Genomic DNA, 108,978 nt, shown 5'->3' with positions numbered 1-108,978 from the left:
GCCCAACCAGTCTAACGCCAGCCCAGGTGACCCCCGTTAAAATAGGTCACGACTAGCGACCCACTTTGGGGTCCTGACCCACAGTTTGAGAACTGCTGGTTTAATTTGCTAGATTAAAACCAAATAAATAAAACAGCTCTACTGAGCCTGAGCAGGGGTTTTGCTGCGGTGGCGATTACTGATGCTTGGGAGACTCGTGGGTCATCAGTGATGGCTTCCAGCTCAGCCTGCCTTGGGGATGCTTGCTAGAAAGTGAGAGGAAGCCATTTACAGAGGGAACTGCTGTGTCCGCGTGCAAGATAACGCCAGAGGTCAACCCGCCTCTTCGATTTGTTGTTTGGCAAGAAGGGGGGGAAAGAAAAAAAAAACCTTGCAAAGATCGAGCCATCTCAACAAGTCAGCCAGCTCTTGCAGTCACTGCTGCTTCGATGGAGACAGGGCAACTTTCACAACGAATCAGTGACTGCCAAAACAATGCGGTTTCCAGACAGCAGCTTCAGCACCATAATACATTTAATCACCCAAACCACACGTTAGCCCATGGACCACAACACACAAACGTGGTACAACGGTTCCTTTACTTTAGCTACAGTCCCAACATCAAATGGGGAAAAAATGTAACTGACATAAACAGTGGAGCCTTGCCCCAAATCTATCAAGTTCAGAATAACATATGCTTCGGTCAGTTCACTGACGGACACAGCCCAAGTTATTTGCAGGAATAAATATGTTTTTCCCCCCCAACGGTGGGTTTTTCCTGATTTAGACTTTCCCTTAAAAAAAAAAATCATTCCTTGATGGCCCCCATCTGCCTTCTCGCTGCAGTGAGAAACAAGGAAAGCCCTTTCAAATGCATTCAGCGAATAGAGAGAGAGAGCTCAGAGCTACAGTTAAAGAAACCTTCCTTAAAACAGGTTTTAGAGTAACAGCCGTGTCCTCACTGTATTTTCCACTGCATGCATCTGCTGAAGTGGGCTGTAGCTCACGAAAGCTTATGCTCTAATAAATTTGTTAGTCTCTAAGGTGCCACAAGTCCTCCTCTTCCTTCAAACATCATTCCAAGGGTACAGGGAGGAAAAAAACTCAGCTACAGTCAACAGGAGTCTTTCCACTGACTTCAGTGAGTTTTGGATCAGGCCTATATAAGAGAGCAATGCTTTAACTAAATGTAAAAAAAGTACTGGAAATCGCATAAGGCTTCATTAAAGTGCTCGCTTAAATCAGGAGGCATAAGGGGGAAGATCTTTGGTTTCACTCTATAATTCTTTCCTCCCCTTTCGAGTTCATGAATAATCTTATTCTGACCCCTCTATTGAATCTTTTACCTACTGCAAGATCACAGACTTGGGGTGGGGGTGGGGGGGTGCAGCTAATGAGGCTCCCCCAAAAATGCACCTAACTGCCAGCTGGCATCGTTGTGATTAATATACATTCTTTGCTCTCGCTTTCTCTCCCAAAACAGTGCAAGAATTGTTTTATTTTCAGTAATGCAATCCCTGTTTGTGGCAAATCATTTGGATTCCTGAATATAAAGACGATCTCTGGAGATTAAAATGACTGAACAGCTGTGACTCCGCAGAACATGGTGAAGGGGGAGGGGAAATGACTATGCCCCTAGTATAGCTACAGGCAAAACTTTCTCTGTTAAAAAATCAAGATTTTTTTTTTTGCTTGAATAATAATCTGGGATTTGAAGGTCATTCATTAACTATCAGGCAATGGTACATTTAAGGACAGAGGGGTTTGTGCTAATCAGTCATCAGTGTTATTATGAGTCCCGATCTGCATATTTTGTGACTAGTAATTTTGTATGCCTCAGTTTGCCATGGTTGAGATGTCTTAAAGGAGGCTGCGTTTAGATGAAGACTGCTCAGCACTATCTGAAAATCATGTCCCTTTAACGCACCTCAAGTTGGGCACCCCAAATCATTAGTTACTCTGGAAAAAATGAGGCCCCTTTTCTTACAGTAGGAGGCGCCCTTCTCAGCTGTCCAGAGACGCTAAGCAAACCTTTTTCACTGGCTTTGGGGGTATTTTTCTCTTGCAGTAGTCCCTAGAGGGCTCAGTCATGGCCCCTGATCTGAAGGTCTTACAATCTAATCTACATTACCACATTTACAGAAACAGCTCTTAACTTTATTTTTAATTTCCCCAGTGATCCGGCGTTCCTCGTGGTAGTGAAATGGCTTTAGAACAATGAAGACCCTTGGAGCTTTCTGGCTGGCTGCTGGTGATGTCATACCCATCACTGTAATGCCCAGGTCTGACTGTTTTCCTTATGTGCAAATTACATAGCACAGAAGCCAGTGTTACAGGTCTAAGAGTCACTCAGCTCTCAGTTCACTATGCCTACGTGGAGTGCATTGTTATGGTCCAGAAACATTCCTATACTTCTTGGGCCCTCTTGATTACTTAATGATGCACTAGCAACCAATGCAAATAACAGAGTAAGCAACAGTTAACAGTTTTGGGGTTGCTACCTCAGGTCCAGCTGGGTTGTGCTTGATCAGAGGGGGTGGGGAGAGGCAAAGATGATGATACTTTACCTATATCATCCCGTCCCCCAATCCTGGGCTTCTTTGAACCCTGGCTCAACTTCAAGCAGCGTCCAGACTTAACTGGTTTGAGGAGCTGGCCCTTGGTTTTTATCAACCCCTGACAGAAGGACTTTTGCTTATTCAGGATATCTAGGAAAGGTTTATAAACCCTGCTGAACTTTTCATTCTGCGGTAGCAAAACAGAGCAGCAGCCTGAGTCTATCTTCAGGTGGGTTTAATGGGACACATATGGTCCCATTGCCATTTCTTGTTTTGCACAGATCTGAGACCAGCTGTGAAGTCTGGACCCAGAGATGACTTGTCCCCAAAGTACAGAGGTATTTGAATCTAGGATTTTCGTTCTGGCCTCTCTCTATCATTGTTAATTCAAGCCGGACTCCATCACTGAGTCAGGGTCTCCATACCTGCTCTACACCAGGGGTTCTCAACGTTTCTCTTTCTGAGGCCCCCCCCAACATGCTATGAAAACTCCCCGGCCCGCCTGTTCCACGACAATGTTTTTCTGCATATCTAGTAGATTAAAAGCCAGGGCTGGCATTACAGGGTAGCAAGCAGGGCAATTGCCTGGGGCCCCACATCACGGGAGGGAGGGGGAAAAGAAGGGGGACGACACAAAACTAAGTTGCTCGCGCTTTGGCTGCAGCCCAGGGCAGTGGGGCTTGGGCTTCAGCTTCAGCCCCAGGCCCCAGTGAGTTGAACACTGCCCCTGCTCTCTGGTTTATTTTGGCGGACCCCCTGAAACCTGCTCATGGCCCCACAGTGGGCCCTGGACCTCTGGTTGAGAGCCACTGCTCTTGACCACAGCACGCTAACCAGAAATCTAGGGCACATAAAGTGCCCAGCTCTGCTTTGATGCATCAGATGAGTCCTTCAATTCCAGCCGAGAGGGAGCATTGTCTAGCAGTTAGAGCAAGAGACTTGAAAGCAGGACTGTTTTTTTTCCCAGCTGGCTCAGAAGCGTCAACTAAAGTGTAGCCTCCTTGTCTGAGAAACTAAGTGAAAGTGGCTTCTGAAGAGCTGTGCTGCTTGGCCGACCCAATCAGGAATGTAGGAGAAACACCAGGTGACAGGAAACCTCCATGGGCAATTTACAGACACAAACAACACTGGAGTGAACCGCAGCTGGCTAGAGATGTGGGTCAGACACAGGTTAATTCCAAATACTTCTGTGGTCCAAGCCAAACAGCTCACACCACTCAGACAATACAACTCATTCACAGGGCTCTGATGAGGCTTCATTAGAAAATAACATTTGGGGGCTGATCCTGCCCCCCCCCCGGCTGTAGCTCATGAAAGCTTATGCTCAAATAAATTTGTTAGTCACTATGGTGCCACAAGTCCTCCTTTTCTTTTTGCAGATACAGACTAAAACGGCTGCTAATCTGAAACCTGGATACATATAAATACTGTTAAAGGCAAGGGGAGAATTTTCCTTGTGTAGGGCTGCTGTATGCTGCTAGCTATCTTCGATTCTTACCTGACCCCCCATCACTACAGTATCTGAGCTCCTCCCAATCTTGAATGTAATTCATGCTCATGACACCACCACAAAGCAAAGTGGCACTGCTGTTCCTATTTTACAGATAGGGAACTGAGACAAAGAGAGGCTAAGGCCCAGATCCTCAAAGATATTTAGGTACCTAATGCCCATTGAACTCAATGTGAGATAGGCACCTAAATACCTATGTTGGGCTCAGCCTTTGTGGCTCACCTGGGGTCACACAGGATGTTTGTGATGGAGCAGGAAGTGAGCCCGCTAGCCCAGGCAAGGGCTCTAGCCACCAGACTATGCGCTGGTCCATCCTCCCAGCCTTCTTCAGCTACCACCCTAGGTGATATAGCTTGAGTGGGGCTAGAGGTGGGAAAAGAGCAGGATCTATAGGAGTTCTGGGCTGCTCCAGGCTGCAGCCCAGCCCAGAGGCATCCCAGGTAAGGCTGCTGCCAATTAAAGCAGCCCCTGGGGTGTCTGTATTTTACACCGTGGTTTCACGGGACACCCAGAATCCAGGAGTCACAAAGACAATTTAAAGTCACCTTCCCCACTCCTCTGAGGTGTGGCATGGAATCTGCCCTGTGGAGCTTCAGGCAGGGGGGCCGGAACATCTTTTATAGTGGGGGTGCTGCTGATGGAAACCATGTACTTGGTGTTTGTTATTACTACTTCAAGCCAGGGGGTGTGACAGCACCCCCAGCACCCCTAGTTCCAGCACTATGGCCTCAGGTGCAATGGGATACATCAGTGAAAGCATCATATTACTGCTTATCAAGGTGTACATTTGCCACATCGTGTTTTAATTGTGGTTATGTAACTTACGTGTTTGAGAAACATGAAATGGGGAGCTACAACATCACCCCCTGGATTATCACTGAGTGCCGAGCTCGGTGATAACTGATCCACTCTGCTTAGTTTAGACGGGAAAAAAGCAGGAGGGCCCAGATCCTTAAATGTATTTAGGTGCCTAACTCCCATTGAAATGAAGGCACCTAAATACCTTTGACGAGTTGGGCTGAAGTGGTCTTGAGACCCATAAGAAGAAGTAAGTGCAACTGGTGAGCAATGAAGCTTTTGATGAAAATGCTAAAGGAAACAGTGAGAGGTTAAAAAGCAGAATTAAGACTAATACAGGCTGCAAAAATGAGCCTTAGGTTAGTTGCAGAAAGCTGCAAAGATCTCCCTATCCTAGGACAATGTGCCTGGACTGATGTAGATGTTACACAGATCAATCAACAGCACCCCGGCATTTACTTTTATGGGGCTTGGGGGCATCTTTCCCCACAGCAAGATCTTCCAAATGCCCCACATTGGTTGCCTGCCCTTCCACTCCGTTTGCCAGGTAGGCCAAGAAGCAGTCAGGATCGAGGTGAGAGGTGGAAGAGAGAGAGAGAGAGAGGAATATGAGGCTTTAACCTCTCATCTTTCTGACAGGCTGAATGTTCTGCACTTCAGTCCCCTCTGCACTAAGGGTGTCTCCAGGCTGGGAGTGCCAGCACACTCCTCCCTGAATTAGAATACTGTCATGGCAACAAGCTTCATCTGAGGACAAGAAAGGGGTCCCCCTCTCACCATATCAGTCAATAAGGGCTATGGGAGTGGCTCAATGCACCTCTATCCCCCAGGGGTGGACACATCTTCTTCCATAAGCTTTACATCTAGGCTCTCATCTTCTGAAGGAAGGCCATCTGGATACTGGGGCGAGAACTCACATTCCCCCATGGAGTGAGGCCTGGGCTGCTCCATGGTGGGCAATTTAACATTCTCTTTTCTCCGGGTAGCCAAGCTGTTCCTTAGCCAGTAAATATATTCCAGTAAGTATGAATCATCCTTCCGCGAGGACGCTAACATGTAGTAATTAGATGTAAATCCTTGCATGACCCATTATATTAGCTTATGCTATATCACATATCTTCATGGATTATAAGGAGAGAAACCTCACCCAGTGGAAGCCAACCTAACACAAGTTGGCAGAAGTTAAGAGCATCCTTTCCTCACTTTGACATCTGATTTGAATAGGAGGCAGGGCTAGGAGCAGAGCCGTTTGCCTCCCATGCATTTGCTGCTAAAAGCACTGGCATTCAGGGACTGTTTCAACACAGAGAATCTTAGAAATGTAGGGTTGGACAGGACTTAAAAGAGTCATCTAGTCCACCCCCCTGCACTGAGGCAGGACTGAATAAACCCAGAGCATCCCTGACAGGTGCGTGTCTACCCTGTTTTTAAAACCTCCCATCAGGGGATTCCACAAGCGCTGCATCAATATGTGGGTCTGAGGAGACCTAGCTCCACCAGGCCATGAGGAGCAGTCAGGATCCCCTGCATTAGAGCATGCCCCAGCGAGAGCTCACGTTCACTTGGCACCGAGGAGAGATTTGGAGAGGACTAGACCTCTCATTTCTCTTCTAATGTGGAAGGGTTGTTCCTCAATGTTATATGGTATCTTTGTGGGGATTACTTAAGCCTGCTATGATGAGGTCTCTCTCTACAGGGACCTTTGTCGTTCATTCATGCCTGATTCTGAGGTGTTTGGGCATTACAGTGATGCGAGACATAAGTCACTAGATCTGTATTTCCAAAGCTCGTGCACCTTAGCTTCTCTGCCTCCAGTCTTCCAGCAGAAGGAAGGTTAATGCTGGGAGTTGAGATGCTGGATGTGATTAATGAGAAGCGGTCGTTAGAATACGTATTTAGAACCCAAAGCCCAAGACACTGCACACCCTGCAGAAATCAGTCTCTGTAAGGTCCCTGGGAGCGTCACCAACTCCTTTCAGCAGGTTAATGGTCTCCTCAGTGGGACAAATTCTCCTTTCAATTACACCAGCGGAACTCCACTGAAGTCAATTAAGTTGCACCAGGGAGGAGAAGTTTGTCCAACATGTGTATAGCAATAGGCCCGGTGAGGAAGTACATGGCCTTGACTTTTGATGTGATCTTCAGAAGCCTTTGCCCTGTGCCCAGAGGAGGAAAAAGGAGGAGTCCTTAGATGATGCCCACCCTGTTTCCTTGGGACATTTTACTCTTAAATCCATGGGGAGATTTTTAGACCTTCTAAGACTCTGGGTTGCAGAGTTCAGTCCTTGAAAGGTGTGTGTTGGAGTCATCAACGTGGGCGAGGAGGGGAGGGAATGAGAATTCAACTCTTAAAAAAAAAGAAAGAAAAACAGAAGAGCTCTCTGCCTGGAGAAGTCACTTTTCTTATGATCAGGACAGTCACTGTGATATAGGAGCCCAGATCTTCAGCTGTGTCTAAGGGTAGGTCTACACTGCAATGTAAGCCCAGAGTTTAAAGTCAGGCGCTAGCCGAACCCCCGTTCCGTCTACTCTCAAATAAGGCTAACCCAGGGCTTCTGGGGCCCCAGCACCAAGTTGGGACCCAGGGTTCAAGCCCTATTGCTTTGCAGTGTAGACGCAGCCTCACTGGACTCATGCTCTGGGCGGCCACCAAAAGTAACCCACAACTCCACGAGCTGACTTTCTTTGTCCTCTGGATGGTCAAATGTATTGGGCTGGCAAGTTTCCCCACACTGCCCCACAAAGAAAGGGCTAGTGGAATCACATGTTGGGAGGGCACCAGGATGTCTGGGATGTGAGTGGCTGGCCTCAGGCCCACATAATGCAGCATAGACACTGGAGCCCCAGGGTTCAACACTTCCTAACCTGGGGCTACAAGTGAGAGTAGATGCTCAAGCCACATGTTAACAAACTCAAGGGCTGCTACCTCGAGTTCTACTTCTGGCCTTACATTGCAGTGTAGACATACCCAAAGGGGTTACTCAGCACTACGCAGTGCTGTCAAGCCACCTTTGTTCTCCCTTGCTCCTGGGCTGGCTGTGCGTTGGGCTAGCCCCAGCATACTTAGAGCAGCCCAAAAGCTACCCTAATTGGTGCCAGCTGCCAAGAGCCCAAGCAGTCATCCTGACAACCAGGCACCACCAGTGTTCATGAAAGCATTAGCCATGCTCCCTTCAGCCAGCTGTGCCCCCTAGACTGATGGCAGGAACTGGCACGCTGGTGCCACCCAGAAGGGGTGAGCTTCCTCCAGGCAGCCATGCCAGCTTTGGTGCAATGCAAAGCAGCCTGAACATAGGATAGAATCTGGGCAAGGGTTAAAAATTCGTGCCCTACACAGACATAAGATCAAGTGGCAGCTTGCAGTGAGAACAGTCTCCTCCTTCACCCAGACAACATATGGGGAGAAGATACAGAGGAGCTCAGTGGTGGAAAAGGACAAGCTGTTTTTATATTGAAAGCAAAACAGGAATAATCAGACTGAGCCTTTGTATGGCACTTACCAATCTCTGTGCGCTGCAGGGACATTAACAAATGGATCCAAGGAAAGGAGCATGTTGCATGTAGGCACAATATAAATATTGATTGGAGATCTTAAAATAAAAGGGAAAGGAGGAGGGAGAGCTGGGGAAAGTCAGCAAGGGGTGAGTCACTTTCCACTGATGTTTTCCCTCTCTGATGGAGTGAGTAAAGGTTCCACAATGCTCATGTTCCTTTCAGTGACAGCAAACACCTGGCCCCTGGGGCCAGTACATTAGTGAGCAGTGAGGATTGAGGACAGGAGTGATCCTCCTACCCAGGTGGGTGCCCGGGATTCCCAGATCTCACTCGCCGACACTGCTAAGTTGGCCGCAGAGCGGAGCGGCCTGACCTGGACAACTCACAGGCTTGCAGACAGGTTGGTCTGCTTGGTAATACCATGCCTGTACTGTCCCACCCATGCTGGCCCCGTGTGCCATGCAATCCATACAAACCCCACATTGGCCCCTTTCCCCCAATCCTTAGAGCATGGACAGACTGGAGTGGAGGGTGAAGGGGACAGGGTGGACCACAAAGTGAGTGTGACATCTTCAACGTGGCTGGGACTTCTCAAAGTGAAATGTAGCCCAGGCTGCAGAAGCCCCTCCAGAAGGATGATCACTCTGGCATTTATTCTAAGTCACCACACAGGACCCCAGCGAGGCTCCCCTGAGCAAAGCTACTGAGCCACAGTGAACAAAGGAGCGAGGATTCTCCGGAAGCTCCAAGCCTTCTCCGGTGATGCCATGTCACGTAGACACCAGAAAGAAACAGGACGCACCGCCTTCTTGGGGCTCTCTTGTAACTGCCACACACGTACCCTTGGCCACAGGAAGGCCCAAAGCTGAGCCCTGCTACAAAAGGAGATGCCAAGATAAAGCTAACTGTCGCTACAGGCATCGTCGCTGACCCGTGCTGACAAAGTTTTACCCCTTTCAATGTGAAGAAATTCATTTGAATTACAACAGCTGTCTGAGCAAGGACAAGCATGCACAGTAATCCTCACTGCAAACAGCCAAGTTGCCTTTTCGGCTTTCATGAGGCTGCCTGACCTGCCCCCTTTGCAAACAGCACCCCCGGGGGCTCTTTGCAGGGCACTGGGCATGCTGTCAAAGGCTGAGCTCCAAGCGGGCAGGAATGAACTCACGGACACGACACACACGAGGCATACGCATGCACAGCAAGTGACACAAACATGCATGGACAGACACATACAGCAGTGGATCGAGCCATGTAAACAGGCACATGGGGGAACATGTGCTCCCTAAATACCCAGTGGCAGCTAGCAGCTCCTGACCTCAGAGGAACATGAACACCCCCTTCCCCCCCCAGAGGTTTCCCCATAGGGGAGCTTTCCATAGTTCTAGTTTCACCTCTCTCTCTCCTAAGACTCAAAGAATGTGACCTACTGGGGATATGGATGTCTCTGTACATCACGGTAAAAATATCCACACATGCTGTGGGGACATGTGGAGGTATGGGAGTGCACAGACGCACACTTGATCTGAGAGGGTTTTGCAGCATGGGCACAGAGGACGTGACAGAATGAGCCTGACTCTTCGATTGGACCTAATTAGAGCCAGCAGTATCTGCTGAACGGTGAATAAAAATAATTAGGCAGGCAGATTGCGAGGGAGCCCTGTGAAATTTACAAAATTCTTTTCTCTGGCAACTGTGACATACTTAACCCCGATCCACATCACAGGCATTTCCAACAGATGACTGGGATAGCACCTTAAGTGGACGCAGCACTTTATAAGAGAGGAGCAAATGGGCTGCATGCCCTCAATGGGTTTGCAAGTCTAAAAAAGGCAGGAGCAGGGGGGAGACAAGCAGGACAGAAGAAACAGAAAGCTGCGCACAGTCCTTACAGCTGGAATTTCTCACGGAACAGATGGGGTTTCAGACATTTTTTCGAAGAGGGAAAGGGAGGGAGCTCGGCATACATCACTCAGCAGGCTGTTCCAAGCATACGGGGGCAGCACGAAAAAAAGCAGGAATTCAGGAGTGAATAAAGAAGACAAAGGGGGCAGGTAGGAGATCAGCTGGGTTAGGGAGATAAGGGGTAGGAGGAGAAAAAGGTAGAGATGGTGTCAGAAGTTGGGTCCAGGAGAGCTTGGAAGGGAAAGAGAAGAGGAGAATTTTACAGTGGAAGCCAGTACCGAGATAAAAGAAGTGAGCAGCAGGGAAGAAAGAACTGCCATTCTGGGTGGAATGGGGAAGGATAGGAGATGGGCAGGCTGGAGAGAAGGAGGACGGAATAGTTGAGGCAGGAAATTAGTAGAGTAAGAACTAGAGTCTTAGCAATGGGGGTGAAGAAGAGACAGAAAAAGAGATGAACTTTTGGCAAAAGCCAGGATGGAAGATGAGTCCCAGGCTCAAGCCAGGGGGCCTGGAAGGCTGATAATGATGCTGACAGTGATGGAGAACAGGGAAGTGAGAGCTTGGGTGGGAAGATGAGTAAGGGCAAGACATCCAAGAGGAGATGGTAGAGAAACAAGTGGAGATGCAGGTCCAGGCAGATGGTGGGAGGCTGAGGGGGTGTTTATCACATGCATTTAATTCATTCCTGATTTTATGCTGTCATCTGCGCCTGTCTCAAGGTGCAATATTGGTGCAGGATCCGAGGTGCTGGAGTGGCACATGCAAGTAATTTTAGAGGATCTAATATAAAAATAACTAAGATCATTGGTGTCTAGCGATTTCAGTACAGATTTGAAATTATTTCTGTTTGGAATCGCCATGACTTTTTGGTCAAGCCTTTCACCTACACTGTCCCTCGCTACCTGGGACTGAAGGCAAAGGTCACAGGGAGGGGAAGCTAATCCACCATGTGGTGGCCCATCTCCTGAGAAGGATAGTCTAACACTAGATATCCACCGCCTCCCCTGGCTTCCCACCCAGATGGTCCTCACCTATGGAGTCCTTAGTGGGCTAGGCCCATGCTGTGTAAGGTATCATCCTCTCTCTCCATGTTGTGCTGTGGTAGCTATGCCCAAGGCCAACCTAGTGGCAGGTCTTTCACACACCAGAGACCTGCCTGCCAGACAGAAGGATCAGCCCCTCATCTTTATGGCCTCCCCTTACACCTCTTTGGCAGTGTGAAGGGACAGTCAAGTGAGTGTCACTGTAATTTCCTCCCAACAGAGGGGTGTAAAGGGGCCATGGTGCAGTGAGAATCAGACCCATTTTTGTTCAGAGAGCTGATGCAAAACTCATCACGACATGTAGGGCTCCCCAAATGACAGAGCTGAAGAGAAGCCCAGAAGCCCATTGCTACAGAGGGCCGCTTATACTGAGAAGAAGGGAAGGGAAGAGGTGTCTGGTCCTACTTCAAACAGACTCATCATGATTCTCAGACCCTAGGTTCAATGGCGATGGGCACTTTAGAAATGCTGAAAAGGACGGGATGAGGGAGATTCAAAACGTAGCCAGCACATTGGTCCCTCATCTTCTGCATTGACTATTACACTCCCCTCCCTTCCAGCCCCCTGGAAGCCACATTACTCCCCTCCAGCCTCGCCATGCATGTAGCTGCTAAAGTACAGTTCCTTTCCCATGGATCCCGTTAGTCCTTAAAGTAACACACTGAAACGTAGGAAAGCACCGAGTGAGTGCACGTGAAACACACAGTCAGCCCATTCAACTTCACACCTATCTCTGAGTGATAACTGATGCTGCGTCATCACAAGCCATGGTGTTATCATCTCCAGATCCTGGACCACTGACTATGTGAGGAGGATAAAAGTGCATGCCCTTGGCTGTGCATTTAAAAGCAGCCAGACAGCGGAATGAACTGGAGTTTGCTATTTTTAAGACTCATCCTTTAAACAGGGGCTTTCCCCAGTGATGGAGTAGCAGGCCCAGAAATGATTGGGTGAGTTTCTCTGGTTTGTGTGATGCAGGAGGTCACAGTGGTCCCGACTGGCCTTAACATCACTGAACCTATGAAAACATTTCTTATGGAAAACCCACCTCTGAGATGAATCCCACTTGAGAACCCAGCTTCAAAAAGGGAGGAGAGCCTGGTTCCATCTTCAGACACACATGACCGTGTCCCTTAAATTTTTCTGTGGCAGCTCGACCCTGCAGTGATGGGTAGATAGATGAGCCGGGATAAAGGCTGTCTTCCTATTAAAGGGTTGGGTCAAAACCATAGGCTGAGCCTTGGAGCTGCGCACAGCAGGGAAATGAAAACGCTCCAAATCAAACGACAGCATCTCAGAGAGACAAACTCTCTGCCTGGTGCCAAAGTGCATAGTTGGGGATTAATTTACCATCACTGCCTTGAGAGCCTTTCTTCTGCTGGGAGCTGCAAGCCAGGAGCCAACAGCAATTGCAGCACACTCACTGGACCCTACTTGGTCTCTATAAATCAGGACAACTGGACAAACCGGAGAGAGTCAAGAGAAGAGCAGCAAAAAGGATAAAAGGTTTAGAAAGCCCAACCTGTGAGAAAAGGTTAAAAAACCCGGGCATGTTTAGCCTTGAGTGAGGGGGGACCTGAGAACAGTCCTCAAATAGATCATGGGCTGTTAAAAGGGGACGGGGATCAATTGTTCTGCATGGCCACTAAAAGTAGGACAAGAAGTAAAGGGCTTAATGTGCAGCAAGGGAGATTTAGGATAGTGTAGCAGACTGTGGACTCACCAGTGTGGGCACCTCCTGCTGGTTGCCTTGGGGATTAGCTCAATTCCAGCTCTCAGAGCGCCCTCTGCTGGCTGGTGTCTCACCTGCCTCAGGCCCTCGTGTCCCTCCTGAACCCCGGTGCCCTTTACCTCGGGGTTCTGCCCCCAGCAGTGCCCCCACACTCTGGGTCTCCCCTCCCAGGGGAACCCCTCATCCTCTATACCCACCTTGCCTCAGTGGCTACTGCCAGTCATCATCTAGCCCCTTTTCTCTGGAGCAGACTGCAGTCTCTACTGGCCACTCATCACTGGCAAGGGGTTTGGACCAGCTGCCTCTGCCTATCCCCGGGCTGCACCTCTGTAGCCACAGTATCTGCTTAGATCTTATAGTCAATTGTTTGACAACACTGGTTCTTTATGAAATGTATTCAAGAGACCTACGACTACACTACATACAAATAACCAGTGTCAGTCAGCTTTATTACTATGGTACAGGAGAAGGTTCTGTAAAACACCAGTCTCCGAGGAGCCGTCCAGTGCAGTAATGTTACATTCACCTTACGCGGAAGGTGGGCTCTCCACGTTACACATTTCAGCTGGTATCATTTGTACAATTTTACAAGTTACACATCTATTTACTGGTCACTAAATCCAGCCCATCAGTTTGCCCCAGTTCTCTAACTGTTCTTTCCTCATCTTTGGTTTGGATACCAGTATTCAAGGTACTGGTTCATGGAGGTACTTCCCTAGCTTGTACTAAGACATAGAACGAAAGTATCTCGAGTTTGACAGGTGTCCTATCTGCTTATGCCAAATGCTTACTTCAGCAAATGCAAGGAATTATGGGATACTTAGCTTATGTGCCCAGGAAGATGGTATAAGCCAGTTTACGCTATATGACTGTTACAATATTCGTGCTTAATGTTATTGGTGCTTAATGCTTACTAACATAGATGGTGTGGATAATGCATATTATTACTAGGATATATATTTATATGCTAGCCAGCATATATTAGGCAATAAGTTTAATATGAGAGTATACAGGGGGAAATTAGAGCCTGTGATATACAGGAGGTCAGACGAGGTGATCTAATGAAGCCTTCTGGCCTTAAACTCTATGAAACAATGCAACCTGCCATATAGTTTGGGGTGGTTACCCTCGCTGGGTAATAAAGTTGCAGCCTCTTTATTTAACCATACTATGGTCACTGCATCTCACTGTTTCTGTGGCCATTTCAACACTTACTTTAAATATTTTCTATTAAGAAAGATGCACTCCCCTGGTACAGTTGCTTTTTATCCCCCCAAGGTCACTGGATCATGAGTTAATCAAAAACTTAGTGGGCAACTACATGAATGGCTTTTTAACTGACTCAATGGACATCACAGCTGATGGCCAAATGATGGAACCCTTCCCTGGAAACTCACAAACTAATTCACTCAGAGAGAACAGGGGCATGGTCAGAGAGCACTGGAAAAACTACACTAAAACGTTAGGTCTTCACTAAGGGATGTGAAAAATCCATCCTGCTGAATGACGTAGTTAAGCCAACTTAACTCCTGGTTTAGACAGTGCTCGATCTACGGTAAAATTCTTCCATCAACCTAGCTACTGCTTCTCAGGGCGGTGGATTAGCTACAAGGATGGGAGAACCCTTCCCGTGGTTGCAGCAAAGCTTCCCGCTGCAGTGTTGTTAGTGAAGACATACCCCAAGCAAATAAAGTCCAGTACATTTCATATGAGCAGCACCAAATTCAGCCCATACCTGTTGGCTGCAGGCAGATGACATTAGCTCGTAGTGAATAAACAAAATAGAGGAAAACTAAATGGATCCAAATGGGCTGGAGATTTGCCAGCGTACTTCTCTCTGCTGGTACTTGCTTAAGGAAGCGTGCTATTGCGTGTGGATGGAAAGGTTAGTGGGTAAACAGTGTTATGGGCTGGTTAAACCTCATTGAAATTGGGGGTGCAACAGCCCCTCTTCATTATTGACAAATATAAGAAAGAAAAAAAAAAGAAACAAAAAGCTCTTTTAATGAACCACATAGTTGAACTAACAGCAGCCTCTACCGAAAACATAGGCACAGACCACCATCCAGAACAGAGGCCAAGCAAGGCACATGAGGGGTTTGGTGGGTATTGTTTGGTTCAGGGGGTGAGAGAGAGAAGCTGGAGAAACAGCAGAGCAGCTGAGAGGAAAGCAGCAGAAAGCCAAGGACACAGGCAGAACAAGCACTGGGAATGTGCCCCTGAGAAAAGACCAGAGAAAGAGCTTTTGGGCTAAGTGCTGGATGGAAAGAGGCTTGGAATGGTGAGCAAAGAATTAGTCTCCTGCTGTGTTCAGGGAACCAGAACATCCTATAGTCTTTGTATGGAAACAGGATTGCATCAGAGATCCCTGACGCCATCATCAATTTCTCCTCCTAACTGAAACAGTCCGCAGGAGCTCAAATTTTAGCTAATCACCTGGGTCAAAAAAAGGGTAATCACAGGATGCTGGGGACATGCAAGAACCGGTGTGCGCTCAGACACGCTGGAGGCAGAACGCTGTTGGGTGGGGTCTCCAGTGGGCCGTCTGATACGCATTCCTGCGCATGTGTGCGGACGCGGAATTCACACAGGCAGAGAGCCCTGCGAGAGGCTGGTCTACATGTAACGCTTCGGAGGAGATAGCTATGGTGCTCAGTAGCGCACTGCTCAGGGAAGTGGTGCTTCTACAAAGATGGGGGAAAAACCCCTTCCAACATTGTAGCCTGCATCTACACGGCGGGGTTACAGTGGCATAGCTGCAGCACTGAGGTTATACCACTGTAGCACCCATTGTGTGGACATGGCTTGGAACTGCATGTGAGTGTGTACATAGACCAGAGAGCTATGTACATATGCACAGTAAGCATGCGGCAAAATTACATGGAGGTGTCATTTTTGGTTTTTGGCAGCTCCTGTCAGGGTCTCACTGTTCTAGGAGCTGTACAAACATGCAACAAAGCGCTAGACCAGAGGTGGGCAAACTACAGCCCGCGAGCCACATCCGGCCCGCGGGATCATCCTGCCCGGCCCCTGAGCGCCCGGCTGGGGAGGATAGCCCCCAGCCCTTTCCCCCCGTCCTCCCTCCCCCGCAGGCATGCTGCTGCATGGGCAGCACAGTTTGCACCCGCCCACCTCCCAGGCTTTCCAATAAGCCTGTCCTGCCGTTCAGAGCCGCCTGGTCAGGGGGCGGGGAGCAGGGGGGCAGATAAGGGGCAGGAGGTCCTGGGGGGCAGTCAGGGGACAGGGGGCGGTTGGATGGGGCAGAGGTTCTGGTGGGGGGGGGTTGGATAGGTGTGGGAGTCCTGGGGGGCCTGTCAGGGGGCAGGGTGTGTGTGGATAGGGGTCAGGGTGTGTGTGGATAGGGGTCAGGGCAGCCAGGGGACAAGAAGCAGGGTGGGAAGGTTGGATGGGTCAGAGATTCTCAGGGGGGCAGTTGGGGGTGAGAAGTGGGAGGGGGTGGATAGGATGTGGGGGCCAGGCTGTTTGGGGAGGCACAACCTTCCCTATCCAGCCCTCCATGCAGTTTTGCAACCCTGATGTGGCCCTAGGGCCAAAAAGTTTGCCCACCCCTGCGCTAGACCCTGCCCTGTGGACCGTGTACCTGACCAATACTGGGCATTACATTTGTGTTTGCAGATGTGTGTTACTGCCTCTGTGCTATGGTGTCATCTGGAGCTAAGGGAATCCAGCATTCGCGGCCATTCAAGCAAACAAAAGTGGCCGTGCTTTGATGGTTCTCTATTTATTTGCTTTCTGGGACCATTTATACGAATGAACTTTTGTTGACAAGAACCTTCACAGAAGGAGAAAAGAGTCACAGTTCCTTGGTGAATACGTAGCTGCATAAAGATTCAAGCCAGAAGGCATCACCCAGCCATCTGTGGATCTGGGAATCACCCACTCAGGGAGCAGAAACGAGACTGTGTGACCAATTGGCACCTTGCAAAGAGCAAATGCTCAAGCTGCAGTTGTGGGCAACAGTCTGAGAGCAAATTTAGGTTTGTAGGAACCACTGTGGACTATTTGGGCACAATGAACAAATTAGTTAAGCTCAAAATCTATGCCTGCATAACCGAGCAGAGCACAAAAAAAAAAAGAGCGAAACTAAAGCCCATATGCGCACTGAACTTCGGGTGCACACATATCTATGCAAGCAGGTCGGTTGAGGAGTACGGATCTAGAGGCGTGTCCACGTGCAGCGGAGTCTGGGAATACTTGGGGCGGATATTGCTGTGAGGAAATATTTCCTATAGCTCCGGGGAGGCCCTTTGAGCCTTCCTGCCAGTGAACATTGCCCACAGTGACATCCCCTGCTCCGAACCTCCTTGGGACCTTGCCACAGCCGCAGGAACAAAAGCTGGAGCCTGTCAGTGGAATGAGGGTGGAGGTTTCAGTTACCCTGGGTGCAGGGGACCCTCATCAGCATGGACCTGGCGCCTCAGAGCGAATCTGAGGGTTTTATGACCCATTCCCAGTCGAGGAGGGGGATGAGTTACACAACATGCCCCCCAATCCATCTCCCCCACGCACCCCACAGGCCCAGGGTGTTAAGAATGCATCCTCAGCCTCGCTGGTAAATGGCCTCTTGGCTTTAACCCAGACGGGTGAAGCAGACGGGGGAGACCTCTACTGCACTAAACAGGTGGCATGTCCTCCATGGCCCCTGTGCTTGTAGCTTAGCCTACTGCTTGGTGCCTCAGCTGCTCCGCTCCTGCCCTCACCGTCCAGCTCAGAGTCTTAGTGCTCCTGTGAGCATCACGGTAACACCTAGATGCCTCAGCCGAGCCTGGGGCTCCATCATGCTCCACGCTGTACAAACACCTAGCGAGCGGCAGCCTGACGGTTGGTGGTTGCCACTGCTTGACAGGTGCCGCCCCGTGGAGCATAGCAGAAGGCGGAGCTAGAGCTGGGAGGAACAGCCAAGCACCCAGGACGGTCACAAGTGAGGAGGAATGGCTGGAGAGAGATGGCAGCAAGGTGTGGGGAATCAGGGCAGGGTAGCAGGTCTTCTTATGTGTCTGGCATATTGGTGACATACCCAGTATATTGGCTACAGCTTGCACAGTTTGGAGTGGGCTCTGGAGTTCCAGCAAGCAGGACGGGGTTGGGATCCAGAGTCCCTTGTGCTCTCGTTCCACCTTCTAGAGCCAGGGCCAAGCCGTTTACAGGCGCTTGGGCAGTGCTGCATCACGACAGGGCACTTATAACGCCATGCTCCTAGGTGGGTTGTTGGCAGGAGAGATTGAACGTAGGACCTCTGCAGCTAACTGCCTGAGCTCTGCTACCTGTTAGCTGAGGCCATAGCAGGCTCCTCAACCGCTTACTGTGGTCCTGCCACCACTAGGGGGAGACAGAGGGCCACACCAAGTGCAACACACACAATACGTTGCCTGGCAAATTGGCTGCCGAATAAGCCAACACAGATGTGTTTAAATGAGCCAGGGTCAAGCAGTAGATGCCCAAAGAGTTGTAGGCCCTTTTCCCTAAACGCTCCCTTCTGCTCCAGTGTCCATTGAGAATCTGATGGATTTGCGATCCCTTGGCCAAATCCTGCTTTTGTTTAGGGCTGTAGAACCGAATTGACATCAATGAGCCAATTCTGCTGTTACCCCAGTGTAACACTACTAGTGTCAGTGGGGGAAGCACAGGGTGTGAGCCAAGGCAGAGCTGGTCTCAGTGGACTTGCATGGTGTCACTGAGAGCAACAACGTGGCTCCCAGGGCTCTACAAGTTCTCAGTCTACCTTTCATCAGGCACATCCAGAACATGGCACTTCACAGGCTTAGCACTGCAGCTTCTATTCTGTGGCCTGTACGTGTCTGGTAGTAGAGGTGCAGGTCCGATGTGACTAGAGCTGGGCGAATAACTGATTTTGAAGTCTGTTGTCAATTTAAAAAAAAATTAAAAGATATTTTGGTTTTGAACAAAAATTTTAGGAAAAAAGAAAAGCTTCAGGTCAACATTTGATTTCGAGTTTGATCATTTGGAAACATTTTTGAATGTTTAAAATAAAATTAATAGGAAATTGACCCACAAAGTCACTTTGAACCAACCTCCCCCAAAACATTATATTACCTTCAGATTGTTGTTGTTTTTAAACTGATGAATGAGGCAGAATTGACGTGAATTTGCAAAATAATTCAGTGTCACCAAAAGAAGTTTTGGTAAAATTTTTTTGACCAGCTGTGCTTGTGACTCTGCTCATGGCTCGACAGTTTGTGCAGCAGAGACCTCTGGCTGTTGAGCAGAACACCTTAACAAGTCAGTGCCATAAGGAGAGTGTGACACTCTGTGCTCCAAGCAGCACCCTGGCCCCCCCATATAATTCTGATGTGCCTTGTGAGGTATCATTCTAAAGGTCTTGATCTGTTATACATTAATATGCTGTTGGATAGTATGTACTATCATTGTATGGGAAGTTATGAAGTTTTGCTATGTATGTGTTACTGAAATATATTGTAAGATTGGGAAAACCCACAACCAGCCTTTCAGGTGCAACAATGGAGCAGCCAGAGGATGTTGTGAAGGCCAAGACTATAACAGGGTTAAAATAAGAACTAGATAAGTTCATGGAAGGTAGGTCCAACAGTGGCTAGTAGCCAGGATGGGCAGGGATGGTGGCTCTAGCCACTGTTTGCCAGAAGCTGGGAATGGGTGACAGGGGATGATCATTTGGTGATTACCTGTTCTATTCATTCCCTCTGGGGCACCTGGCATTGGCCACTGTAGGAAGACAGGATACTGGGCTAAATGGACCTTTGGATTTGACCCAGTATGGCCGTTCTTATGCTGGTGGTCCATTAAAGGGAGTTCACACTCGCACCCACTATCCCAGGAACCACATACAATGGAGACTTCTCAGAGATAGCATATAAACAATGAAGACTGCTTGACCCACCTCATAGCAAAGGCTTTTTCCAGCAAGCTGGAAGAAGCTATAAAGGAGGGGGAAGTGACATCATCAGTTGGCCTCACCCCCCCCACAAGTCAGCTCCTGGAAACACATCTGGAGGACAAAGACTGAGCTGGGGAGGTTTACAGCTTGTCACAACATCACAATGTGAGAGGGAGCCCAGGTTGGTAAGCCAGAGGGCCCAGTGGTATCCCAGTTCCAGGTTGCACCCTGGGGAACCTGTCACAGAGAGAAAAAGGAAAGGCATGGACTTAGGCCCTGGCTACTCTAGAAAGGGTTTGCTGGTAGAGCCATTCTGATGGAGATAAATTGGCAACCCTCTAAGTGAGGATGCAGTGTATACCAGCAGAAGAGTTCTAGCTAAACCGGTATAGCTTTTAGCAGCTCCCAGAATGAAATGAGATGCAGCTATACTAGGGCTGTTGCCAGTCCACCTGTATCAGATAGGAGGTGTGACCGACAGCTACGCCAGCAAAAACTTAAATGTAGGTGTGACCTTAGACTTGTAAGCCCTTTGGCCCAGGGACTGTATGTGTGGGGTCCTGACCCTTGACTGGGGCACACCTACACTGCAATAAAAACCCCATGATGCCAAGTCTCAGAGCCCGGGGCAATTGACTTGGGCTGTGGGGTTAAATGTAGCAGTGTAGACATTCAGGCTTGGGCTGGAGACTGGGTTCTGAGACCAGCTCCCTAGGATTTCAGAACTTGGGCTCCAGCCTGAACCTGATGGTCTACATCGCAATTTTTAACCCTGAAACTTGAGCCTGAATCAGCTGACTTGGGCCAGCTGCATCTGGGCCATGGGTCTGTAATTGCAGTCAGTGGGCGTTGGACAAAGCCCATGGCTATTGTTAAGTTACTTCCTTCTCACAGCCTGAGAGGAGAGATGGCCCCCCTCCCGTCTAATTCTCAGGCTGAGGCCCCAGCTGGGTTTCACTGGGAAGTGGAGAATGGCTGTAACCATCAAAAAGGCACAGGCGGCCCCATCAGAGCAGGGTGTTGCACAGACAGCATCATCCTAATAAATAGTTACAAAGCAGCCAAGGGAAAGAGACACACAAAAAGGTGTAAGGAAGAGAGAGACCGAGGGTATGTCTACACTGGAAACTTCAAAGCGCTGCTGTGGGAATGCTCCCGCGGCGGCGCTTTGAAACGTAAGTGTGGTCGCGCGCGAGCGAGCTCTCCCAGCGCTCCGGGTAGTCCACCTCCACGAGGGGATTAGTGCCGAGTGCTGGGAGCGCACCTAGATAGAGCACTATAAAATGGAAGTGTAGACATACCCAGAGCTTTTCATACACAAGAGGTGCTGGCTGATGGAGCAGATAGAGGCAGACCACATGGGCTGCCTTGGAGAAGGCTCTTGCGCTGACAGAGGTGGGATTGTGGGGAGGGATTGAGCTGAAGGAGAGCAATGGAAGACTTGGGCCCAGAGGTAGGTCAGAGCAGACCAAGGCCATAGACACGGCTAGGCACAATGGTAATTTGGAATCAGGTGCTAGAAGGCCTGATCTGTATTTGGGGGAGGCATGCGATTCCATATGCACCTACTGTTCAAGACGGGGCAGCGGGGGAGGGAGACTGGAGCTAGCAAATGTAGAGGATTTATATTTGTCCTTAAATCTGTGACTTGTTCTCTCCCAGCTGACATATCTTCCTGTTACCTGCGCTAAATGAGATGATTAACGAGGATAAAGGCAGATGTAAAAATATTTTGAGAGAGAGACAGACTCACACACAAAGGAGAAAGGGAAAATATCTTATTTTTATCCACAGGGTGAAGCTGCCATGGAATATTTTGCATTTTAAATGTTTAAAGCATCACTCCTGTGGCTTTGACTTTAAATTATTTTAATCTTCATAAGCCCTAAAAGTAAGCAGCTTACCGACCTGCGGGCTGCTGGAGCGAAGAATGAATTTGTGGGATGGAGGGGACCTATGGGGGGCTGGAAGTAATGCCATGAGCAAATCAGACCACCAAACCCCCTGGCCTCGACTCCTTTAGGTCTCAGGAAGGCTGGGAGGGAAAGGGAGTGGGGCCCACGGAATCAGTTGTTGTAACCTGGGTAGCACCTTAGCAGATTTCTTTCTGGACACTAGAAAGGATTCTGGTTTCTCCTAGGAAGGTGCTTGATTTCAGAGGCTCATGGGAGCTGCGGGAGGAGGGAAATGTTCCACTGGCCTCCTAAGGGAGTGGGTATAGTGGTGGGAAATCTCTTTGTTAGCCAAGGAACACTCCCAGGAGCAGTGCTGGCAGCCTTAGGTCTGGACAGCCATCCAGCCCCCCTCCCCCCAGGGTCCTGCCCCCACACACCTGACCTACCCATCACACCATCAGGGGCTGGGAGATGGATGGAACCCCACACTTATTCTTTTCTGAGGAGCCCTGGGTCAGCCAGGGTGATCAGGAGCCTCCTCGGGGTCCGCCTCGGTGCCCCATACTGTGGCTGGAGGGTATTGTGGCCACACAGTGAGTCTGTCCAATTGGGGATGGATTTCCCTAACCCGCCCCCCACCCCTCTCCCAATGCCCCTGACTGAGCCTCCGAGTGGTGTCCACTCTGCTTGTGTCTCTCCGAGATAAGGTGACACATTCTACCACCCGCCCCCGATCCACGTGAGGAACCGGTCGCTGGGCTGCCCATCTTGCTGACTGCCTCTTTCCAGGATGCCAGCTGCTGTCTCTCCTCATCAGCGAGAGCCAAGCCCTTTGGTGAACTGCTCCCCAGCTCACTCTGCAGCCAGGATTCCAGGAGCTTCCTCCCGCAGCACATGGGCAAATCAAAGCACCAAGCCCAGCAACAAGCTCCTGGGGGGACAGTGGTTGGGCCTGCTCCCTCTGGGGAGCGTGCCCAGGACATACCCCAGGCCTGGCTGGAAATGGTTTCATTAGTACCTCGTCATTCCCACTGGGATTTGCTGCTGCACAGCACAAGAGAAACCGTCGTCTCTACAAGCAGTGCCCTGGCGCCGTCCCAGTTTGATAAGCTGTGAGGAGCAGTGGCATGAGTTCTGCTAGGAAAGTGTTCCATTGCTTAACAGCAGGGAAAGAGCCCTGACCCATCAGGACTGGAGTCCTAGCTGCTAAGGTTCAAACCCTGCCACCATCTGGGGGTCACTGCCTGCAGACCCAAAGCTGGGCGAGGCAGGATTATGGGAGCCACTGCACCTGCTACACAATGCAGAGTCAAGGTCCTTCCGGATTCCAGCCCAGCAGGGCCTGGGAGCAAGTGCAGAATCAGGGATGGCTAGGATGCAGAGCCATGCACTGCCCCCGGGGCGTTAGAGCCAAGAGGGGGTTTCTGCAGCCGTAGCAGCCTTGCAGCGACTCTGTTGTCTCTGTGAGGGTTGGACTCTCCTCCACCTTTCTCCTTATCCCTAAAGCTCCCCTGCGCAGAACCCAGCCGGACTCTCCTAACACTGCTCTGCACTTGCACAAGCTAAACATACTTAAAATCCGGCCTGATTTCTCTTGCCCTGACAGTTCCGAGGCTGAACTCTGCTCTGAGTCGCTGGCGAAGCAGGCAGGATAGAAATAAGAGCTTTAGGCCACAGAATATTTGTTTAACACTGAATAATTCTCCCTGGCGGAACGGAACTATTTTAAACCTGCCGAGCTCCATGTGAGAACAGGCTCCAGAATGCATGGCGCCCTCAAGCCGATTCCCTTAAGGAGACAGACAGAGCTGCTAAAACCTCTGTGTCAAACCCTCTTCCATGTCAACCATTCTGAGCTAAGAACCCTCTACAGAGATAAACCTGCAGGGCTGGATGATGGAGCTTTATGGGGGTGGATGCTATCTGGTCTCAGCAGGCTGGATTCTCCCCTCTCAGTGGCAGGAGCTCAGTTCTAAAGGGTTCACAACACTGAGATGGTGTCCTTACCTTGGAAGAGGCTAGGAGCTGGAATGGACCTGGGCTCAAACTCTGATCCGAGACCATGAAGACGGGCCTCTTCTGAGCCAGACGATAGCATCACACTTGGGTAACGCCACCAGCTTCAGTGGAGGTGCTCAGGCTTTATGCGGACTCCAAGCAGCTGAGGGGTTTTATCCTTTACTCCCAGAGAGTCTCCAGTTCCCAGAGGAGTCAGCCTGAGGCTCTTCTCAGCTGGCTCTACAGTCCTTCCAGGACGGTTGCCTCCTGAGAAGGTAATGGCAGCAGCTCCAAGACCCGCCCTTTAGAAGAGACGCAGGCCGTGTGACCTGGTGCAGAGCTCTGGTAATGGGATCCCAATGGGAGACACCTGGGACTTGTAACACCAGCAAAAGGCACCGGAGCCTTCTCAGGATCTTCTCCCTGGAGAGCAGAGGGAGCGCATGGAGAGCTTTCTGTTCATAGCAGCACTTGCCACTGTAAAAACCAATCTCTTCTTTGTGTGGGCAGGAAAGAAAGGGCACATGGAGATCGCTTAGGCGGACAGCTGTGAAAGGTCCCTATTCTCCAGTTACCCTGTTCCCAAGGGTTCCAACCCATTCCACAGCAGCAAGCCCAGCTAGCTGAGAATTGCACAAGCTCCTGTGGGCTCTAAATACGGCCAGCTCAGTCACCTGGTTAACACTGCAAGACAGGAGTAGGTGTACAACGTGCTCAGTCCTTGCTCCTTATCTACCCATTATAAACAGGAGCAAAATCAGAGTGGGCACCTCTAAAGGCAAGAAAGTTCTACTGACCGAAAAAGATTTGCCCCCCACCCACTTTAAAATGTGGTTTCTCAGTGGGGAATCTTGTTTGCTAGTGGATAGAGCACTGGAACTCAGGAGATGTCGGTTCTATTCCCATCTCTGCCATGGTCCTGCTGGGTGCCTCAGTTTCCCCAGCAGTAAAACAGGGATAATGACACTGACTTCCTTTGTAAAGCACTTGGAGATCTACTGATGGAAAGTGCTGTGTAAAAGCTCAGCAGCTCCCAGTTCGTTCACAGCAGCAAGGGGCACTTCTTGCTGGTAATAAAAGGTGAGATAGAATTGGAAAGCCAGTGCACAGCAGCCACCTTTGCATTGCTCCCTGGGTTCTTCCATAGCCCCATCACTGTAGTATTGGCACACCTCACAACCAGTAATGTATTTATCCTTGCTCTTCCCTGGGAGGGCAGGAAGAATTGTTATGTCTATTTTACAGATGGGAAACTGAGGCATGGAGAGATTACAAGAATTGCCCAAGGTCACACAGAAAGCTATGTTAGAGGCAGGATTAGAACCCAGATCACTTGAGTCCCAGTCCTGGTGCTCTTATGGATGGAGTCTCTTAGGGGGCCTGTCAGGCATAGGTAGGTAGTATTGTCTCTCCGTCCTTCTCTCTCTTGGCTTCTGATGAGACCTGGGCAATTCCAATGGGGGTTCTCTCTTTGCCTCATGGGTTGGGAGAGAAGTTTGCATTTCTCAGTGCTTCTCAAGAGCGGAGGTCTCATTCCTGATCTGCCTAGAATCAGTGGGACATGGAGGTGGGGACTGAAACACCGTTGCTCTCACATTACTGGAAGTCACCCGGTGACGCTGTCACACAGAGTATTATACATTCTGATCATCAAAATGTATGGGAGTTAGATCTTGAAGAAATGCTTACTGTACACTGTGATGCAGTTCTTTTTAGAAACTGAGCATCAACACCAGTGAAGTCTTACTTTCCTATCTTCTGCGTGAAAACACCCTTTCTTTTCAGCGTAGCGCTGTCGCCTACAGCTGTACCCATGCGAGCAAACAAATTACAGTGCAGGAACATGACTGTCTCATAACCACACGAAAATCTGCTGCCAACTTGCTTTCGGGTCTCAGCCACCAGGATGAGAATGACTGCTCTAGAGAAGCGTGGCTTTGGGACCGGACCTAAAAGCAGAGGCATATGAAGTAGACATCTCATTTGCTAAGCAGCTGTTCCATTGCATTAAAATTTATTGCAGAATTAAGCACATACTTTGAAGTGTCATTTCCTCTCGCCACCAGATTAGAATTAAGTGATAACAACCTGGCAGAATAAGCTGGCTCCAGAGTGGATAAATATCCAGGCCACAGGCAGAGCAGTTTATCCACATGACAACCAGATTGTCGCCAAGTAACACATCATGGCAGCATTGTTATGACTGTTACATTACCTGGGCTTCAGCGACTGGCTTTACCCTCTATGGGAAGCACTGGGGGCGAGGAGGCAATTGGAGGAGACAGTCTAATCATCCCATGTGCAAAGGGGCCCTGTGCCAGCAGTGGAAATGTTCTGAAATTAAAGATGGTATCATTCGGGGCCCAAGTCCAAGTCCTACCACTCTGATGGATAGTAGTAGCAGTTGCAATTGAAATCCACAGGAGTGGGTAGAAATTGAGTAGGGGCTTCACAACTGGGCTCCTCAGCTAGGGAGAACAGCAGTTGCTTTCATGCTAGGATAGCTAAAATAAAAATGACCATATAGAGGACCAGCTCCTCAGCTGCTGTGAATGGGAGCCATTCCGGTTTATGTCAGCTGAGGTGCTGGCTCATTATTTTAGCAATCTGAGATCGAAACCAGACTGGAGTCCTGGAAGTTAGCGATGGACGGGACTGCTTAGGGTCAATGCAGGATTGATCCCTGCAATACAGTCTGGAGTCCTTTGTCCTGCCCCAAGTGACAGAGCTCCCAATGCTGCCCTGGGGAAGCTGTTCCAACCAGACAGAGAGCGTAAGTAGAACTGGCTGCGATATGGATCTCCAGTTCTGTGACAAATTTTGAAAAAAAGTCCCAAATGGGGATGAAAATCCAAAAACTTGGATTTGGCGGGGGAGCGTGGATGGAATTTTAACTCTGCAATATTTTGCTGCAGGTAGGTTTTGGCATTTCCAAAATGAAATATACTCCCAGACTTCCCAGCCCGCCAGGCGGGCGGCCAAGGAGCCAGGCAGGCTTGCAGGAAACCAGGCAGGTTTCCAGCAACATCTTTGAAATCAACGTGTTCCCACAGTCCGTTTCAAGTCTGACGAAATTGGCTTTTCTGATGGGAAAACCTTTCCACCGGAGAATTTTCCACCAGCTGGAATCTTAAATGCTGTCACTTTAGGAAATATTAATGCAAGAGGCTCACCCTTCCCCCCACCAGCAACGCTCACAACACCATGCTGATACCCTACGTAGGCTCCCAGTATCCTGTTCCCCACACCTATTGGGAATCGGGGAATGGGCCCGTGCTCACGGTTCTGCGAAGGAGCCGCCAGCTAATATCCCCAGTGAGCTGTGGGACCAGGGTGGAATACAGACTAGCCCACTAGGACTCCTCATCCTCCACAGGTGGTAAGAGGTCCTGCCACTTGGTGTTGGATGAACGGTGGGATGAATGGTGTGGAGCATGAGCATGTAAGCTGTTTCCTGGGCGCAGTTCAGAAATGGACTAGCTGCAGGTCACACAGCCAGCTTGGGTTTTTCGGGTGGGAGGGGATAGAGCAGGGGCCCAATGACAATGTCCAGAGGGACAGGAGTGAGGGGCGGGTGGGGAGCACTCTCCCGCAGGACCCACTCAAGGAAGGCCCAAGAGGTGGGCGATAACAGTATGACCACCGTGTGCAGCAGAATTGTGCCTTCCAAGCCTGGGGGGAAGGGCAAGGTTTGCTCTGTCTATGTGTACACATCTGTGTATATCCTGTCTTGGATACTGCACCAGCTTCCTCTTTGACTTCCCAGATGCACACAACTCCCCCCACTCAATACATACAAAGTGCAGCTGCTAAACTAATTTTCATTGACTATCCTTTGGAAATACTGCGGTACTGTTTTACAATGTACTTTCTTTCCAGGGGAGCAGTTGCAAACATGGGGGAGATTGTTCTCTGCCTCAGTCTTTCTAACTAGAGTTGTCTTGGGGTACAGTTGCTGCCTAGGAACCAGACACTGATCTTTGAGCTGAGCTTGTTTAACGAGGGGGCTGGCTGTGCACTGTTTGTGTCCACCTCTGTTCAGGGACTGGTGTAAATAAAGCAAGTCACACACAGGCAATACCTAAACTCGGCCTTAGTGATGTCTCCACTACTGGAAAACCAAGCTGCAAGATCCCAGCATTTGCTATCACGTGGCAGAGACACAACACTAATAACGTGATGTGTATTGATTTGAATTTCATGCCTGCTGGATCATAAAGCACCATGCTGCACACCTAAATAATATTACACAATGCTATTAATGGGATTTACCCCTGCAAAAGAGATCAGATGAGTCTCTAGCGCACCCTGCCAAATACGTCCCAATAGCGAGTCACAGAGGGGGGAAAAAAGGGGTGGGGTGAAAGAATGGCCGTTTTTTCAGCCCCATCCATCAGCTCTCACCCTGTGCCTCATGTCCCCCTAGTGCAATCCAGCCAGCACTGATCGCTGTTTCTAGTAGGGCAGGGCTGTGAATTCCTTTGCCACCTGACAGCACTGTCTCTTCTTTTTGACACCTGGTCCCTGATTTCGTGCCTTGATTAGTTTTGGCTTTCTACCTGATTACTCTACTGGCAGCTACATCACTGCACTGGCCTCTCCTCTCAGCCCCACCAGCTCTCCTCTTGCTGCTCTACATCTTTGCTGGTCTCTGGCCGGCGGACACTGCTCTTATGTTGCACAGTAGAAATTCCCTAAGGCTTCTCGTTCACCTGGTGCCGGGGTCGTGCATGGCTCTGCTACTTTGCTGCCATATGCAGGATCTTCAGGGAGGGCTTCACCCACAGACCTTAGCTCCCCGCAGAGCTGGGCTCTCTGACAAGCCCAGCTCAGCCAGAAGGTAGGTGCTGAGTAAGACAGAGCCTGGACTTTGACTAGGCAATTGTCAGTAAGGGAGATGGATAAAGAGGCAGGAATCCCCTCCCTGGAATTTACTAAACTAGTTTAACAAGGGGAATAACCTTGCGAATTCAGGGCTGTTTGCCTCGTGAGCAAGACAGGGCCTGTGTGTGGCGGACACAGAAGAAGCGTGGGGACGCGCATATGTTGCCTCGGCATTTCTGCTGCACTAGAAAGCTACAGCAGCACCCCCAGCAGCCCACGCTCACTAACAGGCACTGCGTACTTTGTAGCTCTGTTTCGCTTGCAGGCCAGGCCCTTAGGCCAGCACCTGTTCTGCCTCCAATCATGCTTAGCGCCTCCCATCTCCAAAGAGCTGTGCAGACACTGATGGACTAACCCTCACAGCACCCTGGGATGGGAGTTGGGGGAGCAGTCTCAGCCCCCCCTTAGAGGGGGAAACTGAGGCATGAAGAGGTGAAAGCCCCAGTCCTCAAAGGGCTTCAGGCTCCTAACTTCCATTGAAAGGGGGAGGGATAGCTCAGTGGTTTGAGCATTGGCCTGCTAAACCCAGGGTTGTGAGCTCAATCCTTGAGGGGGCCATTTAGGGATCTGGGGCAAAAATTGGGGGTTGGTCCTGCTTTGAGCAGGGGGTTAGACTAGATGACCTCCTGAGGTCCCTTCCAACCGTGATATTCTATGATTCTATGTTAGGAGCCTAAATCCCTGTGAGGATCTGGGGTTAAATGACTTGGCCAAGGCCATCCAGTGAGCCAGAACTCAGGAGCTATTCACACTCCGCTCAGTGCTGCGGGCCTTCCGGGACGTGACGTGCGGAGCTCGGGCTGGATAGGCGTGAGCGGGAAGGCACAGTGTGTGCGCCACGGTACACTGCGGGAGAGCGAATGAACCAGGCACAGCCCTTCTCCCACCAGGCAAAAGGGATGGAGAGCCGGTTTGACCAGCCAGCGGGGGAGTGCCCTGGGGCAGGATTCCCAGCCCCAGCTCTGGGCTAAGGGGGCGTCTGGGCACAGCCAGAGCCTGTGGAATAATCTCTAGGGGGCTGCAATTGCTGGAACAAGCTGGAGCAGCTCGGAGGCTGGACTTGCAGCAGTTCCGCTTCTGGGAGCCCCCAGTGTTGTGCAGGTAGAAAGATGCTGCCATCTCCCCAAAGGCCAGGCCCGGTGGGGGTAGGGATGGGGTGTATGCACACAAGAATGCACTGCAGCTGAGGGGATGGGCAACAGAGCCCGGTGGAGCAGTGGGTATGGAGAGCTGGGGGGGGGGTGTGGTGTGGTGGGGGTGTATTTGGTGAGCATGTGGGGGTTTGCATGGGGCAGGGGGAACAGGACCTCCCCTCCCTCGAAAAGCAGCTTTCAAACGACCCCCATCGTTTGATGTGATAACGGTGCTGGGCCAGTGTGCTGAGGCTGAGCCCACAGGCAGGTCACTATTAGTGTTAATTAGAGAAGGCCAAATTAGTCAGAGACTGGAGCCAGTGGGTCACTGAGCCAATGAGCCCATTCACAGGGAAGCTGGAGAAGAGGTCACAAGATGGCATGCATGGGGGGAAGAGACGGACTGAACCAGAAGACTAGGAAAACCTGGCCAAAAGGGTCCTCGGAGTAGACACCCTGCCCCCCTTTGGAGATACAGGGTGTAAAGGCATGGAGATGCTGCTCTGGATTGGTGGAGGGCGTAAAACCCTGTAAATAAACATCAGCGGGGTGTTTGCCAGCACGAGGGCTCAGAGCAGTCTGTGCTCCTGGAAGAGGTGGGGGTGCAGCAGGGCCGGACACATTACAGGTGCACAGAGACAGGCTCCCTACCTGCAGCCAGCTCTGAGAGGACGGGAAAGTGCCCCATCATCCCTTAGGGCAGGAAAGCCCTCAACATCCTTTTAGGGCCAGGGGCAGGGTCGGCTTGCCGGCTGATGGAGTTCAAGCTCTGTCTGGGGAGGAAACGGCCCTGGCCCTGTCTGTTCTTGCTGCAGCCGGGAGAATCAGCTCATCTCCTTCCACGAGCGATTCAGAATTGGGATCTAAAACAAACAGCTGCGAGGCCGGGGGCGGGAGCGAGGCGCATGTGGACAAGAAAGGCCCACGGGCCTTCTGCATGGCTCACTTGCTGCAAGGATCCTACGGACGCCTAAGCGAAAGGGGATTACTTTGGTCTCATAAGCAGCAGAAGGCGGCCCTTTCCCCAGCATGCAGCCACAGAGACACCCAGTGGTCACACTCGTATTCCTCCCTTACTCCTCGCTGCCCTGCATGTCCTTCCAAAAGTGAAGAGGCCCAGCTCCCGGCACAGCATCCCTTGGAGGTTCCTCCTCCATTCTCTCAGCCCAGCCCTTTCTACAGGGATGTATCTTCTGTTCTGGCCCCCCTGCTAGAACCTTGCCCCTCTCTCAAGCGGAGGGCTGGATTTTGAAACGACTGCAGGAGGTTCCAGCTTCCCCAAGGCGGTGCAGGGGAATGGCTGGGTTTGGTTACATTCACGAGGGACAGACCTCAGGAGGAAGCAGCAGTGTTGACTGTGGTAGGAACACGCTTGCTGGCAACTCGGCCAACACCGGAGCAACCAGGCTGGCCTTCTCCAGCAGCCCCTAATGCCCTGAAGCATGAGCTGTGAGGAGAGCCCCAGGGCTTCTGAACCCCCTGTTGTAACCAGATGAAGATGCCTGTGTCAGCTCAGCACCCACCGACCCTAAAACGCGACAGCTGCTGGCATGCTGAGACCATATGACTGCTCATGCTGACCAACAGTGTCTCATGGGGATCTGCCATCTTCGGTCTCCACCTGCTGCCTTGTCTCCTACTGGAGCGGTCGCTCTTTGGGGCAGGGACCTGTTCTGTGTTTGTTCTGTCGTGAGGGGGATGCGGAGGTGCTCCCACAATACAAATAAAGCAAGATACCAGCACATTCAAAAACAGAAATTCACCGAGCGTGGGAGCTGCTGCAGGGCGGACGGGGTGACCCAGACTGTGGCTTTTTAAGGCAGAAAATGTCTAAAAAAAAAAATTTTGTCACAGCAGGCAAAGCTGTGACCCAGCATCCTGAGAACACTCAGGCGAGAACTGTTCCTGCCCTGTATTCCTCTGGCCCAAACAGATCTGTACCATTACCCTGCTATTATCCCACCCAAGGAGGGATCCACCTCAGCTCGGAGAGGACCCGCCCCATGGGTCCAGGAGGGGAACAGGGTTCCCTGCTTGAACTCCAAGCTAATACCCATAAGCAAGCGGCTGCTGGAGGCCCCACGGTACAGTGCCAGGTGTTACCACTGGGCTAGCAGCGTATGTCTGCTCAACCAGGGGACTGAGCTGATTCCAGGCACCCACAAAGCCTCATGCCCTTAGAAACCTGGTAGTGTCTCCCACCATCCCTCACCAACATGGGCCCCAGGGGCGTCTGTGCCAGTCCATAAGGCGCATGGATTCTGCAGCCCTGAGCCCTCAATCCTGCCTCCACACCAGCGCTGCTTCCTCTCAGCCCAGAGAGCCTCCCAGCAGCACAGCTGACCCACATCTTTTCACGAGCCCCGGACTCCAGCAGCTCCCGACGCTCCCCTCCATCTCTCCTGCAGCTTCTAACTGAAGCCAACACGGCCGCAAAAAACAAGTGCCTTAGCCCAGATTTCCCAGCCCGTCAGTGCATCTACACGGGACGATCCCCTGACCTTGCAGTGTTCTCTCAGAACCCAGCTGCAGGTAGAGATCTGGCTTGGCCTAGCTTTGCATTTCCCCTGCTTATAAGTTCAGCCTGAAGCATCAGGAAAATGAGAGGGGAGGGGGAAGATCATAGAGTAGAGGCTACTGGGAGAGTGCATAGGAGGGAGGGATGGGATTGGCTCAGGGTTTCAGCAAGGGGATATGGTGCTATTCACCTGCTTGGATCAGGCCTCTCCCTCTTGAGCTAAAGACCTTCCCTAGCTAGCACTAGTAGCTTCTTTGTTGATCAGCCACTAGAGGGCACCATGACATCACAAACCAGAGTATCACACTGGGTTCCTCCAGGCTGAGTTTGCAACATAGCTGAGGAAACACTGGGAAGGTGTTTATCGATTCATAGATACTAAGGTCAGAAGGGACCATTATGATCATCTAGTCCGACCTCCTGCACAACGCAGGCCACAGAATCTCACCCACCCACTCCTGGGAAAAACCTCTCACCTATGTCTTAGTTTGTTATGTTATCCCTGCCTGGGCAGCGTTTGCCTTATGTACAAAGGATGCCAGTTTCCAGGCGGGTTAGCTGTGTCCCTTTTACGATCCCTAATGTACTTTGTATTTAAAACATCATTCAAGTGAAAAGCTGCAAGGAGACAAGCTAAAACACGACCCAGATGCAGGAGAGCCTAACGTAAGGCAGCTGCAAAAATACAGGCTAGATGGTTAGCTTTCTCCAACCCCTCGAGCTAGCAGTCCACTGCCTCAAGCTGCCAGCAGCCAGAAAGCTGCAGAGGCATCAGGTCAGGAATTTCCCAGCTAAACAATTTTCAGCAGAAAATGCCAATTTATACAAAACAGAACCCGCTCGGGAGAAAGGCGTGATGGTGCCAAATCTCCCCGTTCAAACACTTTTTGGAGGAAAAAAAACTGGTTTCAAAATTGGCTGCCCCATTTTGACATCTTCAAACTGCTACGTTTGGGGTTTTTTTGGTTTCAAAACTTTCGTTCACCATTTATACTAAAAAGGTTAAAAAAGTGTTAAAAGGTGAAAACTGAAAGGAAACATTTTGGTTGATCTGATCTGAATTCCCTCCCCCCGGTTTATCAATTTACAACACTTTTTGTGCTGGATTTCCCCCCATCCCCACGCCACCCGAGTCAGAATGGGAACAAATTTCAGAATCTTGAAAACTGGTGGGACGAGAAAAGCTTTCCGCACCCTGCTGTAAGTCACTGTACCACTGCCACAAGGAAGCAGGGAAACCACAAGCTGAGACGTGGCCGGGGAGATGTACATGGGTAATTCCTGCAGACAGGAATGAGCAAAACTGGAGAGCTTAACCGGTCTTTAAACAGCCACCCTGTCTTGCACATGGGACTATGGGTACAAAGCCAGACCAGAAATAGGGGGGTTCAAACTCCCACAAGAATCTGGCTCAATCTCACTGCAGCCATGGACAGGTGGTGGAACAAGCTGGTTATAAAATGGCAAAGCTGTTTTGGTCGGTCCATTTACCTGGTGTGAGCAACGGGTGCAGCTGAGCTGGGGACGGACACATTTTCGCTGCTCCCCGCAGCTATCCCATTGCCCACACATGCAGCTAAACCACGTTCAGCCTTGATGCAATTGCACCTATTGTTCATGTATTGTAAACGACAGGTAACTTTATACCACAGACAAGGCTTGAAGGTTTAACTAAGAACAAGCGTGGCTCAGTGGCTAGTGCACTGGACTACTGCCTCAAAGACACAAGAGTTCTAGTCCCAACTCTGCCTAGGACCTTGGGCACCCCGTGGAACAGCTGTGGTCCTTGTGCAAGGATATGGAGTTGTTATCCCTTGTGAAAACCCCACTTTTAATGCAAAGAACACAGGCGCGTCTCTGGCTCACTTTGTTCAGCTGTGAAATAGGATTAATGACAACTCCTTGGGAAAATACTTTCAGATCTAGGGCTGAAGAGAGCAAAGTATTAATATTCATTCCCGTCACACTTGCACTGGCCTATGCCAGGATTAACGCCAATGAAGTCAGCACTTATCCTGGCGGGAGAGAGACGAGAATCAGGCCCCAGGGTCACAGAAAGGAGTGAGTGTAGCAGAAAAGCAACTAACCAGGGGTAAAAATAAAAGCAAGCAACACTTCCCCACCCCTTCTTAATCCTACCCTCAATATACCTGCAATATGGCTATTCCATGGACAATCACCATCACCAGATGTGCCAGACAAGGGTAGATTTGCACAAACTTCTAACCATATATAACTCAGAAGGGAAACTGGTCTGGCCTTGTCACCAGAGCTCAAGACACAGCCTTTTATCTGACTGTAGTTGAGGTGTCAGTGTTACCTACCTGGGAGACAGGGAGAGAAACACCGTCCAGACGGCCAATACTTCTGCGATGTATAGTTTTCTTGAGAGCTAGAGCCCAAACAGGTGGACCTGCTCCTAACACAAACCCCTACAGCTTGCCCACTCTGCTCCTAGATGGCGCAAGTAATGGCCTGATCCACCCATTGCAGTCAGTTATCATCTTGACTAGCCAGCTTGATCATTTCCCGGTCCAAATGGAGTCCTTTGCCACCTCTGCGGCAGATTCCTTCAATGCTCATTCACTGGGGTTAGCTTCAGGGCTGCAGCAAGATGCCGGTTCTGTATACCCTGCCCGCTTCCTCCTCTTAACGTGTGGAGTATGTTACATTGCCGTGCACTCTCTGCAATCCACGGCACTGCTGAAGAGCTAACCCACCCCAAGCAGCCTGGCCCCCCCACCTACGATGTCATCTCCCCCCTCCCAGACACCCACCGGACTCCACTGGAGATTACATTACAAGTCATCAGGTCTGACCTTTCAGGAGCCATTTTGCTTCCCCTTGCAGGATCGTTCGGACCGGAGTCTGATGACCTCCCAGGGACAGTGCAACACCCAGCTGTTCACGCAGGATTTTGCTTCACAAAGGAATGGCCTTGTGGTCAAAGTACCGGATCGGCACTCTAGAGCACTGAGTTCAAGGGCCAGATCTGTCTCAGACTCCCTGAGCAACCAGGGCAAGTCAATCTTGCTGTGTCTCCATTCCCCATCTGTAACACCCCCCCACACACTTGCAAAGCACAGAGTTTTGCCGCTGAAAGGGGCTATATAAGAGGTAGGTTTTTATATGCCTGGAGGTTCGTTACAGGGAAAGATTCGGCAAGCCATGCAGATGGCGGTTGGGTCCCTAGGGTGGCAAAATACCAGATGTGGGACACATCCCCATCATGACTCACCGTCAACGTCTGGCAGTGCAGAGCCCTTCTCCCTCAGGCTGGCCTCTGGCTGAGCTGCGCCCCATAGTGGGGAGGCAGAGAAAGACACGCCTGGAGTTGTGTGTCCTTATGGAATGGTTTTATTACAGTTTAATCTCACAGTTGGCAGCATTACATGAGAATAAAGCACTGGACAGGACTGGAAAAGGCCTCTGGAGACGGCATGCAAAACACTGCAACAAGTTAAAGCGAAACAATTCAACAATCGCCCTTGGTTTCTCAGTTATTTCACCCGGTCAGTTAGCAGACTTGGGATTTTCCTTCCTTTCAGGTGGGTCGATTTGTTTCTTTCTTTTTTAAACCTTTTTTTAAATTTTTTTTTCAATTACATTAAAAAATAAGAGATTCGTACTTTAGTAAAACCCCAGCGCTCGGCTGGCCCGTTTCCATTTGAAATAATAAAAAATAACCCAACAAAACCCAGAGAAAACAACTGAATCGGAAGTTTTTAAGCAATTGCAGGAATCGTGTGAGGAGCGGGAAATACCCCCAGCAATAGGACACCCCCCATTTATCCTCTCTCCCCTCCCTCACCCCGGCTTCCCTCCTCGTGCTGCATCAGTTGTCCCCGCCCTGTGCCCTGCTGTTGCGATCCTGTGAGCTGGAGAAATGGAGATGTGATCGCAGGGAGAAATCAAGGAGGAGAAACTCTGTGGGGAAGGATCAGTGGTGGGGAACAGGGAGGGAGTGTGGGGGTAACAACATGCCGCTAAAATTTCCCAGTTTGATTTCTACAGGGACCAGGTGGTGGGGGCAGCCTCGATCAATCCATCGCATTCCCGCATCTCCAGCCGGCCCAGCCTAAGGGACCCGGGGAGGGGGAGGCAGACCCAGGGCGGGGATATGCACAAGTCCAATATGTCTCTCTAGGATAGTTCCATGAGTGGAGCAGGTCCAGCAGCTCGCTCAGTCCTTCTCCCCTCCCCCATCTGGCCCCTCCCCCACCCCGCTACCTGCGCAGGGGGGTGGGGCGGGACCGAAGGGAGAAGGGGGGTGTCTTCAGGAAGCCCCGCCCCCCCGTCTCACAGGTAGAGCTCGTTGCCTTTGATATGCTCTAGCTGTTCCCGTAGTTGGTGGAAGGATGGCCGGATAACGGGGTCCAGGGTCCAGCAGTTTTTCATCACCTCGTAGACGACCTGGGGGCAGCCGTCAGGGGCGTCCATCTTGTACCCCTTCTCCACACGGGGAACGACGTCCTTCAGAGGCTGCGAGGGAGAGGGAGGCTGGGAAGACGGCTCCTTAAGCCCCTGGTCCCTCAGTCATACTGCAGTAGTCCCCAGGGGCCCCCACCTACCAGGATCAGGCCCCCCGAGCGCTACCGCTGAACACAGCCCACGTTCCCTGCCCTGGGAGCTCACACGCTTTCACCCCCTCCCCCCTTTGAGTCTCTCCACTGGCTCCCCTCTCACCAGCACAGACAGAGGGCTGAGGCCCCTCCTGGCTTAGCCCCCAGATCTACTCTCTTAGCCAGTCGTCCTCCTCTGCCTTTGCCCGGCTAACACTTCCACCCCATCAGTCTGCTTCTCCCTCGGCTCCTAGGGAGCTTAACCCTCCCTGCTTCAGCCCTAAGGGCAATCTCAACTAGAGCTCCGGATGGATCTCTGTGGGGGGCCGGTTCTGGCCCATCTCCTCCTGGGGGGTCTGAGGCCTTCCTCTGCAGCAGTGGCAGAGATGGGACGCGCGCTACATGGACCTCAGAGCCGAGCCCAGCTGGCCTCGCCTAGGAAATCAACTCCCTGAAGCTACGTGTCAAGCCAACCCCTTTCTCCTCTTTCAGAGGCACCACGGCCATCCAGTAACAGCCCGGGGGCTGGGGAACTACACCTAGTCAAGCTAGTCTATAGGAAAACATGCTTGTGGGATAGATACCTTGGCCTCTCTCTCTCTCTCTCTCCCCAGCCCCTAATATTTGCATTCTAGTAGCACCCAGAGATCCCCAGGCAGAGATCGGGGTCTCACTGTGCTGGGTGCTGTGCGGACACCCAGGGAGAGCGAAGAACTTGCAAGCAACAGATAAGGCTGAAAAGGGGCAGGAGAAACAGGGCTAGTCTCCTCACTCTACGCTTGCACGGCACCTAGCATAACGGGACTCTGATCAGGGCCTCTAGGAGCGCCTACCACAATCTCATTTCAAGCAAGACATGGCCAGCCGCTGTACCAACCAAAAGGAGAGCAGGTAGCTGGGAGAAGGCTGCGTGTCTCCCCAGACGACCGCCCCCCAGGAAAGCTGGGAGCACCGAACCCTTGGTCTCCACACCGCTACTTGGCCGACGTCTTGTCGGCGCCTGAGGGGAGGGATCTGAAGAAGTGGTTCTGTGGATGGCGCTCCACTCCACGGGTACGAGGCAGAGCAGGAGGAGGGTGGATGGGCTGGGGCAGCAGCGGCCCAGTGAGTGGAGGCAGCTGGTGCTGCTGGTGGCAGTCAGGGACAAGAGCAAAGCAGCAGGGAGGGGCAGCCTGGATCTGGAGGGGGCGCTGGGCCAGGAGGGCGATCTCAGCAGCACAGTTGGGGGCGGGGGGAGGAATCGCAGTCACTGAGGAGGGGTTCCAACAGGGAGAACGAAGATGAAACAATGGGCAGGACCTGGGGCTGCCTGGATGGGTGGGGCAAGAAAAAGGGAGGAGCCAGAGACCTGAGTGACAGGTACCTAGCCCACTCAAGCAGGTCTCCACTCCCACCCCAAGAAGTGGCTTTCTCCACTTGCCAGGGCTCCCGTTAGCCCCCTCTGTGTGGGGGGCTGTCTCCACCCCCGCAAACGCTGCACAGCCCCCGGACAGTGGGGGGCTGAGGGCTCACCCCCCTTCAGACCCTGTGCCTGGCTGCTTTCTGCGCAGCGTGTCCAGCGGCTGACACCTGCACTTCCAGAGGGACAGACGCTAGGCAGATTGTGAAAACCCCAGAGCCTCCCCTCCGCCCGCCCCCCCCAAGATCAGGCCCAAGGTGGCTCAAGCAGAGGGGCCGGGGGAAGGAGGGAGGGAGGGAGCAGGAAGCTGCCCCCTGGAGCTTTGCCCTCACTTACGATTCTTGGATAAGGCACTCGCCCGAAGGAGTAGATTTCCCAGAGAAGGATCCCGAAGCTCCACACGTCCGACTTGGTGGAGAATTTCTGCAGGGGAGAGAGCCGGCAGCAAAGGGGTCAGGGGAATGGCACAGGGGGTGGAGCAGCTAGCCAGCAGGGGAGGACCCACAACCAAAACGTCAAACCCTCCCGTTTAATTCAGCGCTGCGTTGCCTGCCCGCACACGCTGGCAAGAGTGCCCTGTGCTGGGAGGAGAGGAGAATCCAGGCTCCACCCTGGCTTTCAGCTAACCGCCTTAATTGCAGCCAGCAGCGGTGCTTTTATCTCACCATTGTAGCTCTCCAAGCAGCCTGTGGCCTCCTGCAAACGCTCGAGCTGCTTCCCCAAAATCCACAGAGGAGGGGAATTAAGAGACTGAACCCCCATCTCCCTCCCTGGGCAGCAGCGTCCATAACAAGGGAGGAATATTTTCTCCCATAGCCCTGGGGGCAGCTCTTCCATGGACCCCTGCCCCCATGTCCTCTGAGCTGCATAGGGGCAGGACTGTTCTGCTTTGCACAAGCCTGTCTGGCCCTGCAAGGGGAGGACACATCTCCCCAGGCAGGCACACCCAAGAAGGAGTAAGCCCATGGGCAAGGCAGGTGACCAGCTCTCCTAGTCACTATGGAAGGCAGAATCTAGCCACTTATATACAGAGCACAGGACTGTGGGCACTTGATCACTGGGGCAGTGCTTGGGTGAGGTAATGGGGGGCGTTGGGGAGCCTGCCCTGCCCTGCCCTCCGCTCACCTTTTCTCTAAGTGCTTCCGGAGCCGTCCATTTCACCGGCAGCTTCCCTGTGTCCTGAGTGGACGACGCCTCCTTCGTCAGCCCAAAGTCGCTGACCTTGGCGATGTTGTCCTCTGAGACCAGCACGTTCCTCGCCGCCAGGTCCCGGTGGACGAAGTTGTTGGCTTCCAGGTACTCCATGGCTTCACAGACATCTCTGGTGGGTGGGGGAGAGCGCGGCAGGCTTAGGAACCCAGCGGGGTTCGGGGCTGATTGCTGGCTGGCTGTTTATCCACAGCAGTTACAGAGTGAGGGTGTCCCACCCCTGCTGGTGAGGCTGGAGGGACCCCTTTTGAGGAGGTTTGTCCCTAGTGATCATTCAATCCACAGCCCCCAAGGAAACAAGTTCATGCCAATGACCGTGGCGGTTTGGTGCCTTCTAGGAACTGGCCTGAGACCCACCTCACTCATTTCACAGAAGTCACTGACCAGACATCCAGTCATAACAACTAAGTCACTGGCTGGATTTGAACCTGTGACCTAAGGGAGAATGTACACCAGAATCCCATCAATGGTCCCCAGGTGGTACGGGCCCCCTGTTCGCTGTTAGCCCTCCCCCATCCCTGGGTCCGAGTCACTCTACGTCACCGGAAACCCACCAGGCTGCTTGTGAAATACCCAGCCGGCGGGTGTGACGGGGAGAAGCTACCAAGGAGCAGCAAGCCCTGGGCAGGACTGGGCTAGCGGTGGAAAGGCAGACCTGGAACGTGACTGCAACGTCACGAGCTATCCTGCTGATGGAGGAGATGGGACAGAATGGGGCTGTACTGACTCTGCGGGGCCAGGAGGAGGATACTGCAGGACAGAGATCAGACTCCAGCCATGCCCAGGGGGCAGATCTGCTGTGCAAGAAAGAGCCATTCACGCACGAGAGCGAGATCCTCACAGGGCAGAATCAGGAGGGCTGGTTGGGATTCCCAGTGCTGCTACTGGATTCTTCACGTGGCTGTGGGTCACCTAATTCCTGTTTGCCTGAGCTGCCCCATCACCCCCCACAGGAGGCGGGCTGGGAGGCTAAGCTCATAACACCTGTAGAGCGCTTTGAGATCCTCGCACGGGAGGTGTGAGGAGAAGCACAGTTTTACCATCACCAGAGGGTCTGATGCCGAGAGGCTCAGAGGCATGTGGTGAGCGGATCGTTGGTAAGAACCCCTGGCTACCCCACCATGCGCTCTGGGACCTGGGCCCAGCTGCGTACTTACAAGCAGAACTTCAGCAGGCAGTCGCCCCCCAACACAGACCTCCCTCGGGATCGCAGGTAATCGACTAGGCTTCCCTGGCGAGAGAGCGAGACAGGACCATCAGAGCCCACCTGCTAACCCCCGACGCTGCCTCGACAGCCCCCAGCCACCCTGCTAAGCAAAGCAGAGCCTGGTTGGATCCGGAGGAGGATGGGAGACTCCTCGGTGGTGCTGGGGGGAGCAGATGGCTCTCTTCTCCAGGTCAGTAATGGACCCACCCACACAAGGCACCGGGGGTGCTGAGTTACTGCAGGGGCTGTGTCAAACGGGCAATTGCCCACGGTGCCTGTCACAAGCCGGGGCCTCCCAGCTGAGCTCCCCCTGGGATGAAGGCATCCTGTATCGCACCTGGTCTAAGCAGCTGTGGGGACCAACCCCGAACCTGCCCCCAGTGGGTGCCCGTGCTGGGGCCTCCTGTTTGTGCCCAAGCACTGGAAACACCAGGCCCCACCTCTCAAGCACCTGTGGAGAGACAATTGCAGCCAGCGCTCCAGGGGGTCCCACCCTCCCACTGCAGGGAGGCTGCCGGCTCCGTTCACAGGACCCATAATGCACCAGGAGGTGCCCGCGATCTGCCAGGATTCCCCGAAGCATCTTTCCCAGTGCCGGGCAGGGGTGTCCAGTGCCCCCTGGGGTGTCCAGCGACTCACGGACGCGCTCGGCGTAGGACGTATGGGAAGCGGCTTGGTGGGGTGCTGTAGACGCAGGCATGGGCCAGGATCGAGTGACACAGACCTGGGGAAGGGGCAGCTAAAGAGAAGGGGGATTCCAAGCCTGAGCAGTTTTCTATTGGCTGCACTGCTTCCTGCATGCACTGGCAAACTTCTGGGGGCAGGAGCCGGGGCAGCCGGCGCTCAATGGGCCAGTTCTACTCTCGATGCCAGGGAAGGGGGCTGTTGGATTTAGCATGGAGCCTGTTTGATCCCTGCTGCCAGGCCTCACACAGGGCCCCCAGGGACCGGCTGGCTCCCCCCCGGCCGCAGAGCCTCACCTTTGCCATGTATTCGGTGACGATGTAGAGGCCGCTCTTCTCCTCCACGATCACCCCCAGCAGCTGCACCAGGTTGCTGTGTCGGAGCTGCCTGCAAAGCCACGGGGCACTAGCTCAGAGCCAGGCAGCAGCCGGCAGATCTGCGCTGGCCCCAGGGAACAGGGACATGGCTGCAGACACAGAGCTGGTGCCGAGCGGCTCGCCGTTCCCACGCACCATCCACCCCAAGCCCAGTCACACCAGTGGGTGCTCCTTCCCCCAGATCCACCCCACCCCACTGCCCTAGGCCTGCTCTCCTCACGCCCCTCCCCACCCCGGCAGTGCGCGGAGCTCCCAGCCTCCCCTTGCGTCTCCGTGTCCCCTGCCCCCCCGCCCCGACACTCACGTCATCACCGAGGCCTCCGCCAGAAAGGCCTGCGCCGTGGCGTCGTGTTTGATGCACTTCACGGCGACCTTGTTGCCGCGGTAACCGCCCAGCATCACGTCTGAAAGGAGGAGACACGGGCAGAGGGCGCCTCACAATGCCGCCACCCCTGCCCAGGGAGACCCGCCCCCCGGGCCCCTGCGGGTTTACTCGCGGGGGCGGGGAATCAGTTTGGGATTCCGGCGCAGATTGAGGAGTCCTGAGTTCTAATCCCAACTACGTGACCTCAGCCACATCCCCTCTCTGCACCTCAGTCTCCCCCACCCCGTAACGTGGGGACAAGACCAACCTACGATCTTGGGGCGGTGCGGGTCCAAAAGCTAAGCCAGCCTGCTGCACCGGTGGGTCAAGACACTGGGCTCTCACGGCCCCGAAGAGCTTCGGGAGCCTCAGCTGGAGGTGCCGGGCATGGGCAAAGGGTCACTACAGCCAGAGCTAGGGAGCAGCCGGACACCCACTGGATTCCTGCTGCCCCCCAAGAGCATCACCCCCTCAGGGTGGGGAAGCCAGTGGGGAAGGAGCCAGAGGGAGCCCAGAGCTAGAATGGCTTGAGACTGGATCCCTCCTCTAGGGGAGGGGCTCAGCCCCCAATTCCCCTCCCTACCCCCAACGGCAGAGCACAAGAGCCGAGCCCAACTGACCTCCGAACTCCCCTTTGCCGATGGTCTGCAGAAGCTTCAGGTCCTTCATGTTGAGGGCCCAGCCACCTGGAAGGGGAAGGGAGAGGTGAGCAGGCAAACAGACCAGCTGGGATGGATGGGGTTGGGGAGGCGAGTTGCTGACCGTGCCGCGCCCCGCTCGGGGATGCACTCACTTCTGGAGAACTCGTCCTGAGCCGCAATTGTCCCCTCCATGAGTTTGGGTTTGATGAGGCGTGTGCAGAGCCCGTCGGCATCTGTGGTGTAATGCTGGCGGGAGGAGAAGGCAGGAGGTGAGACCCCCACCCAGCCAGACCTCTGCGGGGGCAGGCGGGGCCCTGACTTAGGAGACCCGGGGTCTGATTCCGGCTCTGCCACTGACTGGCTGTGTGATCCCAGACATCTTTGCTCCACCTGATGCACGGTTTGAGGCCTGATGTAAGGCCCAGCTCCTGCCATCCCAACGCAGGGCTGAGGGGAGAGGATACCCCAGGGCACTTCTGTGGCTCCAGGGGAGAGTCCAAAATGGGGAAGGTGGGGGGAGGCCAAATGAACCAGAGAGATCTCCAATTCCCCTTCCTATGTAAGGGATGGGATGGGCCAGGCAGACTGATTCTCCAAGGGAAACAACCTGGGTTCCTTCCCCACCCAGCCAGTGCAGCAGCACTGGGCTGCAGGGGCTCACTGAGGGAGGCCCCTCATTTAACCCAGCTCTGCCACCACAGGGTTTGTCTGATGTTCCTCCCCAGTGATTTTTAGTGCTCACAAAGGCAAAGGAGTGATAGTGGGGGGTCTGGCAGAGAGCACCATGGGGCAAATGCCTGATCCGTCTCCTAGCTCTAAAATCCAGACTGACAGCCCCCGCCTGGGTCTGGTCCCAACCCCCTGCCCTGCCAACGCCCCCCCGTCCCGATCCGCAGCCCCTCCCCTGCCCTGCCAACGCCCCCCCGTCCCGATCCGCAGCCCCTCCCCTGCCCTGCCAACGCCCGCCCGTCCCGATCCGCAGCCCCTCCCCTGCCCTGCCAACGCCCGCCCGTCCCGATCCGCAGCCCCTCCCCTGCCCTGCCAACGCCTGCCCGTCCCGATCCGCAGCCCCTCCCCTGCCCGTCCCGATCCGCAGCCCTTCCCCTGCCCTGCCAACGCCCGCCCGTCCCGATCCGCAGCCCCTCCCCTGCCCACGGCCCCCTAGTCCTGATCCGCTGCCCCTCCCCTGCCCTGCCAAAGCCCTCCCGTCCTGATCCGCTGCCCCTCCCCTGCACACATCCCCCAGTCTCACCCTGCAACCCCCCAGTAAAGATATTCCACCACTTCCCCCAACATTCGTGCTAATGGCTCCTCATTTTGGACCTGCGTTTCCCCTGGCTTTTTGAGCCTTGCCGGTCTGTGCCAATTTCTGTGGCCAGGGCGGGGAAAGAATTGGCAGAGATACCAGAGGAAAAAATGTGGGTTCCAGTATGCTCAAACGGTGCAGTGGCACAGTCTGCCCACCAGGGGGTAGCACGAGGACAAGAACTGACCAGCTGGCCTTAGTGCAAGGGCCTGCAGAGGAGCTTGTCCTGCAGGCTCCTGTCTGAGCCCCGGAAACAAGGGTGAACTGGGGAACACACACACACACTGGGCAGACGACCCCCTGCTCCCCACGTGCACCCAGCCCAGAGCTGCCTGCCTTTCTTTACAGCACCAGGTGTTGGCTACAGCAAGGATTCTGGGCTAGGCTGATCTGGAGGGTCTGCTCCAGCCAGGAGACGGCCACATCCTCTCCCCTCCACCCCCCAGGGCCATCTCTGCCCCAGGAAGTTCCAATGGGCACTCAGAACCAACACCAGCAGAGCCCAACCCCCACCCCAGAGCTAACCAGCTGGACAGGGGATCACAGACGGATGGGACCCTACCAGCTCATGTCCCTTCACCCCCTTGTGAGCCTAATGGTGCCCTGGTGACCTCAGATCTGCCATGTCCACCCTAACCTGGAGGGCATGGAGTAAAGATCAGGGTGAGAAACCAATGCAAATCTCAAGAGAAACCAGTGCAAATCTCCCTGGGCTACTCCACCCTCTGGCAGGATCCCCACCCTCTTGGAGCCAGCCCCCTGCCCCAGCGCACTCGGCTCCCAGGAGAGGCACGAGACTTTCGGATTCCATCACACAGCGAGGAGCCTCTTCCTGCCCAGGCTGGGGGCGGGGCAGGCCCCTGAGAGGCAGGAAGTGCTCAGCAGGTTTGTCTGAATCATTATCAGGGCAGAGCCAGGCTGAGCCTGGCTAACCGCAGCCTGCACCGAGCGCTTGGGGGGGCGGAGGGGGGGGGAGGAGAGAGGCTGGGCTCCTCAGCAGGGGGAGGGGAGGGCGCAGCTACTTGAGTGCAGATGGGAGGTATCTAGCCCAGCGCTGGAGAGACTGGTGGCCTGCATTTGCCTCTAGGGCCGGTGCAGCGGGAACCTTCCCATGACCCACTGCCCTCCTGACACACCGCCACCCTGAGTGGCAGATGCCCTCTCTAGGGCTGAAAGACAGGCGTTGAGTCTCTGTGATCCCCTCTGCAGAGTCCTGCCAGCATGGGGTGGTGGGTGTGCGTGAGACAGAGATCACCATGTGCTGCGGGGACAGAGCGGGGTGCCTGGAGAGCGACACATGGAGAACAAGGGATTTGGAAAGCAAATCTTTATGCAAACTCAGTGCTGCTAGGCAGGCAGCTTGGGGCGGTGACTGCACGGAGCGGGTGCTGGGAGTCCAAGGCCATGGGCCATTTTCATGGAGGGCTGGGAGACCTGGCCAGGCCGAGCTTTTGAGGAGCCCCTCCTCCACAGCTCACCTCCACCAGCTGCATGAGGTTCTCGAAGTAGACCTCCTCGTCGATGCTGAGCTTGCTGGAGGAGTAGATGATGCGGTAATGCTCCACCTTCCCCTCGCAGCTCACACACAGGGTGTAGTCCCCTGGGTAGTTGGTGCTCTCCCGCACCAGGAAGAGGCCTGTCTCGGGGGGGTACAGCAGCCGCTCTGCCTGCTCCCGCGTGATCTTCCCATGGAACCAGCTGGGGCAGGGGGAGAGAGAGCAAAGGGGTAAATTCACTGCCCCAGTGTGTGAGGGACACAGCGAGGACAAGGGTTCTTACGCACAGCCAGTGCCCATCAATCCAGACCTGCAGCCCCCATGCTATCCCAGCCTGGCGCCCCCACAGCTCTGCCAGCCCCTCTGCGATCCCAGCCCGGTGCCTCCACAGCTCTGCCAGTGCCCCTCAATCCCAACCTGCAACCCCCCTGATGTCCCAGTCCCAATCAGAAGCCATTGTCCAAGGGGGAATTGTTCAGCCGACATTGCCAGTGTGGGCGTCACTCAAGCCATGGGGAAGAGCTGGGGCTGAAAGGGGAGGGTCTGTAAGGAAAATGCAGGAGGTGACAGAACAGCTGTTGAGAACAGAAACAGCTTCCTGGGCACGCAGGGAAATGGCCCCTTCCCCATCTGCTTTGGCCATGTCCCACCCTCGGTGCTGCCCGTGTGAACTCAGACCAGTTCAGCCACTGACACTGAGCCTCGGCTGCAGGACAGCAAGGTGCTGAGGTAGGCAGAATGTGTAAGCCAGGCACAAGACAAGAGATAAGAAAGGCGCGTACACAGGAAATCCTCTGAGAGAGTAGGAAAGGGACCTAGCTAGCCGGCAGTGCAAGTTTCCTGCCGGGGTGCAGGGCATTGCCGGGGGCCAGAGCATGCACATGCTCCCAGGCAAGGAAACGAGCAGATGCATGGAGCCCAACAAAGGCCTTATGATGCTAGCACAGCGTGGAGGAGCACCCAGAGGCAGAGAGACTGCTGGCACCCAGACTGCATGAGATGAGTACAGATCCAGGGGGAAAAACACCAGCAGAGAATTGTAAACCACACGGGCTCGGGGTGCTGCTGATCCGCACTCATCTAGTGCTGTGTAAAGCCCCGCACGTCCCAGGCCTGTGGGTGCTTCCTCCATCTCCAGAGACTTGTAACTGCCTTGAATGGCGGGACCAGCTGCTGAAAAGTGACCCCAGCTGTGGGACATGGATCTAACTTCACAGTGCTCCGATGGGAGGAGAGGTCAGCGTTCCTGGCTGGGAGATGTGTCTGCAGGACACTGGGAGAAGGAGACCCAGGCACCCCGAACAGACGTCCCAACCCCACGTCCATTTCCCTCTGCGCGAGGTGCTCCCGATCGGCCACCCCCAGCGCCTGCAGCCCTTACAACCAGAGCCTCTTGTAACAATCAGCCAGGCCACACACAAGCACTCTTGTTGCAGTGGGGGAGGTTTAGATTGGATATTAGGAAAAACTTTTTCACTAAGAGGGTGGTGAAACACTGGAATGCGTTACCTAGGGAGGTGGTAGAATCTCCTTCCTTAGAGGTTTTTAAGGTCAGGCTTGACAAAGCCCTGGCTGGGATGATTTAACTGGGAATTGGTCCTGCTTTGAGCAGGGGGTTGGACTAGATGACCTTCTGGGGTCCCTTCCAACCCTGATATTCTATGATTCTTGTGCCCAGAGCCCCAGGGAACACACACACACGCTACTGGGACCGACCCAGCCCCAACAGGTGTGAGCACCAGGAAGTGCAGAAACGGAGTCACCAGAGCACGTGCAGCTCTCCCGGCTTCAGCTTTCACTACTGACCCTCCCCTTACACAAGACACCGCCCGTCACTTCGCCCCCTAGGACTTCCTCTGCCCTGTGCTCCACACACTGCCCACTGCGCCCAGCGTGAGCTGGTCTGCGACAGCCACTGGATGCAGACACTAATCACCACTACATCAGCTCCTCTGGATTTAAGCCCTCATTAATTGCTCTGGCTAACTGGCCTGAGCGCCCTCTACTGGTGAATGAGAGTATAATCCACCTGCACACTGCCCCCATATACCCAAAGGAACACAGCTAGGTGCAAGTCCCATACGAGAGTGGACTTGTATTTGGCAGCTATGGGTTAAGCAAGCCTAGGATGAGGCCACTGGACTGGTGACCCATGAAATGGGAGGTAGAAGGCATGAGGGGCAGCATCACAGGGGCATTTTCCCCCACACACTTGGAACATTAGGGGGATAAGGGCTCAAAAATCCCATGTGCCTTCTCTCTTCTGGCTGGTGGGAAGCCTTTATAGCTGCAAAAAAACCTTCCAAATGTGACCCGATGCTGCATTTGTCTTCCTTAGTCTGCAGACAGAGAGCTCCAGTGCCTCTGTAAATGCTCATAGCTCTCAGAAGCAGCCACAGAACAAAGTTAACAAGATTCTGGTCAGTTTCTCTGCTGTTACTCAGAGCCTTAGCCTTGAAAGTGACAGAAACCAGGTCAATTTCCCTCTGCTGCTGGGAAAGCCACAAACCCAGGTACTGATGCTGTTGCATCTTTTTGCTGGCTCTCTCTCTGGTACAGCAGCTTTAGCCCTCTGGTTTGCAGGTCTCCAGTAAGTTTTTCAAGCCCTGTGTTAGGCAGCACTCAAATCATCAGTCCAGCCTTGCTCCAGATCCACTGTCCTGCTGCCCATGGCCACCAAAACGCAGCACAGGATCTGGGTGGCAATTGGTAAGATAGGTCTTGTTCCTAGTTCTGCCCCTTCCTCTGGATACTCACGGCATCAGACTGAGTTTGGTTCCGGCTTTCACTCCTTCCCTCTTCTGAACGTAGTTGGCAGGGATGATCCCCTCACGGCCCACCTTGTTTTTGGCTTTGTACCAGTTGGGATCCTGGGAAGGGAAAGCAGAAGTGAGCAGAGCCCCCCATGTGTCTATGTCACCACAATACTATCCCCTTCTCTCCCACTGAGCAATGTACTGCCATAGAGAAACTTACATCTACACAGTGCCTTTTATCTTGTGGAATCCTAAAGACATTATGCATGCAGCCACCTCTGAGGTGTCACATGGCAGTTGTTTAACAGCTCACAGTAACACTACACAACAGTTTAGCTTGGGCCCTGAAGACGACAAGAGTCCATTTACATTTGCAGAACGTAATCCCCGGGGCCGGAATCCGATCAAGGCAACAGGGTTAACAAGCCTGTCCTTTTGCAAAACAGAAAGAAAAAAAAGGTGCTTTGGCACCTCAAATGAGCTGCAGTGTTTCGTGCGTCAGCTTTTCACCCCATCTGTAGCAAGGCACTGCTAATAGCCCAGCACCTCTTTGCACTCCAAGGCCCTGGCTTCTCACTGATGCAGGAAGACACGTGCCTCCACTCCGACTGAATGCCTGCGTCACTGCCTGCAGCACCTCTGGTTTTCCTGGAGGTCCCCCACCCAAGCACTCACCCAGCCCAACCCTGTTTAGCCGATGAGACAAGACCAGAGAAGGCCTGGGCCTACACAACAAACCAACCAGCGCTGCCTGCTCACTACGTGGTCTAGCTCATGGACAGACTGCCATCCCGCCAGCCTGAGCTTGGGAACACTTGAAACGCGACGGCAACACGGCTGCACTTCAGCATACACACAGCCTACACCAACGGGAGGGGGACGCACGTAAGCCACCTCCCTGAGAGGCAGCAGCTAGGCCAGTGGAAGAGTTCGTCCCTCGACATAGCACTGTCTGCACTGGGGGTTAGGTCGGCTTCACTACGTCGTTTGGGGCACGGATTTTTCAGAGTGACGTCGCTGGGTCGACCTAACCTTTTAGCATAGACCATAGTCTGCCTGCAAGGGACATGCTGGCCATGCCATAGCTCCACCGTATGACTATAGAGGCCCAGCTCGGGGGCAGCAGACACTGGTCAGCCCCACCTTCCCTCATGAAAAAGGCCCCATCAGATTTATCACCTGATTGCCATTAACTGCAGACCAACCCCCTGGTCTCCAGGTGTCACTGCTCAGACCCTGCCCATGGTAGGTCTAAATGAGACACCCCGGCCATCTCTTGGGCATCTGATGGGTCGCAGCATTGTCCGTGCACACAGAGTCACTCCTGGCAGAGTCTCACTTTAAAACCACATGACTGCCTCCTTGGGACCCGCCTGAGCAACTTACATTTTGGAGAGGTTTAAATAATGATCACATTAATTAAAAAGGCAGCCGGGTTTCCTGTCTCTTCTGCTCCCCTGGGGAGAGAATCCAGGCAGGGCTCCTGCATAATGAGCGTACCCCAGTGGGTACTGGCGGCATCACATCTCTCTGCAGTGGGCCCCCCTCTGACCCCAAAGCCAGCAAGGGGATCTCCCTGTTTTTCAATCTGTGGATCACTTTCTGATCAAATTAAATCACCCTCCTTCCCCCACCTCCTACTATTTGGGTTCCCAAAACTTTCTGTCCAGCAGCCCATACCCCTCCTCTGGGTGTCTGATGGCGGGGTGGCTATTCCACTCCTCCTTCCTGGACCGCAAGCCGAGAACCAGCGCTGTGAGGGCACTCCAAAATGGGATGCAGAGACGCAATCCCTCCAGCTGCCTTAGGGGTTGCCCCAGGGAAGGGGCAGGGAATTGCCAGCACCCCTGAAGCAAAGGGCGTGGCGAGTTACCTTGGTGACGGCGACGATGGTGAGCACGTCCCCTTTACTGAACGGAAGGTCCTGCTCGGCGGTGCCTTGGAAGTTATACTTGGCGATACATTCCGTACCAGACGGCCAAACGGCCTGCAAGAGGGACAGAAAAACAGGGCCTCAGATGCTGACTGTACTCAGCTCCCACCACCAGAAGGAGCCAAACCTCAGATTCCACCCCCGGGGGTGGAAAGTCACACATGTGGGATCCCATGTGCCCAGTGAGTGTGCAAAAAATGCTAGTGGAGGGATGGGGGTTATGGGCTGGGTATACGTGCTGGTTAATACATACAGCCATCCTTAGCTGTGGGCTGACCCTGGCCCCATCGTTTGGCTTGAGAACTCCCAAGGGCCCTCGGCTACTGGCCAGGAGGTTTCATTAGCAAAGCCTTTCAGGGCCAGGGGAGGTGCCATGGCTGAGCGACCTCTGGTCTCTAGAGCCTCATGTGGAGCTCAGGGCTTCTGCCCCATGGAGGGCACAAAAGGAAGGGGGAAAAGTCCTGATTTAACCGTTCAGCTCCTGAGGCTGGGAGGACAGAACACACCATGCTAGTGCCCTTGGGGGTGTGCAGGCATACTGGTGCCAAGCGATTTACACTGGGTTCCAGAAACCAGTGAGCGCTGCAGAAAGGAGTGGCCTGCACCTGACCCCCAGACATGGGCCCCGCCAGCCAAAACAGGGCTCCAGCCTTTGCCTGTCTCTCCTCCCACCCCACACAGGCCTCAAGCAACTCTGGCCTTTCCCTGTCCCCAACCCCCACCAAAGCACTGGTGGCTCTGGCTGTTACCTGCATTCCTGACATCGTCTCAGGCGGGTCTGGGGATCAAATCTCACAGGAGGGACACGTCACTTGGCATGAGATCTAGAGAAGTGAATGAGAGAGGAGGTGCTGAAAACGAGCTATGTCATGCACCCAGCCCCATGGGCAGCTCCAGAGGCCTCCGCCCACCCCAGAATTATCCATCTTATTCTTCAACACACAAAGCAGGGCTTGAAAAATGTTGCCAGACACCTACTACCCTGAGGCAAGGCGGGAGCGGCATCCCCAGGGAGGTTGCAGAGCAACACCCTGGCGGAGAAGGCCAGTCCCCACCCTCCGGCTGTGGGGAAGGTGGTGTCTACACTCCCTGCATGGGGAGCTCCTTGTTTGGATCAGTCTCTGCCTAGTGGGTGCCTGATGAATTCAAAGGCCTGACCCTCCGGCTCCTGGGTTATTAGAAGGAAGGATCTTGTACTCTCTCCCTTCCCCCAGCCATCTCACACCCACAGCCCTGACTGCTGTATGCACAGAAGCTTTCTGCTGTCCTACCCTAACACTGCCTCCTGCATGCTCTGTGGGGATAGCTATTCTGCCCTTGTTTCATGAGTCCTTCCCCTAGAGACAGCTCTAGGGCCTGTCTCTGCACCTAGGAGCTGCACCAGAGTGAAACTGACACAATTCTTCCAGGCTTCCCCAAGGGATGGGACAGCAATCCTGAAACTGACCAGGCATGTCAATTACTTCTGCCTCTTGCTGGAAGGGCAGGGCTGCATCAGGACAGATTCTGACCCTGGCAAAGATCAAGAAGGGCTGGTTAAGTTCGTTAGGAATGGTGGCTTAGCCCTGCCCCCCTCTTTTCCACACATGCCAGGAAAGCACCTTGCTCACCGCCAGGGAGCAGGTGAACGGATTTCCCAAACAGCTTCTCCCACTGCGGTGACACTGGGGGGGAAGCAAGGGCAGAAGCCGTAGCTTCATGCAGGTGGCTGAAGTCTCGGAAGCCAGCTGCTAGCATCGAGCCCTCCCCTCACCCAGTCTCCGTGCTGTCGGTGGCAGGAGATGCGATGCTGTGAGTACCCCAGGGCACCAGTGTAATTTGACAGAACAAACAGGAAGCGGTTGGGGTAGGCGGATGAGGCTGCTGAGCGCCATTCAGAAATGCAGAGGCCCAATCTGCACCCAAGCAAGCTGCGACTGCTGGGAAGAAGCCTCCCTTGTGTGCTCGCTGTGAAACAAACCGGGTTCTTTGGCGCACAAGCTGCCTGGTGGAGGTTTCTCCCCACTTTTTGGGATGCTGCGGGGGGACAGACAGGGTGGGGATCATGCATGTTTCACTGCCCCTCCCCCGGATCTAGGTCTCAGCCAGGCCAGGGAGGGTAGGGGCGCGTGTCTGTGGGAATTACCCCTGTCCCCTGGCTCAGCCTTTCAGACCATTGCTGGCCTGATGGAGCTCTGGGAAGGGGCATGGCATGGCCTGTCTCAGCCCAGCTCTGCTGCAGCAACTCCGTCTGGTGGGGGGAGGATCCAAACCTGAGTGAGGATTTTGGTTTCATCCACTTTCAGCTGCTGCAGGTCTGGGGGAAAAGGGACGTGGTTTCAGTCCCTGACCTCCCTGGCTATCCATTGGAGGGTGGGGCCAAGACCAGCATAGGCAGCAGAGGGTCTCAACTCAGCTTAACCCACTTCCCATTCAGCTCTTGGGCCAATGAGTGGCGGGGAGGAAGGAATACGGCCTCCACCTGCTCCCCACAATAGTGCTCCAGTAGGTCACTGTGCCAGAGCCTCGATACAGCAATGATGGGCACGTTAAGAGTGGCAATGGATGCCAGGTATGTTGGCAGGGCAGAGCCCAAGATGGCAGGAGCTGACCTATAAAACAGGATAGTGTTCTCCAACTTTCCATGGGGGTGGGGGGTGTAAAGGAAGGAGATGGGAGAAAACAGTTTAATTTGAGGGTAGGTATTGTATCTGAGTTTGGCTGGCTACGGATCCACTTCACTGGTTAGACTGGAAGCCCATGAACTCGGACTAAGGGCTGAAAGATTTCCCCCCCCTACCCCCCAGAGAGATTCCTCCCCCAAAGCTGGGCAAAACTAACTGATCCAAGTGTACCCAGCTCCCGCACTAGGAGCGGGCTACAGAGCACACTTTAAGGTAGGTCAGGAAGGGGAAGGACCCCCCCCCCCACACACACAAGGGGACACCACTTACACACTCATAAGAGATCAGAAAGTAGCAAAACACATTTTTAACCAAGCCAGATACATCAATTAAATTCCAAAGCATCCAAACAGTCTATGAACTGCCACCTCCAGCTGACAGGTTCCTAGTCACTGAACCATAGATATGAAGGCTAAAGGGATTACTGAGATCCTCACGTTTCTGCATGGCACAGGCCAGAGAACCTCGCCTAGCAATTTCTGCACCAAGCCCATAACTTCAGCACTTCTGGAGGAGCCAACAACCCAATTCACAGCCCTCCCCTCTATGGATGGCGGGGATCAGCATTCCCAGTTTGTGCATGGAGGGGATGTCCACCCTGCATTGTACCCACGGCACTCAAGCCCCTGCTTGACCATTCCACTCTGCATTTACAGTTGCTGGACCCAGGTCTCACAGCCGTGCTAAATCGTCCGTATTGCACTACACTGACCTTCTGACTCGCATCTGCAGCTTGACCTGCCTCCACACGGCAAAATGACAGGGCTTGGGCAGGACTTGAGCTTGGCCCCCACCCGCGGGTCCTAGGACCCACGTGCTGAGTGCTTGCAGACCCGAGTCAGAAAGATGTGTGTGTGGACAGTGGGAAGGGGGTTTGGGCTCAAACCGGAGTCTCGGGGCGTGGCCACGCTGGAAACTTCAAAGCGCCGTTGCGGAAATGCTCCCGCGGCAGCGCTTTGAAGTGCGAGTGTGGTCGCCCGCGAGCGCTGGGAGAGAGCTCTCCCAGCGCTCCTGGTACTCCACCTCCACGAGCCAGCAATCACACCCCTGAGCCAGCAAGTTAGAGCGCTACAAATGTAAGTGCAGACAAGCCCTCAGCCTTGGTTTACAATGCAGTGTAGACAATCCCTTAAAGTAACAAGGTCACTCCTATGGGAAAACCACGCTGGGGGAACTTTTTAGTGACGTTGCCCGCAGTGGTGCACCTTGGGAGCTATTTTTGCAGGTAGCTGGGTGTAAATAGCGGTTCGTTCTCCTGTTTTGAGTGCAGCACAGCACACACAGCCCCATCTCCTGCTTCCTGGCAGCAACGGATCCCTGGATTCCCCCAGAGTAGTGGTTCTCAACCCGTGGCCCGCTTGCGGCCCAATCAGCACACAGCTGCGGCCCACGTGACATCCTCAGGGCCATACAGGTAGCATTGTTATGCAGCCCACAGTGGTAAACAGATTGAGAACCACTGCCCCAGAGGATACACCCCCCCCCCACACAATTACCAAGTGTAGCCAATCCTCTGTGCTACAACTGATGCTGCTGATTAGCAACAACCAGCCACCATGTGGGCTTGGATCCTTCAGAAGCTAAAGGCTGGCTCTCCCTTCCCAGGGAGGAGGGATAAAGCTGGCTGTGTGTGTCCCCTTCTCCCTGTTCCTGGCTCGGGGAAAGTTATTACAGCAGGGATCGGCAGTTCTGGGGACCTTTCTCCCCAATCCCCACCTCAGTTATGTCCAAGGAGTTGGGGTTTTTGGTGCAGTATCTAAGCCCCAGTACAAGTCTTCCCGCTGTTTGCCAATTCCATTACTTCTTGGGTGTGTGGGTGGCTGAGTGATGACCAGTTATGTAGCATTAAAGCATCATCCAGGCATCAAATCATCCTGCAAGGCAAGGAGGTATCAGCCCCACTGTTCACAAGGGGAAACTGAGGCACAGAGCGGGAGCCCTGCTCGAGTCAGTGGCAGAGTCGGGATCAGAACTCGGAAGCTCCCAGTTCCTTACCCAATCCACTAGGTCACAACACCCCCTGGCCCACATCACACGCCAATCAACGGAGCTGGACTCCAAGCACAGCCCCTCACGCACGGTCAGCAGCGCCAACCAGGAAACTGCTCGCACGCACATGTACCACACACACTAACGCTATCCACTAGCTAAAGGCTCAGCTGACACAGGTACCTGTGCGGGCAAGAGGCATAGGCAGCTACTGAAAGGTGTGTAACTGGAGACCAGACAGGAGAACATTTCTCGGCAGGCCCTGCTCCAGAGCGGCAGGAGGTTGGTTGAGAATCATCAGACTGGGACAGGGAGGGCTTCCATTAGAATGAAGGAAACTGAGGGCACAGGCAGCCTTGGGGGGCTGAGAGCCACCTTCGGTTCATGGGGGCTTTGTTGCCAGCCTGTTCTGTTTTTCATCAGCATTTGCAGAGGATGTGCTGTTCTAAGCAATCACTCCCCCAGTTCACCAATTCACAGAGCCACAGATGGCACCTGCTCGGTGACCCCCTTCCGTTCCATTGCCAGTTGTTCATACTGCAGCAGTACCTAGGGACTCCCCGATTGAGATCAGCGCCCCACGGTGCCAGGCACCATATGGACACACAGGAAGAGACACATAGAAAGGGGAAGTGGCCTGCACACACCTGTCAGTGGCAGAGCCCTGGTCTCCCGAGCAACAGACCAGTGCCTCATCCACGGGATCAGTGCAAGATAGAACCCAGGAGTCCTAACTCCCAAATTCCATCTCCCACCCCACTGATGCTCTAACCACTACATCCCACTTCCCTCATGAAGCCAGGAACAGAACCCAGGACCATGCTGCCTTCACGAAATATCAGGTAGCTTTCCTGGGCTCCCTTTTTCACCATGCCTGCCTACCAGGGATGTACATCTATACTAATATCTCTGTCCTGTATGTCCCAAACTCCCCCGTCCTGCCCAATTGACGGATGCTGTAAGCCAGCCTGGGTGGGGTTGCCATTTGGATTAAAAAAAATAAAGGAGACATTTGCTTTGGAAACACAGTGCCTGCTTCTGGACGCTCCCCCGACATACACTTTGTTTCATGATGCCCCGAATGGTGTTCCTGTTTACAGATCAGCCCCTTTGGGGAGCACTGAGGCTCGGCAAAAGCATCAGTAATCCCGGTGAAAGCCAGAGAGAGGAATACTGTAAATTGCTGCACCCTTGGTGAGAAGTGAGATCCCACAAGCTTTGCAGAGCAACATCTCTACAGAGGTGCAGCTGGAGTCCACTACCAGCCAGCAAAGGATGGGAAAAGGAAAGAAGAGAAGACTTGAAACACCCTATTGTTCTGGTCAGATGCTCATTCATTCCAACACCAAGTGGAAAAGAGAGGGGAATGATGGTCCAGTGGTTAGAACACTAGCCTAGGAGACCTAGGTTCAAGTCAGTGCTCTGCCACAGACTTCTTGTGTGACCTTGGGAAAATCGCTTAGTCTCTATCCGTCAGTTCCCCATCTGCTCAATGGCCCACAGGGATGTTGCGAAAACAAACACGTTAAAGATCAGGATGGGCTCAGATAAGCATTAAAACAAAGAGCGTAGCAGGGCTTTCGATTCAATGCCTTCTCCAGTCACTCAGACCAGTTCTTCATCCCAAGAGGAAGCACAAGTCTGGTTGAATTCAGTTTCACCAGTCCAGGCCTTCACAATCACCACAGTTTGTCTGATATCTAAGCAAGAGTAGGACAGGGCACTTCTCATACCTTAACCAGGGATCTTCACCTAAGCAAAGTCTGGCTAATGAATATTTCATTTATTAAAGCTTTTCTAAAACCCCAGAGATCACATTTCTTTTTAACTCATGACCAGCCACTGGAAAAGTTCACTGTCCTCAAACCACATGTACTGATTCCAACACTATTTTTAGTCCTAACAGGTCACCATTGTTAAATGTATCTATCTGTACGTTGCTAGCAGCTTGATTAACAGATCTAGATGCGATGGTGCGAGGCACTGTACAAACATATCACAAGAGACAGTCCCTGCCCAAAGAGCTCACAGTGCAAACAGACATCACAGACAAACGGCCGGAGAAAAGCACTATCCTCGTTTTCCAGATGGGGCTCTGAAGCACAAAGAGAGGATGATTCTGAGGGCTGAAAACCTGGGCATTATCTTAATTTATTAAAGCTTTATTACATGCTGACGAGTGACTGTGATAATGCCCTTTTGTGATTCAAGGGTTGTTTTCTCTCTAACCGCACAGCTCGGTTCCTTCTAAGTGCCAGCCCCACACAGTTAACTTGGGTCAGGCTGGCATCTTCCATGCTCACGCGTCGCCAAGGATCCAGATTCTACAACTGGCATTTAGTGAACAATGTTGCAGCCGATGCAACAGAATCCAGAATTCTGCAACAGAAGAGAATTCTGGAGCCAGCATAGAACCCAGCTCCCTCTCCCACTGCTGTGTCCGCTCTATGCTTGGCACCAACATCATTCGTCACTCAAGTCAGCAGAGGGTGACTCTGAGTTCACCCAGAAAGCAGATCTGGAGAGTGACAAATAAAGGGAGACAATTCTACTGTTAAAATCACGTCCTTCTGGCTGCCATCTTGCTTCACCAACTCACACTTCAAGGCTGGCATCATTTTGGCAGCTAGTATCTTGTGACCACCTGAGCTGGAGATTGGAATTTAATATCATTTGAAAGCTATGAATCCCAGCTGCTTTTAGATGACATAAAACGTCAGTTTCTAGTGCTACCTGTTCCCTAGATAACAGTTCCCAAATTCAAGCTGGAATTAAACTGGTGGAGAGATAACAGACAAGAAGATAACCCAGGGTTTGTCTACATTACCCGCAGGATCGAGGGGCAGTGATCAAGCCAGCAGGGCTCGATTTATCGTGTCTAGTCTAGACACGATAAATCGACCGCCGAGCGCTCTCCCGTGGACTCTGGTACTCCACCGGAGTGGGAGGCGCAGGCGGAGTCGACGGGGGAGTGTCAGCTGAAGACATCCCGGTGAGTAGATCTAAGTACGTCAACTTCAGCTACATTATTCACGCAGCTGAAGTTGCGTAACTTAGATCAATTCCCGCCCCCCGCAGCGTAGACCAGGCCCCAGAGACCATTTAAGATCTCATGTCTTACAGTATTACAAGGGCTGTACCACTGAAAAGATACGAATCCCAGATCTTCAATGCTGTACGGCATTTGTTTCCAGCACGGGAGGGTGGGAGGATTCACAAGGTATCAGAGCTTGAACTGTCACTGGTCCCTCAGAAGTAGCAGTGCTATTTGAAACCAGTCCAGGACTTTTCATAACGAGTCCCAGAACTCCGAGCCCCACCACCGTGATCCCGGCTAGAACTGATCAGTAGAAATCTTTTCATTATTAACACGACACAAACCAAACCAAAATAAAAACAGGAGTTTACTCAGTTCCTACAATGTCTGCAAAGATGGAGATCATCCCTCCTTCCCCCCATCCTTTGTCTTGTCTATTTAGATTGCAAGCTCATCAAGGCAAGGACAGTCTCTTACTAGGTGTCTGTACAGCACCCAGCCTAGGTAGGACACCGATCTCATTCCAGCCTTGAGGTGCTACAGTGCTAATAAGTCATCATCATCAACCCAAACCCTGCAGCACACAGCTAGTCCACAGAACTGGGAAGAGTGAAACCGACCAGCTGGATGTCGGTACTTGGAACGACTCAAGGGCAAAGACTAAAGGAGCTAAGTGATTAACTGCTCAGTAAATGTTTTAAATCCTTCCGTTTAAACCATCTCCGGTGTTGCCGGGGCCAGAGCACATTAGGGTTTTTAAATACGATTTTACACCTGGCAGCGACACTTTACGAACATTTCTGAGCCTTTTACTTTCCGTTCAGATGCCGCCAACGGCTCTGCTTTACCCTTCAATGACGCAGGCTAATGCTGAGGGGCCAGATCCACAGCTGCTGCAAATGGGGAGCTATGGTGATGTACACATGCTGAGAATACAGCCCGTGGTGTTTAACACTCTGGGGGCTAAGCCATTTCCAGTTGGGGGCAGCCGCTGGAGGATGCTGAACTGGGGCGGAAGGACTGACAGAGCCCCATCTGCCCATGCTCTTGGCGTGACTGCTTCCATCTGGCCATGGACCAGCAGGGTGGGAAGTGGCTTCTACGGGGAGCAGGACCCAGATCCCAGAGGAAGCAGCCTCTGCTGGCAGCAGAGCAGAGACAGACAAGGAAGACAAGCATAATGTAGGTGGTGGAGTGAGGCAGTGGGCTTCAGCCTCTGCAGGCAAGCGTGTTTAACAGAGGTGTCAAAGGGGAAGCAGACTCACAGATGGCATGGAAGCAGGGCAGCGGGGTTTGTAAAGATCACAGGGGAAGGCAACCCAAATACACACAGTTCAAGGGTTCATGCTACAGCCTGCTGAAGTGAAAGCTGGCAGGGGGCCTCCGACAGCGTGGGGACATGGATCTCTTCTGGCCATGGGAGCTGGGGCCTGCAGAAAGGTCTCTTGGCAAAGAGCAGGGGCGTGTTTTCCCATCACTTGGTGGGGGTGGAAAAGCGCACACACAAGCCTGTGTGCTCCCACGCCAGCATCACTGCGGCGGACACAGGCAGTTCAAGCAGCATGTGGGAGGCCAGTGTTTCAACAAGCTCAGGGGGTTGGATCCGTTTCTCCTCCTCCTCCATTTGTTGCAAAGAAGGCGGCAACAAGGCAGAGAATAACGCCGCGGCCGCCCGCTCTTGCGGAGCACTTGTGCCTCCGTAGATCGCAGAGCACCTCACAGACGAGGTCAGCATCATTTGGCACATGGGGGCTTGGGGCGCTGAAGCAACTTGCCTGAGGTCACCCAGCAGGCCAGTGGCAGAGCCAGAAACAGAACCCAGGTCTCCTGAGTCCCAGTCCAGCTCTCTCCTCACCAGGCCACACTGCCTGTACTGCTCACTCAACGGAGGGCTCGAACCCAACAGCCTGAGAGTGAGTCTCATGCTCGACTGACAGAGCCAATCAGGTGGAAAGTGAAATAGGCCAACAAAGCCCAAGCAGAAGTCTCTTCTGAGTTCTACCCACATAGTCTTATTCCACCCTCACGTGCAAGGGGTGCTCTGTTCCAGCTGGGGGAACCCCCGGCACGCTATCTGTTGGTGCATTTCCCTTCCCTCCCCAAGAGTGGCATGTTATTGGTATTTCCCTCCCTCGCAGCTTCAGCTGGAGCACGAAGGTTGCCTGAGAGTTTCCATTATAACTCCCCTTTCTCAGTCACTCTTAACTAACCCAAATTCTAATCTTTTGGGCTGAAATTTTCCAGGCCCGGTCTCTGACTGAGGGGGAATGGTCTTGGGAAATTTGAGTCAAAACCTATCTGGCTTTTTGTGAGATCTTGGCATAGGTGACAACTCCAAGAGTCATCCAGAAAAAAATTAGCGGGTGATTAGCATCATCTGCAGCCAGCTCCCGCCTTGCCCACAACACCTCCCGCCTGCGGCCCTGCTGATCAACTCCTCCCCCTCCCTCCCAGCGCCTCCTGCACACCACAGAACAGCTGTCAGCGGTGTGCAGCAGGTGCTGGGAGGGAGAGGAAAGAGCAGGGATGGGGTACGCTCAGGGGAGGGAAGAGGCAGGGAGGGGGGGAGGGGGTAGGAAGAGGCGGGGCAGGGGTGGGGGATTGGATGAAGGGGGGAGTGGGGGCAGGGCTTGCGGTGAAGGAAGTTGTCATCTATGGATCTAGATGAGCTGGGCGGGGGATGGTGGGAGACACTAGTTTTCCCACAATAAAAAAATGATCATCAGCTTTATAGGGCAGAGACTGTCTTTTTGTTCTATGATGTACAGCGCCTAGCACAACAGGGGTCTGGGTCCATGTCTGGGGCTCCTGGGTGCTGCAGGAACACAAATAATAAATTCTAATAAACGATGGCAGCTCTGTCTATCCAGCCCTACGCACATGCTCAGGGAGCGACTGCTGTAACCGACGAGGCTCAAGGCTTTGTGGCCCTGACTCTCCACTCCTTGGATCTGCAGTGGATGCCCTCATGGCAGGAGAGCTCCGTCACAGTGGGGGGGCTCTATCCTGGGAAGCAGCGACTACGATTTGGGGGTCGTGGTGGATAATCGGCTGAAATGAGCTCCCAGTGCGACACTATGACCAAAAGGGCAACTGCAATCCTGGGATATGTAAACAGAGAATCTCGGGAAGCAATAGGGAGGTTATTTTACCTCTTGTAAACTTGTAAACTGTGGTGTGACCGCTGCTGGGATACCCTGTCCGGGTCTGGTGCCCACAATTCAAGAAGTGATAAATTGGAGAGGGGGTCAGAGAAGAGCCATGGGAACGATGAAAGGATTAGAAAACCTGCCTCACAGTGATAGACTCAAGGAGCTCAATCGGTTTAGCTTAACAAAGAGGTTAAGGGGTGACTTCGTTACAGTTTAAGTATCTACATGGGGAACTAATATTTAAACAAAGGGTTCTTCCATCTAGCAGAGAAAGGTCTAACACGACCCCATGGCTGGAAGCTGAAGCTAGACAACTTCCGACTAGAAATAAGGTGTATGTTTTTAACAGTGAGAGTCATTAACCATTGGAACAACTTGCCAAGGGTCACGGTGGATTTTCCATCACTGACCATTTTTAAATCAAGACCAGCTGTTCTGCTAAAACCCTGCTCTCGGGATTATTGTGGGGCAGGTCTCTGGCCTGTGCTGTACAGGTCAGAGTAGATGGTTCCTTCTGGCCTTGGAATCCGTGACTATGAATCTTGCTGTGTCTCAGCTAACCAGCACCCTCCTCCCTCTTCAAACCTCCTTATCCTGGAGCGAGCGGGGCTCCACTGTTGTGAGAGGCCGGTGCAGGATTTCAGTGTAATTGGAAAGGGCTCCCCAGGGCACAGCAGTTAGTGCTGAAGTGCAGGGGAGAGATGTTAATGACAGCAGCATATGGGCCCTTAGAACAAAGGGAGGCAACCACGCCACTCCCTGGGGAAGGGCTCAGTGAGGGGAGAGGTAACGCACCACCACCCGCATGGAGAGGGGCTGAGGCAGGATCTGGACCCCTTTCCATGGCCACTGGGGACTAGAGCTAGGATCTCCCTTTGCCCTGGGGCTGCAGCAAGCCACTTGTAAACAGGCAGCTGGGCGTGGGGTGGGGTGGGGTGGGGCTGGACAGGGGATTGGAAACTCATGCCCCCAGTCCAGCCACATTAATGTTACCCTCCCATCACTATGTAGCACACCCCACTGCCTGCAGCATGGGAGAACCCTCCCTCACAATCAGCTCAGTCCAGTCCCAAACCCACACAGGCCTGGCAGGTCCCCTCACAAGTCAGGGCAGACACTCACCCCCAGCAGACCAAAGCTCACGCTGCCCGGCTGGAGGGAGCCATCAGCTATTGCATGGGGAAAATGAGAGACTACCCCCTGCTGGTAGCAGCCAGAACTACAGCCTCCATCTTACACCTTGATTCCACCATTGTCCACTCAGCACAATGGGGAGAAACAGCCACCTCCTTCCAAAAAGAACAGGAGTACTTGTGGCACCTTAGAGACTAACAAATTTATTTGCGCATAAGCTTTCGTGAGCTACAGCTCATTTCATCGGATGCATTCAGTGGAAAATACAGTGGGGAGATTTATATACACAGAGAACATGAAACAATAGGTGTTACCATACACACTGTAACCAGAGTGATCACTTAAGATGAGCTAATACCAGCAGGGGGGGGTGGGGGGGGAGAGAGAGAAAACCTTTTGTAGTGATAATCAAGGTGGGCCATTTCCAGTAGTTGACAAGAAGTCTGAGGAACAGTTCGGGGGGTGGGAGGGAGGAATAAACATGGGGAAATAGTTTTACTTCGTGTAATGACCCATCCACTCCCAGTTTCTATTCAAGCCTAAGTTAATTGTATCCAGTTTGCAAATTAATTCCAATTCAGCAGTCTCTCCTTGGAGTCTGTTTTTGAAGTTTTTTTGTTGAAGAATTGCCACTTTTAGGTCTCTAATCGAGTGACCAGAGAGATTGAAGTGTTCTCCGACTGGTTTTTGAATGTTCTAATTCTTGACGTCTGATTTGTGTCCATTTACTCTTTTACGTAGAGACTGTCCAGTTTGGTCAATGTACATGGCAGAGGGGCATTGCTGGCACATGATGGCATATATCACATTGGTAGATGTGCAGGTGAACGAGCCTCTGATAGTGTGGCTGATGTGATTGAGCCCTATGATGGTGTCCCCTGAATAGATATGTGGGCACAGTTGGCACCTCCTTCCACTATCCTGCCTGAACCAAGGCAACTCAAGAACTAAACCTGGAAACAGAACCTGCCACCGATCAGGGCAGCTTCGGTGGTTCCCCCCGCTCCCAGCTATTAACTCTAGCCTATCTAGCCCTGAGCCATGCTAGAGAGATCGCGCCCTGCTGGCACCTGGAATTCTTTGAGCTCTGCGATCACTTTGTCCAATGGTATCGTCCTCCACCCACTGCCTCTCCACTGTCACAGATTGGTGTACGGGCGCGTGTGCACGGAGAAGCAGCAGGTTTCAGAGTAACAGCCGTGTTAGTCTGTATTCACAAAAAGAAAAGGAGTATTTGTGGCACCTTAGAGACTAACCAATTTATTGGAGCATAAGCTTTCGTGAGCTACAGCTCACTTCATCGCTACAGAAGAGAAGAAAGGACAGACCAGAGCAGAAAGGGTTTTCCCTCGCAAGCCCCAAGAGCAAGGATGGCCCAGCAACTTGGCCTGGGGCGAGTGCGCTGGCCAGGTGACCATCAGAAAGCACAGCAATGGGCTGAGATTATACTGAGGTGTGTACGTGGGTGGGGGAAGAATGGGGATCTCTCAGAGAGATTCCTTCACACAGAACTCTGGGAGACTCAGCAGGCGTGGGAACGGCCACACAAACCGATTGGTTCCTGTAAGGATCCTTCTCCCAGCCCCTTACACTCTGACTCCATGCCCTGGGAAGCCCACCTGCCCCCTCAGCCTCCCAGACACCCCTATACGGACCCTTCCACGGCAAAGCCCAGCACACAGCAGAATCCCGAGACTCCAGTTTGCTGGGTGTCAACTGTGCAGGGGTTGAAACCAAACAAGTTGGGGGGCCAGCCGGCTCGGGATCCCTTCTCCCACCCCCAGAGATCCTTGCACATGAGAGATGCTACAGGCCTCACACCCTTAGAGCTCCAGGGTAAATGGCCCTCGGACCCAACCTCACCTAGAAACGCACCCTGCAGCCTGGCTGGGGGAGGCCAAGGGGATGGTGACGTCAGCTATGCTCTGGCAAGCCTGAGGACAGCGCCTGCCAAATACAGCTGGAGAAAAATCCGCTCCTCGTAATAGAAGAAACAGCTGCAGGAACTGGAGGGGGGCGGGCTGATCCATCAAGGGAGGAGGCCATTCCCTATAACCCCTCCCCCCAAAGCCTACTGGGGAGAGGAGGGTGAATCCATAAAGCATAACTCCCTTAGGCAAGAATTTTCCAGTCTCCTCAGCCCCCCACCACACTGACTGCCACCACTGCACCAAAGAGATGCCCCATAGATTCAATAACCAAAGCTCACAACACCCCAGGAAGAGGGTGAGCTATCACAGATCAATGCCATTACTCCCACCCACATCTTCCAGACAGGGAAACTGAGTCACGCCTTGTCAGACTGACATCCTCTGCATGACCAATCGCACAAGTGGAAATAGAATCCAGGTGCCCCAACTCCTAGCTCCCAAATGCAAAGCAATACCACGGGCCAGTCCCCTTTATGATGCCTAGAGGCAGCCTCAGGGGGGTCCCCCCAGCTCCGCTGCTTCATTTTTAACCTCAGACTATCTAGTCCTGGTGGCCCTCCTCTCCTGGTCCTGGGGGACCCCGGAGGCAAGCACAGAGCCACCAGTAGTTTGAAATCCCCTAGATCACTGGGGGATCTCCTGAGATGGGGACAGGGAGAGCTACGTCTCAGGTGTCAGCTGCTGGCCCCCCATCACTGCCGCATCTGAGCACCTCAGATCTTTGACGCGTTTCCCCTCACACAGCCCTGGGAGGCAGGGCACTTCTAGTCCCCCCCATCATACAGATGGGGAGCTGAACCGCAGGGAGCCAGTACGCTGGCTCACCTTGAACTCCCACATTGGCTGCTGGGGCAACTTCCCCTTCCCTCCTCTGCTTGGGCATATTCCATGGCACCTGCCCTCCTTCTGCATCTCTGAACCCGGAAGGTAGATCAAGCTTATCCTGCCGCTGGCTGAAAGCCACCTGACCAGAAGGCACAACAGACTTGCCAGCTGCTTCTTCCCATCCCACCCACGACATCTGTCCTTCTGCCCCCAGTGGCTATACTTAGTGTCTCTGCCGCACGTGTGCCGCTCATCGAGGGGAGGTCCCTGGCATAGTGGAGCTAGAACCTGCTATAAATAAGCATGGTGCTAGCAGGCATCTGCTTCATCCCCCAGACAGCTGGGAGGAGAGCTCCCCACTGCAGCAGGTGCATCGGCCCAGGGGCTGGACGCCGGGTGCTACTGACAATCAAACAGCAGAGCAACTGGCATCTCGAGCTCGTGGAGCCACCGAGCTTCCCGGGTGAAACGGTATGCACATGAAAATGCGGCTTCGTGCCTGGGAGACGAGGTGACTGCGGTTCGCAATGCCATGGACAGCAACAGATGGGGCACCACCTTAGGCTAAATCAGCTCCTGGGCTGGACACTGGCTTGCTGTATTCGACTGCACGGAGCCAATGCACAGCTAAGGAAGACGGAGATTAAACAGTCTATGCTACCCAGCATCACCAGACAGGGACTCCTCACCATGTCAGATTTCTCCCTAAGCCAGAGAGAGCAGGCAGCCCTTCAGGGGGTCCTGACTCTGCATGGCGGCATCGGGCTGAGAGAGGCCCCGCATTGGGATAAGTCCCCTGCTGCGTGGGATTCGTAACAATCCTTGCTTTGTTCTTGCCGTCTTGACCCCCTGGAGATACATGATGTCATTGGCCAAAGCATCAAATGAGCCTTTCTCGCCCAGGCCCGTATGCTCAGGGCGGGCGAAGCGTGGGTGCCGAGCAGCAGACTATTGATTTAACACAGCCAAGGGCCCTGGAGCAGGGAGGAACGGAAGACAGACTCTCTCTGAAATCTCATTCCCAGGCTACAAAGGGCACAGAAATTAAGAGTTTTAAGGATCTACTTTAATATGAATCCTGCTAATTAACGACATACGCACACACCCCTCTTGCCATTTCATATTTTTGAAGCACTTAGAGGCAGTGCCTTTGAAATGCTTGGCTCCAGGATTCACGCCAACTCCCACAGCTGGCCACAGCATGCCAGGAACTTTGCCACAAAGAGGGGCAGCAGGCAGGCGGCCTCCCTGGCTTGAGGGCTGGGCCTAATTTGCAAGTGCAAACAGAGGAGTTTTAAGCAAAAAAAAAACAAAACCCTCAACATTTGCTTGTGCTCCTATCTTCCTGGAGAGAAGACCAGGGATCAGCCTTTAGAACCAGGTGCAAAACTCTCTGGGGCATTCTCACAGCCACGGCTAGGAACAGCAACAACCAGGACTGAAGGCACAGGAGAAGGCGGAGAGACAGTGTGGACCAGTGGTTATGGCACTGGACCGTGCATCAGGGGTGGTGGGTTCTAAACCAGGCTCTGGCTTGCTGGTGAGTCACTCCTTTCTGAATGCATCCGATGAAGTGAGCTGTAGTTCACGAAAGCTTATGCTCAAATAAATTGGTTAGTCTCTACGGTGCCACAAGTCCTCCTGTTCTTTTTACTCCTTTCTGTGCGTCTCTTGCCCCCTCACCCTTTGTCTGGGGACACCGACACACAATACGCTGCAGCTGCATTGCTGTAGCATTTCAGCATAGACACTACCTATGCCAAAGGAAGGGGTTCTCCCATCATCATAGGTAATCCAGCTCCCTGAGAGGCGGTAATTAGGTCTCTATAGCTCGGGGTGCAGATTTTTCACACCCCCGAGATGTGTAGCTATGCTGAGGTAAATTCCTAGTGTAGACTAGCCCTCGGCCTTGTCTAGATTGTAAACTCTTTGGACCGGGGATTCTCTCCATTATATGCATTGCCTAACATGATGGGGCCCTGACCTCAGATGGGGCTCCTGGAATACACCTAACAACGGGGTTGTGGCAGGAGAAAGGAACGGGGGAAGGAGAGAGATGAATATCGAAAACCCCTCGGTGGCAGCGGGGCTGGAGGAATATTAGACCACTGGCCTTTCTGGGTTTTGAACTCTGCCACACTTAGATACCCTAGTGAGAGGGGCAACCTACAAACCCGGCAAGAGAGTGTGTGTATCCCCGTGGGCCTTGCCTGCACTAAATACAGCTCTGAAAGCCTAGACAAAGCCTGGTCTTTAGACAAACACCTGTCAGGGCTGGTCTAGGTCCACTCAGTCCTGTCTCAGTGCAGGGGGCTGGACTAGATGACCTCTGGAGGTCCCTCCCAGCTGTACATTCCTATGAGTCAGAGTCTGTGGTCATCAGCTTCAGTGCCCCCATCCAGCAAAGCACCTCTGGATGGCCACTAGCCACGGTTCGCCTCCAGGGGGCAACAAACCCATCACCATAAAGGAGATGTCACTATCCAGAGAAAGGTGGTGAGGAGAAGGACCCACCTGGGCCCAGAGAAAGACAACCGGCAGCACCCAGGGAGCAGCCAGATGGAAGCCAGCTACCAAGCACTACTATCAGAGGGGAAGAGGAAGCCTCCAGACAAATCAGGCAGAGAGGCACTCACTGTAGCCCCAGGCGTCACTTCCCTTCGGTGACTCAGTTTCCCCCATCTATAAAACAGAGACGACTCTGCAAGCTGCTTTGAGATCTAGGGTGAAGAGTGCTACTCGGGTGCCATGCAGAGCTATATTCTGAACTGGACCCCTCAGCTTTATGGGACCCCCATTGCATCAATCATCCCAACAGGTGTCTTGTTACAGGCTAGAACAACACTGTGCAGTCCCAAGACCACTCAAAAGCCTGGCTCCTTTCCCTAGTGCGTTACATGCACACAGCATACCTCGCAGGCTGTGATCCTGGAACACACATGCCCAAGGGGCAGGACTGAGACAGGTGCTTTAACAGCACTTTGCCCTCCTGCCCCCCTTCATCAGCAGCTTTCCAAACACTGTCACAGATACTCACTACGGGCTTTTGCGCTTGGGAATATCGACTGGCTCTAGGAGAAGAACTGTCTGTGAGCAGAGAAATTATTCCAGAATAGCGTGTCTACCCAGGAAGTTAGTTCTCTATAGCATGAAAGTTAATGACACTGACCTTTCACATGCCAGACTAGAGGATCATAATGGTCTCTTCTGGCCTTAATCCATGGATAGTTATTCTAGTACATGTAAATCAGTCAGTTTCCCTCTATAGACAAGCCCTAGTTCTAATAGCAGCCTGGGGACGTGGGTAGATAGCCTCAGTTTCCCTGTTTGTAAAATGAAGGCTGCTAAGAGATTTGCCCATGGTCACACAGCGAGTGGGTATCAAAGCTGGAAATAGAATCCCGGAGTCCTGGCTCCTGTGTCTCTGCATTAGCCGGACAACACCCCCTTCTCCATCGTTTGGCTTGAATTAAATGGAGTTTTTTGAATAAAAGAGCGGAGAATTTAAAGATGGTTTTTATTGGGAACTAAAGTGGAGACGGATGGGGAAACGTGGATTCAGACAGCCCTGCCTGGGTATCACATGCTTACGTGGCTCAAGGTGCCCACACCAGACCGACATGGAGAGCAGAGAGGTGTCAGGCTCTTGGGCAGCGTAGGGAATGGGGTGTGGAATTACCCCGGGGTTAAATACAAGCTAATGCCCTCTTCCCGGATTCTGGTGGCCTCAGTGGGGCAAAGCTCAGTCCACACATCTTTCCATGGAATGGCAGGATAACCCCAGGCTACAGAGGGGACAGGACACGACAACCCCAATGCCCCAGAAATGCAGACACCGCCGTTCCCTTCATGCCGCCTGCTGCGGGACACTCCCCGCCCCCGCTCCCCGATTGCTCTGGCAGCCAGCGAGGTGGGGAACAAAGGGCAGCGGCTGCACAAAAATAGAAAAGTCTTTATTAATTTACAGGGCAGATTTAGGGCAGTTTGAAGCCTCCATGCAGCAGCTCCTCCTCATGGCCCCGACAACAGCTGCTCTTGAGGACTAAAAATACTAGGGAAAGGGGAACTGAGACAAGAGTTGTGTGTTGGGGGTGGGGGGGGGGGCTGCACCGCAGGGAGGAAGAGCCTGGAGCCAAGATGCAGGCGTGTTACATAAGAGCCCGGTGCCCAGCAGAGACACTGCTTCATTGCTCGCCCTGCTCCCATGCAAGCACCCCGCAGGGCCAAGACGGGGCCCCCTCATGGCAAGGCACCCCGGAGCCAGCAGCACCCAGACACGGCTTCTTCCTGCTCTGGCACCCCACCGCACCGAGATGCAACCCCATCCCGCACACCACCTCCCACGCTGCATCACAGCACGGCACCCAGGAACTCGCAATGCCAAGAGGCGGCTCCGTCACCCCGGCAACCGCAACACTCGGAGCCGGCAGCATCGTCTGTGCGGCAGCTCAGCGCGCTCCCCAGGACTGCAGTCTTCCGATCCGGCCGCACCGCCTGCTAGGAACATAGGAGCAAGCGTAGCATGGAGACGCCAGCCCGGCGCAGGAGCAGCATGGGAGGGAGAGGCCTGGAGGTGGTGGCCAGGCTCCAGCAGGGAGAGATGGAGCAGCGAGAAGTGTGGCGGGGGGCACGCTCTCCCTCCCTTCCCAGTGCCTCCTCTGCGGCAGGCGGCCCAGGCTGGCCCGGCCCATCAGACGCTGGTCAGCTGAAACAACCCCTCCCCATTCCAGTGGCTGTTCTAAGGCTGGGGGCATGTCTCGGAGCCGGCCTGGGGGAAGGGCTGTGTACACAACTCCGGACTGAGAACCAGGCGCCACAAGGCTTCCCAAGGGGGACCAGATTCTCAATGGTGGGTCGATCCCCAGAAAATGCTCCTGCCCCCCCAGTACCAGTTTGGAGCCTGCAATTTACTGCCATAACACTCAAGAGCTAGTGCAGCATCAAAGCACTTAAATTAACCAGCCTTTCCCCAACTTCGCAGTGCCCCTATGCGGGGGGGGAGTGTAATTATCCCCACTCTACAGGCATGGAAACCAACGCACAGAGGGAGAAGCGAAACCTCCTCAAGGCCCCACGATCCTCGCACCCAATGCTGTTCTCTCACCATTGTTCAACACTGCCCTTCTGGTGAACAGCCATTTTGGCCATTTCCAATGTGCCTCCTGCCTTGGTCTCCAAGCGCCGAACGCAGGCAGCGTGGTCCGCCCACACCCCACAAGCTGGAAGGCTCCAGCCCAGCTGCCGCCGCCAGACTCTGGGTGCATTTTGTGCTGACGGGACCATTTTCGCCCAGCGCTCTCCTCTGGAGATACAAATCGCGCCCGCCAGCCCTTAGCTGCTCACAGAGTCTGCGTTCAGAGCCAGGGCAAGGCGCCAGGCAGCAGCTTCACACCCACTCCCCCAGCCAAGCTCTCATCCCAGCCACACGTCTCTGCCACGGTTTAATGCATCAGCCAGCAACTCTCCCCCTCCCCCACTCTATGGCTATCCTGGGCAGCCTGGCGTGCTAACCTGGGCTCGTTTAGCCCCAAGGTTGGATTTTTTCTGGGGGCGGGGGGAATTTAGAAAGGGGGGAGAGGAAATGGGAGAGGCTGGAATTTCTGCAGCTGAACAGTGAAGTTCTCAAGCTCCTCACCTCCCCAGAGCAGGGCAGGCTCTTCTCAGACACCAGTTCCCAGCGGATCTCTCCCCCCCCGAGGCCTGGAACCCCCAAGAGACAGCAGGTTTGGGAGTCTGGAGAGGGAGGGCAGGGGGGCGTCAATGTGGGGGCACAACCCTGGTCTTGGCATGTGGAGGGGTCACCGCTCACAGCCCTTCGCACAGGTGAGGTGATTTCCCTCCACCCCAAGCCCTCTATGCATTTCTCCTCTCCCCAGCAGCGAGGAGCAGGCTCAAAGCTACATGCTACCGACCCACAGCAACTGATGCTACCTGAGGCAAGCTTTCCCTGCCGTGCGATGGAGGAAGCAGGGAGCTCAGAGTCTGGGGGAGAGCAAGCAGGTTTCTGAAGGGATACAGAGCACAGGGAAGGCGGCAAAGGCCTCTTAGTGGTGGGTGTCCAAAAGAAATCCAGGAACAGAAGCAGCAGAAGATGCGAAGAGGAAAGAGATCAGCCGCAGGAAGGAAGGTCACAGTTACTGGGTGGGATGGGAAGGTCTAATGCTGAGGCCCAATGAAGCTTGTCAGACAAAATGGCAGAGTCAAGCATGATGTGACAGCCTGACTGGGGGAATGTGGGGGAACCATTAGTCACAGCTGGGAGGGATCATGACCTGACCCGAAGAGGAGGAGAGATTGCGCTTGACTAGCCAGGGAGAGGCAGGCAGAGGATGCGCAGTTCACAGGCACCTCCAGCTGGAGTCTCGTGGATCTGGAGAGCCCGTGACATGAGCCACGAGGGGCCAAAGGGCTCCTGAGCCAAAAGGCCCATGGAACACGTGCCCCAAAGCAAGGAAAGAGCACAGCAGGGAACCCGACTGCATCCTGGAGGGAGAATGGCAAGGGATGCGATGGGGACTGGGGGGGATTTATCAGAGAAGATTAAAAGAGCTGAACGTCTTAGCTGCATGCTGCAGCTAAGCGTGTGAGTGTGTGTGTGGGGGAATCATTTAGTGGGCTACGTTGGTGTGTTACTTAGGTGCAATGGGATGGAATTTGTTGACTCTTGGGGCGGGGACGACTTGCTAGCTGCTGTGATGTGGAAGCCCCGTTGCTTGGGCTTCAAGCCCAGAACATACCCAGAAGGGGACAATCCCACACTGGCCCAGAGACATGGTCTGGCTGATCTGATGCCTCTTCTCTATCGGAAAGTCATGAGGATTTCAGCCCCCTTTCCCCATGCGGGCACAGTACAGCTGCTGCTAATCCTCTGGGAGATTTCCCAAGTATTGCTCGGAAGACTTTGCTTCTACCCTCCTTCCTGTCCAGTCTCTTGGTATGGGCCAATATCAGCACAGAGAGACCAACAGAACCATTAACCCATCGCTAACCTCCTCCTGAGGCTCGGGTCATTGCGAGGGATCTGCTGCATCTGGAAGGCAAGCAGGCAGCTCTGGGGACTCGCTGGAGCCACCAGCTACTAGGTGCAGCAGCAGATAGACAAAGGAGCCATTTGCCCCTCCCGCTGGCTGGTGGCTGGGCAGTTACACTACAGCCAGGCAAAGGATGGGACAGTGGGAAACGCCCAAGGATGACGGAGCAGGTCTCGGTCCTTTTCTAGACTGATCTGCGTGGTTGGGGACAGGATGGGGAGAAAGGAAGATCTCATACTAGATAGAAAGAGAACATAAAAATACTTCATTGAGCAACGAGTGCCTGGGAAACCAGACACTGCCTGGGAGGGGCCATACCTCAGCCAGATCAGGAGACCCATTGCGCTCGGTGCTGTACAGACATACAGGAAGAAATACCCTTGCTTCAAACAATTTGCAAGCTAAGGCCCCCCATCCTACAGTCAGGTCCAGGCCTCACACCTGGGCAGGGCTCCAGTGAATTCAGTGACAAAGGGGTTCTGCAGAGGCTCACCTCGGGGATCTGTGCACAGGTGCATGGCCTACGCTTGTCAATATAATGTATAAACCCCGAGGCCATGTTTACACAAAAAGGTGCATTAGTTAACCTGCGTTAAAACCTCACCATAGATGGGCAAGTTGTAGTTTTAACACATTAGCTAGTCAAGGAAAACCTTAGGCTCCCCTCTAGCACTGGCCGCTAACAAGTGCTAAAATACAGATCGTCCTGTCTACACTGCTAGCGAACACATGTTAAAAAATCCACCATTTTTCCTAATGCAGACAAGCCCTAAGACTTGAAGAACCCGGAGGCTGCGAGTTTGGCAGGAATCTCTGTCACTTAATGAGTCTAGAGGAAATTCCCTCTGCACTTCAGCAAGTGGGAGAAGACAGAGACTCAGAAGAGGTTGTTTTTAGTGTGTATTTAAATCTCTCTCCCCTCCCACAAAAAATAAAAATAAAAAAAAGACAGCCACTGTCAGAGACAATCTGTGCCTGCCAATGGGGTGGTGGGGGGCAGAGGGAGGGCAGCCGGCTTCAGCAGTGTTACGGAGCATGCTCAGTCCAAGCCAAGCAGCAAATTGGTGTGTGTGGGGCGGGAGAACACGTGACCCTGCATGCCCCCCTCCCCATGCATCACCTCTGGCCACTGGCACCATATAAATGGGAAATATTGCTTTTCTTTGCAGCCTGTGGACAGGATTTTTCAGCTCGAATTCACGGACTAAAAGCCCTTTGTTAACAAAGGGGTAAAGTTACCCTACCACAGCATCCAGCTCAAACTTCAGAAAACAAGGAAATGAAGAGTTACGCTACACGCCCACACAACCTTACCTCTGCCCCACTGGAGCTGGCAGTGAACTGGGAATTATTTGCATACACTGCAGCTGCAACGGCTACATTAGGTGTAGCTAGACTGCGAGACGGAGGAATCAGCTGGAGCAGCTTGGAAGGGCTGTGCCCGTGATCTGAAGGGCTGTGCCCCTCTAGGGGCAGCTGAAAATCCCTCTCCCTGACACCTGTGTGTGTGATCATGGAGCTGCACCTGTACTTTGAGAAATGCAGACCGCCTCTTTTCAGCACTGTGCTCTGGAGTAGGTTGAAGGCTGCAGAGTGCAGTGGTTTGAGGAAGTCACTGCAGGCTTGGTAACTTAACAGGGTGCTAACTGAGTGACAGCTGTAGATAAACAGGGAACACAAATGGTCTACCTTTTCCTATGTATTGAAAGCAAGCAGTGACAGAAGAGCAGTGAATGTGACACTCAGAGCGTCCTGCCATTAGGGTACTACCAGCCAGTTAGTAATATAAATGATTGCCAGTTACTATCTTTGTACGCAGCCATATCAGTCCCAAGATACTAGAGAAACGAAGTGGGGGAGGCAGTATCTTTTATTGGGCCAACTTCTGTGGGTGGACGTGACAAGCTTTCGAGCCACACAGACCTACTATTCTGGGAGAGAGCAACAGGGTGTGGAAATCTGTGGAATCAGACAGAAGTGAATTTCTGCCCTTCCGGCTCACTGGTGCCGATTACATTAATGATAGCTGAACTCATCTCGTACTCCTAACGTCAATCATTTTCCTGAAGTTTCGTCTACTTCTTCCACCTGTTTAACTTTCAGTTAGTTTAAAACCAGATTTTAGTTAAACCAGCCCCCAAACTCTATTGTAAACACTTCACTTTAACTGGACTTGTGCCAAGTTAAATCAATAAGAAATCCATTTAACCTAAATCGATATATGCCAGGTTTAAATCAGAGTGTCCCCAAAGGTCTTGCACTGGTTTAAAATTAACTGGTTTAAAACCTTGCCTTTAATTAAACTGGTGCAATTATAGGCAGGGTCTTACTTGCCTCTATACTTCAAAACACGGGTGTAAAGGAAATTAACTGCCCCAAAACTGCAGTCGACTCAGATCTACACACTGCTTTGGAAATATGCAGATTGCAACCAGCTGTTCTCCAAAAAATGCTATTTAAGGAGTTAAAAAAAAATAACCCACAGAAAATCTAAATATAAGTCACTGGAGTTTCTCTATTTAAGTGTATCCCTGCAGCTATAGCAACCCAAACATTACAACACGATGAGATGCAGGAAGGAAAATTGACCAGTCTAGCGTCCCCACCCAAGCAGCAGCATGAATGCAAAAACCACCATATTATCACCAGTGCAAACACTAAGGGCTTGTTTATGGTCTGGTCTACACCTAAAACTTAGGTTGATCTAGCTACATCGCTCAGGGCTGTGAAAAGTTTAAAGCCCTGTGCAACCTAGTTACGTCGACCTAACCCCCATGTCTGTAGACACAGCTAGGTTGATGGAGGAATTCTTCCGTTGACCGAGCTATCACTTCTTCGATAGCTGGATTAACTGCATTGATGGAGAAACCCTTCCGCCGATGGAGGAGCTGTGCTGCTGTATTACAGACAAGCCCTCAACTTAAAATGTTTCATGCCAACAGCAATGTCAATAAAGGGTGTGGGGTTTTGCCAACAGAGCAATGCCAGTAAAAGCCCCACTGTAGAGACAGTTATACTGGGATCAAAGCACTTTTGCTGATCTAGTTTATGTCACTCACCGAACTGGTAAAAGCTACACTAGCAAAAGCACCAATATGCTGGTACAACTGCAATGTTTAAAACTTAGCACCAATTTATAAAAACAACACCACCACCACCACACCCCTGAATCAACAAAGCTATGCTGGCAAAACCCCCAGTGCAGACGCAGCTATGCCAACAGAAGAGCGTTTGTGGCATAGTTAATGTCATTTGGAGAGGTGGGGTTAGAAATTCCCGCGGCATATGCTGCGTCTACCCCAGGGGGCCATACTGGTACAGGCTGCAGGGCAGAGCTGGCCTGCGTCTACACTGGGAAGGTTTGCCCCGTATAGTTATACGTGCAGAACTCAAGTGTAGACAAGGCCTTACAGTCAGAGTCTGAGGACAGAAGGGAACAGCAGACGATTCTATCTGACCTGTCTATCACAGGCCACCAATGCCAGACCCAGCAGCTGCACACAAAACCCAACAACGGAAACTAGACCAACAGGAGACTAGACCAGTGGTCAGCAACCGATGGCACGCGAGCCGATTTTTAATGGCACGCTGCTGCCTGCCGGGTCCCAGCCACCGGCCCCACTCAGCCCGCTGCCGAACCCAGGCTGGCAGTCGGCTGAGCGGGACCGGCGGCTGGGACCCTGGCAGGCAGCAGCGTGCCATTAAAAATCCTGCCCTCCCCGGCCCACTCTTCTCTGTCCCCCTCACTGTGGGGGCAGTGTGAAGAAGCTTGGTCCTGCCGACTGCTGCTGCAGGGCAGGCAAGCTCCCCCTCCCACGCCTCTTCCCCCAGCATGCTTCCTTCCTACCCATCCTCCTCCCCTCCCTGCTGCCGATCAGCTGATAGCCCTTATTGGGGGAGGGGGGGGAGGGGAGAAGAGGAGGTGCAGTGCGCTCACTGCTCCGGGGAGGAGCCGGAGACGAGGTGGGGATGGGGTCTTGGGGAAGGGGGGTGGAATCAGGGCATATCCGCTCCAGCCCCCTGATCCGATCCCTGCCCCCCCTCCCCTGCATACCCCAGCCCCCCGCACACCCCAGCCCCCTGCCCCGATCCCTGCCCCCCCCACACACACCCCAGCCCCCTGCCCCGATCCCTGCCCCCCCACACACACCCCAGCCTTCTGCCCTGATCCCTGCACCCCCCTCACACACACCCCAACCCTCTGCCCTGATCCCTGCACCTTACATCCCTCCCACACCTCAGCCCCCTGCCCTGAGCCCTGCACCCCGCTCACACACACCCAGCCCTCTGCCCTGACCCCTGCACAACCACAGCCCTGACTCCAGTACTCCCCACACCCCATGCCCTGACTCTTGCACCTCCCACATTCCCCCCCCACCCTGAACACCAAACAGGAGCTCCTGCACCCTCCCACGTTCCCACCTGCATGCCTCACACCAAATGGGAGCAGCCCAGGTAAGCACTCCACACCCAAACCTCTTGCCCCAACCTTGAACCCCCTCCCTCATTCTAGCTCCTGGCCAGACCCTGCACCCCAACCCCCAGCCCTGTGCTCAGTGCACTCCCACCCTCAGCTCAGTGCAGAGAGAGAGAGAGGAAGAGAATGGGCTAGAACCAGGGAGAAGGTAGGTACCCACTCTGCGTGGGCAAGGCCAGGATCCCAGACCAGCAGCGGGCTAAGTGGGGCCGGCAGCCAGGACCCTGGCTGGCAGGAGCCAGCGGATGGAACCCCAGACCGGCAGCGAGCTGAGTGGCAGCGGGCTGAGATGCTCAGCGCACTGCAGGTCTGGGGTCCCGGCTGCTGGCCCCGCTCAGCCTGCTGCCGGCCTAGGTGAACGGAACCCCAGGCTGGCGGCGGGCTGGCGGCATAAGATCAGCATTTTAATTTAAATTAAGCTTCTTAAACATTTTGAAAACCTTGTTTACTTTACATACGACAATAGTTTAGTTATATAATATAAAGACATAGCGAGAGACCTTCTAAAAAACGTTAAAATGTAGTACTGGCATGCGAAACCTTGAATTAAAGTGAATAAATGAAGATTCGGCACACCACTTCTGAAAGGTTGCTGACCCCTGGACTAGACTATTATGTACCACAGGCAGAGAGTAGGAGGGATCCGGGTACATCAGTCCCCGCAATGGCAATGATTATGTGAGAGACACTCAGATAATTCTGGCAAGTGACTAGCATGCACATGCTGCAGAAAAAGGGAAAAATCCCCCCGTCACTGCCATTCTGGCCCCCGGAAGGGGAAGTGGGGGGAGATTCTCCAGTTTTAATCACTGCAGACATCAGGAGCACTTGAAAATAGGAATTACCCCACCGGGTCCCTAGAACTACCCCTGGGGCCTGCCCGCAGCAAGAGGGTCACACAGTTCACCTTCCCTCTTATTATTTGCACTGCAGCAGCACCTACCAGCCCCAGCCATGGATCGGGATCGCATGGCGCTAGGCACTGTCCAAATACAGAACAAAAAGTCCCTACGCCAAAGAGTTTACAATCGCTGAGGTTTTGTTCTTTCCATTACCAGTGCTTAAATAACATTGCCATTTAAATGCTCCCCCATCAGGTGTGGGCATTAACACCCGTAGTAGGAGCTGTATGCCCTCGACTCCTGCAGGGGTTGGGCACTCAGCACCTTGCAGGATAAGGCCCAGCAGTGAGTGAGGAAAGAAGAACACAGAGCATGCACGTCTTTTGCTGCTCATGTTTGGAGACAGTCTTCTACACGGCCATCTCACCAAGCAACGGTTACAACAGCCACCTTTAGGGGAGACCAGCTCCTCGGCTAACAGATCCACAAATGTTTGGGTGGCATTTACAGAAAGATTCATTCTGTCAGAAGCAGGAAAAAAAAAAAAAAAAAACGCAAAACATTTGGAATTTCTCCCTTCCCCTTATCCAGGACATTCCAACCACCAGGCTCCTCGGCAGGTTTTCAGAATAGCTGCGCAGTGTTTGATTGCATAGCATCTTCTCTACTGCTCTCAATCAGCTCCCATAAGCCCTTGCATCTGCAGTATCTGAGATCATGGCGTGGAGCAGGCCAAGAACCGTCACTATTAAACGGGCCAGTCCCATGACTTTTAAACTGTGCTCATGGACAGCAAGGTGATGGTGTAAAACCAGCATCTTTACTGAACAGGTCTGCTCCTTGTCCGTATTCAAGGTTACATCCAGTTACTGCTGTGCCCAGAGTAATTTTTAACAGCAAGCTGGACTGTCGACAAGCTTCTGTCTGCAGCATCTTTCTAACTAGAGACAGTGCACAAGCTATAAAGATCACAACTTGAATTTGCAAGTTAAAAAAAAAGTTTGTCTAACTGCAAGCCCTGCAAACTCAACCTGAGACCTCAAACTGAGCAAGCTTAATCTAAAATCACATAGGCACGATCACTGCGGAAGCCCATGGTGCCTTTTGCACAGAGCAGAACGGCTCTTTGAATGCAAACATCTACGTTGAGTTTACAAATCTGACCACACAGGCATCAGGAAATGAAAAGTTAAGTCTCCCATAACAGCACTAACCTCACCCACGCTGCAAGTACTAAATATATTCAGGGTGTCCTGTTTGCAAGGGTTTCCCCCGGATTTTAGGCTAATTATGGCTCATTTTTATGAGTTAAAAAAAGCTGTTAATTTTTTTAAAAGTTGGTTTCTTTAAAAGATTCCAAATCTGTCACTCAGACCCCTCTGAAGACATGAATTCCCCCAGATGATCTCCTGGTGAAGGTGATTACAGGAGCATTACTATGGCTTGGTCTACACTATGGGGTTAGGCTGATGTAAGGCATCTTACATTGACTTAATTATGTCAAAAGAAAAGGAGGACTTGTGGCACCTTAGAGACGAACCAATTTATTTGAGCATAAGCTTTCCTGAGCTACAGCTCACTTCATCGGATAATTATGTCAGTGTCTACACCAGAATGCTGCTTCTGCCAAAGTAAATGGCCTGCTATGCTGACATAACAACTCCGCCTGCACTTATGTCGGTGTAGTAAGGGCGATGCCGTGGTTGTGTAGAGTCTGTGTTACTTACATGGCTGTTGGCTGTCATTCTTGTCAGTTTCACAGCTGTCTCTGGCTCAGAGCAGCAGGTGGGGCTCACAGCTGGAGCTGTGAAACTGACAGGAATGTTAATTTCACTACTGGTAGGCTACCTGATGGGGAAATGGAGCTGGGGCTGGGCTCACAGCTATCCCTCCCAGCTGTCAGCTAGGCACTGGGCTCACCCCCATCCCGGGATCAGAGCCCAAGCTCAAGAACTTACACAGAATAGAATCAGGTCACGAGTGTGTCGGAGTCTCCTCAAACACAAAATAAAAGGCTAGCCAAACCACCAAGCCACCAGCCCCACCACAAAAAAAACAAAACCAAAAAACAATTTGTCCACACAGCAAAAAGATCGGCGATGTTGGGTATTTGACAAAAACCTTCTCTTATTTTTTTGGCTGGGGGCGGGGAGGTACCCCTGTTTTAACATCAGAGTGAAAATCCTGGCTTGGGCTTTTCAAAAGCAACCAGCAATTTTTGGGTGTGCCGCTTCAGACACCTTGAAGAGGCCCGATTTTCAGGAAGCACTGAGCAGCTGTGGTCTGAAGTTCAAATTAGAAACCAGGCACAGAGTTTGGAAAGGGAGAGTGATTAACCAGCGGAACTGACTCCCAAGGAAAGTGATGGATTCTTTCTCTCTTGATGCCTTCAGATTAAGACTGAATGCCTTTCCACCAGATAGACTTCAGCCAAACACAAGGTACTGGGCTCAATAGGGGGTGAAATTCGATATCATGTTTTAGGCCAGATGAGGTGATCTAATGGTCCCTTCTGGCCTAGTAATCTATGAAATTATAAATTTATGAAAATCAGGCTCTCAAAATCACTGGTCACAGTGGGGACAATCTCGACCTCTGCACCCATTAAAGCAATACCCTTAAGATGAGAGTTTCAAAAGCGCTTGGCACTGTGGGTTAACGGGGGGTTTACCACAGACTTCAACGGGAGCACAGTCTGGCCAGGCTCGAGCACCTCTGCGAATCTAGTAATCTAACATTCACAGAGCACACGTGTGTGTGCTGGACCCAGCACACATGGCTACAAGAACGTTCACTTTTGTGCAGGTGCTCAAGCGTGGAAGCGTAATTCATCACAGACTATGCTTTGGGCATTTAATTTCCTTGTATTTTGTTGCAACTGAAAGGACAAGCAGAAAAAACCCTGTGATAACTGCAGGAACCCGATGCTGTGGGATTGTGTCTCACCCATCGCTGCAGCTTTCAAAGCACTCTGCTCCTTAGAAAGGCGCACAAACCCTCACTGTGACTCACATCAAAAACAGGGAAGCAGAATACAAATCTAAAAGCTTAACTATTGCCAAAACTTTGCTATACCCACTCCACATTCAGGTTTAGACCTAGGCATGCAAACATCACTAGCCTTTTAGGGTAGTGGTTTTTAAACTTTTTTCTGGTGACCCAGCTGAAGAAAATTGTTGATGCCCATGACCCAACGGAGCTGGGGATGAGGGGTTCAGGGTAAGGGAGGGGCTCAGGGCTGGGGAAGAGAGTTGGGGTGCAGGGGTGAGGGCTGCAAGGTGGGGCCTGGAATGAGTGGTTCAGGGTGTGGGAGGGGGCTCTGGGCTAGGTCAGGGGTGTGGGAGGAGGTCAGGGCTCTGGGCAGGGGATGAGGGGTTTGGGGTCCAGGAGCGGGCTCTGGGTTTGGGGGGGGGCTGAGGACTGGGCTGTGGGAGGGGGGTCAGGGCTCTGGGCTGGGGGTGCGGGCTCTGCGGTGGGGCCAGGGATGAGGGGGTTGGGGTGCAGGAAGGGGCTCCGGGTTTGGGGGAGCTCAGGGCTGGGGGATGGGATAAGGGCATGGCGTTGGGGCGTGGGCTTACCTCCGGTGGCTCCCGGTCAGCAGCACAGCGGGGGTGCTAAGGCAGGCTTCCCACCTGTCCTGGCACCACGGACCACGCTGTGCCCCGGAAGCAGCCAGCAGGTGCAGCTCCTAGGCGGAGGCGCGCAAGTGGCTCCGCACAACTCTTGCCCGCAGGCACCACCCCCACCCTAGCTCCCATTGGCTGGCAACCGGCCAATGGGAGTGTGGAGCTGGTGCTCAGGGTGCGGGCAGCGCCTATGAGCCGGACTTGCTGTTGGCTGCTTCCAGATAGGGATTACTAGTTTTACTACTAGTTTTTACTGGCCAGCTGCCAGGATCCCTGGGTGCTGAGCAAGGCAACCCAGTGCCTTCCATTCCGCGACCCAGTACTGGGTTGCGACCCAAACTTTGAGAACCACTGTCTTAGGGTATGTCTACACTGCAATTAGACACCCACGGCTGGCCCGGGCCAGCTGACTCTGGCTAAGGGGCTCGGGCTAAGGGGCTGTTTAATTGCAGTGTAGCCATTTCAGCTCAGTCTGCAGCCCAAGCTCTGGGACCTTCCCATCCAAGCCTGAACTTCTGCACTGCAATTAAACAGCCCTTAGCCCAAGCCCCAGTAGCCTGAGTCAGTCGTCACACGCCAGTCACAGGTTTAATTGCAGTGTAGACAGACCCTTTGTAGGATATGCCAAGGGACTGTATTTCCCTTCCTTGCCCCACTCCTGCCGCTTTGAAGGCTGTAGCAGATGAGTGCACTGAAAACAGCCAGAATAGCTGGAAGTAACACAATCTGCCCAGATCCCCCGAGATTCTGAGTGCTTTCAACTTTTGGATCTATTCTAATTTACTCCGCTATTTTCTGACATCCCTTCCCCCCAAAGCAGACTCTCTTCTCATCCCACTCACTGTGATCCACAAAGCAGCAGCTGTTTATAGCTACTGCTAGGAAAAGGATAACCTATGCAGGATTTGGGGGGGGGGGGGAAGGGAGGGGAGGGGAAATGGACACAGAGGGCAGAGTAGTTGGATTACCAGCTTGATTAAAATTGAGACTAGCAACCCTGCAGCCCTTCTGCCCAAGCTGTGACCTAAGCAGGATCAGAGACCAAAATGCTGCTGGAAGTGCTATTGATGATTTGTAGATAGGGCCCTGCTTTCTGAATAAGCACAGAAGCCAGAACACTAGGGGGGTGCTGTGCTGTCGGAGGTAATATCTTCTGAAGACTTAAATCTGCACTTCCTTTTGACTGTTAAGATCCCAGAGCGCTTTGTAGAAGAGTTCATCCATTTTACCTGCTTAAAATTCCCATTACTGAGGAAGAGGAGGAGGAAGTAAAAATGTTTTCAACAGAAACCCCCAGTGCTGCATGCTTTTGTTGGTGCAAAACGACAGCTGCATGACAGTGGCAGGTGATGTTGTACAGGGTCTTCAGATCGATCCTCTGGAATTAAAGCTATTACTGACAGCGAGTGAGACCTCCTCCCAGCCCGTCCTGATTACCATCAGGTCTCTCTGCTCTAGTCTCAACGCAGGTTTGGGGGGCGGGGGCAGCAGGGGGCTACAGATGGAGCAGGCTCAGAATGATCCAATAGCCATCTTCTGTTGTGCGTAGGGGGGGGGTGGAGAAAAGAAACCCTGGAAAAGCGGCTGCCAGCGGATCAGGGCTCAGCTAATTTGGGTGAACAGGGGGCATTAACTTGATCTGTGCTTTCTTAATAACGGGACCCTAAAAGATAACAGAGGGATTTGGTGCGGGCAGGACAAAGAATGCAGTTAAAACACCTGCACAAATTCAAGGCAAGTGGCCTTAACCAACATCATCTTGTGACTAAGGCACTGGACTAGGTGTTGGGAGATCTGGCTTTGTTTCCTGCTCTGTCACATCCCTAGGCAAGTCACTTAGCCCTGGTCTACACTAGGAGTTGAGGTCAAATTTAGCAGTGTTAAATCGATTTAACCCTGCACCCATCCACACGACAAAGCCCTTTTTTTTTTACTTAAAGGGCTCCTAAAATCGATTTCCTTACTCCACCCCCAACAAGGGGATTAGCGCTGAAATCGGCCTTCCCAGGTCAAATCTGGGGTACTGTGGACGCAATTAGACGGTATTGGCCTCCGGGAGCTATCCCAGAGTGTTCTATTATGACCACTTTGGACAGCACTCTCAACTCAGATGCACTGGCCAGGTAGACAGGAAAAGGCCCGCAAACTTTTGAATTTCATTTCCTGTTTGGCCAGCGTGTCAAGCTGCAGGTGAGTGCAGAGCTCATCAGCAGAGGTGACCATGATGGAGTCCCAGAATCGCAAAAGAGCTCCAGCATGAACCGAACAGGAGATACGGGATCTGATCGCTGTATGGGGAGAGGAATCCGTGCTATCAGAACTCCGTTCCAGTTTTAAAAATGCCAAAAGATTTGTCAAAATCTCCCAGGGCAGGAAGGACTGAGGCCATAACAGGGACCTGAAGCAGTGCCGCGTGAAACTTAAGGAGCTGAGGCAAGCCTACCAGAAAACCAGAGAGGCAAACGGCCGCTCCGGGTCAGAGCCCAAAACATGCCGCTTCTATGATGAGCTGCAAGCCATTTAGGGGGTTCAGCCACCACTAACCCAACCATGTTGTTTGACTCCTTCAATGGAGATTGAGGCAACACGGAAGCAGGTTTTGGGGACGAGGAAGATGATGATGATGAGGTTGTAGATAGCTCACAGCAAGCAAGCGGAGAAACCAGTTTTCCCGACAGCCAATAACTGTTTCTCACCCTGGACCTAGAGCCAGTACCCCCGGAACCTACCCAAGGCTGCCTCCCAGACCCGCCAGGCAGGGAAGGGACCTCTGGTGAGTGTACCTTTTTAAATAGAATACACGTGTTTAATGATTAATTTGCCCTGGCATTCACGGCCAGTACAGCTACTGGAAAAGTCTGTTAATGTGTCTGGGGATGGAGTGAAAATCCTCCAGGGACCTCTCCATAAAGCTCTCCTGGATGTACTCCCAAAGCCTTTGCAAAAGGTTTCTGGGGAGGGCAGCCTTATTCCGTCCACCATGGTAGGACACTTTACCACACCAGACCAGTAGCACGTAGTTGGGAATCATTGCAGAACAAAGCATTGCTGTGTATGTTTGCTGGCATTCAAACAACATCCGTTCTTTATCTCTCTGTGTTATCCTCAGGAGAGTGATATCATTCATGGTCACCTGGTTGAAATAGGGTGCTTTTCTTAAGGGGATATTCCTGCTGGGCTGTTTGCCTGTGGCTGAACAGAAATGTTCCCTGCTGTTAGCCACGGGGTGGCGGGAGGCAGAATGCAACCTTGTAACGAAAGCACATGTGCTATGTATGTAATGTTAACAGCAAGGTTTACCGTGAAAGAATGTACCCATTGTTCTATAAAATGTGTCTTTTTAAATACCACTGTCCCCTTTTTTTTCCTCCACCAGCTATATGTGTTTCAAGGATCACAGGATCTTCTCCTTCCCAGAGGCTAGCGAAGATTAGAAGGCGAAAAAAACGCACTCGTGATGAAATGTTCTCTGAGCTCATGCTGTCCTCCCACACTGACAGAGCACAGACGAATGCGTGGAGGCAGACAATGTCAGAGTGCAGGAAAGCACAAAATGACCGGGAGGAGAGGTGGTGGGCTGAAGAGAGGACTGAAGCTGAAAGGTGGCGGCAGCATGATGAGAGAAGACAGGATTCAATACCGTGGCTGTTGGAGGATCAAATTAATATGCTCTAGTGTATGGCTGAGCTGCAGGAAAGGCAGCAGGAGCACAGACCGCTGCTACAGCCCCTGTGTAACCAACCGCCCTCCTCCCCAAGTTCCATAGCCTCCGGCCATCCAGCCACTCCACCCCAGAGGATTGCCCAAGCAACAGAAGGCTGGCATTCAATAAGTTTTAAACTTTTAAATTGCTGTGTGGCCTTGTCCTTTCCTCCTCCACCACCACCCCGGTGCTTCCCTCCACCACCCCTCCTGGGCTACCTTGGCAGTTATCCCCTTATTTGTGTGATGAATTAATAAAGAATGCATGAACGTGAAGCAACAATGACTTTATTGCCTCTGCAAGCGGTGATCGAAGGGAGGAGGGGAGGGTGGTTAGCTTATAGGAAAGTAGAGTGAACCAAGGGGGGGGTTCAATCAAGGAGAAACAAACAGAACTTTCACACCGTAGCCTAGCCAGTCATGAATCTGGTTTTCAAAGCTTCTCTGATGTGCACCGCACCCTCCTGTGCTCTTCTAATCACCCTGGTGTCTGGCTGCACGTAACCAGCAGCCAGGCAATTTGCCTCAACCTCCCACCCCACCATAAACATCTCCCCCTTACTCTCACAGATATTGTGGAGCGCACAGCAAGCAGTAATAACAGTGGGAATACTGGTTTCGCTGAGGTCTAACCGAGTCAGTAAACTGCGTCAGCACGCTTTTAAACATCCAAATGCACATTCTACCACCATTCTGCACTTGCTCAGCCTGTAGTTGAACAGCTCCTGACTACTGTCCAGGCTGCCTGTGTATGGCTTCATGAGCCATGGCATTAAGGGGTAGGCTGGGTCCACAAGGATAACTATAAGCATTTCAACATCCCCAACAGTTATTTTCTGGTCTGGGAATAAAGTCCCTTCCTGCAGCTTTTGACACAGACCAGAGTTCCTGAAGATGCGAGCATCGTGTACCTTTCCCGGCCATCCCATGTTGATGATGGTGAAATGTCCCTTGTGATCCACCAGTGCTTGCAGCACTATTGAAAAGTACCCCTTGCAGTTTATGTACTCGCCGGGTTGGTGCTCCAGTGCCAAGATAGGGATATGGGTTCCGTCTATGGCCCCACCACAGTTAGGGAATCCCATTGCAGCAAAGCCATCCACTATGACCTGCACATTTCCCAGGGTCACTACCCTTGATATCAGCAGATCTTTGACTGCGTTGGCTACTTGCATCACAGCACGCCCCACAGTAGATTTGCTCTGAATTGATTCCCGACTGACTGGTAGCTGTCTGGCGTTGCAAGCTTCCACAGGGCTATTGCTACTTGCTTCTCAACTGTGAGGGCTGCTCTCATCTTGGTATTCTTGTGCCTCAGGGCAGCGGAAAGCAAATCACAAAGTTCCATGAAAGTGCCCTTACGCATGCGAAAGTTTCGCAGCCACTGGGAATTGTCCCAAACCTGCAACACTATGCGATCCCACCAGTCTGTGCTCGTTTCCTTGGCCCAGAATCGGCGTTCCACCTCATGAACCTGCCCCATTAGCACCATGATGCCCATGTTGCCAGGGCCCGTGCTTTGAGAGAAATCTGTTTCCATGTCCTCATCACTCTTGTCACCGCGCTGATGTCGCCTACTTGCCCCATTTTGCTTTGCCAGGTTCTGGTGATGCATATACTGCTGGATAACGCGCACGGTGTTTAATGTGCTCCTAATTGCCAAAGTGATCTGAGCGGGCTTCATGCTTGCCATGGTATGGTGTCTGCACAGAAAAAAGGCGCGGAACGATTGTCCACCGTTGCTCTGACGGAGGGAGGAGCGACTGACGACATGGCTTACAGGGAATTAAAATCAACAAAGGGGGTGGCTTTACATCAAGGAGAAACAAAAACAACTGTCACACAGAATGGCCCCCTCAAGGATTGAACTCAAAAGCCTGGGTTGAGCCAATGCTCAACTCACTGAGCTATCCCTCCCCCTGGTATTTCAGGCAGGACTGAATTGCCATTAAACTTTTAAAGGTGCCCCTGACAGACCTCACTGAAACGACTGTCGGTCATTGATTTCACAGAGGGAGGGACGGAGGGAGTGAGTAAATGAATACAAAACAAATCTGGTGTATTTCTTGTTTTGATCCACTCCATCTATCTTTTACATCTTTGGCTGGCAGCAGACGGTGCAATAGGACTGCTAGCCATCCTCATCTCCTGCCTGCTCGCCAGAAGACGGTGCAATAGGACTGCCGGCAGGGCTAAAGAGAACGACCTGGTCGAGTCACTCCTATTTTAGTCCCTGTGCCCATGTCTGCCCAGGCGCTCCTGAACGACCTTACCGAGGCGGCCAGGAGTACCTCGGACACGATGACGATGGCTATCAGGCCTATAGCACCGTCTGCTGCCACAAGGCAATGGGTTGCTGCTGCTGTGTATCAATGCAGTACAGCGTCTGCCAGCACCCAGGAGACGTACAGTGACAGTGAGCTGAGCGGGCTCCATGCTTGCCGTGGTATGGCGTCTGCACAGGAAACTCAGGAAAAAAGGCACGAAACGATTGTCTGCCATTGCTTTTATGGAAGGAGAGAGGGAGGGCCTGACGACATGTACCCAGAACCACCTATGACAAGGTTTTTGCCCCCATCAGGCATTGGGATCTCAACCCAGAATTCCAATGGGCAGCGGAGACTGCGGAAACTGTGGGAGAGCTACCCACAGTGCAACGCTCCGGAAGTCGATGCTAGTCTCGGTACTGTGGAAGCACTCCGCCGAGTTAATGCACTTAATGCACTTAGAGCATTTTGTGTGAGGACACACACAATCGACTAAATAAAAACGATTTCTAAAAAACTGACTTCTATAAATTCAACCTAATTTTGTAGTGTAGACATACCCTTACTTTCTCTCTGCACCACTCCCTTTCTCCCACCCTTTGTCTGTCTTGTCTATTCAGACCGTAAGCTCACTGGGGCAAGGACGTGCTGCAGGTCTGGACAGCACCTTGTACAATGAGGCCCTGACCTCAGCTGGAGCTTTCAGGCATTACCCTACTGCAGATAAACAACAGGGTGGAAAAAATTTAACTCACTTGATTTATTTATTTTTAAATCATTGATCTGAGTCAGGTCGAGGCCTTGTAAAACCAGTTTGAAAATCTGTGTCATCGCAATTATTTTACTGCAAATTTATAATGAACTCACTGATAAATGCTTTATTTTTATATTTTTTTTACCACCACTACTGTTAGGGTATCTTAACTGAATTTTACAAAAGCAGCTTAGGTGGCATGTGGACCGCCGGCTGGGGGAGCCTAGCCATCAGCCCCTTCCCTTCCGTCCGAAGTCCTGCCCCCTTCTGCACCCCCCCCGCCCCGGAGCCCAGAGCTCTCCCAACAGCAGCCACTAGCTCCCGCCCCAGGCTAGTGCCCCAGCCCTGGAGCACCCCCAGCCCCTGAGCGCCAGGAGGGCAGACAGTGCGGTTTGAACCAGGGCCACCCCCAGGGAGACTGGACTCACTGGAACGGCCAAGCAGGGGGGAGGGGAACCTGGGGGTGGAGTGTGGGCGGGGCCACACCTGGCTGTCTGGGGAGACATCGCCTCCGCCAGCCTATGATACCCGCCGCCCATGAAAAGCAATATAATTATGTTACTGACATGACCCCCACGACCATAGTAAGTGAACACCTCTCAACCTAATGTATTTATCCTCACACACCCCTGGTCAGTAGGCCAGTGCTATTGCCCCCCATTATACAGATGTGGGAAACTGAGGCACAGGCAGATTGAGGGTATGTCTATATTGCAAGTGAAGGTGTGGACTGCAGCACAGGTAGGCACATCTGTGCTAGCTTTCATCTAGCTAGCACCGGTGACAACAGCAGTGACAATGTGGCAGCCTGGGCTACAAATCATAGCACATACCCCTTGTCCCCAGTGGGTTTGTGCTCTGAGCATGCTCACTTGTGCTACAAGCATACCTTCACTTGCAGTGTAGACATATCCTAAGGGATTCAGGCCCAATTTCTTAACAAGGGAGGATGATTAACCACTGCAACAGACTACTCAGGGAAGGTGAATTCTCCAGCTCTAGAGGTCTCCAAATCCAGACTGGGTGCTTTACTGGAAGAGACAGTTTAGCCAAACACAAGTTACTGGGCTCAGTTCAGGGGTATCGGGGTGAATTCTCTGGCCTGTGTGTTATATAGAGGTCAGAGTAGATCTAATGGTCCCTCTGGCCTTAATCTCTATGAATCTGAGTCACTCAGTTTGTGGGATAGCAGGGAATAGAACCTGGGTCTTCCCAACAAAATCTTGACAGTAAAGGCCCTGATCCTGTGAACACTTCAGCCTTTAGTCATGCGAATCATCCCACTGATTTCAAAGGGAATATGTGGGTGCTTAAAATAAAGCATGTGTATAAACACTGGAAGCATTAGGGGCTAAAACTGTATTTGTATTAACAGCCTCTCACAGCAACATAAAATCTTTGTCATTTTCAAAACAAAATTGAGCTATTTAGACTTTCCGTTGGCACAGTTCCTGGGAACTTTTTTATACACACAGGCTGAAATTTCAAAACCAAGAGCCTGAAGTTAGGATGTTATGCTCATATTTAGATTACCTATGTGCTTATGAAAATGCCACCTTATGTAGCGTGTAGGAACAAGAGGCCCATTGACTTCAGACCGCAAACCCTACTGGAGGAGCACAGTGCAATCAGAGCATTTCACCTTTCGCAGCTTGGGGAAATTCAGTGTCTCAGAAGATGATCTTGGTTACAAATATAGCACGGGCTATTTGCTTCTCCATTTTGTGCTTGCATTTATGTAGTTCTCACACTAAGGTGGCTAATGAGGCTCTGGGCTTGTCTTTTTCAGCACAGTTGAGCATGTAAAGTGTGAAACTTCACAGTAGAAAGAAAAACCTATGTAAAATCAAAAATCCCCACTCGTGGTTAGGAAACTAATTAAAGAATCAAATACAAAACATCCCCTGCAGCCATTTAAGACTATAAAATGGGAAGAAAGCAAAGACTTAGCAAGATATACATTTCAAAAAATCTGATTTAAAAAAAATCAAATCACATTTTTTTCAAGAAATCACTTTAAAAAAATTTAAATATTATCAATTATTTGTACCCACCCTGATCAACAGCAGCACCACCTTACCGCAGAGTGGGGACTGTCACTTTTAGAGCTAGGTAAATACCAGCTAATATACTGGTGCATGATCAAGTCTCTTTCACCGTTGCCACAAGAACTCTAAACCTGGCTTCTTATTCATATCACAAGTTACTCCTTTGCTTGAGCTATGAGTGTCGCTAGCTTGCTCCCCCCTAGAGGCTGAGGTGTTTGTAGAGGTGTTACAAAAAGGGTTCAGCAGCTTTTTTTTTATTTTAAACTACTAATTTACATCAGTTGTGCTTGCATTCCCCTTTGCATTTGCTTTCCATTATCATGGCTGGGACTGAGTTTTACAAGCACAAATCCTTGAAGAAAGTGAATTTTAAGCTCACCTGCTCGGAGGCAACTGTAAAAATCACATTCTGTCCAGCATTTACATCAGAAGCCTGATTAAAAGAATTACGCGGCCAGAGACTGATCAAGAACTATACAGCTCGAATAGCAAGCCAGAGAATCAACGAAATTCATTACACATTTGGAATCTTTTCTAATACCGGTGAGAAAAATCATGACCTGCTCATTGATATTCTGTGAACGGAATAGGTGGCAAAACTGAATAAGCTCCTCATTATGAATTATTTGCTCAAATCAAGCTATTTTAACACATCATAACTCTCCTCACATGTGCCCCTCACAGTGCCGGCTCCCAAAGTGCTTTACACTTGGGATCACCTCATCCATAGTGAAATGCAGCCATCTCAGAAGGAATTACGGATGCTGTTTATAAGGACACACTAGCACCGAGTGAACAGTTCAAGAGAAGGGGGGAATACAGTGTCCAACAAAATGGGGAATTTTAGCAGGCAGAGTTTAATTACCCATTTTCTTACAGAAGTGCCATAGGAATTCTGAGGGTATGTCTACATTGCAAAAACAAATAAACCTCCATGCTCTGAGTGTCCCTAGCCTCTGCTGGCCAGAAGCTGGGTGTGAGACGACAGGGGATGGATCATTAGATGATTGCCTGTTGTGTTCATTCCCTCTGAAGCACCTGGCATTGGCCACTGTCGGAAGACAGGCTACTGGGCTAGATGGACCTTTGGTCTGACCCAGTACGGCCATTCTTCTGTTCTAACCCCAGGGCAGTGAGATTCAGAATCCAGGTCTACAGACTCAGGCGCTCATTGCAGCAATGTAGACGTTTCGGCTCAAACGGGAGCTCGACCTCTGAGACCCGCCCCCACTTCCTGGGATTCAGAGCCCAAGCGGGAACATCTACTCTGCTATTTTTAGCCCTGGGGCAGGGACCCAAGCCTGGAGACCTAGGCTCTGAGCAAGACTTGCTGCACTGGGGATTTTGGGAGGTTTTTCTGCAGTGGAGACAGCCTTGATGGGCAGAACGCGGCTTTTCTGGCTCATCTCCAAGATGGTGCCTCTAGCTGCACATCACCCCCTGACAAAAATGCTAGGGAACTGCTTCTATACGGACAAAGAAAAGAGAGCCACCCGACTGACTGCCTGCAGCAGCTCTGTTTTCCACCAATGTCTCCCCTGCAAGCAGCCCCCATAAATGATCCCATTTAGCTTAAAAGCACTGATGTGATCACAACTTGGCTGCAGGCAGATGCACCTTCCGCTGTGTCTCCAGCAGTTCTCATTTCTTTTCTCTTCCAATTTTTATAACTGTTCTTCTTTCCTCCCTGCATTTATTTTCAGGATGCAGTTTGGCTCTTATCATTACTTAGCAATTTCATTTTCAACCCTGCGGCTCAGAATTTCAGGAGGGCAAAAGAGGGAACCAGCAATTTAACCCTAAGATCAGAAAAGGTCGCAGCTCTGGGAGGGGTTAAATTGAAAGATCAGCCAACCATCAGCACCCTCTAAGAAAGATGAAGCCTCCCCAAGACACTGGAGCACAGACAGAATTCACAGGATAAAGGATCAGAGAGGGAAAGAGAATCCAGTTCAGTTCCACCACTGCTCTACAAGGTATATGTCCCAGACAGACCTGCAACCACGGTTCTGAATTCCCCTGCTGCTAATGCAGCAGTGCCATTTGCAAGCACCATGTCACTCACTCTCCGCACCGAATCCCCATGAGGTCCTGCCGGTAAAACCCCCCAGTAAAATTAGACGTAACCCATTCCGCACTGAAGCTGTGAGAGCCACTTCCCCAAACGTAGAAATTGCAGTAAAAAAGCCATGACTGGCTCAACCGCTCCTGTCTAGTGCGGTTGTATCAGCTTTGGATAAAATTTCCCCCACATATCTGGCCCCTACTATTCTTGGGCCTGCCTCAGTGGGAGAGTCCAGAGCCGTGGATTCCGTCTGTGCTCATGTTGGAAACTCCTCTCCACTGAAACACAGCTCTGCTGGATTCAGAGGAGGGGAACTCAACCTACAATGGACTGCTGCAGAAGGAAGCAAAAATATAGCCAGGGCATGAAGAGGAAGTTATCGACCTTTTATCTTGCTGTGCCAAGGCTCAGCGCCAGTTGCCTTCTCTCACCCACCCTGGGAGAACATAACAAGTATTTCGATCCCAGAGGGAACAGTCCTGTCATAAATCTGTTGCATCCTGGCATTGGGGAGCAATTCACTCTATAGCAAAGCAAATGAATTATCTGCCAGGCAGCTCAGCAGCCTAAAAAGGTTCCTTAAAACTCATTGGAAGTGGATTCCCTGCTAGCGAAAGGTTGATAGCCCTGGAGGGCAAGTCCCAAGAACAGGTGCAGCATGGAGATTGACAGAGCAAGCATCCCCCCGAAACCATTCCCTGCCTGTATCCCTCACAGTCCTGACCTGTAGAGGGGAGCTCAGTCTCCATAGCCCATTCAAGTTCTTGGCCTGTATGAGACAGCTAGGCAGGAGGCCAGTTGTGACCTGGACACCATAGCTGGCTTTGATAGAGAGACAAGACACATCTCTTGCACATGGGTGGCAATCAGGTTTAGAGTGGGAAGCTAGCGCCATCCTTAACATGGAGAGATGATCCATCTCCATGACAAAGGGGATTCTATTTAGAGGCTGAAGGACAATGGTTAGCACCTGTGATTGTCCCTAGCTCCTTTGCTGTCTGCTCTCACCAGATGGAGCCTAAGCAGTCGTGGAGCCAATAGGAACTGGACTTCAACTAACCAAGTATCCCCACAGCCTCTCTAGCGGATTGGAACTGCCAGCTGGTAATCGATGCTGGCAGGACTGCCAAACGGTATTCTCTGTACTGCACGATGGGCCCAATCCAAGGCCCAGTTAACAGAAAGCCCCCCAGTGATTTCAATGGGCTTTGGATAAGGCCCTCTGAGAGCAGAAGAAAACGTGGGACTCCCATCAACACGGTTGAACTGAACAGAACTAGCTGCTCTTTCAGACTTGAAGCATCCCCCAGGGGCACCCAAATTCAACCCAACTTGCTTTGGGAGCTAAATCCCTCAGCACTGCACCCCAGCACCTTCCCCTCTTTAGGGCCCGCTCACCTATGTGGGAGAACCCAATAGGATCACCAGGTAGCAGACTGGGGCATTTTTCCTGGCAGTAATTTGAAACAGACAGGACTCAAGGAACCCTTGTCAGTTTCACACCCTCACTCCCCTTCTCCCCCCACCCCAGCAGCTCCCCTAGAAGAGCAGGAAGGCAGAAGAGTACAGACCCAATCGCACAGTACAGTCATTTGGACATAAAGGAGAGAGAGAGAGACACACAGGGAAGTTGAGGATGGGGGAAGAGAGGATGAGCAAAAACAGCTACTGGTGATAGAGCTGGTAGCTGGAGGGAAAACGCCCTTCAAAAATACAACCACCAGCAATTATTTTGGAGTCTCTATGCCCCCATTATGAAAGGGGATCTGTCAGACCAAAGGAGAAGGGGGGAAAAAAAACCAACAATCCAAAGAACAAAACCAACCGACACTGTCAAAATGAAAAAAAGGCAGCAGGCAGCATGAGCTAATGGACAGAGCACTGGACTGGAACTCAGGACACCTAGCTCTTATGCCTGGCTCTGCAACTGATTTGCTGTTTGGACACTGGGCAAGTCACTTCCCTTCTCTGTGTCTGTTTCCTCACCCGTCCTTTGTTTTGTCTACATAGGTTGCACGATCACTGGGAAAGGGACAGTTTCTCACTGTGCATCTGTACAGCAACTGGCACAACAGAGGCCCAACCACTACTGTAGTATGAATATAATAAACCATTTAAAAAACTAACCCTCCCTTTTAATTCTGCACCACACCCCAAGATTATTAAAATGGAATATTCAGGGAGGATTTGATTTAAAACAGTAGTCAGGAAGACTCGATTTAATCATGGATTTCTACATAAAAGTGCATTCTTGTCGGTTGTTTTAACCTTTATACATATTCTTCACAACTCAGAGATTGATGTAGGTTTCATTTTTAGAAGGTACACACTATACATTTTTAAAGTGATTTATTTTGAAAACTTTTCAGATTAGTTTTACAGCTATATCAGAAAAGGAATGATTGATTGGTTATTTCATTTACCAAAGGTAATTGAAGCAGATATTTATGAAGTCATTGGGAGATAAACTATCTCCAATTCAACAGATTAATCATTAATATTTGGAGGTTTTTTTGCCATGCTGTATTAGGAGGAGAACATTACCAGACAGACATTTAAATTGTTTTATTTAACTAAAACAACAATGTTCTGTATTCTGGATTTTTTTTCTTCAACAGCAAACATAGAATATTTTAACAAAACAAGCATATGAATTTTTGAATTTAGTTAAACATTTAAGTTTTTTAAAATCAAGTTTGTTTTTGTTAAAATTGTTTTTAACTAAAATAGGTAAAAAAATATTTTTTTAAAAACAAAAATTAAATTGACTACGTCAGCCAGGTCAACATGAGAAACTTAAAATATTGGCTTCTGCAGCTAACTCTGTCGTCTTCACCTTCGTTTTCCTGTTTGTTCATAATCTGGAAAAGAAAAACAAGCTTTCCTGCTTTTTCAGGTCCCAAACGATTTCTCAATTTGGAATGAATTAGTCCAAAGGAAGAAAATATTCTTTCTACACCGGCAGAAGAAGCTACTGCTGTTAAAAGTGAGATTGTCACTTCAACAGTCTCTAAATCCAAGTGCTTAAGTGACTTCCACCAGTTCACTGGTGTGACTTTCTTTAAAACATCATCAGCAAACATATATTTTGTGAATGGTTCTTATTCCCAAACTGGGTCTCTTTTATGGCCTGCTGCCATTATAGATTTTCCCTTCTAGTGAGAAAATGGTATGGTAGATCTCAAATGAATGAAGGCTACACTCAGAAAGACCTCAAGACTTCTGAAATATGCTGCTCAGTTTCACTTTTGTTTCTACGGCCTGTCACTCCCTTCTCACACTCATCTCCAGACTTCTTCTCCTTGTCCAGATCTATTCCACCCCCAACAATCTTCTAGCCATTGAACTTTTTGAAACTTTGCACTTTTAGAGAGAGGTAAGGGATTGACTCTGTGTACACGAATTTTCAGAGGGACAATAGGGTTGAGGTCTGTTATTTCTCACCTCTCTATATTATGTATTTATTTATTTATTTAACAACATTTTTGCTGTTAACCAGCATGTTATCTCTGGAGACACAAATCCACAGTTTGAGAACTGCAAAACTAAGCATCTCTGATGGTATCTTCTAGGCTGAGCACTGCGTCCCATTGGGTAGATAGAAAGAGTAACCTAAATAATCTATACAGAAGCCCCTGGAACCCCATAAGATTGGGTCCCTAATCCATGAACTATTGGACCTAATTTACAAAACTTTTCTTAAACGTTACATGAATATATGGTCTCATACTACAGAATTAGAATTTATAATCCCTATTCCATAATGAGATATCTTTGAGCGATAATGTATCTATCTTTAGATAGGTTTTTTCCTCAAAAAGCATTTTAATCAAAAAAATCCAATTTAAATAAAAAAAAATCAATCTTTTTAAATCATTGATTTTTATCCACTCTGGGAATATTTCAGCTTTAACTTTTCACCTTTGGCGTTATTGGTTTACTGCTTGCGGTGGCTTGGAGACAGAGTAGGGCCGTGCCTATTTCACTGCCGGGTTCTCACGCATTGGCTCAACACCGTCTACTCAAATCTGGCCCAAAGCTTTGATCTTTGTCCTCTGCAGAGTTTGCAGCGCAAACAGTGCCGAGCTGAGAACCTGACTATAAACAAGGGTGAAACTGATGGCACTGATTGGCTTTTTCAAGGTTGCCCACTGTCCCTTTCCATTCCTCAGTTTCCCCACCTGTAAAATAATGATACTGACCTCCTTTGCAAAGTGCTTTGAAAGTGGCTGATTAAAAGTGCTGTATCAGAGCAAGGCATTATTATGTGTTGTCCAACCATTGGGAAATGCAAACAAACTGCACAGAGTGCAACACTCACTGAGTTCTAAAAGTGTTTGCCGTTTTAATAGTCTCAAGAGCCTTCAATAACACAGGAAATATGGTTATTTCTATTATTTTTATTAATATTTGGAGAGGCATGAAGACTTCCTGCCAGGGTAGATTTTACTACTCTCCTCTCCCCCACTTTAAACCAAACCGTTCTAAAGCCTAAACTCAGCAGACAGTGCTCTGTAACATCTTGGGTCCTGATTCTCTTCCCACTTACACCGGTATAAAGCAGAAATGGCACCACTGAGGTCAGTCAATTGCACGGGTGTAACAGAGGAGGACGAGGCCCATGGTGTAAGACCAGCACACCGCTGACACCAGGACGCTCCATAGACCAGTCACACCAGCTGCATCAGGAATTTATTGTGCACGTCCCAGGCCATCCTTTGCCCTCCCCTGCACCTTATCAAGGTTCTTATAGCACACCCACGACTGGGATCTGCACATCTCCACCTTCAATTTTATCTCAAACATTAGCAGCAGCTTTGTTTACATTTCCAGACTTTTCAGAGTTCTCACTGCACAGTCACTATTTATAATTATGTGACATTCATGCAGACAACACAAGCCTCCTTTGGAGCGGTAAAGGTGGCTTTAAGCCACCTTTCTGCCATCTCAATTCCGGGCTGCTGTGTGGGCGCAGCTAGCCCCAGCCTCCCCATAGTTGCCTATGGATTGCACTTCAGCCCAGAGTCCCCAGAGCACTTAGTGCAGTGGGACATCCCTTATGCTGGGGCAGCAGAGAGCTGCTTACATCAGGTCTACGCTGCTCCAATGCTAAGGGAATTCTGCCCTGGCATGCCCTTATATGCCACTGTAGCAGCATGCCAAGGTTGGGGCATGGCCCCAAATCAGCCCCGCCATACACACATCTGGACAACTTGGAGATCACATTGGGGGGTTGGGAGAAGCAGAGGGAAGAGTTAACTGAATTTAGTTCACAGCCCGAGACAGTCATTTGCAACACAGGTATTTCTAGATCCTTGGCTATTCCTAGGTGCCCAGGTAGCAGCTGCGGCCAAGAGCACATTTCCCACTTGCATCAAGGTGCAACCTCTTCTCTCCAATGCAGGGACCTTGCCACTATGACCTACGTCTATGCCACCTCAAGATTCGATTGCCGCTAGGTGCGCTACATGGGCCTGCATGCTGAGGCCACCCTAACTCTGTGGCAAGCGCACGATGCCACTGCAGCCCTCTCGAGAGACGCTGCATGTCAGGACCACGTTACCGCAGCGCTCCGGGAGCCGCACTGCCTGCCACCGGACATCCATGTGGAACTCAAGGCAGTGGCACTAAGCTATAAACCTCCAAACAATTTGGCACCTGTGAGATCTCCTCTCTCCACATGCCATGCGGCAGAGTGCAACAGACTGAGCCGGAGCGACAAGCTGGCAGGACATTCCAAGAGTGGATCCTCAATCCACCCCATCCCTCAAGCCTAGTGCTGCCCTTTCTCCAGCATACGCAGCCTCTTCCCCACCTCCCCAGTTCTGAGCTACTTGCCCCAGCACCAAGGGATCTCCCTCGGGTGGCAGTCGGCTAGGTAGGCATTACAATCGCAGCCTCGCCAGGCTTACACCTTGAGAACGGTGTGGCTGGTAGAATTTATGGGGCCTCCCGAGCAAGTGGGCTGCCCCGGTGAAACGCCATCAGCGGCTCCTTAACGCATCGCCCTGTTGCCAGGTGAAGGGATAGAGCTGAGGCTGTAAGGCCAGGAGCGTCTGGTCTCCATTCAGTGCTGAGTCTCTGCAGCATGGGCCTCAGCCAGCAGCTCAGCAAGCGTCAATTATTTATGAATTTTAAAGGTGAGAAAGGGAGAGGGAGAGAGAGAGAGTGTGTGTGTTGGGGTGGGGGAGGGGACCCACAAGACCAGAGCAGAAGCAGAGAAGGATCTTTCCTTACATAACAGAAGAGGAGCAAAGAATCAGTGAAACGGTGGCTGGGGCTTTGCTTACAGACACCCCCGCCTGCCCGCCCAGCCCCTTCTCGCTTATCCTCTCATCTCATCTCATGCGGTTCTTCCAGCCAGATGGGGGAGGTGACCCAAAAGGTGAAGAGGAGCACAGTACCTGCTGCAAGGGGAAATCCTGCAACAGCAGCCAAGGCTGCAGCAGAGGAGACAGCAATCGCGTTCTCCTCAGTACATCAGCTTGTGCGCTTGGCAGTCGGAGGCTATCAATTCCAAGCCCCACCGCAAGGGCAGTGAGCACGGGGGGGGGGGGGGGGAAGGAGAACGGCGCGTTCAGATTTCAAACCCAATTAGCAACTTCGCTGCACACAGAAGGGAATTTGCTCCAACCACAAACGGCGCAGCCTTTACCGAATTCACGGCTCCCCGTTTGTAGAGACCTCCATTCAAGCTGATCCCCTGATTCCAGCGGAGGACAAAGTGCCAGCTTCTTCCATGTTAGGATGGATGGGGAAAGGTGGCATTGCTTCTCGCAGAACTCTGTCCAATCACTGAAATTACAGCTAGATGAATCCTGGGAAATTATCCACAATCTACCCCCTTTGGCTGAAACAAGGTTATACCCTACAATCTTTTGTCCAGCAATCTGTGCTACCTTAAAAGAGAGTCTACTTCTAAGTGTCCCATTTAACAGGAGCTTCCTCCCAGCTCCACTGGGAGACTATTCCACAGCCAGATACATGGCTTGGAACAGCCAGTAGAGATCTGTTAGCCAAAAAACCCACAGGCCAGTGAAGAACATGAAGGGTAGCACTGCCAAGAAGTCCTAGGGTGATAAATCCAGTCCTCCAGCACCATCAGTCACTCCCAACTGCTCGGAAGAGGGAAAGTGCTGGGATTCTTACTCAGGTGCGGTCCATGGACCCTGTTCAGCAGTGGATAAAACAGGAGAGGGCGCCAAGGAGAAGGGAGTGACGCTTACCCAAGCCAGGGGGAGAGAACAGCGGATGCTTTGAACAGAGGAGGCGGAGCTATGCTCTCTCCCATTTACTTAACCCATTACACAGGAACCCGTCTATTGTATCAGCCTCTGGCTAATGGGAGTCGGATACATTTGATGTTCCCCCTGCCCAGGGCTCCTGGAATTAAGGAGCTCTCTCTCCCCCTTAGGCTACAGCCTCCTGGCACTTTGAATGGAGGGTTATCTGCTGCTCTATCCCTTGGCTGCTGCGAGGGGAGTGGTTCGCTCCTCTGCTCATCTTCCAGTACCCAATTCTGAGTCCTCCTCCGTCATAAATCGCTCCCCCGCCTGCCTCTGCTGCTGCACACAGGCTTTCCCCATGAATCAGCAACGTGAAATTGACCTGACTGTGGACTCTTGCTTTCACCACCTCTCACAAGGCCCTGAATAGCAAGGGGTAAAACTGACCAGAGTCTTGTCCATTTCAGGCTGCCACTGGGCAAAGCTAGGAGCAGCAGCAGATGCAGGAGAGCTGTCTTCCTGAGTCTACAGACAGACAGACATCGTATTGTCTCACATTTGGAAGATCCTTCCTAAGAGAAAAACTTTTTTCTTTGAATGAACATTTAAATTGCCGTAGGAAGTGATGGCTAGTCCCCTCTCCCCCCACATCTAGATAATGCATCCTACATAAATTTGAGTTTGTCCACCCTGAGTTTGTCCATCCATTGAGTTTGTCCACCCTGGAATCAACAGACTTCAGCATCAGAAACTCTTCTTAACAGTCAACCTAAATTTCCCCTTTCTTAAAGAGAGACTTAACTCTTAATAAAAATAAAAACCAACCAAGGAATCACATCCGCTCTGAAAGATTTTATCTACCTCTGTTACAGAAACCGCCTACAATTACCATAACTGAAAGATCAGAGTGAAAAATATGTTTTCCCTTGATCTCGTCAATGGATTGGCTGTGTGCACTTAACAGCACTTTGGGTATATAGCCAGTTTCAATGCTTCTCTCCTATTTAATCAGCTTGGGAGGGCCTTTCACAAACCAACTAGTGTGAGAAGAAACATTTTAAAAAATGTTATTGTAAAACCACAAAAATCTGCACTCAGGGACAGGTAGAGGATCTGAAACATCTGAAATTTGGTTTTAGGTCCTCCTTGTACTGTTCGGATGTTTGCACCAGAGTAACATGACCAGTGTGGATGCCCCTACACCTTAATCTAGAAGCACACTGGAATAAATTGCACCTGCATAGCCACATTTTTCACTCTGTCTCTACATTAGGGCTTAGCACCAGTTCAACCACACAAACCCAGGGCATAATGCCCTACGCTTCCCTTCATGTACCACTCCAATTCCTCCACCTCGGATATTTGTAGGTGGTCGTCATGTCCCCAGTTCTTTAGGACTGGTTTATACACAGTTTGCGTGCTAGTTTAACAACATGGATTAACCCTTAGTGTGCGCACTCTTAAATCAGTTTAAAAGCTGAAGTGTCAATGGTTTAGCATAAATTCATTATTTAGTTAAGTGAAAGCACAAACGGTAGAACACAGACCAACCTTGAGGTTTAGAACTTAAAACAAACAAACACAAAGCTACAAAAGCCAGGACACAGAACTGAAACTGGACCTTTAACTCACCCTGGGAATTGCAGCTCATACATGATCTCTAGCTCTGCCAAACACTATCCTGATCCGCAATACAACAGAGGCAGATCGCAGCAGGACTGGCTCTGTTTTATACAGTTAGGTAACCCATCAAGTTCCAAACAGGTTTTTTGTTTAATTTTCCTTTATTTCCAGCTTAACGCTTAACAGTAACCAGGACTCTTGTGTGCTAGGCCAGCAAGTCAACCTCCCAAAGTGGGAGCACAGTATGCCTGACAGTTGACACAGGTTAGAAAAGCATCCACCATCTCCCACTGTTTAAACTACATTTTTCCAGCGAAGCTTCCTACCATCAGCAGAACTGCCCAAGAGTCAGTAACTGTAGAAGCACTAGCATAGACAAGGCATCCGCTGGAGTTTTACACACCTACACCTGCTCTGACTAGTTCCAGGCAAAATGCTCCTGTAATTAGACAATGGTGGCCAGTTGCAGCCAGGTCTCTGCTAGTGCTCCCAGCACTGCTATAGGTTGGGGGAGCTGAACCAGTGGGAAACTTCTGAGGGAAAGGCCAGAATAGACACTGCCTCCGACCATACACAAAGCATTCTTGTGCAGTGATTGCACAGGGAAGCACGCCCCATGAAATGAATAGGATTCATACGCAGACTCCAATTCAGCCCTGGGGTAAGTGGGTGCCGCTCTGTCCAAGTCAGACACTGAATTAGCAGCCACCGAAGGCCTCTATTCATCTGCAGAATAGGCAGCAATGCAAGCTTCCCCTGTGCAACCCCACCAACATGCCTTCCCGCTGCTTCTTTAGGGGCGTGATCCGGCTCTGTGGCCCATTTGATCTTTCACTGTTTAGGGTCCATCTACTCTGCAATATAAGCCCCTGCTCACATTCAGGCTCAAGCTTAAACCCCCCTTCTGTCTACAGGCATTTCTGTCTGATTCAGGCCTGGGTCCCAGGACCTTGAAGGGGTGGAGGGTTTGAGCTTGAGTCCTGGGGCAGCTTGGGTTCATACTCCATCGTTTTGCAGTGTGAACGCAGCTCAAGCCCAGCCCCCGCACCCCAGACTCAGGTCCTGAGAACCCGCCAACACTATCCCACAATCCCATGGGACTGTGTCCTTTGTCCTTTCTATCCCAAGACTGGCCAATCAACATCCAGGAAAGAGAAGCAACACCCTCCCCCCGCCGTTCAAGTACAGCTGCTCAGTGTTTAACCCAACAATGGGGGCAGCAGCGAGCGATTTTGCACCTGCCCCTCGGAATTGGACTCACGCCATCTAGTCCTTTCTCTCTCTTTCAGCTGCTCAACAATTTTACAGATCAAGCGTCTTCTTTTTTAAATTCAGGGAAAAGAACAGCCAAACCGATCTTAATTATATTCAATTAGTTCCTTCAGCATCCTATCCCGTTACACACTTGAGAGCAATGAACACTTGCAGAAAGGTTCTATAGCACTCAAAGGCTCTGAACAGGTGGGCCACAGATGTACTATACAACCACAGGAGGCCTGTGGTTGTGATCCTGCAGTCGGAGCTGCATGGACACACACATGCATCTGAGTGGGGTCCTGCTGACTTCTGTAGGGTCCCTGATTCCTGTCCTGAGTGGGGTCTGCACAGGTGGAAGGATCCACTCACGTGGATCCAACTGCAGGACTGGGACCATCGCAAGATGCCTAAGAGACAACAAAGAGACTATTGAATCAAAACAAGTAACCCTGCACTGGGGTCAAAAATCCATATACCAAAGCTCCATCCCAATATAATTTGAATGAGCCAAGAGATAAGCCTTCCACAAACAGAGTTAATGATGGAAAAATGTGACAAGAGGAACATGCTGAATCTAAACACCGGTTCCACTGAGTCTGGTATCCTGCCTACAGCATACAACATGCTTCTGGGGAGCCCCTCTTGAGGAACATAGCTACAAGTGCAACTGTGTATATGTGTGGAGCAAGGAAAAATTCCTTCCTGACCCCTGAAGTAACCAGTTTATGCCCTGGAGCATGAGATTTGATTCCTGTTCTATTACCAGGCAGAACTCCCAATGATAAATGGCCAGACAACTATCCAGACTGGTTTGAATCCCAACCACGCCATTTGGCTTTTTGATCTCCCACTGACAGCCTCGAATTCCATTGGCCGACTCCACTGTGCGAGGAAACAGTTCCTTTTATGTATTCTCAATTCACTCGGCCATCGCTCTCAGCTCCCCTTGTACCCATTTTGTAATGTGATATTAAAGTTTTCACCGGCCCCTTCATAACCTTAAATACCTCAATCAAGTCTGCCTTCCACTCACCACCAATGCAAGTTAAATAACACTAGATATTTGAAGAAATCTCATCATACCTCGAGTCCCATGACTCAGAGCATCAACAAAGGCAGCACTGCTGTGCTCGCCCATCAGGGTGACATACAATAATGGCTGTTAGGGGATTGCTCTGCGATGGGAGAGAGTAATAACACAGACCCGCTGCTTGTCCTACAGACAGACCGCTCAGTTTGCAACAATATGACTCGCTTATTGTTCTGGGGGCAGAGAGGGGGGCGAGAAAAACCCCAAACTCTCCGCATTCAATACCTTTGTTGGTTTCCACCATGTGGCTCTGAAAGGCTAAGACTGGTGAGCACTGTAGCAGTGCTGTCTACAAGGAAACGGACATTAGGTGACAGCAGCAGCCTACCATTCATACTGAGTCAACATGTATTTCAACAGAGCCAGGAGTTCTAGGGCCCTTGATCCTTGGGCTTAGAGAAACCTCAGTGAATGGAATCAAACCAGCCCTGAGCACATGAATCTTGGGTTAGAATGAGCTCTGCATATGCAACCCCATTCTCTGGGCTCCCAGGCTCACCATAGGAAGGAAGAAACGGTCAGTGTGGGGAGGAGAGAGTCCCCATTGTCTCAGCTGCTGTCATCTCAGGCACTGCCAGAATGGCTGTGAGAACCGAGCGCACAATTGTCGTCCTGAGCAGCTACAGACAGGGATGGGCCGCCGTGGAAGGGTCAAGGTTTTATCCAGCGAATCTCTCCCTTCCCACCCGTGCAATTAGAAGCCTCCTAGGGCTGCAGAGGAAACTTGCAGTTTGACCCTCCATTTGTTTGGGAGGGAGGAGTAAACTGATAATCCAACCATTCAAATCCACTTCAGCCACAAGCTGCCAGCCACAACAGATTTCCAAACCCAATGTACTGGGGTAACAAATGGATACATCTTATTCATGCAGAAATCACCTATGCAAACACACCTTGGTCTGATTATGGGAAGAAAGGAGATTTTATTTTGGGAAGGAGGGGAAGAGATCACAGGCCTAGTCCAAATGGTAGAGTGACTGAAGCCCTCCAAAGATCCACATTCAATCTGAAAAGTCATTTCTCTCCCTACCTCCCCATTCCGCAACCGGTGACAAACTGGGTCTAGGTGCCACAGTGGATACTGCCCCAGGCAGATCACTCCAGGAGGCATGGCAAGGAAATCGTCCATCTGTGCCTGCACAGGGGTTACAGGCCTCCTGCAAAGTCCCTGATGGCTCACTACATGGCTGGGCTGGAGTCAGACGACAGGACTACAATCACATCTGAGCATGGGGTGCACCCTGAGTGACAAGAGTTCCCAGGAATATTCAGACCCACCAGAGGAATAGAAGCTGGGGGAAACTATGATCCTGGGGTACATCCACCTAGGTGCAGCCTGGGGGGCTGTGGAACAGAGAGGGGGAGGGTGCAGCCTCGGTCCCTGTAGTAACCACTCCCATCCCTCCCCAAAGTGTGAGAGTGGTGGGGGTCTCGGGTACTCACCTCTCTGCAGGCTCCGAGCTGCCTCCGGCTCCGCTTCCCCGTCGGGAAGCCGGCTTCTCAGCGTGGGGCTCAGCCAGCTGCCGGATATTCCATGCGGCGGGGGGCTCCCCGGGCGCTGCTGGGTTGGGGACGGAGGTGAGGGGAAGCGGGAGAGGTACAAAGGGGTGGGGTCAGGGTGGGTGTTCGGATCGCAGTGGGGCCGGGGGAAAGAGGGATCGGGGAGAGGGGGTGGGGAAGAGGAAACAATGTAGCTGCGGCCGACAGGAGGATTCCAATTTCGAACGCTGCCGGCTTCCTTGGAACGCGTCGAGCGTTCGATCCCGGAACGCCGCAGCTCTGGGGATTCGGAGAGCGCCGGGAGCAGCGCAGAGGGGCACGGGAAGGAGGCGGTTCAGCCCACTACCGGCCTGGAGGGAGCGGGGGGGCCCTGCACGATCCCGGGGGAGGGAGGCGGAGCGGTCGGTGCGGGGCTCGCTCTCTCCCCCACCCCGCTCCCTCTCGGACTCAGTTGGACGGGAGCTCGCAGGGCCTGGTGAAAGGAAACGGAGCCCGGTCCCGGATCCGTCCGCCTCGAGCACCGCGCCTGCGCCGCCGGGGCTCGCCCCGCTCCTCGGCGAGGCGTGGGCAAGGACGGTGCGCCGCCTGCTGGGCATCCCGGCGCATTGATTCGGGGTGGTGTGGGGGGGAAGGGGATCGGGACTGGGACTGGGACCGGGCGGGAGGGAGAGGCGGGAGATAACTGAGTTAGCAAATAGGGGAGGGCAACAGGTTTGAGACTCCTAACTGGTGGTGGATGGAGTGGTCATGTTTTGTCCTGCAGGCTGCGAAAAACTTGCTCAGTGGCCTGATGCTTGTGCGGGGCATGATGACATGATGCTAAGTCACGTTTGCACCGGGCTTACACGACCCCACATTGACTCTGGACCCGTTTAATATTTCCCCAGGTACATCCAAATCCATCTCGGAGCGTCTGAACGTGCCCGTCGCTGTGGTATGTAGGCACCTTATACACACGTTTTAAACCACATTGGGTCCATCTGAAAGGACTGTATTCTTCGTGGGTGATGCTGCTTCTTGAAGTGTGGTGTTCTCCTTTTGTCTCCACGTGGGAGATCAGCTATTCTACAGCCCTTGTCAGCGACAGGCGTCTTGCCCAGAGGGCGTGTCCTAATGGTGGCTCACACTGATCTTTGGTGGTTGGGAATGCCACAGTCCAACTCCAAGGCCTTCATTCTGGACTCCTTCAACTGCAGCACCTCTGCTGACCACAGCTGTCACACGGGAGCAGCAAGAGACAGGCTCTCCATAACTTTTTTAGGGCTTTGAAGAATAATACCACGTCCTAGAGGCCAATACCGGGAACTGGCAAGGGAGCCAATACGGAGTTCGGAGCGCTGGTGTGATGTGCTTTCCTCAATCTAGTGTGGTCCTGCAAAGCCGACCACGGTTGCTTCTGCCCAGCCTGGATGGTGACAAAGACATGGATCAGAGTGGCTAGGTCTGAGACTGGGAGGAAGAAATGCAGCCTTTTAGCTAACTGAAGGTGGAAACAGGCATTTCTGGCTACACCTGCTATTTGAGCGTCAAGGATTCTTTATTATTATTATTATTTTATTATTATTTATTATTACTGTAGCCGCCGGAATGGGAGCTGCATTGTGCTAAGCTCTCTCCAAAAATAGCAAAACAGAGTCCCAGCTCCAAAGAGCTTAATAAACAGACCAGGGAGGGAAGGGGAGGGTACTAGTAATCTATGAGTACCTTAGCTATCAGTGTTTGTACCACAATGGGGCCCTGTTCTTGACTGGGGATTCTAAGTTCTACTGTAAATACAAATAAATAATAATAGGATATTATTGTGCACCACCTTGGCAATCAGGTCAGTCAGAGAGTAAATACCTACCTCCACATCAGATGTTATAGCTGCTTCTGTTTCCTCAAAGAACTTCTCCCTTCCTACCAGTATCATTTCTGTTTTCCCTGCACTGAGCCTGAGCCAGCTCCACTTCTCACCCACAAACTTCCCTCACTCAGGCACTGTGATGTCTGAGAAACATCACTGTCTGCAGCTGATGCACATGCTACAGGGATGGATGTCATCCATGTATGGTTGGCAGAGGAGCCTATTGGCATTTCCATAGCACCTTTCACCTTCAAAGCACTGTACTAGCATGGACTCATGCATGATCCCTGGGGTTGCCACATCATGTCGTGATAAAGTGTCTCAATGCATTGCACCAGCCCGCAATACATTTCAGGGCACTTTAAAAGGTTTCTAAGCCCAACTTCAAGGTCATGGGACGGCCACCTCAAAATCAGGAGAATCCCCTCAACATCAGGACAGTCCAACAGACAACCTTGGCTCTCAACCCCAGAGACCCTCCATAAGAAGCCACAAAATCCAAAGAGATACATACACATTTAATCCAATTTCCCAGAGAGTCAGTTGATTCTGAAAAGAGCAAAGCCTGAAGCCGTCCCATCTTGTGCTGCATGTTCTCATAAGCAACATCGGATCAGGCCAGGTCAGCATTTGGGATGTGAAACTCCCAATAAAAAGCCAAGGTGCTGCACACAGCAGTGCTGGCAATTCAGTCATGGGGAACCCATCCCTTTGATTCAGTACTGAACAAAAGCCCCAGCCTGGTGCTAACGGGCATTGTGCTATGAGAGGCTTCATGTGCTGATGAGATGTAAAGCTGAGCTTTGGACCCCATGTAATCAGTAAGGTCCCACACAGCCCTTTCGAAAATTAGACCTGTTATCCCGTTTGTCCTGGCCAAGCTGCGCCTCAGATAAGTACATTGTGACACCCTAAATCATCTACAGATTCAATGCAGGAACGTAAAGGGATCTGTCGCTTCTTGTCCTAAATTGCAACATACTGTTGCTGTGTGCTATGGAACATGAAATAACACGTGCATTGTTTGCAGATTGGTTTTTAAATTGCTTTGGACACATGCTGGGTTAAAGGCATTGTATATGTATCAAATGATTATTATGTACAGAATTGTTGTGCTGATGTGATCAGAAATAAACATGGTGTGGCTGCAATCTGGGAGTTTAGATGAAATGGTTAAAGAAAATAACCTAGATTTGTCATAAGGTCAGGTTAAAAATGATGAACCGAGCACTGGAATAAATTGCCTAGGGAGATTGTGACCAGATTTTAAGAGCAGGTTAGACAAACACCTGTTGGGGATGGTCTAGATCAGGGATTCTGAGCCCCCTTCCCCCAACGTGCTATAAAAACTCCACGGCCCACCTGTGCCACAACAATTGTTCTGAATAGTCAGTAGATTAAAAGCCAGGGCTGGGGTTAGTGGGTAGCAAGCAGGGCAACTGCCCAAGCACAAGGCCACAGGAATCCCCGGCCCCCACGAAACGAAGATGCTCAGGCTTTGGCTTCAGCCCCATGTGGCAGGGGTTGGGCTTGGGCTTTCTGCCCTGAACCCCAGCAACTCTAACACCAGCCCTGCTCTCTTTTTTATTTTTGTGGACCCCTGAAACCTCCTCACAGACCCCCTTGGGGCCTCGGATCCCTGCTTGAGAACCAATGGTCTACTCTAGATAATACTTAGTCCTGCCATGAGTGCCAGGGACTGGTCTAGATGACCTCTCGAGGTCCCTTCCAGTCCTACAATTCTACGATTTACACTGAGGACCCTTTACACTCTGCTTTTGATTTATGTTTGTACAGTGCAAGCACTGTGGAGTCCTGGACCAAGACTGGGGCTCCTATGTGCTACCACAATAGTAATAATACTGGCAGAATAAAGAATCTAAAGTGGAAGTACATTACAGTTCAGTGAGAATCTGGCCCAACTAGCCCAGTCCTGGGCTCGGATATGAACACACGGTCTTCCAAGGGAGTGACACAGGTTTGTCTTGGGTATATCAGAAGACAGGATTGGGGCTGCAGCGCCTCAAAGCAGTACAAGAACTCACTGTTTGGGGTCTCACCATCGACCACTTGCTGGAAGGTCCACGAACAGCTGGCTAATCACTTGATGCTGGCTTCACCTCTTTGTTTCCAGCTGCTGTGTTGCATTACCAGGAGGACTTGTACATTAACTACCTTCTTAATGTTACATGTTCATCGCTGTAGTGGCCACCATTATGTAACCGTGAGTAGGAAAGGAAGTGGTCTGTGCAACTGGGAAGGGGGTGGGGGGATGGGGGTTCGTCCGATTGGGGATGAGCAGGTGTGTGATCTGTGTGCTAGTGAATGGGAAGGGAGGTGTTCGGTTCGGGGCGACACTATGAAACAATTTGACGGCTTCTCCTTTCTGCCTGACGCAGAAATTACTGGGTGAGGTTCCCTGGCCTGCGTTATGCAGTTCAGGCTAGATGATTGTAATGGTCCCTTCTGGCCTCAGAGTCTCTGAGCTATACAACTGTCTGGAAACAAATTGTTTCTGGACTTCCCCGCATCAACTCAGACCCACTCAACAGAACTAGCATTTCAGCTAATCCACGCTGGCGTCATTGGGGCTTCTTGCTCCTTGGGCAAGCAGGA

The 108,978-nt window shown here is 51.8% G+C and overlaps 1 protein-coding gene and 1 long non-coding RNA gene across 2 annotated transcripts; one reads left to right on the top strand and one right to left on the bottom strand.

The window, feature by feature from the left end:
• Positions 1 to 35,677: 35,677 nt before the first annotated feature.
• Positions 35,678 to 104,626, bottom strand: CSK (C-terminal Src kinase). Its single transcript, XM_084641457.1, has 13 exons — positions 104,460 to 104,626; positions 51,027 to 51,101; positions 50,218 to 50,331; positions 48,346 to 48,458; positions 45,571 to 45,790; positions 42,939 to 43,032; positions 42,766 to 42,831; positions 42,086 to 42,185; positions 41,701 to 41,791; positions 40,671 to 40,744; positions 39,430 to 39,625; positions 38,641 to 38,727; positions 35,678 to 36,825 (listed from the first exon to the last, which is right to left on the bottom strand). Exons 2-13 carry the CDS (start codon positions 51,039 to 51,041, stop codon positions 36,643 to 36,645), a joined length of 1,353 nt encoding a protein of 450 aa, XP_084497583.1. The 5' UTR covers positions 51,042 to 51,101; positions 104,460 to 104,626; the 3' UTR covers positions 35,678 to 36,642.
• A 328-nt stretch (positions 104,627 to 104,954) lies between these two features.
• LOC311527454 lies at positions 104,955 to 107,513 on the top strand. The gene is made up of 2 exons (XR_014713335.1): positions 104,955 to 105,092; positions 105,404 to 107,513. It is a non-coding gene; the product is annotated as an uncharacterized lncRNA (long non-coding RNA).
• The last annotated feature ends 1,465 nt before the right edge of the window (positions 107,514 to 108,978 follow it).

This window comes from Lepidochelys olivacea (assembly GCF_965140295.1).
Source record: "Lepidochelys olivacea isolate rLepOli2 genome assembly, chromosome: 10".
NCBI classification, from domain to species: Eukaryota; Metazoa; Chordata; order Testudines; family Cheloniidae; genus Lepidochelys; species Lepidochelys olivacea.
This window is presented reverse-complemented; position numbering and strand designations above follow the sequence as displayed.

What these genes read in the sequence shown, in the direction of transcription:
- CSK (XM_084641457.1), bottom strand. An exon ending in CCATCGTCGCCGTCACCAAG is followed by an intron (nt 48,459 to 50,217) that starts GTAACTCGCCAC and finishes TTCCCTTCCCAG; the next exon opens with GATCCCAACTGGTACAAAGC. An exon ending in CGGAAGCACTTAGAGAAAAG is followed by an intron (nt 38,728 to 39,429) that starts GTGAGCGGAGGG and finishes TCTCCCCTGCAG; the next exon opens with AAATTCTCCACCAAGTCGGA.